Below are 116331 nucleotides of genomic sequence, written 5' to 3'. Positions count from 1 at the left end.
AGTTTGCTCAGTGACCAAGAACGCAAAGAATATTCCAGGGAAAATGAAAGCAGAGAAAAAGCTGGGGACTGCGTAACATGCAGTGTTCACAGGTGACTGACAAGCAGTTCCACGATGAAACGGAGGGTGTGGAGAGCAGGCAGGCTGCACAAAGCACCTTCCACTGCTACCACCCACTTTCCTGCTTTCTTCACCTCTAGTTCACTGGAAATAATAATAGCTAATATTTGTTGAGCACTGATTCTGTGCCAGGCAGCAGGACTTCAGATATCTTTTGGGCAATTATTAAAAATTCACAGTGCCTTTAGGAAACAGGTCCTATTTCTGTGCCTGTTTTGCAGCTAAAGGAAACTGAAGGTAAGAGTAGAAGAACAAATTTACTATGTAGAACCTACTAGGTGCCAACATTTCATATAAATCAACTCACTCAGCAGTCCCCAAAACCCTAGAGGCCAGGTGCTGTTATCATCCCAGGGTTCTAAGGACTTTGCCAGGACTTTTGATTCTAGCATCTATGGCCTTATAATTATGAAATTTGGCCTGCTCAGACCCTGTTACAAAGAAGCAGGTCCCCTGGGGGTGGATATTTGCTTTTATGAGGCCTCAGCTGGTCAGGGTGTGTAGGTGGCCAGGAACCCATGCATCTGTTGGGATGGGGGAGCTGGCAAACAGCAGACATTGCAACTGCAAAATCAGAGCTGGGCGCAGGGACACAGGGAGACCAGAGGAGGCTTCTCCCCACCTTTACTGGGGCCTCATCAGGGGATGGGTCACCACACTAAATCCTCACTGGGACCTGTGCCAGGGCTGTTTTAGTTTCTCCTTCTACAGGGGAGGAAGTGGACACCCAGAGAGGTTAGGCAACTTGCCTAAAGGCACACAGCTGGACAGGGACAGGGTCAGAGCTGTGCTTATGAGCTGTGCTTAAGCCTCCTCTTATAGGGTGAGTAGGAGCTGGGTGTCTCCAGTTGATGGGGACAGGTCAGTGCGTGGTTAGAAGGCCTGGGCTGCTGAGGCACCATATGATCTGGATCAGGCCGGCACTGCCCCTCGCTCTCCCGGACCCCAGTCTCCCTATGTGTAAAGTGGCGCTTGGGGCCCCGGTCTCTGAGGGTCTCTCTGGGTGGGCGCCACAAGGGGCCCCTCCACCAGCTCTCATGGCCCGTGTCTTGGCAGCCAAAGCCGCCGCGATGCCGCACTTTCTGGACTGGTTCGTGCCTGTCTACCTGGTCATCTCCGTGCTCATCCTGGTGGGTTTCGGCGCTTGCATCTACTACTTCGAGCCGGGGCTGCAGGAGGCGCACAAGTGGCGCATGCAGCGCCCCCTGGTGGACCGGGACCTCCGCAAGACACTGATGGTGCGGGATAACCTGGCCTTTGGTGGCCCGGAGGTCTAAGAGCCGACGTGCGCAGGTCGCAGGTGAGGGTACCCGGTGTCCTCGCTCTACCCGCCGAGCCTGGAGACTCTCGAAGCAAAGGGAGGATGACCCCTTGGTCCTCCAGCTATCTCTCTGTAGCCCGGGCTTCCAGCAGAGCCACCTGGTCCTCCGGGAGGCCCCTGGCCGTACAGGTGGGGCACCTGGGGGTCTTGAGGAAGCCTTAAGGTATTGATCGCCTCTGCGGGCTCCCTGGGTCAAGCCAGCTCTCTCCGCGGCGGCCTTCCCCAGCTCTGGGGATATCCCCCACCGGCCCCTGGGCTTTCGTGCTGCCCAACATTCTCCCCCTCCACCTGGAGTCCACATGGCTGCTCCTGCTTGTCCTGTGCCTGCGGATCCCCCTTTCCACCTGAATCCCCAGTTTCCCTCGCTCCCCTCCCCCCACAAAGGCACCGGCCCTGCAGCTACTTGGGGAAGGCTTCAAAGCTGACTCAGGGAAAGGGCCTCCTTTAAAGGCTGCCTGCCGGGTCCAGCCCAGCCCCACCCTTCCGGCTTAGGCTTGGAATGGTTGAGGGTGAGTGGTAGGGGTATATGCAGAGGGTAGGACTATGGGAAGGGGGGAGAGAGAGAGAGAGAGAGAGAGAGAGAGAGAGAGAGAGAGAGAGAGAGAGAGAGAGAGTGTGTGTGTGTGTGTGTGTATTCCGTGTGTGGGAGTCCCAGGGCTCTGTGGGTGTGAGGACTGTCCTCAGTTGGTTCCAACTCCCTCCTTCTGCCTGCTAAGGCAGCTGACAGGAGTCCCTGGCCACCCACCCTCCCTATCCCATGCTGCACTTCCAGGATTGAGCCCAGCCCCTCTTGAGCCAGGATGCCCAGAACACAAGCCCACCCTGGAGCCCTCCTCCTGTGCAGAGTCTTCATTGCCTCCCTTTGGATGTAGATTGACAGCCTGTCTCACTATCCTTTGCTGGGGCTTCCATCTTCATTTATTCCCAATAATAAAGACTTCATGATTACCTTTGCAGGACTATCCTTTTTTGAAAGGATATCAACTCACCTACTGGGTCCTTGTGAAAAAATAGGCTAGCTCAGTACTTTCCATTTTAGGGATGGGAACACCAAACCCCAGTAAAGGATGAGCAGGGTTTCTCAATGGCAGCATTATTGATATTTTGGAGAAGGTCATTCTTCGATATAAGGGGCTGTTGTGTGCATTGCAGGATGTTGAACATCCAGGGTTTCTACCCATTAGAAACCGATAGCACTTGCCCCTTCTCCTGTCAGAGCAATAAAAAAAAGTCACCTGGAATCCCTGGGGATAGTGTACAGTTAGAATATAAATTCTAGCACCAAGAGGCCAAACAACAGGCCTTAAAGCCAAAGAGAGTTTTTAAAAAATTTTTTTAGTTGTTGATGGACCTTTATTCATTTATTAATTTGTATGTGGTGAGAATCGAACCCAGTGCCTCACCCATGCTAGGAAAGCACTCTACCAATGAGCCACAACCTCAGCCCAGCCAAAGAGAATTTTATTCCTATGGATGGTGCAATTCACAAGAGTTTGTTCAGAACCAGTTTGGTGGCTAGTTCTCATCCAGGGTTCAGGGACCCCAGCGCCTCCCCCTGTTTTTGCCGGGCAAAAAACATTGACTGGTTTACACGACCTGAGCTGATTCGTCTGCATCCTGAGCAGCAGGAGGGAGGGATGGTGGGAAGGATGCCCCTGCCCTTGAGGGACACTGATGGCTGTAATCATGACCCCCCATTGGTTAATACTTAGTTGCATGGCTACCCTAGCTGCAAAGAAGCCTTTAGCTTGGTGACTGTGGATTCAATTAAAAAGTCCACCTCTAAAGTGGGACAATAATGCAGACTGCTGCCAGTTTATTTTAGTGTGGATTTGCCTGAGGGCATAGAGAAATGGGCTGGAGTCAGGGCTTGGGCATGTCACTTGTGTGTTCCATCTCTCTGTCCTTGTCTCTCATTCTCTTAGTCCTGCCTTCCTCTGTGTAGGTTTTAGGTGCCTCCCAATAGTCCCTGGTATCCACAGCCCTCCAGTGCCTTGATTTCAGCACAGCTAATCTCTCAGCGGTGGGAAAGCTCAGTGGATTTGCATTGGCCCCCAGGACGCATGTGCTTGGGAATAGGGTTCTCTGATTGGCCAGAGAGTGCTTGTTCCCACCCCTGGAGCTAGGGGTGGAGTAGCATGCACATGTGCCTCCCACGGGCTGAGAGGGATAGGGGATAGGGGAAGGGGAAGGGATGCTGAATGAGGAACTGAGGTCATTGTTTTACAGGGGAGGGGACAAGCTTGGAGAGGAGGAGAAACCCGTCTAGGATCACCCAGGGTTTGAGACTGGATGTTGGGGGTCTGAGTGTCTGGACAGGAATCCCTAGAGTTTGGGAAGCCTAGGAATCTGGGTTGAGTTGGAGCATGAGAATCTGAGTTTGGGCTGCAGGACAGGCAGGATGTGGCAGAAGCAGGTGGGCAAAGTGGGTTCTCTAAGGACCCACTGGAGGGTAGGGCCCTTCCAATGCCTTTCAGATCACTCCATGCGAGATTGGGGTGGGGGCAGCACCACTCACTGGGTAGCTGTTCTGCTCTGCCTCAGTTTCTCTTACTGTGTCAGGTCCCGATGTATTCTGGGCTCCCTTCCCCCAGCGAGCAAACGTCTGACATTTGAAGTTCTGGTTTCACAAGTCTTTTTTCTTACTAATAAGTAATATACAGATGTGAGTGGTGGGAACATGAAGTTAAGAGGAGAATTCTATGAACTGGGCCTACTGTACTGACACCCCACCCCTAAGCTTTCTTTTATTGGGGGGATGGGGTTACCGAGGTTGAACTCAGGGGCGCTCAACCACTGAGCCACATCTCCAGTCCTATTTTGTATTTTTGTTTAGAGACAGGGTCTCACTGAGTTGCTTAGTGCCTCAGCATTGCTGAGGCTGGCTTTGAACTCATGATCCTCCTGCCTCAGCCTACCAAGCCACTGGGATTACAGGTGTGTGCCATGGCACCTGGTCCATGCTTCTTTTTTTATTTTTTATTTTTATTTTTTTAAAGAGAGAGAGAATTTTAATATTTAATTTTTAGTTATTGGTGGACACAACATCTTTGTTTGTATGTGGTGCTGAGGATTGAACCTGGGGCGCACACATGCCAGGCGAGCGCGCTACGGCTTGAGCCACATCCTCAGCCCCCATGCTTCTTTTTTAAAAAAAAAGAAATTTTTTTAGTTGTAGTTGGACACAATATTTTTATTTCACTTATTTCTTTTTATGTGGTGCTGAGGATCGAACCCAGGGTATTGCACGTGTGAGGCGAGCTCTCTACCCCTGAGCTACAACCTCAGCCCCCCATGCTTTCTTTTATACAGAAATTTACCTGTAGTCCTGCCTGGCTTGGGTCAATAGGATACACTGTGTTGCTCAGCAGATAACCTGTTATCTGTAGGAGAAATGCAGGTCTGAAAGACTCTTCCCTGCTGATAAGAATGCAAGTTACCCAAGGTGCTTTGTGACCTTTACACAGGTTATATTTCAGAACTCAGAGAGATATGATAATTAGGAGCAAGCCCCTTAACCATAGAGTCTGTAAGAACAAGTTCCAGTTAGAACCAACCAACTTGGGCCAAAGTGACCCAGAGTTGCCTTGGACTTTTAACATTGTCTCCCCTCTATGGGGAAGGCTAGTGATGGGGACTTGGAAGTCTGATACAATTCTGCTGTCAGTCAAAAGCTAAGAGGTGAACCTGGGTTGGACTCCCTGGATACTTCCCTGGGGCCTCCAATAAAATTGGAGAGCAGGAGGAACGTGCATCCCTCCTCTCTCTCAGAGGACCCGCCCTCTCCCTTGTCAGTGTCCCCTTTTTCCTTTCTCCTACCTTTTCTATTAAGCCTTAGCGACTTAGTGAGAATTTCAGCAACTTAACAAGACCCAGTCTCAAAATAAAAAGGACTGGGGATATAGCTCAGTGGTGAAATGCCCCGTGTTCAACACCTAGTGCCAGCACAAATTAACAAAAACCATAACTGACTGTGTCTTTAGTGTTGTCTAAGGGGGCGCTGGAGAGAGGTTTGACCCAGAGGGTAGAGGCTACAGAAACGGACCAGTGCTCACCGAGGCAGGACCTTTCCATTTTCTAGGGCACGCCAGAGACCGGATGGGGAGCAACTTGAAGCCAGAGCCCAACGATAGTAAATTCTACAAGTCAGTTAAATTATGCATCCTTGGTCAAGTTTCTTGAACTTGCCTCACATTTCTGTATGCCAGGCCCTGAAATCACAGCTGATTCCAGTCCAGGTACAAGGTCCCGACTGGTGCCAACATTGTGCTCAACTCAGGTCTGGGGCTCCACAGAAATCTGTTTACTTTCCTATCCCTCCTGCCCTGCCTCGCTGGGTGATGGCAAATGTCAAAGGAGATTTGGGGATGAAAGTCACCCAATAAATGCTGACCATCACATAACTCTCCTGATAAGCTCTCCAGGAGCATGTCAAATGCCAGCTCCATCCCACCCACATGACTCCAAGAGTGCAAAGGTAAAGATGCAGTCCCTGAATCCAAAGAGCTCACTAACCGGAGGGGCAAATGGATGCATAAAGTGTCATTGAAATATGTGCGAGAAACCAAAACGGAGCCGAAGAAGTGCCTGACTCCCGGCGAAAGAGTTGTCGGGAAAGCTTCTTGGAGAAGGGGGTTACCCAGCTGAGGGTGCATGAGTCTCCCTTGTTAGAGGAAGAGGAGCCCGCACTGCAGCATCATGGGGACTAGGCAGAGCCCAGCCTTTTTGGGGAGATGTGAGTTAAAGCTCAGAATGCCAGTAAGCAAGTAGTGGGGCGAGGGAGATGGAAAGTGACTTGACAAGGAAGGCTTAGAATCAAGGGGACGGCCTGAGGAACTTTCTGTCACCTCTTCCAGACAGTCTTCCTTGACCCCACTACAGGCTTTCTCCACTTCAGCCTCCATCTTGTGTGGGACTTTGTTCACGTGACAGTGAGAAGCAGCCACCGCAGCTTGTCGTCCTGTCTGTGGCCTGCCTGGCACTTGGCAGGGTCCCCTTGAAGGCTTGCTTGTTGGATGAATGGGGCCAGTCTCTTTGAAATTCTACTCAGAGGCCAAGATTTTTGAGTGGTTTAGAACTATCAGGGGGTCAGGCTGTGTGCCGGTTTTTAATTTATGCTTTGGGAGGTTTTGCAGAATCTTGGGAGCTGTCAGGTAAGGAAGGGCGGTGTGTCTGGGCTTCACCCAGATCAGAAGGACAGGAGGCGGGAATGTTCAGGCTCCCTGCGTGGGAATGGTTGCAATGTTCGGACTCTAGCTGGGAGGGAGGCACAGGCTTCTCATTGTTTCACCTCCGCAGTTCTCCACTCTGGCCGAGTGGCAAGGGCTTGGGAAGGCCGAGAGAGCAGCTTTAGGAGAAGGGCAGAGGCTGTAGGCTTCCCTGCAAGACGGTGACAAGCTCAACAGTCCTTCCAGATGACTCTGGGTAGACAGAGCTGCGCTTTCTCTACCCATAAGTGGTGGTGAGGGTCTCGGAATTTGGAGCCTGGAAACCTAGATGTCCAGCTGCCAATGCACTCTGTATACAGTGGCAAGTCCATGTCCCACTCTGTTTCTGTGGCTCTGAACAGCTGGAACTGGTGTGGATGTCAGAGGACATCATGGGAGGAAAATAAACAAGGAAATTGGAATTCCACAGCAACCATTTTGGGGAGGGATTGAACCCAGGGCCTCACACACTAAGCACATGCAACACCACTGAGCTTCACCCCAAGTCCCAAAGGCGACAGTTTTCATGGCTCACATGAATTGAGTTCACAGCACACTACCAGTGCATGATGAGAGGTTTGGTGGCTTCCTGGGGATTGGGCCAGCACCTCTCACCTCTTTTTTTTACAGCAATCTGTGAGCAGGTGCTCAGTACCATTCACCAAGTATTTCTGGCTGCCCAGCTCTTAGCACATGGTAGAATTATTCTACCCTGCCTCCTTGTGATGGGGGGGGGGGCGTCTAGTTAATGAGCTGTAATTAGCTGGCATTTGCTAGCTACTCACCAATTCACCAGTCTCTCCTTCCCTCTGCCAAGATGACCAGCAATGCTCTGGAGGGCCATTGCTCCATCATCCCGAGTCTTCAAGGGAAGATGACATGGAGCAGAGCCATAGCTGACCCAAAGTATGGTAGACAGGAGGCATGAATGAGGAATCAGCCTTTAGGGTTAAAATCACTGGGATTTTGGAATGATTTGTTACTGCAGCATAGCTTACCCCATCCTGCCTGATCCAACCCCCATTTTACAGAGAAGAAACTGGTGCTCAGAGAGACGAAGTGACTTGTTCAAAATCACATAGCTGTAACAAGCCCACATATGAGACTCCAGGGCCTTTCCCCCTTGTCTGGAAGGCCACCACAGTGATTTTGTGCTTGAGTGGAGATCTCTGCCTTCTGAGGACACTTCCTGGCCTTGAGTCAGTCTTTTCTTCACTGGGAAAGAAGGATGTGCACAAATGCAAGGAGGTCATTGTCACTAAGGGCCACTAGAGGGCAGCTGGACCCAGGCCTGTAATTAACAGGCAGGCAGTGTCCGCAAAGGTGCTCAAAGGAGGAGAGCTCAGGGGCAGATGGGCAAGAGGAAGGAAGAGTTGGAGGAGACTCAGACCTCGCTTTCAAGGGACAAGGAGGAGGAATTCTGGATCTTCAAGCTAGAACAGACCACATGAGGGCACCTGGTGTTTATTGGAAAAGGCACTGCTGTCCAGGAGGGTGGGGGATCTGATAGAGGTCACACAGAGAGTCATTGGCCAAAGTGAAAAGGAACCCAGGGCTGCTGACTTCAGTGCAGGGTGCTTTATCTCTCAGAAGTAATGTAATCCAGCGGGGGTGGGCCGTAGAGCCCCTACCCCCAATCCGTCCAGGCAGAGCTGAACTCTTTCCTCCCATCAGCCACCTTCTTCCTCCCCCCAGCCTTAAAGAAAGGAGGGAGGGGGAAGAACTCCAGACAGCTCCCCTCCCCCTCCCCTGGGACTTCTAGCCAGTTGCCCTGGTAACCAGAATATAGACAAGTCTGAAAACCTAAAGCCTGAAGGGGAGACAATGGTTAAGAAGAGGGGAGGGCACCGGGTCTACACATTTTACCATCCAACTGTTTCGTTTATTATATTAATTGTACAGAAACTTACTGAGGGCAATTCTTACCAGGCCTGGGACCCAGAGAAAAATAAAATCCAGAACTGTGCTGTCTAATACAGGAGTTACAGATTAAAATGAAATAAAAGATCCAGTTCCTTGCTTACCGTAGCCACATTTAAGTGCTCAGGAGCCACCTGTAACTAATGGCCATTGCATTGGACAGTACAGATATAGAACATTTCCATTATCACAGAAAGTTCTATTGGCCAGCGTGGCCCAGAAGCTCACTGGCCAAAGAGAGTGGCACGTAGGGATATAGACCAGTGTGGTGTGGGCTGCAGGGTCCTCATTGGCAAAAAGCAGGTGGCAAGGTGAAGAGTTTTTAAGATGCCTGGAGGGTGCTTAGCCTAGTTCCTGGTGCAGGGTGAGTGCTCAGAGGATGTTGATGTCCCCATCACAGGCCAGCTATAAGGATGTTTCCACACCCCTAGAGTATGTGCCCATAAGTGGCGACTCTTATTGCCACCATTATGAGAGCATTCCTCAGACAGAGGTAACCTGGGAATGGAGAAGAAGACACCCAGCCCAAAGCCAGGGTCTGCTGAAAATCTGCATTGCCAGGATGGGTGGCTTCGTGGGTCTCCTCCAGGCCAGGCCTTGGCCCAGGTCTTTTCCTTCCCTCAGGATCTGAGTGGAGAGAGTCCAGCTGGAAAGAGCTGGGGCTTAGGGATTAGTCATTGAGGGGACAGACCTAAGTTCCAGGAATTTCAGCTTGCTTGAGAAAAGACCCCAGGTGTGCAGGCAAGGTACCTGAGGGTCACAGAACGCAGAGTAAGGTGGCCTGGGGATAACCAGGGGAACACTATCTTTGGAGTATCCCTATTCTTATTGGAGATATCTCACCAGGGGCCAATCTGTGGGAGACAGAGCACATTTGAGGAGGGCAGCCAGCAGGCCCCCCCCTCCTCCCAGGTGGCCTTGAGTTCACAGCAGCTGAGCCTGGCTGTTGTGAGCCTCCCATGACCCTTTAGGATTCCAGAAGCTCAGAGCAGCCATTCACTGACACCCACTCCTGAGGAACTAGCCCCTCCCTGCCCCAGAGCCCAGCCCAGCTGCCAGATGTAGTTGGAGACACAGGTCAGGAGAGAGCTGGGCCCTAGGCCTGGGGTTGTGGCCTGGAGGCTGAGTGGGAGCCCAGAAGGGGACCAGAGGAAGGAGGCCACCATGGCCAGCTTCTGGGTACAGAGGAGGTGAGGGCCTGCACTCACCCCAGCTCCTCAGGCCAAGAATCTGCAGCCTGTGTTACCTTCTGATCAAGGTAGGAGGGTGTTTGTGCCATGGGGACAAAGGGGGAGGAAAAGGATCAAGGGCCATGGAGAACCTGGCTCAGTGAGGGGATGGGGATCTGAACACAGAGGAACAGATCTCCCAAGTCCTGACCAGCTCCCTGCATGTGGCTGTGCACACTGAGGGTAGATGTCTGCGGTTACGTGCAAAGTGAACACAGTGCGCCCAGAAGCCTGTGGTTGTAAATAAGTGGGCAGAAGGGTAGAGCTTCAGGGATATGCCCATGGGGAGGGGACTGAGGCAGGACAGTCTTGGATACAAATCTGTGTCTGGGGACATGACTAGGACCCCTCTGCTGCCCTGTCTCCCCTGTCCCTGCTCCAGACCTGAGAGAGCTGGCTCTAGAACTGCTCTCCCCCCCCACCAGCCCTCACATTTGAAACCAACTTTCCTACCACCCGGGCCTGGCCCCCCCATGCAGCAGGTCAAGTTCACAGTGTTGAAAGCAACAGAAACAACTTGTGATGGATGAGTCATCCCAAAGGATGAGTTATATGGATCCCGGAGTGGGCACCAGTCAGCCATCTGGGGACCCTAGAGAACACCTCAGGGGGGGTTCCACCTCCCTGACCACCAGGCAGCGGCCTGAGCCTCATCTTCAACTTCCCTCTCTCCCTATTCCCTCCCTCCAGGGAGCCTTCTCCAGCCCCCTCCCAGACACCTCCACAGCCCAGTGGCTTTCCTTTGTGTCCCCATGGGCCCCTTGAGTGAATTCTGCCCCCCTCTTCTCCCTCTGTCACCCTGCCTCTGAGTGACCAGTCCCACAGCAGTTCTGATCTTCCAGGCCTGAGCATCTTTGTAGCCTGGAGCCTGGTTTTATCCACAGCCTTGTCTCCTCTTCACCCAGAGGTACAGCCTAGGAGCCCCATGTTGGATTTTCAGAAGGAGCCTTCACTTTCCCACCTTTGGGTGTCTGTAGCAACTGCCTGGTGCCAGGCCCCACCTCCCTCTGTTGACACAGACTTTGGGCGCATGCCCAATGTTTACTTCCCTAGAGCCCTGCCCACTTCCCTGCTGGGCAGTTGGGGATGGCAGTCTCCCCACGCAGTGGGGCAATGGCTTGCTCACCAGACATGTCTCCTGTGAATACTCATCACCTCTCTGCTTCCCAAGCCCTGCCTTCTCTAGGGCCCCTCTAGTTCCACACCAGGACAACCCAGGGCTCTTTCCTGGTTGGGGGCAGAAGCCCCAGATCGAGACCCTGTTCTCAAGCCAACTGGTCCTCCTTGGACCTCTGGCCTGGATGCCTGAACTCTTATTTTGGCGGCTGGGGGTAGGAACCCAGAGCCCTTTGGCTCCTTCTGGAAGAAAGAGGCAGATAGGACCTCAGAAGCCACTGCCCTCCTCCAAGGGTCCCTGAACATGCATGTGACCTCCATGGAGTTGTCCACAGAAAGGGGGCCACACCCAGGCTCAAGCAGAGGGAGAGGAATCCCCGACCCTGCGTTCTCTCATGCAGGGGCAGTGTGCATGGGCTGTCCCGTGTGGTGACTGGCTGGGTGTTGTGTGGGTATGTGAAGGACTATGGTGGGTGGGAGCTGTAGGAAGGTAGGAAGAAATGTGTGCACTCCACTAAGGAGTCTCCCAGATGAGGGCCCTTCCGAGGGCAGTGCCAGCTGCTGGTCAGGATGAGGAGGGATGAAACCTCCAAGCCTGAGCACTTCACCCCGCCGGACCTTCACTCCAGGACTGTCCCAGGGGAAGCCGATGGACAACTTTGCACCTGCTCCTCCAGAGATGCAACCACATGGAGCCTCAGGCTCTGGAACCTCCTTTTCCCGCAGCAACATGCTGGGGCGCCATCCTCACCCCTCAAGGCTTCCTGGAGGGGTATCCCCCCTCATCCCTGTCGTCAGAAAGACTGTCCATCTGGATGCCTTTCCCAAAAGCCATGTCTCACAGACCTCCAGCAGACTGGGCCTTAGAGCCAGGACTTTAAGTGTGCCTCAGCAGGACACTGGCATTGCCCCAGGGGCTGTCCTGAGCCCTCTGCCTGCCAACAGCCTCGTGCCCAGAAAGCTGAGCTCCATCTCCCTAACAATCCATCACAAGAGCCAGTCAAGGTCTCTTTCCCACTGGGAAGAGTTGCATACCCTGGGCAGGGAGGCTGCCACTCATGGAGGAGGGAGGCTGTCTGCTCAAAGCTCAGCACCCAGGACTATAGTGCCAGAAGGCAGAGTCCACTCTGAGGGTCCAGGGAACCCAGGTCTGCTCAAACCCAGCAGGATGCCCACAGTGGAGAAGCCCCTTATGAGTTCGTACCTGGCCTTACCTTTCCAATCTCGGCTAACCCAGAGTTCATCAAGTTTTTCGGGGCCAGGGCTGGTGGGGCAAGGGCACATCAGAGCCTCTGCAGGAAGAGGTAAGTCCCGGTCCAGGGGTATTCCCAGACCCCGGCTACTCCAAAGGGCCACCCCTGCTATGAATTTGGCTGTTGTGGGCACAACAAGGCCAGATACAGCCAGACATTTAGCCACTATGGCCACCAACAGATCTAGCTTGGCTACTACTTTGGCTACAACAAACACATCCAGATGGGACACAGGCACAGAGTTTCCTGCTATGGATACCAAGTTGGACATAGCCACAGACTTATCTACCACAGGTACAACCAAGCCAGGCAAGGACACGGATTTGATAACTACAGATCCAGAGAAGCTGGGCAGAGTCATGGTTATAGCAGACAAAGCCAAACCAGATAAGACTTCAGGGGACCCAGCCATGGTTTTGACAATACCAGATCCAGTCAAGCTGGGCACAGCCTGGCCAGACACAACCATGGCTTTGGTTAGAGCAAATAAAACCAAGCTGGGTACAACTATGGATTCTCCTACTTTGGACACAAGCAGTCTGGGAACAGCCACAGACCCAGCCACTGGTGAGCTGGACATTGCTACCTACCCACTAATGCCTAGCATCGAAGCAGCCCAGGACCACCCCACAATGGAGACTGCCACAGACCAAGCCACCAAGCCTGTCACACTGGATCTGGCCAGAGAATTCCAAGGTAAGTGCAGGTATTCTGTTGGGTGGTGCTGGAGGGGGTGAGAGGTATATGAGTCTGGGATGGGTTGAATATCATGCTTGGATAGGTTAGGAAAGGGAGGGAGGATTCTAGAGTTGGAATTGAATAAATCAGCCAGAAAGGAACAGGGATCAAGGAGCTGACGACAGGAGGTGTACCTTGACTTGAATTTAGCCTGCCAGAGGTCAGGTTGAGGCAAGCCATCAGAAGGAAGGCTTGCAGGTAACTTGTGGAGGAGCCATGAGGCTGAGTCCTTCAGTGAGCATCTCCATGGTTATTTCTTTGTTCTCCAAAGAGCTAGAACATTCAGGCCATCAATAGCCAAGTCTAGTTTTTTTTTAATATCTCTATTTTGTTTAAATTATTATTTTGTTTATTATTTTTATGTGGTGCTGAGGATTGAACCCAGGGTCTCACACGTGAGAGGTTAGTGCTCTACCGCTAAGCCACAACCCCAGCCCCCCAAGTCTAGTTTTAAAAGCAAACCACTGCATGGAAATACAGGCTAGCACTTCAGTAACCCACGATTTCCATAGTAGTTTCCTGCTCTGGATACCAAGTTGGACATAGCCGAAGACTTATCTACCACAGGAACAACCAAGCCAGGCTTTCCTGCATGTGAGATAATGACCTTTCCCAAGATCTTCTAAATCTATTCACACTCTGCCTTTTAGGAAGATATCTGTTGTTAAAAAATTGCTTTGCCTGAGATTCTCTTTCTTGGCACCCCTACCCTCAGCCCTTTAGTCTTGAAAGATAAGTTGGAGATCATGCTAGGTTCTCATGCATACTAGCTATATCCCCAGCCTCACTGGAGACGTGTGGAAGTCAACACAAGGACTGGAAGTTCCCTCAGAGAGTTTGTGGCATGTTAAAGTCTCACCAAAGTGGATTAGTTGTGGCAGTAGGCTGGTTGGTAGGGTTTTCCTTTCTTTTTTGGTGCTGGGGTTTGAACCTGAGGCCTCCTGCGTGCTAGGCAAGTGCTCATTGCTGAGTCTACCTCCCAGTTTATTAGTAAGCTGAATGAAACCTAGACCATTAGGATTCTACTTCCGACAGTCGAATTCCCTACATTTCAAAGGCTCAAGAGATTCTGGGTCAGGAAAAAGGCTTGAAAACATCCAGTCCAGTTCCTGAATTGGTTCTGTGGCTTGTCAGCCCCCTTCTCATTTCACCTTGCACAATCTTTCTGGGGACCTCCCCAAGTTCTGGTATTTATTCTTCTCTGTGTGACTTCAACTGTCCCTTCATAGTCAGCCAGAGGCCTGTTCAACTTCTCTACCAGGACATCTCCTGGGCATGTCCAGAGGCAGCACTTTTCTTGAACGGACTCCTGCCCTCCCTGAGCTCTCTCTCAGCCAAAGACACACCAGCCTTTTATCCCCTCATGAGAAACCTGGGTGTCCTCCTTTTCCTCATCTTTCTTTCTCCTACATCCAATCCAGTCTATTTCCCATCTTATTGCTTTACCTTTTCAGTGCTAATTAGTTAGCTTTGCATCACTGTGACCAAAATACCTGAAAAGAACAACTTAAGAGGAGAAAAAGTTTCTTGGGGCTCATGGTTTCGGAGCTTTAGTCCATGGTCAGCCAAGTTCATTGCTCTGGGCCCAAGGAGAAGCAGAACATCATGGTGGAGGGCATAGCCCAGGGAAGCTGCTCCACTCAGAGTGGGAGGGAGAGGGAGGGAGGGAGGGAGGGGGCAGGAGGCCACAGAGAAGATGGACCTTTGCAGGGCATCCTCCAGTGACCCTCCTTTTCCAGCCACGCCCCACCTGCCTACAGTTACCACCTGGTCAGTCGTTTGTACTAGGATGGGCTGATCAGGTTGCAGCTCTCCTAATCATTTCACATCCTAACATTCCTGCATTAAAGCAGGAGCTTTTGGGGCATAACTCATATTCAAACCATAATAGCACCTGACCATTCCCCTGTCTGTCTCCTCCATCCCTCTGCTACTGTGGGGCCTCTTCTCTGTCCCCCTCCTTGCCACACAGCTGCCACAGGGATTCATGTTTAATGTTCCCCAGTGTCTCACCATTGCCTTCCCTTCAGTTCCTTAGCCTGGTTCCAAGGCTGCAGACTCCTCCAGCCTTAGGTGGACATCCTATCTGCACTCTCGTCTGCTTCAGCCTAGCCCAGAGCTCTGGGGTCCCGCAGCTCTCACCTCTGTGCTTTCTCACCACTACTGCCCTCTCTGTACAAAATGCCCTTCCATGTTTCTCTACCCCTTCCATTTCCTTTTCCATCTCGGCTTCACCTCCTCCAAGAAGTCTTCCACAACACCCCTCTCCCCTGGGTGCCCACCTGGGTCCACCCTGTGCAAACTCCTTCCGGTTTTGTTTCCTTCACTAGATCTAGAACCTTTCAGGGCAAGGACGGTCATCCTCAGCCCCCTTTCCCTAGGAGTCTGGTAATATATTGTGCGTTAATTTTGACCGAATGCATGAAAGATTTTTCTGGTGGGTAAACTGAGGCTCAGGGAAGTTTCCGACTAGCCCAAGTTATAGGGCTGATCATCCGGGAGCTGGGCCTGGAATCTGGGTCCCTGACTCAGGGTTCTCAGGGCGCCCGCGCCTGGGCAGAACCGCGGTGAGCCAGCGCAATATCCCAACCACCGCGTGACTCACGCGCGCGCACGGTTGCCCGCAGCTGCCACCGGTCCCCTTCGTCCCCCCGCCCCGCCCCAGACTAGAGGGTAAGGGGCCCGGGAGCAGTATCCAGCGGGAGGAACCCGGACTGAGCTGCGAGCACCTTCCGCGGCCGGGCACCGGGAGTCCGGGGACACGGCGTCCCGCGCACCTCCCTGGCAGCCCGCAGCCGGCCCGGTGGCCGCTCGCGCGTGCGGGCTCCGGCGCCGCGGGAAGGGGAGGGGCCCTCGGCGGGGCCGGCGGGCGCGCGGGTCACGTGGTGCGGGTGGCAGCGGCGGCGGCGGCGGCGGCGGCATCGGTGCGCGCGGGCAGGGCAGCGCGGCGCGCCGAGCGAGCCGAGGCGAGGTCCCGGGCGGGCGCGGGGCGCAGGGAGGCGCGGCGGGGCGGCGGGCCGGGCGGGTGGGCCGAGAGCGCGGAGGGGCGAGGCCCGGCTGCAGGGGCCGCTCGGCCCAGGGGAGCCTGCGCCCCGCTCAGCCTTGCATCCCCGCGCCCTGAGCATCTCCCGGAGGAACGGAGACAAAGGAGGATTCATGTCCAAAGGTAGGGCGGCCAGCTGGGCCACCGGCGCCCGCCGGGAGGAGGCTGCGGCCCCCCGAGCGCGGCCAGAGGTGCTACTAGGGGGAGGGTTGCAGCGCCGAGGGGCCCACGCGCGGTGACATATGCATGGACAGACGCACACACCTCGAGACAGTCTCGGAAAAAAAGCACAAAGAACGCGGAGACCCACGCACGCAAGCAGGGACCCGTATTCTCAACCCCACGCTGGAGCACGCCAAGACACGCACACACATGTACACCATGCACAGGTACCAGGGCCACCTCCAGCCTATAAGAGACCTGTGCGCTGACACTTCAGTCCCCTTCCCCCAATACAGATAGGCACAGCTGAGACAGGCACCAGCTGGTGGTCTCCAGGGAAACTCGTTGGCCTTCTGAGTTCTGGGAGGCGACAGGGGGTGTCCCAGAGGCCCTTTGCTTCTGCGAATGGGAAGGATTAAGGCATCTGTTGTGATTCCCAACTCCCAAGGCTGGAGCCAATGGACTGGACTTGCCCCTGCGGTGGAGGTGGGGTCTTGAAGACTGCTGGGGACTAGGGAAGACCCCCAGCTTGGGAGGGAAAAGGGGGCATCTGTGAGTCAGGGAGGCAGGTGCTATTCTGGAAAGGTCCCCTCCTCCTACTGTCACCTTCCCAACAGAGGGGTGGGGTCCCTGGGCCAGACAAAGACAAAGCCAATCATTTTCCTGTACAAGAAAGCACCAGCATGTGTGCGTGCCATGGAGATGGAGGCACTGCTCCATGGGGCAGAGCTGAGTCAGGTGGACAGTGCCTCTCCCTGGAGCACTGATGGGGCAGGTGGCTCCTAGCAGGAGGTGCTTCAGACAGATCCCCTCCTCTCCAGGGCCCCTGGAAGAGCTGGGATCTTAGGAGGGGTCCAAAGAACCATCTAGCCAGGATGACATACTTGAGCTTCATCCTCTTATGACCTCCATCCTGAGCTCTTCCCCACCCTGGAGGGTCTTCCTTCAATTTCTGTTACAGGGGAGGGTGGAGATATCCTCCCCTCTCAGTATCAGGGATTGAGCCCAGAGGTGCTTAACCACTGAGCAACACCCCCAGCCCTTTTTATATTTTATTAGAGACAGGGTCCCACTGAATTGCTTAGGGCCTCTCTATTGCTGAGTCTGGGTTTGAACTTGAGGTCTTCCAATCTCAACCTCCGAAGCTGCTGGGATTATGTGCCTGAGCCAGCGCGCTGGGCAAGGAGATCTCTCTTAACAGGTCTGCCCTCCTTGACTGTGGCTGAGTGTCAGCTGCTCTGCTCAGGGGCAGCATCTGAGGGGGGAGAAAGGTGATGGTCCTGAAGTGACACCTGCTTTGCCCTGGGGTTTCCATTCATTCATGGGTGCTCACTGTGGAATGCTAAGTACATTAGGCACCAAGATCAATAAGACACGGCTCTTGCCCTGTCCTGAAGAAGTGTGGAAGCCAGCATATATTTGGTGCCAGAGAACTTATGTTCAGGATTTTGTTTTTGCTTTTATTTATTTGTCCATGATTTTGTATAGCCTTCACAGTAACCTGGAAAGGCATGTACTGTCCCTGCTTTTCGGAGGAGAAAACTGAGGCTTACAGAAGTCACCTTGCTAGAATTTAAGCCTGGGTTAGCTGCCCATGTGAAGCTGGCCTGGTATGACCAGGAAAGCTATGGGGCAGAGGATGGAACTACAGAATCCAACTCCAGGGCAACATTTATTTGGTGCCCCAGAGGTCTTGGTGGCTTTGTTAGACACCCTCACCAGACAGTGGGCCCCTGGGGGCAATGACCTTGCTTGGTGTACTTAAGTGTCCTTGGCATTGAGTGTAGGGCTTGGCTGAAGTAGGCCTGCAGTTGACAGCATATGAAATAGCCTGGTTGGGGTTGGAATGATGGAATGAATGAGTGTCATGTGTGAACAGATGAGGCACAGCACAGAAGAGGGACACTCACATCAGACAGGAAAATAGAAAGTAGGAGTTAGCCAGGAGTTGGAGAAGGCACAGGGTCTTCCATCAAAGTTTGTGGCACAGTGACCTGCAGCACATTTTTAGGACTTGTAGCTGATTAGTGGGTGCTTATAGTCTAGGACTGGCATGTGGTCAGGAGGAGGCTGTCTTGCCAGTAGGTGCTCTGGATGGGGCACAGTGGGTGCTAATATGTCCTCACTAGAGGAGTAAAATGTGAGGTCTGCCCACAGCCTGGACCTGCAGCAGGCCTGCTCTACCCATGGAAGTAATTTGGGAATCTGGTAGCCCAGTCTCTCATAAGGGTCTGTCTTTTGGGAATGCTTTCTTAGGATGCTGCAGTTGACAAGCCAGGGCTGAACAGGCCATGAGGACAAATGCTTTACAGGGATCCTTACCCCTCCCATGAATAAGTCTAAGGCTCACCTACCAGGTCTGTAATTGGAGTAAAACCTCTGGTCCCTGCCCCACCTTACCACCAAGTGGGTCTCACAATACAGACTGTAGAGGCCAAATGGGCTCAGCTGATGAGCAGAAGGGAAATGGGAAGGGCCAGTCTGTATGAGCAGCTGGGCAGGAGAAATGGGGCATTGGCGCCCCCATGCAGGTGTGCTGTGTTCAGGGCATGCGCCACGTGGGTGAGCAGAGGAGCAGGGCCAGGCTGCTTGGAGTCAGCTGCTGCAGGGCTGAGCCAATCTTGTTGCCGTCTGGAGCAGCTTGGCTGGCCTACCTTCCTGGGAAGCAAGAAGGAGCTTCGCCAAGCCCTGGGGAGGTCCTAAGGCTTTGTCAGATCTTGCTGTGTTTGGGAGTGACAGGAGAAAGTGGGGAGCGACAGTTTCCTGTGGGGAGAGAGGGTCTTGCCAGTACCAGTGAAAGGACCAGGTAGGGGGTGGGTACAAGAGCAGACTCCTGACTGGGCTTGGGGGGTAGGGAGGGAGGCACTCCTGTCCCCTCTCCCTCCTGCCCATCTGCTGCTCCAGCAGGCCTTCCTGTAAGGCTGAGACTGCAGGGTGATGATTTCGAACCACAGAATTCTAGAATGGTAAAGCTGGGAAGGCATCCGCCAGAGAGCAGGGAGTCTAGTAACTGTGAAATTAGCATCTGGGGCACCTTCTTTCACAAGTGATTTCACAGGCACTGCTTCATTTCTCCTCCAAGTAAGCTGGTGACCTTGAAAGGGGCAGGGGAAAGTGGGTCTGGGACTTTGAGGCACCTGCTCAGTGCTTCTGAGCATCACATCTCATGCAATGCTCATCACAGCCCTAGTCATGATCTTGCTGTTCTACAGAGGAAGAAGCAGACTCAGGGGTCTGCTCAGGTCCACAAAGCTGACCAGTAGCAAAGCCAGTCTCTTTCTGCTTCACTCACACATCCATTTTATGGATGGGGAAATGGAGTTGCTCTATTCTAGAACCCACCCTGGTGGACAGTGGCCTGATGGGGCACTCACAGATTTCTGCTGTGTGTGAACATACTCAGGGTCTGCCAGACCCATGGGGAAGGGCTGTTTCCTCAGCCTCACGTTTCTCCCATGCTGTGTTATCTTAGGCAAATGACGGATTTCATCAGAGTATCGTCCCCTGCTCACCGGACCCACTGACTCTAAACTATAGCTAGGAGGGTGTCTGGGGCTCCTACAGACACCTCTACTTTGCAGCTTATGGGACAGAGGGGACATTGAGGCTGGGAGGTGAAAGAGATGCTCTCTGCAGAGAAAGGTGGCCCTATTTGCTTCTGAAGCATGAAATAGTTGAGGTCAGTGACAGTCAATAGATGTGAGCTGCAGGATTCTCGAGTCTTTGTCCTTTATTTGTCAAGACAGGACTTGGGTCTGAAAAACCTCAGGCACTTCTTAGGTCAGTGGTTCTCTACTGGGGCAATGCCCCCCACGGGACATTTGGTACTGTTTAGAGACATTTTTGATTGTCACAAATGGTGGGCTACTGGCATTGAGCAGAGACCAGGGATACCACTAGGCATCCTACAGGGCGCAGGCCAGCCCCCACAATAAAGCATTATCCAAATGTCAGGAGTACCAAGGTGGAGAAGCCCTGGGTTTAGATGCATAATGTGCTTTGGTGCTGTGGAGTGTGTTTGAAAGTGATCAGCAGCTAGAGAACCCAGTGCTGGAGCAGGTTTTCCACGTGGTTCTTAAGCAAGTCCTTCCCTCTCTGGGCCTGACTCTTCATGTATGCATTGAGGGGTTCAGGCTAGGTAATATTAAGGTCCCTTCTAGTCCCAACTCCATACTATTCCATATGAAGAGAAAAATACTGTGGCTTCCATGTGACCTCTGCTTTCCTCCCACCCACCCACCCCACCTGCCCCTCCCTCCTTGGTTTTGCAGGGCTCCCAGAGACCAGGACGGACACAGCCATGTCAGAGCTGGTGCCTGAGCCCAGGCCTAAGCCAGCAGTGCCCATGAAGCCCGTCAGCATCAACTCCAACCTGCTGGGCTACATTGGCATAGACACCATCATTGAGCAGATGCGCAAGAAGACCATGAAGACTGGTTTTGACTTCAACATCATGGTTGTTGGTATGAAGCCATGGGGTCATTGGAGGGCCTGGCAGCAGGTAGCACTAAGGATCCTATTTCTCTTCCCAGAATGGCCTCAGCCCTGGCTTCTCTAGGAAGAACTCTCTCTAGGAGTGAGAATATTGCCATGCTGACCACAAAGGCCTGGGCACCTTCTTCCCTTAGGGATGGCAGCTTGGGTGGGTGGCCAGCCTGTTCTGCCTTCAAGTGGGTTCAGACAAGTAGCCTCTCTACCACTCCAAGCTGCTTTCAGGTTTGTGGCAGGGGAGGATCATTAGTGCCCTTCCCCGCCTCCAAGAGCTGGTGGGAGGATTGGTGAAAGGTGGTCTTATTTAGAGTCTTTCATAGAGCTTTAAAATTGAAAGGGAATTTGAAGAGATTTGGTCACTAAATAGCATCATTGGGTCACTCAGTGCTGAAACAGGGAGCTGGGCCTCTTCTTTCTTCCCTTTTCCTTCCTTATCCCCAGTATAATCAATCATAGAGTCCTGTCCCTTTTCCAGGGTCAGTATTTCCAAGTCTGGGCTTGGGTTGTGGCTCAGTGGTAGAGTGCTTGTCTAGTAGCATGTGTGAGGCACTGGGTTTGATCCTCAGCACCACATAAAAAGAAATAAATAAAATAAAGGCACTGTGTCCATCTATAACTAAAATATGTGTGAGTATATATATATATATCTATATATTTATATATGTCTGTATTAAGTATATATCCCAAGTCTGCCCTCTTCTCTTCATCCCCCACTAGTCAAGCTAGGTCTGCCACCTGGATTGCCATGGCCACTTGTACTGCTCAAAGTGCTGACCTTCAGGTTTGTGCTTAAGAACTTGGCCCAGGGTGAAACATCAAACAGGGACAGAGTTGATTTACCTTGTAGCACAAAACTGTTATCTCAAGAACCAGTAACAAATGATTTGTGGACCCAGGAAGCCAGACCATAGGCCACACTTGGAGTGACACCAGTCCATCTGGTTGTGTCTCTCCTTCCAATTCATCATCAAGTTACCCATGCTACTTACATCCCATTACTATCCCTCTTTTAACCTCAAGACTCCTATTCTGGCCTGCTCTAACTCAAGACCGCTATTCTACTCCTGCTCTAACTCATCTCTTACCATATCCCACCCAGGATTCTTACTCTTCGCTCTTGCGGAACAATTCTCCTCCACTTGCCACACTCATTTCTACCTCTGAGCCTTTGCATGTGCCATTCGCTCAGTCTAGAACTCCCTTCCTGCTTCTCACAGCTCATTCAAAGTCGTCTTTCAGGTTTCAGCTTCATTGTTGCTTACTCCTAGAAATCTGTCTTCCTTAATCCCAGAACGACTGGATTGTAATTCCCTTTATAATGCTGTTATAACACCTGGTGGTTCTCTCTTTCATAGGGTTTATCATATTGTAACTGTGTGCTTATGTTTTGGTCCCTTGCAACAAAGGGCTCTTTGAGAATTGGGATGATGTCTGAGGCAGGTCTAAGTGGGATTGTGAAAGCATTCTGCCTTCCCCTGCTGGGCCTCCAATTCTAGGACAACACTTAAGAATACTTAATGAGTACTAGGTGCTGTGGTGGTCCATGCCTGCAATCTCAGCAACTCTGGAGGCTGAGGCAGAAGGATTGCAAGTTTGAGGCCAGTTTGGACAACTTAGTGAGAACCTGTCTCAATATGATAAAATAGGTTAGAGGTGCAGCTTGGTGGTAGAGCACCCCTGAGTTCAGTCGCCAGCACAGGAAACAAACAGATAAGCAAACAAACCCCCAAACAACAAAAAGAGAAAAAATAACAACAACAAAAAAATTCATCTGTGTAGTACTACCTAAAAAGAAAAGGAAGAAAAAGAAAAGACTCCAATATTGAATGAACAAATGATCCTAGAAAATATCCCAGACCAAGAATAGCAAATGCAGGTTGTGTATCCCTTATCTGCAATATTTAGAACCAGTTATGTTCTAATTTGGGACTTTAAAGAAATTCTTAGATTAATTTCATTCATTTTACCAGTTTAATGTCTCTAATTTGAAAATCTAAAATCTGAAATGCTCCAAAAATCTAAAACTTTTTGAGCATCATGTCAGCACTCAAAAGTTGTAAATCTTGCAGCATTTGGACTTCCGATTTTCAGTTTGAGATGTCCACCCTGTATAAGACATGTGGGACACTCCTCCCCCATGGCAGACCTTGCTGGTCACTCAGGGTCATGTCCAGTACTGAGCCCAGCTGTAGCCATTTTAACATAATGGTCTAAGGGGCTTCTGCCCCCTGACCAGCTAGAATGAGAGAAGGCCCCTTACTTGCCATTATTGGTCTCATGCAGTTCCCTCCCTCCTCATCTGATCAGTAAAGAAAGTAAGACCCCGCAGTGTTGTGGGGGCAAACTTGACTCCAAGGTACTCAGGGAAGACAGCACAGGTGGGTCTAAACCTAGGGGCTCTTGCCTCCCATTCTGGTCTTTTTACTCCAGACCAGAACTTCCTGGACTTTAGTGTCCATATGATTCTTCTGGAAGCCCAGCTAAGCTGCAGGTTCTGAGTCCTGGACCTGTGGCGGGGCGTGCAGGGAACGCTGATGCTGCTCTTCAGTTGCAAGCCTCCCTGGTGTGATTCTCGTGCATGTTAGAGTTGGGAAGCACTGCTCAGACCCACGGTTCCCAAAAGTGTTTTAGTGGTAGAACTTCTTGGAGGACACACTGCGTGCGGCAAGACTGCATGGGGAATACAGGTGCAGAGAGAGCCAAAGTGAAGGAGCTGCAGGTGGACGCTGAGACCCTGCCTGCCTGCTTCCCCTTCTCTTGCGGTGCCCACTCTGGCATGGATCTCCAACAGGACTTTTTTGTTGTTGTACTGGGATTGAACCCAGGGCCTTAGCACAATTTAAAAACCGCTACGCTAAAATAAAGAGTGGATATGGAGCCACGAGGTTCTTGGGTTCAAGTCCCTGGTCTTGCATTTACTAGTTAAGTTGCCCTACACACATTGTGTGTCAGAAGAGGATTAATCTCTCTAGGGCCTTCTCTACTGGGGATAAAGATAGCTCTGCTGTGCGACTTACAGGCCTGATAAAAAGACAGATTTTGCTAACAGATGTGAAAGTGCTTAGGCACTATGAGGCGGCATCAGAAATGCAAAGTAATTCTGCTTTTACTTTTAGTATATTAAAGACAGAAAGCTTGAGTCAAGCAAAAGAGCAAACCAAAACAAAAACCCACCACATTAGACAGATGCAGATGCTGTCCCCTCTCCCAGTGGTTCTGGGGCCCCAGGAAAGAGAGACTATACGATCCAGTGGCGAATCCCAAGGCCCTCTCCAGTAAGCAGGGTAGCATTCCCATCTGCCTGCTGTCCCCACTCAGCCCCTCCATCCTTTGGTGAGTGGCCTGGATCATAGCCTTGGAATTCTGGAAGCTGGGAGAACTGAGAGCTCAGGAGGTGGACGTGGCCTCTCCCTACCTTGTCTTCCTCCTCCTGCCTTGCTGCAGGCCAGAGTGGACTGGGCAAGTCAACGCTGGTCAACACGCTGTTCAAATCCCAGGTGAGCCGCAAGGCTTCCAGCTGGAATCGGGAGGAGAAGATCCCCAAGACAGTGGAGATCAAAGCTATTGGGCATGGTGAGGACCAGGCGGGGACCCCTCTGGGCATTGGTCAGAGGTGGATGATTGGGGAAGGAATGAGGCATATTGGGGAATAAAACCTCATGATGGAGCAGAATTAAGCACTAAATTCCACAAAGCCAACCCCTTAGACTGCTAGTCCAGGGAAGGGAGAGAGGGCCCTGGATGGAAAGAAGTAGGCCTTGAGCTGGGTGGTGAAGCACAGGTGGGATTTAGACATAGAAGTAGGAAGAAACGGAGAGGGGGAGACCCTAAACTTACCTTTTCCAATAATTCGTCCTGAAGAAAAGAGGCCTGGCTCATAGGCTGCGGGTCACTGGGGGTCAGCTATAGGACTGACTTCTCTATGCCTTTTCTATTCATCCCTCAGTAATTGAGGAAGGTGGTGTCAAAATGAAGCTGACCGTCATCGACACCCCGGGCTTTGGAGACCAAATCAACAACGAAAACTGGTATATGTCTGCCTCTGAGATTTCTGCCCTAAGTCCTCTGCTGGGAAGACATGAACATGGTGCAGATTCATTCATGCTGAGAACCATCTGCATCCTTCATGTTCTGCAGGTTCCTAGAGTCCAGGCAGAGGCTAGGTTCCCTGGGGAGTTCTACCCTTGCCAACCATCCTTGGAAAGCCATTTGGGGGGGTGGGCAGATGGAGAATAGGCAGATAGCCTAGACCCACCAGGGGAGGTAGGACACAGGGTAAGTGTGAGGGGTTGTGATCTGACTGTGTCAAGATGAGTTCCTGGATCCTGTCCTTCTGCTACATTCCATTTATTTATTATTTTTTTGGGGGGTGCTGGGGATTGAACTCAGGGGCACTTGACCACTGAGCCACATCCCCAGCCCTATTTTGTATTTTATTTAGATACAGGGTCTCACTGAGTTGCTTAGGGCCTTGCTCTTGCTGAGGCTGGCTTTGAACTTTTGATCCTCCTGCCTTAGCCTCCCAAGCCAGTAGGATTACAGGTGTGTGCCACCACGCCCGGCTACATTCCATCAACTTTTTTCTCTCCTCTCAGCTGGGAGCCCATTGAGAAGTACATCAATGAACAGTATGAGAAGTTCCTGAAGGAGGAGGTGAACATCGCCAGGAAGAAGCGCATCCCTGACACCCGCGTCCACTGCTGCCTCTACTTCATCTCCCCCACAGGACACTCGTATGTACCACCCCCACCTCTACTGCTAGGCCTGACTCTGGTTTGTATCAGCCTGTCCTGAATTGGGTAATCAATACCTGGATACCAGCTAAGGGCCATCTCAGGGGCCCAGAGGGACTTGAATACAGTCATAACCTTGGTATTTCCCAGAATTTCCACAAGAAAGTCTCACTTTCTTACCAGGAAGGTAAAACTAACCATCATCTGCCTCCATACTGCCCACTGGTATCCCAGCACAGCATGACTGTACCGGAGAAGTTGCTATATGTGAGCAGAAGGCATCCCATTAGTCCAACAAATTCTTGCTTTGGATAAAGCTTGGGGTCTAGGGGAAACAAAAGGGGTGAAATAGGGAGAGGCAGGGCTATTAGATTGGGGCTGATATTTTGGTAGGATGTGGGACCTAGCCATAGGCATCTGAAAGGTGGCCAGCTGGGAGCTAGGAGTCTAGAGAAGGTTGAACACGCAGAACGTGCTGTGAACTCAGATTGTGAATTGCAGGTGGGCCCCAGATGGTCAGGTGTGGGAATAGGCTGAGGTCAGAGATCCTATTGGTATCTCAAGCAGCCTTCCTATGTGACCAGCGTGTGTCTCATAACTCATTACGAGTCTTGGGGCAGAGTTCAGTTCTTAAGAACAGCACCAGCAAGACAGGCCCCAGTGTTTGAAGAAAACATACTCAGTAGAGTTCAGCAATGGGGAAGGAGGGATATGAAACAAGAACCTTGGGCCGGGCAGGACCTCAGTAAAGTTTGGCTTTATCCCTCCCTAGACCTTGATCCACGGTCAGAGGGAACCATCTGAAAACCTGACTTAATGAGTACCCCAGTTGCAAACTGAAGCCAGGTTGGGGCCCCAGAGCCTCAGGTTGGGGAGGAGCAGGCCTTCAGACTAGGGGAGGGACAAAGCCCCCAACTGGGCCCTGCAGAACTAACTTTGGGACCTGGGAGGAGGCCCATACATAAGAGCAGTCCCACAGGCAGAATAAGACACACAAGTAACCGTGACACAAGGACACATGGATGGGGATAACCATCTACAGATGTTTCCAGGAGAAAGAAATCCTTAGGTCAGAAAAGGTGTCAGGAAGGAGTGGTGTGGGGAGAACCTAAGGAGAGGCAGAATTTGCCTGGATATAAGGAAGAAAGGTGGGGGAGGGACTGCGTGCAGGTGGAAGAATTGGGGCCAGTCTGCAGATGGTCATTGATGGTGTGTCAGAGGAGAGGCCGCAGTCTCATGGCCTCAGCCAGATTCCTAGCCCAGTCCTCTCCCAAGGAGGTGCCCCGAGAGGTAGCAGTGGCTAGGGCAGGTGGTTCTGACACTGTCGCCTTCTCTGGGCCACAGCTTGCGACCCCTCGACCTCGAGTTCATGAAACACCTCAGCAAGGTGGTGAACATCATCCCTGTCATTGCTAAGGCTGACACTATGACCCTGGAGGAGAAGTCTGAATTCAAGCAGAGGGTAAGAAGGACCCCTTTCTCCTTTTCCTGCCTCCAACACTTCCTTGCTCTCCTCCAGATCTAAGCCATCTCCTCGCTCTCATCATCCCCCCCCCCAGTCCTCCCCAGCTCCTCCCCCAGCACCTAGTGAACCATTGAGAAGGCTGGGGCTGGCGGTTCTGGGGACCAAAGGCAAGAAGCCAGCGCTGCTCCTGCTGCCTTCCACTCCACAGCCGGCTGAGGAGACCACAGGATACACAAGTATCCTACTTCTGAGAAGTCAGGTTACTTGAAGGACTAGACTAATCAGTCAGTCAACTGCCGGCTAGTCCTCAGTGACATCATCTATACACCCCGCCTACAACTGGCTGGATGCCCTGGAGGGCAGAGGAGGGTGTGTACAAGCCAGGTGCAAAGATAGTTGCTGCTTTTAAGAAAATTATAATCAAACGGAATGCTGAAGAGGTCCCGGATGACCTCCTGGAGGAGGGGACTTAAACAGGCCTTGAAAGAAAGCAAACAGGAGCTTGGGGCGGGAGCCTCACCACTCTTCCTTATGGGCAGGAATACAGCCTGCAGGCCATGAGCACCACCCAGTGGCATTTGGACTTAGGTGTGCTACTTGTTCAAATCCTAGACCCTGGGGTGAGCACACTGGTGTGCCTGAGACTTCCTCCTCTTGGGCTGGGCGGTGGTAATTACCGTTATGTAGGATCTTCCTGCTGTCCACAGCCTCAGAGTGCAGAGAGGACTGGCATCAAAGGCTGGGTGCATCTCCGACTCCACCACACACACTGTGTATGTGCTTATGGACACACACACACACACACACACACACACACACACACACACACCCCTACCTCACACTCACATGCCCTTTTTTCTATGACAACACTTGACCACCTTACTTCTCCCCACCAGGTTCGAAAGGAGCTTGAAGTAAATGGGATTGAATTCTACCCACAGAAGGAATTCGATGAGGATCTGGAGGATAAGACGGAGAACGACAAAATCAGGGTGGGTGTCCGGGCTCTGTTCATCCCACGGATGCTCCTCATGCCCCTGGGACGTATGTCATGTGCTTCCTCTGTCTTTCCACTTTTCCTCCTCTGTCTTTTCTCTATATCCCTGTGCCACCTTGTCTGACCAGAAGTGACATGGGACAAGGAGGACAATGGTCCTGGCCAGGACTATGAACCCACAGAGGGGTTCCCTTCCAATCCCAGACCACACAAAAGCACCCTCTTCCCCACAAGTCTGGCAAAGTCCGTGTGTGGTGAGGCGGGGAACCAAACAACAGAAACACGGGGAATCTGGGTTCTACTCAGATGCTGCCTGGGTTTCCTCCTCTGTAAAATGCAGAGGCTAGACTAGGTGAGTGGCTTATTGGCTTGTTCACTCCTTAGAAGAATTCCTTTTTTTAAAAAAATATTTTTAGTTGTAGCTGAACACGATACCCTTATTTTATGTATGTATTTATGTATTTTTATGTGGTACTGAGAATCGAACCTAGTGCCTCACACTTGCTAGATGAGTGCTCTACCAATGAGCTAAAGAACTCTTAGAAAATTAAATCTCAGAACTCCCATATACAAAACCTAAGAGCAAAGCTGCGTTGACACTGAGCCCTGCCTTCCCAGCTGCTTCTAGGATACCTGCTGAAGACCTGAAGGAGACCCCTGGGCACGACATGTTTCAGGAACTGGCTTAGAAACTGTCAGCCTGTGTGATTCCCAGGGTCCTTCTCAATTCCAAATTTCTACAATTCCATAATTCTATATCAGAATCCTGGAATCTAGTCTGGGTTTTTTCAGATTCGCAACTGAAATCTGAGATACAACCCTCGCTGCTTTGGTTTTGAGTTCCCTCCTCCTTCAAGGGTGGGTAATCTAGCAGAAGCCCCTTACCTGATATAGTTGGAACAGGTAGTTAATTGAAAAAAAAGAATCAACTTGAATGAGGGAAATCACTTTTTAGAAAAGAGGTATATAAATCTTGACTGTTTAAAAATAAATATTTTATGAAATTAAATTAACAAAACAGACATCATATTTATCAAACACTTTTCATGTAGATCCAAGGCCTCTTCTCTGAGAATAAGTCCACTCTTTTGAATTTTTTCTTGAGGTGCTGAGGACTGAACCTCAGCTGAGGTACCTCCAGCCCCCAAAGTCTACTCTTAATGTCAAAGCAGTTTACATTTGTAAAGTCTTTCTGAAACATTTAACTTAATTTTTATAGAAACAGCTCTCTACGTGCATATGACCTCAGCCTACACCTATAGTCATGTGCTGCATAACTATGATGCAAGTGACAATCATCCCATACATTGATATCACCTAGTGATAGAGTCTCTTAGTTTGTGTAAGTACATGCTATGACGACTATACAACACAATCAGCCAGGGACACATTTCTCAGAATTTACCCTGTCATTAAGCAATGCTTGACTAGTTAATTCATCCGATGACAATAATAAGTACCTCAGGCAAATACATTTGGAACAAACAACTGGCACTTGGCAGATGTACAACTCACCCGGTGGAGCAGAAGGGGCCTGGTGCCTGAGAGTTCAGCAGACGCGGGTATCTGCCAGTAGGTTTCATAGGAGACAGCATGAGGCATCAGTGAGTCTGGCTGACTCTTGAGTGGGTGTTGCTAGATTGCAAGGCTTTTCCAAATCAAGCAAAATGTGTTTTAAAGCACTATGAAATGTACAAAGTGCACTCCGGGAAGTGACTTCCTGAGGTTAGCCAGCCATGCAGTGTATTCAGGGTTTCACCCAGGACTTCTGCCTCCTAGCTCAGTGCTCTTTTCAAGGGAGAGAGCCTTTCTCTTGCCATCAATAGTATCACCAAATGAGCATCATAAATGTGTGGCTCAAGGGTAGGCAGCCAAGGCCATTTGCTGCCCTGACTTGGACATTCTGGTCATAGGGGGATGACTGTGAACATGTGTCTGGTTTGTGTTTTTGCCCCTGTCCAGCAGGAGAGCATGCCCTTCGCTGTGGTGGGAAGTGACAAGGAGTACCAAGTGAATGGCAAGAGGGTCCTGGGCAGAAAAACTCCCTGGGGGATCATTGAAGGTAATTAAATGCATTTTCTGGAAGAACCGGCTGCTGATCAATTATCCAGTCATTTGTTCCAACCATCTGGGGTCAGGGCTGTGTCCTGAGATAATGTGATATACAACAAATGCCCATCAGATCCTGTCCATAAGGTGTGTACAGTCTAATTGAGAAGATGATGCTCACAGGTAGGAAGCAATGAGATCCATTTAGTACCTGACCAGGGGGCACCAACTTGGTGTGTCAGAGGGGTTCAGAACACAGATTAGCAAGGACTAGAAAAAACAGAGGAAGGTTTCATGTGAAGGAGGATGTGATCTGGCAGAGTACTGAAGGGCGGCCCGGATGTTGCCTTTTCCATTTAGTTGTGAATTAATGTGACCTCAGGCAGGTCATGATGATTCAGAAAGTTTGCCAAGAACTGCTTCAGGGGTCTCAGTTGATGTGATAACCCTACAAGGGGAGCAGGGCAGGGGTTCCTGCCTCAGAACGAAAGCTTCTGAGGCACTGCAGCCTCAGACAAGTTAAGAGCCTTGCCTGGCGTCACATAACTTTTTGTGTGTGTGGTTCTGGGGAGTGAACCCATAGCCTTGCACGTGCCATCACAGAACTTAGTGGTGATTCTTGGATTTCAGATAATGTGATCCCAAACCAAAGCTCACCCCTTTGTTTTGAATTATCTCTTGTTTTCCTGTAACCCACTTTTGGGATTTTTATTTTTTAAATATTTTATTTTTAAAAATTTTGTGGGGGGGAGTGCATGGTAGGCAATTACCCTACCACTGACAGACTACATTATCCAGTCCTTTTAGTTTTATTTTAAGACAGGATCTTGCTCATTTTCTCTGGCTGGCCTCAAACTCATGATCCTCCTGCCTCAGCCTCAGGAGTAGCTGGGATTATAGGTGCTAGCTACCATGCCTGACCGAGCATCAGCTTTTAAAGATGGCTTGATTGTTCTATGTGTATTACTTTCTTTCAGTCATATTATAAGTTCCAAGGATAGGAATTGTATCTTCGGCCTTGACAAGTTTCTTAGACTCCCTGTGTGTTAGTTTTCTCTTCTGTAAAATGAGAAGAATAACAGTCCCTGTTACTCTACAGAGTCTGGAACAGTATCCTGTCTGTTGTATCCTGATGCTTAATAAATACCTGTTCAATGAAAAAAATCCAGGGAACTGGGTTGGGGATGTGGCTCAGTGGTAGAGTGGCCCTGGTTTGATCTCCAGCACCACACATACACAAAAAAATCCAGGACACTGAAGTAAGCAAAATATAAAACAACCTGTCCCATGCTCTTTTTTTTTTTTTAATATTTTTTGGTTGTCAATGGACCTTTATTTTATTTGTTTAGATGTGGTGCTGAGAAGCAAACCCAGTGCCTCACACATGCCAGGCAAGCACTCTGCCACTGAGCCACAACCCCAGCCCCCACGCTCTCTTTAAATGCTTCCGTGACCCAAACAGAGGTTTACCTCCTGGATGTTGATTCATGAAATGACACCTGTTTTCTTTTGTTTTGTTCATAGTGGAAAACCTCAACCACTGTGAGTTTGCCCTGCTTCGAGACTTTGTCATCAGGTAAGACTTTGTCATCAGGTTTTGACCCAGATGTCAGCTTAACTACTTGGTGTCCAGGGCCATCTGTTCAGATTTACTGCTTCCTGGGACTCCAGGTGTCTGGTAGAGCTTTCTGTTCCAGTTCCGGCTCCTGCCTCAAAGCAGAAGGGGCTTCAGAAGGGGCTTTCTGGAGTGGGTCCCAATCACTGTTGACGTGAAGTGTTAACCCTAGAGGTGGGTCATCTCCTCCTCTTGCTGCCCCTAATTTCATCCCCCTTTTTTCTCACCCTGTGTCCTTCAGGACCCACCTCCAGGACCTCAAGGAAGTGACACACAACATCCACTATGAGACTTACAGGGCCAAGCGGCTCAATGACAATGGAGGCCTCCCTCCGGTGAGCGTGGACACAGACGAAAGCCACGAGAGTAACCCCTGATGACCCCTTTTCTGTGTTGTCACACATATCCACTTCTCCATACACACACATCCCAAGTACCACCTCCAACCACTTCTTCCTTCAGCTCTGTCCCACAGGCCTGTCTGGTATTTGTGGAACATCTTGTCTACATTGTGTATGTGTATGCGTGTGCGTGTGCATGTGTGTGTATGAAAGAAAATGAGTGTGTGTGTGTGTGTGTGTGTGTGCGCGCGCACGCGCGCCCGTGTGTGTGCACAGGGACGAGGTATTTTTATTGCCTTCCCTGAAAGTCCCTTGTAAGTGTGGTTCCTCATGAATGTCTTCTTTCCTCATGTCCCAGAACAAAGCTGTGCACCTCACTCCAGAGGTCTGGGAGGGTTAGACACAGATGCTGGGAGCAGGTGACCCACAGGACAGTAAACTCCTTTTTACTTCTGTCCTTGTCCACAAACTGGGGCTGCAGAAATTCTCCAAGGACAGGTGGCTGAGCTAGACTGGGTGGTGGGGGGAGGGAGTTCAGGGCATCTTCCCTGTGAGTTGGGGTGGCCTGGGTAAGGTGGGGACGTCCTGGGAAAAGGAAAAGGACGTCCACAGGGAAGCACAGAACTGTGTCTGAGCTGGGTTCCTGCAGAAAGAACTGGTGCCTGAAAGTGGAGTACACCCTTTGGTCTGTGTCAAGGTCACTGTTCAAAAGCTACCACGTCACCATCAAAGACTGCTGCTTTTTCTTGCTCACCTGGCTTTTGTTCCCAGGCTGGTCTCCTGCCTCTGCTGGTCTCCTGCCTCTGCTTTCTCTCTTTCCCCCTTTCCCTCCCTTCTTCATGTATCCCTTCTCCCTCCCTCTCCGGCCTGTCCCTGACATCTTTCACTTCCTTTTAGAGGAGTCCACTTAGCTTCATTTCTGTATTTAGAATTTTTGCCCAGTCTACTACCAAAAAACAACTTTAGGTCACCCTAAAGTAAGATCACAAGTAAAAGCACTTTGAAGTACAATCTGAGATTACAGGAGGAATCAGAGCCATAGAGAGAAATGGGAAAGAGTTTCCCCAGTCGAGACACGAAATTGGCTGTGAACTTGTGGGGCAGCAAAGGCAAAGAAAGAAGTCGGGGGGGGGGGTTTCTGCAGTTGACAATTAGAGGAACACATGTGCTGGTAAAATGAAGCAGCTTTTTTTTGGGGGGAAGGGGTGAGGGCATTAAATTCTAGAACAATCAATTCCAATGAAGTATCAGAAAAATGTACAATGTACACCACTTCTCAGTGGTCTGGCTTCCAGGATGGATTTTAGACCACACTTCCCTTTTTCCCATCAGACTTCTGTCCCTGGTGAGCTGGCTTCTCTGTGGCTCCCTTTGTCTCAGACTTACTTGACTCCCTCTTCTCTGTTCTTTACTCTTGGTCTAAGGTGAATTGCAATTGTGTTTGTCTTTCTCTTCCTCACTCCACACCCCTCCTCCTGACTCCTGTAGACATTCCCGGTGACACCCCTAACCAGACATTCAGCCTTTTCTTACCTTCCCATAACCCTGTATTTATTAACAAGATACTTCCCCTGTTTATTATACAAATAAGTTATTCTTTTTTCTTTAATCTGTAAGATTGCTGAAATTTGGGGCTGAGGGAGCCATTTAGCCTTAGGAAAGGAAAAAAAACACCAAGTAATACTGTTTACAACTTTATCCAACCTCCTGTCCCACTGCCTGGTCTAACGTAGGTTTTCAACTGGTTCTCTCTGAATGCCAGCATTTACAATCCCAGTCCTTATCACTCAGGTGCTAGGCAAATAAAATAGAGACTTAAGATCCAAGCTTGGTGGCCAGGAAAAGGGGAGGGGTGACTGGGTCACTGGTACCCCAACCCTGCAGCCTCAGTCTTTCCTGGAGGCTGATTTATCAATCTGCCCTTTGTCTTCCTTTGCCCATAAAGTTACTCCAGGGTAGGCGCCTGTCAGGACAGAACAGCAGCAGTGTTATACCCAGAGCTTACTTCACGTCAACCAAAGAGGCCTCCCAGGCTCCAACAGCGAGTGGTTCTGTATGGAGATATGGGACTGGATACCTGGTACCAGTAGGGGAAGATTGTGGGGTGAGGGCGGGGGCATTGGTGAGGCTGCAGAGGAGAGAGGTGCTTGGCACCGCCAAACCATGGTCTTAGCCTCCCTGGAGAAGCTGTTTTATGTGTCTGCTGCCAGCTGCTGGTCTCCGCACCCTCAACCGTTCTCAACCCTCCTGCAGGGAGAAGGTCTCCTGGGCACTGTCCTTCCACCTGTGCCAGCCACCCCCTGCCCCACTGCTGAATGAAGGCCATTTCAAGCGCTGCTTCTCCCTCCATTCCTTCAGCTGTTATTGCTGCAGGGCTACCCTTTTCAATGCTGTGCTTGTCTAGCCCACCGCCACAGCCCCTCTTGGTCCTCAGCAGGTGGGAGGGGCCAGGTGCCCCTTTAGGACAGTTGCTTCCTCCATTTAGCCAGACCACTCCTCTCCTCCCAGTGGAATGGAGCCCTTGCCAGCCCTGCTCCATCGTCTATTCAGCTGGTCCCAGCCCATCTCTAGGGAGAAAAAAACTCACAAGAGCCGCTTCTGCCCTCGCAACCCATACCAGCTGTTTGTAACCATCTCCAAGGGAAACGGCATGGCTCCTTCTCCATTCATCTGCATGAGCTCCTCTTGGCTTCCCTAAGGGGCCAAGAAAGCAATTTTTCTGCTTGTCAGATTCACTGAGACCAGCTGTGTGAGCCCCTGTGGGACAAGGGTGTCTCCTTCATTGCTTAAAGGTATTTAGAAGGGTGGGTCACTGCAGGTGACCAGGGGAACAAGGGCTGGCATCATTTTTTAAAAAAATCACCACTAGTGGCTGGCCCAGAGTGTGGGTACACACCTTCCCCACCCCATAATGCAGCCACTTAGGAAGAGTGGTCTTCCTGAAGAGAATTTGCTGGAGTTGACTTCCTTATCTCCAAACTAAAAAACAAAAACAGCTAAATATACACAAAATTTCAGAAACCTACAAGCTATACACTCTAGGAAAAGAAAAAAAAGCACCCTTCTGTACACTTAGCAATAAGAGGGATCTTTTCCCACTTACCCCTACTCCCACCCCTGCCCCATCCCCACCTCATTAATGTGAGTAATGAATTAGCTGCCATAGGTGGTCACTGTAGGCTCTGGAAAATACCCAATGGAGGGAAAAGACCCCATCAGATGCATGAATGTTTGCGAATGTCGGCTGCCACTGCCCCTCTCAGTGTCTTTATAGAATCCTCCCTGACCCTACTTCCCCCTCCAACTCCCAGTTTCCACCATGACACAAATTGCTCAAAGGCTGGTGACTTGTGGGCCATTCATCTCTAACCAAGTCCTGATGGAACAAGAGGCCCAAGCCTAGGGGATGCAAGAACGACCCATTTCTTAAATGATACCAGTCCCAGTCAACCTTTTGGTGACATTCTGGTTAAATTTCCCAATTGAAAACGAGCCAACACTCAAACTGGATGTGTAAATGTTGCTAGACTTTATGTGTTGTACAACTAAACATTGATGTTTGAACAATAATCGCTTGGCCTGTACCTTATTTGTGCTCCTTGATCAAATCATCTATTAGATCAACTCATGTGGAGAGTGAGCAGGAATAGTCTTGGTAAGAAGTAATCACAATTTAAAAAAAAACACTTATTGTTAAGTTTTAGGTGGATACAATATCTTTATTTTACATTTATGTGGTGCTGAGGATCAAACCCAGTGCCTTGTGCATGCTAGGCGGGCACTCTACAACTGAGCCACAACCCCAGCCCCAGTAGTCACAAATATTAGAGATGGAAATATCTTGTGAAGTCAGTTTATCTGCAGACCTCAAGTCATTATTTCCTGGGATTTTTTTATCCCAAATGATAAAGCTCTCACACTTGACCTTGAGGGATGCTATGGTTTGCCTTCCTCAGTGAAAACATTTATTTTCATTCAGTTTACTTCCTAGTTTCCCTGCTTCTATTCCCTAAAGACACAGGCACCAAGTCTATGAAGGGAGTGGACTCACGTTGTCTAAAAGCCTCCCTATTATCCAGGGAATGTTTTGAGTTAAGAATTTAAAATTAAGCACTAGTTTATATCTTTCTTGTACTTAAATCAAATCCTTCCTGTCTTTGAGGTGCCCACTCTTATAGCAAGCAAACACAACTCTCACCTGTGTCTTATTCTTTGAGTTTAAAAGTAACAGTTGTATGCAATTATGTCTGGGACCTCAACTAAAAAGTTTCGAGGTATAGATAAATGGTGGGAAGTGGTTTGGAGGGGTCAGAGTCTGAGGAAGACAAGTCAGACTCTTGGAATCATTCAAGTAAAATGATGAAGGTGGGAAGCAGAGTGGCAACACAACACTGAGATTTGAGTAACAGAGAAGTTTAGTGGAAATCAAATACCACAGCTAAAGGAAATATAAAAGCTCAATGCCATCATACAGATATGGAAACAAGTACAGAGAACATAATCCTGGACTAAAGCCCAAGGTTGCAGTTAGTTACCATGGTAGGGTAAAGACTATCTCAATGCTTATTCTACCGCTCCTCACCATCCTTATTGTATTTTATTTGTTCTACTAAGTCATACTTTAAAAAATATTTTTTTCCCTGAAATCAGGATATGCCCTACAACTGATGGCATGTCAGTTTATCTGGCAACGTTTTTCCTCCCTGGCATGTTAATAATTGATGTGTTTTATACTTGATAGCATTTTATTTATTTATTTATATTTATTTATTTATTTTTAAAGAGAGAATGAGAGAGGAGAGAGAGTGAGAGAGAGAATTTTTAATATTTATTTTTTAGTTCTCGGTGGACACAACATCTTTGTTGGTATGTGGTGCATGAGGATCGAACCCGGGCCGCACGCATGCCAGGCGAGCGCGCTACCGCTTGAGCCACATCCCCAGCCAGCATTTTAAATTTAATAAAATACAGTGGTCAAGAAGATGTTTATTTGGGGCTGGGGCCGTAGTTCAGTGGTAGAGCACTTGCCTAGCATGCAGGAAGCACTGAATTTGATCCTTAGCACCACATAAATATAAATGAATAAAATAAGGGTATAAAAATATAATAACCTCATTTTTAAAAAAAATGTTTATTTGAAGAGCTCTGGTGCCATTTGTGAAGTTTAAAGGAAAAAAGAATATGTGCAACATTCTAGTCCTCATAGCTATTATGGTACAGTGTTACCCTCGGATCCTCAAAAACACCTTTGAAGGAGGCATGGCCATATGAAGGATGACCCATAAAGGCTCTCTTAACTCAAGGCTCAAAATTCCCCCTCCACGTCCTGACTCATCTCACCTGCCCTTTCCTGGATGCCATCTCACAAGGCATTCAGCTCTGATTCCAAGACTTTTCAGATGGAAGACAGTTCTGCGGTTCTCAGGAAAGGAGAGGAATAGTTCCAGACCCTTTTCTGGGAAAGGCTACAGCCAGGGAAGGCTGGGGGTCATTCTGGCTGATGTTCTGGGGATGGCTGCTTTTAATTTCCATTCCTGGAAGTCTATCTTAAGCGTGGTCAGGGGAACAGCCATTCTGCAACCTCTCACGAGAGATCACTCACCTATCCCTCTTGCCCCCCGCGCTCCCTGGGAGGAGCAAATCCCCTGGCCCCTCCCCTTCTCCCGGGCCAAGGCAACGCCGACCACGCCCACCACGTGACCACGCCCCACCACGTGACCTGCCATCTCGCCCTGCCCTTTTGGGTCTTTACGCCATAATCTCCGCCCTCCCTCTCAGGCTCCGCCCCACAGCTTGTCGCAGGCCCCGCCCCTTTCCATCTGAGGGGCGGCGGGAGGGGGCCTGGAGCAAGATGGCGGTGAATCAGAGCCACACCGAGAACCGCCGTGGGGCCATCATTCCTGTTGGTGAAAGGTGCCGGAGGGGACACGGGGGGGGGGGGCTGCCGTCAGAGAAGGGAGGGGACGAATGAGGTTTAGACCTGCTGGATCGCCAGCTTTCAGCGAATCACGGGCCTTCCCGCCTTTTTTGGGATTGTCACTCACGGCTCTGCCCGGGGTGTGAGGAGCACGCCCTCTGGTGTTCCCTGAGGGAGGGTCGCGGCCGGAGCTCGTGGTCTCCCGCGTGTGAAGGGAGCGCCTGTGTCTGTCCTCGCAGGCGCTTGGTGTCCCCGGGCTCGCCCATAGGGCGCTGTGGGGCTGCCCCGCGGCCTCTAAGCAGGGAGGATCCGGCCCTGCCAGACTCGCAAGACCGAGGCGCCCACTCCCCTTTCCACCCACCTGCTTTGCTGTGTCATGTCTGTCTCCCAGCCCAGCAGTTCTGAATTATGGGCTCCTTTCTCTGCGCTGATTTGCCTTCATTTCCCATTTGTCTGCTCCAGCGATGATCTTTTTCTGTTTTCTGGGGTACTAGGGACCGAATCCCGGGCTTCACGCATGCTAGGCAAGAGCACCACCGCTGAGGTCCTGAGCTCCATCTCCAACCTCAGAACCTTTGCATCTGCTTGTTGGCCATTTGTGTTTCCCACGAAGCCTCATCTGTAGAAGAGACTGTCTTTGGGGGCTGGGGGTGTCGCTCAGTGGTAGAGAACTTGCCTAGCAAGTGTAAGGCACTAGGTTTATTCCTCAGCACTGCATATAAATAAATAAAATAAAGGTCCATCGACAACTAAAAAATATATTAAAAAAAAAAGGAGAGACTGTCTTTTTCCTATAGAGTGGTCTTGGCACCTTTGTGGATAATCTCTTGACAGTGTATGTGAAGGTTTGTTTGTGGACTCTATTCTGTTCCATTGATCTGTTTATCTTTGTATCAGTGCCACACTGTTTTTATTACTGTAATACTGTAACAAGTTTTGGAATCAGGGAGTGTAGATCTTCCAACTCTTTTCTTTTTCAATATTATTTGGTTATTTGGGGTCCCTTGGGATTCCATATGAATTTTAGGATGAATTTTTCTGTTTGTGCAAAAAGTGCTGTTGATTTTGATGGGGATTACATTAAATCTGTAGATCCCTTTAGGTAGTATAGATATTTGTTGAAATCAGAAATTGTGATGCCTCCAGCATTGCTTTTTGCTCAGGATTACCGTGGCTATTTGGGGTCTTTTGTGTTTCCATGTGAATTTTGGATTTTTTTTCCCCCCTAGCTCTGTGAGGAATGTCAGTAGAGTTTTTTCACATTCTTAGGTTTATTCCTAGGTGGTGGGGGTTCCTCCTTGTTTTAGTCAGTTTTTTTCTCTGCTGTGACCAAAAGACCTGGCAAGAATAATATGAGGAGGAAAAGTTTATTTGCAGCTCATGGTTTCAGAGGTCTCAGTCCACAGATGGTGATGCTGTTGCTCTGGGCCCAAGGTGAGGCAGAACATCAAGACTGAATAGTGGTGGAGGGAAGCAAATCAGAACATAGTACCAGGAAGCAGAGACAGAGAGCTTTGCTCATAGGGACAAAATATAAAACCCAGAGACACCCCAGTGACCTACGTCTTCCAACCACACCCTTCCAACTTGTAGTTACTCAGTTAATCCATGTTAATGGATTCATCCACCAGGTAGGTTACAACTCTCATAATCATTTCACCTCTGAATGCCATTCTTGCATTGTCTCACACATGAGATTTAGGGGATACCACATATCCAAACCATAACCTTCTGTCCCTGTCCCCTAAGAGCTCATGCCCATCTCACAATGCAAAATACATTTAATCCATTTCCAAGAGTCGTCATAATCTTAACAGTTCCAGCATTATCCAGAGTCCAAGTCCAAAATCTCATCTGAGACTCAAGGCAAACTCTTGACTGTGAGCCAAGATCAAAAGCAGGTTACGTATATCTAATATATAATGGCACAGAGTAAGCATTTCCATTTTATAAGGGAGAAATAGGGTCATAGAAAGCAGGGATGGGACCAAAGCAAGAACAAAATCTAGCCAGGCAAACAAGTCCTGTAGCTCCATGTTCAACGTCTGGAGCACACGACATTGTAATGTTCTCAAAGGGCTTGTGTAGCCCTGCCCCTCGGGCTTTGCCAGTTGCAGTCCATGTGGCCTCTCTGTTGGCTTGTTTATGCTTGATTCCTGCAGTTTTCCTCAGCAGGTGTTCCACGGTGCTGGAACTTTAGCTTCCTTCTCACATCTTCACTCATCATCTGCTCACGGGTAGCCTGAAGAGACTCTAACCCTGCTCCACTTTGCCTGGCCTCCCAGGCTTTCGTTTGAAAGCTTGGTGGAAGCCTCCATGAGTCCCTAACTCCAGCATCCTGCATTTCTGCAGAACCATCACCTTGTGGTTGATGCCAAGGTCTGCCACCATCTCAAGCGTAGCCAAGCTTTCTAAGACTATAGCTGCAGTAGCCTTTGAGTGCTTGGATGGCTGAGCAGTGAAAAGCAGGGTGCCTCCATGGTCCCTTCTCAAGTAAAAGTAAAAATTTTTACTTTTACATCCTTGAGTCTAAGATGAGTACGTTCTTGTCAATTCCTGAGATGCCCTCAGTGAGCTTTTCTGTTGTCTCTGGGTAAAGTATTTAGCATCTTTTTAGTGGCTGTAATGTCTTTAATAACCACAACTTCCTTATCCCAGTTTTACTTGTGTTTCCTGGCCAAACTCCAAGTTTTTCAAAGTTCTGCTTTCTTCTTCTGATTGTCACAGTAAACCTGGCTAAAAGCTGCCAGCAATATCCATGCCAATATTTCAATGCTGTGCTGCCTTGAAATTTCCTCTGACAGATTAATTAGTCCATCATCTTTAAATTTAGACTCAGAGAGTCTCAGGATATGAGTAAAATGTAGACGACTTCTTTAACAGAACATATATGAATGGTTTCTAGTTCAATTTCTAGGAGAGTCATCCTCTTCTAAAGCCTCATGAGCCTCGTCTTTACTGTCCACAATGTTATGGCCATTCTGGTCTTCTAAGCTCTCACCAGAATCTCCCATTAAGCTCCACTTAAAGCATTCTAAAGCTTTTCCAGCTTGCATCTCTAAACTTGTCAAAACGCCTCCCTCAAATTCCAAAAGGTCCCAAATCTTCTGAACTACATGGTGAAGTTAGACAGCAAGATCCTATGCTTGGTATCAATGTCTGTTTTAATCAGTCTTTTCATGGCTGTGACCAAAAGACCTGATGAGAAAAACAGAGGAGGGCAAATTTATTTGGGGTTCATGGTTTTGGAGGTCTTGGTCTATTAGTAGCTGACTTCATTGCTTTGACCCAGAGGTGAGGCAGAACATTATGGTGGAAGGGTATGGAGGAGGAAAGTAGCTCACAACATGGCAATGAGGAAGGAGGGGGGTGTTTTGCTCACAGGGACAAAATGTAAAACTCCCAAAGGCATGTTCCGAGTCCGCTACCTCCTCCAGCCACACCCTACCTGCCTGTGGTTACCACCTAGTTAATTCATATCAGTTAATTAATCCACTGATTAGGTTCCAACTCTTATAATCTAATCATCATACATCTGAACGTTCTTTCATTGTCTCATGTGAGATTTTTGGGGAACACTACCTATCCAAACCACAACACTCCTCCTCTTCTTCCACCTCCTGTTTCTGTGAATGAGATATGTTTCCTGATTTCTTTCTTAGTTCATTACTAGTGTATTTAAAAAACTACTGATTTTTATGTTGATTTTATATTCTGTACTTTATTGAATTAGTCTATTATTTCTAAAAGTTTTTAGGATTTCTTTTACTTTCTCCTTAATTATATGTCTTTTATTTCTTTTTCTTTCCTGACTGCTCTGGCTAGAATTTCTAGTTTATTGAATGAAAGTGGAGAGAGTGGACACCTTTGTCTTGTTGCTAATCTTAGAAGAAATGCTTCATTTTTCCCCATTCAGTATGACGTTGGCTAGGGGCTTGTACTATATAGCCTTTATTATATAGAGATATGACCCTTCTATATATAATTTAATCAGATAATTTTTTTCATGAAGGGGTGTTGAATTTTATCAAAGACTTCTTCTGCATCTGAGATGATCGTGTGCCTTTTATCCTTCATTCTGTCTTTGTACTGTTTTACATTTATTGATCTGCATGTGTTGAACCATTCTTGCATCCCTGGAATGAAATCAATTTGATCATGGTCTATGCTCTTTTTATTGTGCTTTTGAAATTCAATTTGCAAGAGTTTTGTGTCTGTTCATCAGGGATGTTGGTCTGTCATTTTCTTTGTTGTTGTGTCCTTGTCAGCTTTTGGTAGCAGGATAGTACTTGCTTTATGAATGAGTTTGAAAGGATTCCTTCACTTTCTATTTTATGGAATAGTTTTAGAAACATTGGTTTTAGACTTTAAGTCTGATAAAATTCAGCTGTGAATCCATCTGGTCCTAGGTTTTTTTGTTGGGAAACCTCTTATTACTCTTTCAGTATACTTGCTTACTGTTGATCTATTTAGGATTTTATATCCTCTTTATTCAATTTTGTTATGTAATATGAGTCCAGAAATTTGTCATTTCTTCTAGATCTTCCAATTTATTGGCATATGGCCTTAAAAATATTCCCCAATGGTCATTTGTATTTCAGTGTATTTGTTATAAAGTCTTTTTATTTTCACCTCTAATTTTATTTATTTGGGTCTCTCTCTCTCTCTCGATTAGTTTAGTTAAAAATTTGTTAATTTGTTTGTCTTTTCAAAGAACCAACTCTTAGTTTCATTGATCCTTTGTACTGTTCTTTTAGCCTATATATGATTTATTATTACTCTGATGTTTATTGCTTCTTTACTTGTACTGATTTTTTCTTTTCTTTCTTCTTTTACTGTTTTTTTTTTCCTGTTATTGTTGTTTTGATATTAGAGATCAAACCCAGGGCCTAACACATGCTAGGCAAGTGTTCTACCTCTGAGCTACATCCTTGACCCTTAAAATTTTTTTTTTTTTTTTTTGGAGACAGGGTCTTACTAATTTGCCCATGAACTTGTGAGCTTCCTGCCTGAGCCTCCTTAGTAGCTGGTGTCACAGGCATGTACCACCACACCTGTCTTGTTCATTTTCCCCCTAGACCTTGAGATACATCATTATGCTATTTATTTTTAAAAATGTATGTATATTCTGCAGCTGTTGGATGGACTGTAGATTTCTGTTCATTTGATCTGTAGTGTAATTTAACTCTGACATTTCTTTTTTTGGAGGAATCTGGATGATATATCTATTGGTGAGAGTGGGGTATTGAAGTCACCCACTGTTATAGTGGGATCTATCTCACCTCTTATTTCTAGTAGTGTTTTACAAAACTGGTTGCTCCAATATTTGGTACATATATACTTATAACTCTTATGTCTTCTTGATGTATTGTTCCCTTGATCAATATATAGTGACTTTTCTTGTCCTTTTTTTAACTGATTCTTTTGTCTTAAACTCTATTTTGGCAAACAAGTATAGGTATTTCTGCTTGTTTTTAGATTCCATTTGCTTTGAATATCTTTCTTCAAAGATATTCATTTAATTCTATATACGTCTTTGCAGGTGAGGTGAGTTCCTTGTTTTTTTTAATATTTATTTTTTAGTTATGTGTGGACACAATATATTTTATTTTCGTGTGGTGCTGAGGATTGAACCCAGTATTTCACGCATGCTAGGCGAGCACTCTACCTCTGAGCCACAACCTGAGTCCGAGTTCCTTGTTTGTAGCATATTTTTGGGTTTTATTTTTTAATTCACTCAGCCAGTCTGTGTCTTTTAATTGGAGAATTAAGACCATTTTCATACATAGTTATAATTAAAAGATATGTGCTTGTTCTTGTTATATGTGCTTTTCTTCTTGTTGTTTTGAATATTCAGTGTTCATTTCTTACTGTCTTACTCATTTTAGAAATCTGATGGTGTACTGTATTGATAATGTTTGATTCTTGCCCATTTTTCATCTGTATTTTTACCCTTTTAGAGGGATTTATTCTTTAACATGCTCTCTCGATTATGTTTGTCTTACTACTTCCTCTGGGTGTAGAACTCCTTTAAGAATTTTCTCTAAAGCTGATATAGTGGTCATGAATTCCCTTAATTTATGCTTATCTGGAAGGTCTCTATTTCTTCTTCAATTCTGAAGAATTATCTTGCTAGTTATAGTAATCTTGGTTGGCATTTTTTTTGGGGGGGTACTTAAAATATGTTATTCCATGCCTTCTGGGTCATTAGAGTTTTTGTTGAGAAATATGCTATTAGTTTATGAGTTTGCCTTTAAATGACTTGGTGATTCTTTCTTTAGACTTTAATATTTTCCTTTGTTCTGTACTTTGGGAATTTTAACTATATAATATGTTATGGAGAGGTTCTTTTCTTTCTATTTGGTTCTGAATACCTCCTGTGCTGGTTGTCTGGCCTTTTCTAGGATTTGGGAACTTTTCTGCTATTGTTTCACTGAATAAGTTTTGTATATTCTCAGCATGTTATTCTTCTTCCTCTGTATGATGATTGTTTAGGTGTTTGGTCTTTTAATGATGTCCCAGATATCTTGCATATGCTCTCTTCATTCTTCATTTTCTTTCTTCATTGTTGTCTGAAAGTACTGTATTGGCAGAGTCATCATCAAGCTCTGATACTCTTTCTTCTGCTTGAACTAGTCAGCTGTTGAGGCTTTCAACTGATTTTTTAATTTGACCTTGAGCTTTATATTTCCGAGGTTTCTGTTTGTTTGTTTTCAAAATCCCTATCTCTATTGAATTGCTCATTCATATACTATATTGGTTCCTTCATTCATCAAACTGTATTTTTTCAATTTCTTGGACTTCACTGAACTTTAAAAAATCAATCTTTTGAATTCTTTGGGTGACATTTTATACACTTTGTTATCTTTGAAATTTGTTACTATGGAGTTGTGAACTTTAAGAGCTGAAATATTACCTTGTTTTTTCATATTTCTTGTGTTTCTATGTTGGGATTTATATATCTTTTGGAAGAATCTCTCTTCTTTTAGTGGTGGCCTTATGTGGCTTTATAATGCTGATGTGACTTGGGGTGTTGGTTTGTTGTGTAATGTTGAGTTCATTTTCAACTGGACTCCATGGTGTAATAACCTTTTTTGGTTGTGATTTATGAGTTTGGGCTTGGAGTGTACTGTATTAGAGTCAGAGTAACCTACTGCCTCTGCAAGTCTTGCAAGATAGGGGAAACTCTTGTACTTCAGGTAGATGTGCTGTAGGCAGCAGAGTATGTGGGATGTGCCTTCTGTGGTTACTCCTATTATGGAAGTGGTAGTCCTTATCAGGACTTGGGGATTTCCATAGGCACTATTTTTTTTTTTTTTTGGTACCTGGGATTGAACTCTGAGTACTCAACCACTGAGCCACATCTCCAGCCCTATTTTATATTTTATTTAGAGACAGGGTCTCACTGAGTTCTGTTGCTAAGGATGTCTTTGAACTTTCAATCCTCCTGTCTCAGCCTCCCCAGGCTGGGATTACAGAAGTGTGCCATAATGCCTGGCCCTCCACAGGGCCCATCACACCTGGCCCTCCCTGTTACTTGAAAGTGATTCAGAGGAAGTTCAAGATGGTGGTATAACTCAGGATGGTGACACAAATCTGTAATCCCAGCTTGGAAGGCTGAGACAGGATTGTGAGTTCACAGCAACTCAGTGAGACCTTGTCTCTAAATAAAATACAAAAAGGGATGGGGATGTGGCTCAGTGGTTAAGCGTCCCTGGGTTCAATCCTTGGTACTAAAAAAAAAAAAAAGATGGCAGTATAGAGAAGGTCGCTTTCCTGGCTGCTCTGTGGCGTGAAACCAAGAAAGCAGTTAGGCAGTTTCTCAGCAAGGAGGGTGAACAAAAAGAAAAAGGACCAAGGGGGACTTTACTGGAATTTAATATTTGACATTCAAGAAAATCTTGAACACATTTGGCAAATTTGACAAATATTGACAAATTTCTAGAGACATATGACCTACCCAGATTGAATCAGGAGGACATAGAAAATTTAAACAGATCAATTTCAAGCAATAAAATTGAAAACACCATCAAAAGCCCACCATTAAAAAAAACCCAGGATCAGATGGGATGCCTCTGAGGGTGAGGGGAGCAATTGAACCACTGAGCTCTGTGCTGGGGTGGGGATCTGTGGCGTGGGGGCAGGTGAGCAAGAGCTGAACAATTTGCTATCCTCAGTCCCAGGGCCTAGCCGCCCCCCACCAGAAACCACACGTGAGAAGTGTTGCTTCCCAACACAGAGGGCAGGATTATTGAATCACGATGGCCTCCCTGTCCTTCCCCATCCTAGCTTATGCTCTCCACTGCATAAACTTCTGAGCAAGTTTGTGTCAGAATACTGAAAGCCACCACTGAGTTGTGTGGCCACTGCCAACACAATCAGGGCAATGAGGTGTGTGTAGAAGTCTGAGATGTGATTGTGCTGGGTTTTCTGATGCCCAGAGCAGTTTAACCCCTAACGTAAGAGCTCTTTTCGAGATGACCACTGGATGGGAGTACTCTGGGAGTTTGCTGAGGTGCAGTAAATTTCTTTTCTGTATCTAGCTTGTTGTTTAGGCTCCAGGTCACCTACTGATTTAAACTGCTTGTCTGCCAGGTACAGACTTCTGCTATGACCCTCTTTTACCTTTATTTCCCTGGACGATCCTTTTCCCTTGATGAAGATCCCAGGTGTCAGTAATTGGGATTTTCCACTTGCTTTGTTATTATCACTAGTTTCTGGAGTCGGCAGGTTTCATTTTCTGTGCCATCAATTTCCAGCGCTCACCCATAGCTGCTCACCTCCACAAGCAGTTAGACACCTGTTGCTTATTTTCTAACTAAGAACACTAGTGCTGAGCATCTAGCCCACATCTTGAGCTTTTCTACATCCTATTTTTTACTTTGAAAGTTAAATGCTAATCAAAATTTAGATAGTTGGATTGTATTCAAACATTAAACAAGTTTTGGATTTTTTGTCATCACTTCCACCTCTTGAATCTTTTTATTTTGTGTGTATATATGTGCATGTGTGGTATCAGGGATTGAACCCAGGGATACTGTTACCACTGAGCTACAGCCTCAGCCCTTTTTATTTATTTTTGAGACAGGGTCTCATTAAATTGCCAAGGTTGGCCTTGAACTTGTGATCCTCTTGCCCTAGTCTCCTGAGTAGCTTGGAGTACAAGCCTATGCCACCACACCCAGAACCACTTCCTGAATCTTTGTCAGCTTTTCAGTGTGTCTACTGCTTCCTGCTTTTTTGCTTCCTCATTTGCCTTCATCTTCGCATGGTACTCATCAGCTAGGGATTTCCATTCCATTCTGTTATTCTGAAGATCATTTGGTATACATGTGATTTTTCTGTGAAACTGTTGACATTTGCTAACCTTTGGTGTGACCACCTCTCAGGTACATCATATCATGGTAGATGATAGTGGCAGGAGCATGTAAGCTTTTTTTTTTTGGTGATCCTGCCTCAGCCTCCCAAGTTGCTGGGATCACAGGCATGGGCCATTATGTCTGGTCGTAAGCTTTTGATTAGTTTCAAGTTGTTCTGAAAAAGTTGTTCCTGACAGTTTTTTCTTTCCAGTTTGTTCATTGCTTTGACTAGACTGATATTTGGAATTCCCTATTTTATTGTTTTTTGATATCCTATACTTTAGTAAACCTAAAAAATTCATCTATTTTTTAGCTGCACAATACCACTCTAGTTCTAGTTCTTATTACATCATGTCTATTTTAGGAACTCTTAAACTGACCTCTCTAGTATATCAGGGCTTCTTCAATTCTGTGACTTCCCTACTGAGAAAGTTCACAGTTCCTCCTTGTGTGTCAAATGATGTCTCCAGGCTCCAGTCCTAGCCTGGCTTTCCAGATTTCTCACTGTTCCTTGTGACCTCACATACTTTGATGAAGCCACGCCACTAGCTTCTCCCAGTATGCAATTTGTTTTCCACTGTCCACTCATTTATCTCCATTAATGCTGTTTGCTCCACATCTGGATTGACCCCTACCCTCACCTCTGCTTACTGAAACACTACCCATCTCTTAAGAATCAACTTAAATTAAGTGTTTCTATGAGGTCATTCCTGTGCTAGTTCTACCATTTCTCCATTGAGTGATCTGGGGTTGATTGACAGCTGAGCCCGACAAAATTTCTTTTTCTACTGTGTATGCATCAGTTCCCCTCCAGCAAGAAAACGCACAGAATTGGCGCAAACCACAATGCTAATGATGTATCAATTAGCAACAGGTTTACTTAGTCTGTCCTTTGGGCTACTGCGCATGCCCAAGATCCGCGACTTTCACTATCCGTCCTGTGGTTGTCTGGCTTCCTCCTTTCGGGCCTAGGCTGATCCGTTTCCCCTCTGAGGAGTTTCAGGTAGTGCTGCGGCCCTAGGGGTAAATGTCCTCTCGTTTGCCTCTTATGTCCGTTCCTGGTGCCCTGTCTATCTCCTACCTAACACTTCCACTAAACTGCTATGACGTTTTTATCACCTATTCCTTTCTTTCAGTAAATATTTGGTAATACTTAGTCTTTGCCAGGGCCAATAGGAAAAATTGAACAATACATCTATTTGATAATTAATAATTATTATGTAATAGTTATATGATTATTATATACTTATAATTATGTAATAGTTACATAATTATTATATAATAATTATATAATTATTGAGAAAGCAAAAAACCTCAACAGGATTTTTTTTTTTTTTGTACTGGGGATTGAACCCAGGACACTTAACCACTGAGCCATATTCCCAACCCTCTTTATATTTTATTTAGAGACAGGGTCTTGCTGAGCTGCTTAGAGCCTAGCTAAGTTGCTGAGCCTGGCTTTGAACTTCCGATCCTCCTGCCTTAGCCTCCTGAGCTGCTGGGATTATAGGCATGTGCTACCATGCCCAGCTCCCAACAGGATTTTATGAGAGAGAAAAGCTGAATCTAAATTTTCCAGGTTCTCTGTGAAGGGAGAATATGAGAGGCTAAGAGAACAACGTTTACTAGGGTGCTGAGGCAGTCTGTATTCCTACTTTCTGTTTTAGTTAATTTTTTTGTTGCTGTGACCAGAAGACTTGACAAGAACAATATAGAGGAGGGAAAGTTTATTTTGGCTCATGGTTTCAAAGGCTCAGTCCATGGCTGGCCAACTCCATTGCTCAAAGCCAAAGGTGAGTCAGAACATCATGGTGGAAGGGCATGTTGGAGGAAGGCAGCTCAGTATATGGCAACAGGAAGTAGAGACGAGGTCTGCTCCCCAGAGACAAAATATAAACCCAGTGACCTACTTCTTCCAGCCACATCCTACCTGTGTACAGTTACCACCCAGTTAATTCACCAATTAGGTGAAAGCTCATAACCTAATCATTGTACCGGCAAACATTCTTGCATTGTTTCATATGAGCTTTTGAAGGACACTTCATGTCTAAACCATAATACCTTCTTTCCCAGAGTCAACAAAATATTTCTATTATCCCAGTGCTTTGTATTTATTGCACAAGAGTAAAAATTAATGAACAAACATTGAGAATAGATGTATGTTCAACAAGAAAAAGAAAATTAATTTGGCGATAAAGAGAGAGAAGAAAAACAGAAGCACTTTTCAATAAGAAGCAACATGAGTCTGGCATCTAAATCCAAAAATTATATAACCAGGACTGGAAAAAGTCCATGTTACCAGTAATATGTCTGTTTTGGGAAGAACAAGTAAAATGAGCCTGTTTAAAAATAAAAGGCAGAAGATAAGAGTGAATTGACAATTTTTTATTTCATTAAAATAGCAGCAGTAGCTAACTATTATTGAGTGCTTGCTCTGAACCAGAAGATGTGCTAAGAACATTCTGTGGTCATTTTATGTGAACCCTAAACTGTGTGCTGTCTGCTTTTTTCCAGTGTCTTGAAGCAGAGTCCAGATGTGGAACTCTCCTTCCCACAGCATCCACAGAACTCCAACCTCTTTAGTGGTGTAAAGAGGGGAACGTTGTTTCTTAGTTCATACCGGGTAATTTCTACTTCTCCTTTGACCTGCCAATTAATTCTATGTTTGTTTTTTTGAAAACTGGATGGAACTTAAACTGTGACTTTCATAGAGTTTTCAAACATTTGCACTTTGAGATTTTGCATGTTAAAGAGAGATGGAAGAAAACAGGTGATGTTCTTTGGATGCCAGAATGACCTTGCTCTTAGGAGTCTGAATCTATGGAGGAATTCTGCGTCCTTTCCCAGAGTTTCTTTTCTCACTTAGGTGATTTTCGTGACTTCACGCTCAGTCAGTGATCCCATGCTGTCCTTTATGATGCCGTTTGATCTGATGAAGAACTGCACTGTTGAACAACCACTCTTTAATGCCAACTACATTCAAGGGACTGTTCATGCAGCTCCAGATGGTAAATCTTTCACCTCAGGTGTTTTTCTTTTTTCCCTCAAAAGATTCTAAATGTTCTAGAAGGCTAAGATTCAGACATGGTTCATGTTGGAATTCATGAAGCTGCCCTGCTTCTTTGAATATTGCTTCCTCAGTGACTGTGGCCATCCTTCTGTTGCCAGCTGTGTCAGTTCTCTTAGTAACTGTGTGTGCCCTTTCTTCCCACAGGTGGCTGGGAAGGACAGGCTACTTTTAAATTAGTCTTCAAAAAAGGAGGTGCCATCGAATTTGCTGAGTTGCTGATACAAGCTGCCGCTGCTGGTGAGCTTTGCTGATAAAGCTATTAAAGAGTGTGGAGTTTGAAGGAATTGAAGTAGGACTGTTAGCCAAAATTTGCTGGCCTCTATGATCAGGCAGTTGGTATTTGCACATGTATTCAGCAGGCATTTCCTGGACTTACCTAATGTGTGCCAAGTCCCATAATTTGTGTTGGGAACACAAAGATTATTCTGTCCCTTCCTGTCCTGAAGGAGCTTTCAGTTAGACACCCGCAAGCCTAATTATACCTGATAGTATTTGTTCTTTAGATACTGGTTTCACGGACCTTTTGAGTGGTCTCTTCTCTTGGTCAACCCCAGGTGGCTTAGCTTTTCTGCCTCTGGCATGACTTTTGATCTTCCCTGCTCTCTGTGGCCTTGTCTTTGCTTCTTTCAGCTTTAGTCTTTGTCTTCCATGAGAGGGGAGTATAGGTACTCACTACCCTGCAGCACTGATTTAATAGATGTACCAGAAAACTCTTTCAAACTTTGACTACAAATATTCCTTTTATGATGTATTTTTATTTAATTTAGCCTCTCTCCAGGTCACTTACTCTCTCAACTTTTTTTTTGTACCAGGGGTCTAACCCAGTAGGTTTAATTACTGAGCCACATCTCCAGTCCTCTTTATTTATTTATTTTTAAATTTTGAGACAGTGTCTCACTAAGTTGCTGAGACTGGCTTTGAACTTGCTATCCTCCTGCCTCAGCTTCCCAACTCATGGGATTACAGGTGTGTACCACCATGCCTGGATTCTCTCAACTCTTATACTAGAATTATACTTTCAATAAGACTAGACTTCTTTGTGTCTTATTCTCTTATCTCTGAACCTTAATACTTTTTGTTTTATCTAGAATGCTCTTTCCCTTCCTCCCTTGCCTTCTACCCCCAACTTCAATCTAGTTGAGGCAAACACAATCTATTAGAGACAGATATATGCAGATACATATTATATTTTATGGCATGAACATATAGTATTAGAGACTTAAAGAAGGATGATATGAAGTTTCTTTCAGAAGACTAAATAGATCATGATGCTATAAACGACGGTCAACAATACGAGTCAGGGCTGGGGTTGTGGCTCAGAGGTAGAGCACTTGCCTAGCATGTGTGAGGAACTGGGTTGGATTCTCAGCACCACATATAAATAAATGAATAAAATAAAGGTTCATCAATAACTAAAAGATATTTAAAAAGAAGGATGATATGAAGTTTCTTTCAGAAGACTAAATAGATCATGATGCTATAGACCATGGTCAAGAATATGAGTCAGGGCTGGGGTTGTGGCTCAGTGGTAGAGTCCCCTCCTAGCATGCATGAGGCACTGGGTTTGATCCTCAGCACCACATGAATGTAAAATAAAGCTATTAGAAAAAAGAATATGAATCAATCTAACTGGAGACAAAATGAGTTCAATTTTAGAACCTAATTACATTGATTAACACTTATTGAATATCTACCATATATTGTGTAGTCTTCCAAGCCCCTTTATACGTGTCAACTTATTTAACCCTTATAAAAATCTTATGATGTAGGTATTATCATTATCTATACTTATAGATGGGGAAACTGAGTGAATGATGCTTATATAATTTCCCAAGACTATACTGTTAGCAAAAACTCAACCTGTCCACCCCCCTCTCCTTTAAACTTCTTATTATAAAAATAGATCTAGGGGCTGGGGTTGTGGCTTAGTGGTAGAGCACTTGCCTAGCATTTGTGAGGCACTGGGTTCGATTCTCAGCACTCACATAAATAAATAAAGAACCATTGGCAATTTTTTTAAAGTATTTTTTTAATTGTAGATGGACACAGTATTTTTTTTAAAAGAGAGAGAGAATTTTTAATATTTATTTTTTTAGTTTTTGGCGGACACAACATCTTTGTTTGTATGTGGTGCTAAGGATCGAACCCGGGCCGCACACATGCCAGGCGAGCGCACTACCGCTTGAGCTACATCCCCAGCCCCCACAATATTTTTATTATTCTTTTTTTATTTGTTTATTTTTACATGGTGCTGGGGACCGAACCCAGGCCTCACACATTTAAGGCAAGTGCTCTACCACTGAGCTACATCCCCAGTCCCAAGGTCCATTGGCAATTTAAAAAATAAAAAATAAAATAGATCTAGGGGCTGGAGATATAGTTCATAGGAAAGCACTTGCCTCATAAGAATGAGGTCCTGGGTTCAACCAACAGCACCAAAATAAAAATAAAATAAATAAAATAAATCTAAAGAAAAATTTCAAGATGTTACAATGACTCCCTTTATCTAGATTTACCCCCATTATTAACATACTCTCATATTTGCTTTATAATATTCTTTTTTCTTTTTGTTTTGCTGAATGATTGCTTTTGCTGAACTATTTATAAATATTCAAGTATGATCTCCTTAGAGTAGGGTCATTCTCTTATCCTAGCTCAATGTGTTTATCAAATTCAGAAATTTTAGTATTGATATAATATTATTTAATAGTTTATATTCAAATTCAAATGATTATCTCATTACTATTCCTCATTCTAATAGAACTCCCCCTACTGGCTCTAGAATCAAATCCTGGGTCACATATTGAATTTAATTGCTCTACATCTTTTGTCTAGTTTAATCTGGAACTTAGCTCTATTTGTCTTTTATGACATTGATATTTTAAAAAGAACATAGTTGGGTTGGGGATATAGCTTGCCTAGCATATGTGAGGCCCTGAGTTTAATCCCATCACTGTTTTTTAAAAAGGAGCTTATTGTTTTTTACAGTGACTCTCAGTTTGGGTTTGTTTCTTTCCTAATGATTATATTTAGCTCATGCATTTTGGCAAGTGTACTACATAAGTGATGTCATGTCCTTTTGACCTTATACTATTAAGCTCTGTGCCATATTAATTGTGAGGTACATGGGGATGCTAGAGGCCACTGGACATGGAGCTTGGGGGTCCCAAAATGAGCTGTATCTACAGACTCGTTTGGAAATCTTCTCACACAGATCTTCTTTGGAGCCATGTGTGCAGTGGGCTGTCTCAGAATTGAAGATAGATTCCAAGAGTCCTCAAAATTAAAGAATGGAAAGGGAAGAGAAGAGAATGGAAGATAAGGGAATGAGTGATATGCAAAAAAAAAAAAAAAAAGATTGAAAAAGGACCAAGTGAAAGGGAGGAGGAGAATCAAGTTAGTTTATTATCTGAAAGCCAAGGAGGGAGAAATTTTAAAAAAATATGGGCTGATCAGCAACTTCAGAGGTGTTTGGTAAAATGAAGACTGAGAAGTGTGCACTGCATGTGGAAATAGATTTCAGTGAAATGCTGAGGAAGGGAGATGGTAGAAGAGCCACATTACAGAAGAGGAGTGAGAACAGGTTTTACAATTACTGTAATGATGCAGGATAAAGAGAGAGGGGCTGAGGAGTTCACAAACCATACCTAGCTGCATGCTCCCTGGTGGTACAGAGGGCAGACAAGATCTGGAGCCTGAAATCAGATAACAAGGTGCCTGGCAGATGGAGGAAGTACACTGTGGGAGATTCAGGGTCAGGGGACACTTGAAAGTCTAGTCCTTGTATGTTGGAGGTGTTTGGGGAACTCAGGAAAATAGTTTACTGAGTGTTGAAATCACTCTTAGTTTGGGCCTCAGAGAACTGAGAAGAGCCTATTTTTAGAATTATGTGCTAACAGTCAGGCAACTCAACTCCTATTTGTGTTCTCATTAAGATCTGCTTCTTGGCCTGCAAAGCCAGGTGCAGAGTCTCAGCAGTTGTATAGCCACTTAGAAAGAATTTAAGCAACTTCTACAAACTTGGCCCAGTGTCTGGAACTGCTCTGGGTCTGATTAAGTTATGGCTTAAGTATTGGAAACTACCATCCCCTTCCTCCCATCCTGAGTTGGAGCTTGTGAGATAGACTCCTTTGAGACCCTTGGAGTTAACTACTAATTATGTTTTGTGATCTAATTCTGTGACCAGGAAGGATGCCCTTCCCCTCTGCAGAGTTGATGTGTCAGGGCTCACTCTCTCTTTTTTTTTTCCTTTTCTTTCTCTCTCTCTCCCTTCCTTCCTTCCTTTCTTTCTTTCTTTCTTTTTTTTTTTTTGGTACTGGGGTTTGAACCCGGGGGCTTTACCACTAAGCCACATCCTCAGCCATTTCTACTTAAAAAAAATTTTTTTTGGTAGTTGTAGATGGACAGCATGCCTTTATTTTATTTGTTTCATTTTTATGGGGTGCTAAGGAATATTCTACACTGAGCTATAGTCCCTGGTTGTACTTTTTAAAATTTTGAGGCAGGGTCTTGCTAAGTTGCTTAGGGCCTAGCTAAGTTACTGAGGCTAGGTTTGAATTTGTTATCCACCTGCCTCAGCCTCTTGAGCCACTGGGATTATAGGTGCGTGCCACCACACCCAGTATGTAAGGGCTGTTTGATTCATGTATTTCACATATATTTATATATATATTTTTTAGTTGTAGATGGACACAATATCTTTATTTTATTTTTTTACATGGTGCTGAAGATTGAACCCAGTGCCTCATGCATGCAAGGCAAGAGCTCAACCACTGAGCTACAACCCCAGCCCTCAAATATTTTTTTAAAAAACCTAGATGAGACAATTGGGAACATAACAGTTAACAAGGCACACATAGTTCCAGCCTTTATTAAACTTATAGTCTGATGAGAGTCATATTAAAATAGGCAAACATATAAGTGAATAAAATAATTACTTATTGGAGGAAATACTATAAAAGACATATTAAGATATTGAAAAGGAAGGTTATTTAGATAAAGAGGTTAACTCTATAATGAATTGGTTAGGATAAATGCTGCTGGCTGCTGAAAAAGATAAACCCCAAGTTAACAATGCTCAGACTGTAGATATTATGGCTTATAGAAAGGCTAATCAGCAGGGGCAAGAGAGGCACTGTTCCATATAGTCATTTGGATACCTAGGTTAATAGGATTTCTGCCATCTTCACCACTTGCTTTCCATAGCTTCTTGGGGGCAGTCAGCAGAGAGGGAAAGAGAGTTAAGATTTTACCTGGGAAGTTTTCATGGGCCAGGTCTGGAACTTGTGTACATTACTTCTGGTCACATGCCTTAGCCCAGAACTCAATGTGGGAAACTGATAATGGATCCCAAAGATATATCCATATCGTAATCCTTCAGAACCTGTGAACTTAATTGTAAAAACAATGTTTGTAGATGTAATTAGTTTAAGGATCATGAAATGACAAGATCATCCTGGATTATTTTAGCAGCTCACAAATGCAGTCACAAGTGTTCTTCTAAGACATAAAGAGGGGACAGACAGAAGTGCTTTTTTCTCTACCACATTGCTGGTACATTCGTCTTTAATGGATATGTCTGGTCATCTTAATAAATCTTCATGAGGAAGTTTTTTTCTCAATCTCTACTATGATAGATAGAGACCTTGAATAATCATAGAAAAATGAGACACAATCTATCTCAAAGCATATAATTCAGGATAGTGTCATATATATTTTTTTTATCTCATATCCCAGGAGTCTTGTGGGACATACATGTGAAATGGTGTTTAATGCTGTTGATTATTCAGTTGATTGCTGCTATGTATCTGACTTACAAAAATTAAAAGAGTTCCTATTTTACCATATTTGTCTTCACAGCTGCCCGGGGAACTCCACTTCGAATTATGAATTACTGGATCTCCACTCCAGGAATTTATGTTGTTACTGGAGAGGGAAACATGTGCACTCAACAGACACCTTGTCAAGGTGAGATATGGTGGTAAGGTTATTCCTAGGAGGTGGAAAGGTATGTTAAAGGCTCACAGACCTATTCAGTGCAGCCTTATCCCAGCTCTAATGCAGGAGAACCAGCAGAGGTTCAGGGGCTGGGAAAATGGTTGAATCCGTGACTGTTTCCAGACTGAAACCCAGTGGCAAGTCAGCTGATGACTGAGCTTGCATTTCAGGCTTAATTTTTTATTTTAGAGCATTATAGTTATACATAGTATTGGGGTTCATTTTGAAAAAAATCATACGTGCAAGGAATTTGATTTTAATCTCCATACCCCCTATCTTTTCTCCCCCTTTTTTCCCCTTATTCTCCTCCCTCCATTTTAGTGATCTTCCTTTCATTCCTTTATTTATTTATTTTTAAAAATGTTTCTTTTTAGTTGTAGTTGGACACAATACCTTTATTTTATTCATTTTTTTAAATGTGGTGCTGAGGATCAAACCCAGTGCCTCGCACATGCTAGGCGAGTGCTCTACCGCTGAGCCACAACCCTAGCCACTATTTATTTATTTTTAATATTTTTTTTAGTTGTAGATGGACATTGTAGATGGACACAGTACTTTTATTTATTTTTATGTGGTGCTGAGGATTGAACCCAGTGCCTCACACATGCTAGGAAAGCACTCTTCCATTGAGCTATAATCTCAGCCCTATTTATTTATTTTTGATTGGTACTTTCAACATATTCCATATATAAAGATGGAATTTTCAGGCTTGATGACATACACCTATAATCCCAGTGGCTCAGGAGGTTAAGGCAGGAGGATTGAGAGTTCAAAGCTAGTCTCAGCAATTTAGTGAGACCCTAAGCAACTTAAAAAGACCCTGTCTCTAAATAAAGTATATATATATTTTAAAAAAGGGCTAGGGATATAACTCAATGGTTAAGCACCCCTGGGTTCAATCCCCAGTATATAAAAAAGAAGATGGAATCACCTTTGGTACATTTGTATATGTATATAAAGGATTTTGTTAAATTCATTCCATATTTCTTCCTGTTTCCCTTCCTTTCTTCCTCCTCCTCCTTCTTCTTCTCCTCCTTTTATTCCACTGATCCTCCCTCTATCTTCTTTCTACCACTATAACCTTTCCCCCCTTATTTTGCTTTAGCTTCTACATATGAGAGAGAACATTTGACCCTTGATTTCTGAGTCTGGCTTATTTCACTTAGCATGATTTTCTTCATTTCCATCCATTTACCAACAAATGCCATGATCTCATTCTTCTTTATGGTTGAATAAAACTTCATTGTGTATATATACCACATTTTATTGATACATTCATCTATTGACAGGCATCTGAGTTGATTCCATAATTTGGCTATTGTGAATTGTGCTGCTACAAACATTGCTGTATCACTATAATATCACTATAATATTGCTGTATCACTATAATATGCTGATTTTAGTTCTTTTAGATAAACACTGAAGAGAAGGCTAGTTGGGTCATAAAGTGGTTCCATCCATAGTTTTTTAAAATTTATTCATTTTTAAAATTTTTTTAGTTGTTGATGGATATTTATTTATTTATATGTGGTGCTGAAAATCAAGTCCAGTGCCTCACACATGCTAGGTGAGAGCTCTACCACTGAGTCACAACTGCAGCCCCCGGGATCCATAGTTTTTTGAGGAATCTCCACACTGCTTTCCATAGTGGTATAATTTGCAGCCTTCCAGTATTGTATGAGTGCATCTTCATTCCCACATCCTTGCCAGCATTTAGTATTGTTTGTTTTCTTGATAAGATGAAATCTTATGGTAGTTTTGATCTTATATCCTGTTACTTAGCCAAATTCATTTATCAGCTGTAAAAGTCTTCTGGTGGAAGTTTTTCAATCTTCTACATATAGGACTATGTCATTAGCAAACAGTGATAGTTTGACTTCTTTTCGATAGTTGAGTCATGGGGTGGTTCTATCCCTAGTGTTTTGAGGAATCTTCATACTGCTTTCCAAAGTGGTTGTATTAGTCTGCTGTCCCACCAGCAATGAACAAGTGTACCTTTTCCCCACAACCTTGCCAGCATTTGTTATTGTTCATATTCATGATCATTGCCATTCTTGACTGCCGCAGTCTGGCTGGGCACAATTCAGGAGCCACTTGTCAAAAGAAACTAACTTTATTTTTAGAACTACAAACGCCAAACAAAACAGCCCCTCAGGAAAAAAACCCTCAGAGCCCAACTGCCACCACCGACCGGCTTCCACAAGCCTCTCACCCACACAAACCTCTCCACCTCCCACAATCCTCCTGTTCTTGAGGCCGATTGGCTGGGTCGCGTGGGCAGAGCCAAAAAAGTCCCCCAATGAGCAGCTCCGTGGTCTGAAAGGGCAGGGAAACAGCCCAATGAGCAGCTCCGCAGAGGAGCCAATCAGCTAGATGTTGCTGGGGCCACTGTGAGCCAATCATCAGCTGGCAGCTGGAAGTTTGCTGGCAGCTGGAAGTTTGCTGGGGCCCCTTTGGCTGTGGCTCTCAACACTTGACTAGAGTAAGAAGTTTTGCTATGATTTTGATTTGCATTTTCCTGATTTCTAGAGATTTTTTTTTCATATATTTTCATGTTTTTTCATATATTGCTAGAGATATTTTTCATATGATTTTTAATGTATTTGTGGCCATTTGTGTTTCTTCTTTTGAGAAGTTTCTGTTTAATTCTTTTGCTCAGATATTGATTGGGTTATTTATTTATTTATTTTTTTGGTGTAAGTTTTTTGAGTTCTTTATGTATTTTAGATAATAAACCCCTATCAGGGGTAGTTGGCCAAGATTTTTTCCCATCCTGTTGGCTCTGTCTTCATGTTCTTAATTGGTTCCTTTGCTGTGTAGAAGCTTTTTAGTTCTGTTGCATCTCACTTATTAATTCTTTGTTTTATTTCTTGAGTTTTAGGGGTTTTGTTAAGGAAGTTAATGTCAGCATCTATATGATGAGGTGTTGACCCTGTGTTTTCTTCTAGCATTTGCAAGGTATCTGGTCTAATTCTTAAGTCTTTGATTCATTTTTATTTGAGTTTTGTGCAGGGCAAGAGATAGGGGTCTAGTTTTATTTTTCTAAGTATAGCTATCTAGTTTCCCAGAACCATTTATTAAAAAGGCTATCTCTTCTCTAAAATACATTTTTGGCACCATTGCCAAGTATAAAATGGCTGTGGGTATGTATATTTGTCTCTATGTCTTCTATTCTGTTCCCTTGGTCTTCTTAATGGCTATTTTGATGCCAATACCATGCTGTTTTTGTTACTACAGCTCTGTAGTATAATTTCAGATCAGGTATTGTGGTGTCTCCTGCTTTGCTTTTCTTGTGTAGTATTGCTTTGGCTATTTTGGGTCTATAATTCTTCCAAATGAATTTAGGAATTGTTTTTTCTTTATTCCAGAGGAGCAAGGATGATTTAATATATGCAAATCAATAAATCTAATTAATCACATTAATAGAATTAAGGACAGAAATCACTTAGTCATCTCAGTAGATGAAAGAGAAGGCCTTTGATAAAATTCAGCAACTATTCATGATAAAAAACATAGAAGAAACTAGGGATAAGAGTAACCTATCTCAACATTAAAAGCTATATATGTTAAACCCAAAGCCAACCTCATAGTAAAAGGAGAGAAATCGAAAGCATTTTCTTTAAAATCTGGGACAAGCAAGGACGTCCATTCGCACAACTCCTGTTTAATATAGTGCTAGAAATTTTAGCCAGAACAATTAGGCAAGAGAAGGGATAAAAATAGGAAGGAAGAAATCAAATGTTCACTGTTTGCAGATGATATGATCCTATACCTAGAATATCCAAACAACTCCACCAAAAAGACTGCTAGAGCTAATAAACAAATTTGGCAAAGTAGCAGGTTACAGATTCAACATACAAAATCAATAGCATTCCTATATATCAAGAATAAATCTGCTAAGAAAAGAATCAGGAAAACAATTCCATTCATAATAGCTTTGAAATACCAAGGAATAAATCTAAACAAGGAGGTGAAAGACCTCAAAAAGTATAGAACATTGAAGAAAGCAATTGAAGAGGACCCCAGGAGATAGAAAGAGCTCCCACATTCTTGGATGGGCAGAATTATATTGTCAAAATGACCATGCTACCAAAAGCAATATATGGATTCAAGGCAATCCCCATCAAATAACCAAGGGCATTCTTCATAGAATTAGAAAAACCATTCCTAAAATTCATTTAGGAAAATAAAAGACCCAGAATAGATGTATTAGGGTTCTCTAGAGGAACAGAATCAATAGGAAGTATAATTATAAAAAGGGAATTTATTAGATTGGCTTATATGACTAGAAGCTTGATAGTCCACAGTGGCCGTCTACAGGCTGGATATCTGGAGGAACTACTAGCTGCACAATCCAAGATGCTAAAGCCTCAGAACAAGAGGGATAAATAGTGCTATCCCAGTTCCAGACCTAATGCTCTGGAAACTCCCTGGAGAATCACTGGCATTATTCCCTTTGGAAGAGTGAAGGAGTGAGAGTCTGATATCCTCAGGTGATTGCAGCAGCAATCAAGAACCCGGTAAAGAAGAATCAAGTTTGCATCTACTGCTGCTTTCTTGTTCTTCCAACTTTATTCCACCCAAGCTGTGGGAACAGTGCTGCCCACACTTAGGGAGGGTCTCCACTTCTGTTTGCTATCTCACATGTCAATCATTACTAGACACACCCAGAAACCTCTTAGTCTTTGGCATCTCTTAATCCAATCAAATCGGCAATTCAAAACAACCATTGCAATAGCCAAAGTCATTTTAAGCCAAAAAACAATGCTCAAGGCATCACAGTACCTGACTTCAAATTATACTATAGATCTATAGTAACAAAAACTGCATTGTACTGACATAAAAATAGACACATAGACCAGAAAAGAAGACACAGACAAACCACACAGATACAGTCATCTGATTCTTGACAAAGGTGCCAAAAACATATATTGAAGAAAAGACAGCCTTTTAGACAAATGGTTCTGGGACAACTGGTTATCCATATGTAGAAGGATGAAACTACACCTTTATCTATTACCCTGCACAACAATCAACTCAAAATGGATCAAAGACCTCAGAATTAGACCAGAAGCTGTGCAGCTCCTAGAAGAAATCGTAGGATCAATACTTTAGATTTTAGGTACAGGTAATGACTTTGTCTATAGAAACCCTAAAGCTCAGGAGGGAATGAGAATTAAAACTACACTGAGGGCTGGGGATGTGGCTCAAGCGTTAGTGTGCTCGCCTGGCATGCATGCGGCCCAGGTTCGATCCTCAGCACCACATACAAACAAAGATGTTGTGTCCACTGAAAACTAAAAAATAAATATTAAAATCTCAGTGTAGTTTTTTTTTTAATCTCCCACCAGTCAGAATACAGTCATCAATAATACAAAGAATAATAAATGCTGCAGGGGATGTGGAGAAAAAGGAACACTTTCACACTGATGGTGGGACTGTAAATTAGTACAACTGCTATGAAAATTAGTAGAAACTCCTCAAAATACTAGGCTTGGAACCACTCCATGGTATGTACCTACAAATCCCATCAGTATGTACCAACAATTTCTATTACTATGTACAACTATAATGCACCAAAAAATGGGGGGGGCGGGGAGAATTTCTTATAATTCTGTAAGAATGTCATTGGTATTTTGATGGAGATTTCATTGAATGTGTATATTGTTTTTGGTAGTGTGGTCTTTTTTTTTTTTTTTTTTAATTGGCAAAAGGGGATTTATTGGGGATCCATTCCAGCGCGCTGGGACTCTGTGCTCACTCAAGAAGGGAGAGCAGCCCAGAGCCCAGAACGGAGGTCAGGTGGAGCTTAAGTACACTTTTTGGAGAGGGCGGTGGGCTTTGCATACATCAGAACAAATCATCATGAGGCGCGGGGAAATTGAACAACAACTCTGAGACGTGATTGGCGGGAACAGGTCAGGCGGGGGTGATTGGTCATTCGTAAGCGGGTTACACATTCAAACTGATTGGTTCGGGCCCTGTGACAACTGCACAGGGCCCTAGGCTAAATGGCCAGTAGGGCATTGTTTTAACTATCTCAGGAATCTGGGTGTAACAGAGGAACTTAATAATACCTAATCTTTTACATTCAAGCTTTCCAGCTTAGAAACTTTACCCTTTCATTCCCCACTCCTTTTTCTGACTACTTTTAATCTTAAAAGTAATGAATCATAATTATTGGGGAGTCTCGTTTTTCATCTCTGTCAGTGGAGCATAGTGCCTTCCGATTACCACGAGTTGTCCTGTGTTTCCTGGAATCATTTTTAGCATGGCCTCCGTTTTAGATTTCACTCGGTATTAGACCCGATTTATCTAACTACACTGACTACCTAACTTTAAATCTGGCTTCATTCCCCCCCTCTAATTTGGGAACTCCTTACTGCTGTGAGGAAGGGGGACGAAGAGGATCTCTCTGGCTTCTTCAGGCTGAAAAGGGACGGTGTGGGGCAAGCAGTTTGGAGTCCCCCTTAAAAATGTCGGGTCTACCGAGTGGTCCATGCTAACAGTCCAATTGAGAAGTAATAGGCTGGAGGGCCATTCGAGTGTGGTCATTTTGACAATATTAATTCCACCTATCCAAGAACATGGAAGATTTTTCTACCTTTTGAGGACCTCTTCAATTTATTTTTCTTTTTTTGTTTTTTAAAGAGAGAGAGAGAGAGAGAGAGAGAGAGAGAGAATTTTTTTAATATATATATTTTTTTTTTTTAGTTTTCGGCAGATACAACATCTATGTTTGTATGTGGTGCTGAGGATCAAACCCGGGCGCACGCATGCCAGGCGAGCACGCTACTGCTTGAGCCACATTCCCAGCCCTATCCTCTTCAATTTCTTTCTTCACTGTTCTGTGATTTTCACTGTATATCTGTTTTACCCCTTGACTAGATTAATTTCCAAGGTTTTTTTTTTTTTTTGAGGTTATTATGAATGGAATTATTTTCTTGATTTCTTCCTCCACTGAATTACTGTTGGAGTATAAGAAAGCTATATATTTATGAGGTTTGGTCTTGTATTCTCCTATTTTGCTGAAGTCACTTATTAGCTCTAGAAGTCTTCTGGTGGAGTTTCTTGGGTCTTCTAGATATAGGGTCATGTCATTGGCAGAGAGAGTTTGACATCTTTTCTAATTTGTATCTGTTTGATTTCCTTTTGTTGTCTGATCATGCTGGCTAATGTTTCAAGAACTACATTGAATAAAATTGGTGAGAGTAGACATTCTTGTCTTGTTCCTGATTTTAGAGGAAATGTTTTTAGTTTTTCTCTGTCAGTATGCTGTTGGCTTTGGGTTTGTCATAAGTAGTCTTTACGATGTTGAAGTAAGTTCCATAGATCCCTAGTTTCTCCAGTGTTCTTAACATGAATGGATGATGGATTTCATCAAAGGCCTTTTCTGTATCTGTTGAGATGATTATATGATTCTTAATTCTATTTATGTGGTGAGTTACATTTATTGATCTGTGTTTGTTGAACCAACCTTGCAACTTGGGATAAAGCCTACTTGATCATGGTGTATTATCATCTTAATATTTAAAAAATTTTTTTAGTTGTCAGTGGGCCTTTAATTAATTAATTTATTTATATGTGATGCTGACAGTTGAACCCAGTGCTTCACACATACTAGAAGAGTGCTCTACGACTGAGCTATGACACCAGCCTCTTAATATGTTTTTGACTGCAGTTTGTTAATGTTTTATTAAGGATTTTTGCATCTGTGTTCATCAGGGATATTAATCTGTAGTTTTCTTTATTTTTTTAGTTGTCAGTTGAGTCTCAGCAAGACTCAAACCCAGTGCCCCACACAAGCTAGGCAAGTGCTCTACCACTGAGCTACAACCCCAGCCCTTGGTCTGTAGTTTTCTTTCCTTGATGTGTCTTTGTCTGGTTTTTGTATCTGGGTTATACTAGCTTCATAGAATGTTTTTGGACGTGTTCCCTCCCTTTCAATATCATGGAATAATTTGAGAAAGACTGGTGTTACTTCTTCTATAAAGGTCTGTTAGAATTCAGCTGAGATTCCATGTGGTCCTGGGTTTTTCCCTTTTGGAAAGCTTTTAATTGATGTTTTAATGTCATTACTTGATATTGATCTGTTTAGGTTTTCTAGATCTTCCTGATTTAATTGGACAGGTTATAGTGTCTAGAAATTTGTCAATGTCTTCTAGGTTTTTCAATTTATGGTAGTATAAATTTTCAAAATAAATTCTGGTAATTCTGTGGATTTCAGAAGGTTCTGTGGTGATATCTCCTTTTTTTTTTTTATCTCTGATCATATTTATTTGGTCACATTCTTTCTTTGGTTAGTTTGGCTAAGGGTTCATCAGTCATCTTTTCAAAGAACCAATTCTTTGCATTGATACTGTGTATTGTTTTCTTATTTTTTCAATTTCATTGATTTCAGCTCTGATCTTAATTTTTTACTGGTTTTGGAGTTAGTTTGTTATTCTTTTCTAAGACCTTGAGGTAGGGCATAGCTTATTTATTTGGCATTTGTTTTTAAATGGAAGCACTCAGTGCTATTTTTTTTTAAAGAGAGTGAGAGAGGAGGGAGAGAGAGAATTTTTTAATATTTATTTTTTAGTTCTTGGCGGACACAACATCTTTGTTGGTATGTGGTGCTGAGGATCGAACCTGGGCCGCACGCATGCCAGGCGAGCACGCTACCGCTTGAGCCACATCCCCAGCCCAGTGCTATTAATTTTTCTCTTAGAATTGCTTTCATACTGTCCTAGAAATTTTGATACATTGTATTTCTGTTCTCATTTGTTTTTAAGAATTTCTTGATTTATATTCTCATTTAATTTTTATTTTATTTTATTTTAAAAATATTTTTTAGTTGTAGATGGACACAATACCTTTATTTATTTATCGTTATGTGGTGCTGAGCCAGGGCCTTACCCATGCTAGGCAAGCACTCTACCACTCAGCCACAACCCCAGCACCTATATTCTCTTTATTTTTTGATCCATTCTTCATTTAAGAGAGTCTTGTTCAATTTCCATATGTTTATATGGTTTCTCAGGCTGGTCAGAGTTGCTGGGATTACAGTCATGCATCACTGGGCCCAGCTCTGCTATATATATATATATATATACATATATATATATATATATGTATATATATGTATATATATGTATATATATGTATATATATATATATGTATATATATATGTGTATATATATGTATATATATATATATATATCTCCAAAGTTTTCCATATGTATATGTGTGTGTGTGTTCACAGTGCTATAAATTCAGTGCTATCAGTTCTTCTCTCAGCACTAATTTCACTGCATCCCACAAATTTTGATAGGCTGTATTTTCATTTTCGTTTAGTTTGATCCAATGGGGAAAAAAAGGCATTCTTAATTTCTCTTTTACTGTTTCTTATTTCTGGCATTTTCATTTGATTCTAAGAATTTCCATCTCCCTATATGTTAGTTTTTTATCATGTTATAATTTGGATCTGGAATGTCACCCAAAAACGCTCATGTATTAAAGGCTTGGTCCCCAGCTGTTGGCAGTATTGAGAGGTGGTGGAACTTCAGGAGGTGAGACCTAGCTGGAAGAAGTAGGTCACTGGGGGTATATCCTTGAAGGGTATACCTTGTCCTTGCTCACCCCCTCTTCTTCCAGGCTGCCATGAGGTGAGCAGCTGTGTTTCATGTTGTGTTCTCTGCTATGATGTTTTGCCTTGCTAAAGGCCCAAGAGCAATGGGGTCAAATGACTATGGATTGAAACCTCTGAAACTGTGAGCCAAAATAAATCTTTGCTTCTTTAAGCTAAAATTTTCAGGTATTTGGTTACAGCAACAGAAAGTTAATATGTTACTGTAATATAATACCTGAGATAATTAATTTTAAAAAATAAAAGAATTTTTTTTTGACTCACGGTTTAGGAGGTCCAGTCCATGATAATTACCTTACTGTTTTGGGCCTGTGGCAAGGCAGCACATCATCATGGCAGTGTGTAGCAGAGCAAAACCTCAGAGGCAGAAAGAAAGAGGAAAAGATGAGAGTCCCGTAGCCTCCTTCTGACTACCCGTCAATGACCAAGGTCTTCCCACAAGGCTCCTTCTCCTAAAGATTCACAATACCTCCTAATAGTGCTACCCTGGGAACCAAACCTTTAACACATGGACCTTTGAAGCATATTCAGGATCCAAATGATAGCACCCTGCATACACTATAATCTGTTCTTATGTGATATCTGTTTTTTCCTTTGGAGTTCTTTCTAGATTATTCAAAATTATTTTAATTTCCCAATATGATAGTTCCAAACTCTGCATCACATCTGAGACTAGTTTTTATTCTTTCTTTGGCTCATTAGGCTGTTTTTTTTCTTGCCTTTTATTAAGACTTGTGTGTTTTTTTTGTTGAAAAGTTGGACATGATCTGTTAAGTTATAGTAACTAAGGTATATAGGCTTTTAATGTGAGTTTTTAAAAATCAGTCTGGCTAGGAGTTAAACAGTGTTTATTGTTTGCTCTGGTTGTAGTATCAAAGGCTTAAGTTCCTCTTAGTTTCCTCTCCAACCCTGTTCCATGCCTTCTGTTGTCTTTAGTTTTCCGTAAGAACTCCATCTTAAAGTGTGTTGCATTTCTCTGTCCATTGTTATCAAATAGGAAAAAAGTCCAGTTACTGGCTTCTCTGGGTAAGGTGACCTCTACTGTGATTCTCTGTATTCACTTTTCTCTCCATGTTTAGGGGTGCTAAGTTGCCTCGTGACCTCAGTTCTTTGATGGATGTAGGAAAAGTCATTGATTTTCAGTGAGAATGAAAATGCTAGCTTCTAAGCTTGTAACATCTCTCAGGCTGGACATTTTAAATGGGTGATGACCTTACACATGTTCACATGAGAGGCAAGTTCAAAAGGGCTTTTCACCAGACACACTTCATTTAGGCATCAATCTATTTGGAGCTACCTGCTTTAACACTAAGTTTGTCACTGAAATTGTTGGTTGAGTCATTATTACAATACTTGAAAGATTTATTTTAAAAAGATTTTATAAGACCAAATACATTAGTTGAGAAGAGCTGAATTCATAATGAAGAATGAATGAAATGCTATTTATTTGTTATCTACTATATATTTGTCATCTACTATAGAATCATTTAGCTTAAATATATGTATGAATTTATATATTTATAACATAACTTTATAGTTGTTCATTCACCTTAGCTCATTTAAGTCACTTTGGAGAATGTGGCCCAAGGAAATGAAGCTTCTGTTTATTATAATAGTAATTGGAAATTTGGATACAACATGCTTTCTTTTTTTTTTATTTTTTATTTTTAGTTGTAGATGAACACAATACCTTTATTTTACTTATTTATTTATTTATTTTTTTATGTGATGCTGAGGATTGAACCCAGTGCCTCACACATGCTAGGCAAGTGCTATACCACTGAGCCTCAGCCCCAGCCCTGGAAACAGCTGGCTTTATAACAACAGGGAAATTAAGTAGCAACAATCCATATAACAAATTATCATCCTGCTTTCAATGTATGAAGTAAATTAATAATATAAAGAATTTTAAATAATATTAACAAAAAAGTAAAATTTACATATCAATATGATCATGATTGTATAAAAATTTTCACCAAGATTCTATGAAGAAATACATCAAATTAGTATTTTATTTTTTTTAAGTTGTAGTTGGACACAATAAAAAAATTTATTTTTATGTGGTGCTGAGGATCGAACCCAGGGCCTGGCAAATGCTAGGCAAGCGCTCTACCACCACCTCAGCCCTAGTATTTGTTTTTTGATAATGAAATTATAGATGACTTTCTTCTTTATTCACCTTTTACCCTCTATAGTCCAAATAAATTTTCCTCATTGAGCATGTAGTACCTTATTCATAATCAAAACAAACTTTATTAAATAAAATATATATCTGTGCGCAACTATAAATAATGTACCAATTTAACTATAGGATTGTTTTTATGTTCTTTTGCGTCTCTCCACAATACGAAATGATAAAGCTTTTAGCTGGTATGGCTGAAAAATGTTTTAGCATTATTCTACCTGAATTCTCTTCTTCTGTTAGTTTGCCTCAGTGTTTTCTGTTTTTGTTTTGATGTTCTTTCCTCTCATTTACTCTTTGTCCCCAGAATAACTGAATTGTTTTTTCTCTTTGTCATTCCCAGTTTTGGTCTATGGAGGCCCCCAGTCAGGGTATGGAGCCCCTCCTGCAGGATATGGAGCCTCCCCTGCAGGATATGGAGCCCCTCCTATGGCATATGGAGCCATTCCTGTAGGATATGGAGCTTCTTCTATGGGTTATGGAGCTCCCCCTCCAGGATATGGAGCTCCCCCTCCAGGATATGGAGCCCCCCCTCCAGGATATGGAGTCCCACCTCCTGGATATGGAGTCCCACCTCCTGGATATGAAGACCCGTCTGCGAGAAGCTCAAGACCTGTAGCCCCCCCTTCTAGATCCCCAGCTCCACCTGCTGGATCTGGAGTCCAGAATCCTAAAACTGTAACAGCACAGACTCCTGGACATGAAGCTTCTTCTCCCTCTACCTCAGCTTTTCCGGCCTATTCTCCCACTTCTAAAATGTAAACCTTGACCACTTATCAAGCAAAGCAGCACCCTAACATTGAAGTCAAAATAAGGGAGAGGATGCAGGTATACTGATAATAGGCCTATACTCCTTGAAAGGGCAATCGTAAGGTAAGACTAGGCTTTATTTCTATGCCTATATTTTATATTTTTAAACTAATTACTTAATTATTATTATTATTGCAGTTCTGGGCATTGAACCTAGGACCTCGTACATCTTGCACATGCTAGGTAAACGCTCTATCACTGAGCTATATATCTGCTCCCCCAACCCTCCTAGATTTTAGAAGCAGATTCATCTTTTGATTATCTAGGCTAAAGGAGCATTACAGGGCTATTTTGCCAATATTGCCAATAATTTGGTTGATTTTGGGCTGCATTTTTGACATTTTGTATAAGAGTTTGGAAAAGCTTCCTGCTTTTCTCCTCATCCCTATTCAAGAAACATTTATTATGCTTTCTTTATAGGCACTGAGACATGTGCTAAGAATATCATGATGAACACAGTTATTTTTCACATTTTTTTTGTACATTAATGAAAGGATGGAATAACCTAAATTTCAAGTAATAAGAGAGAATTTTATACATTATGATATATTTATAAATGAAATATTATCCAGCTGTTGAAAATGATGTCTGGAGGTAGAGAAAGGAGCTTTTGAGAAGACCAAAAAGAAAAGGAAAGAGTGTCAAACTTGACTATGTCAAAATTTAAAACTTAAGTGTAATAAAAGTTAAAAGATAGACAGCAGGGGCTGGTGCTGGGGCTTAGCAGTAGTGCACTTGCCTGGCATGAGTGAGGCACTGGGTTCGCTTCTCAGCATCACACATAAATAAATAAAACAAAGGTCTATCAACAACAACAAAAATATTTAAGAAAAAGACAGCATGTGGGGAGCCACTCTGAATGACTCACGCCTTCCATCCTGAAGTGAAAGGCTTTGACCACTACATTTTGTAGTGATCTGGGCATTGTCCTGGTTCAGGAAGTTGAGGGCGTGTCTTCAGACGTAGGTGACTCCCCTTGGGTTGAATTATAATTATAATCCCTTGTAACCCTGCCCCTTCTGGCCTTTTTTGGATGGAACTTTCTAAGAACAAGAGTCCCCCCCAATAAAAGCCCACTATCGACCATGCTCTCTCTCTCTCTTGCCAGCCTCTTGTGACTTTCTCTTGCTCTCCCATTTGGGGAGCCTGAGGCCGAGAGAGGAGAAACCATCCTGAAGCTTGTTTAAAGGTAAAGTATCTGTCTGTGTTTTATTTGGTGTCCCTGGAAATTCGTACGAGCTTAAGTTCAGCTACCCGCGAGAGTTGGGGGCAGCAACAGCAGACTTGGAGAAAATCATTTCCAACATATAGATTAATGAACAAATGATTTATAGTCAGAATATATGAAGAACCACAAATCAACCCCAAAGGGAAAAAATGGACAAAAGATGAATTTCCAATTAAGGCAATAACGTGACTGAAAAATATTTCCAAAGATACTCAACTTGACTAGTGTTAGCAAAATGCAACCTGAAATAAGAAATCATTTTAATCTCCAAAGATTTGTAGATATCGAGTGACCCCGAACAGGAAGAGGACAAAAAAAAATAACCGTCAGCAACACCGAGTCAAACTGGACCCGCTGCTACCATGAACAGCAAAGGTCAGTATCCAATGCAGCCAGCCTACCCAGTGCAGCCTCCTGGGAATTGGTACACCCTCAGACCTTGCATCTTCCTCAGGCTCCTCCCTTGCTGATGCTCCACCTGCTCACTCAGAGCTCTATCTTCCGAGCTTTGTGCACCCAGGGGCCACCACATTCCCTACCATGTCAGCTGCATCCCTGGCACCTCTCTGTATCTTCCCATGGCCCAGTCTGTGGCTGTTGGGCCTTTAGGTTCCACAGACCCTATGGCTTATTATCCAGTTGGTCCCATCTCTCCGCCTGGTTCAACAGTGCTGGTGGAAGGAGGGCTTATTTCCCCATTGCCCCTGGGGGCAGTATCATCCCTGTGGAGAACCACCATTCTATACTATTCCAAAGTTTTCACCCCTTCAGAGCTACCATTCTTCCACTCTGACCAAGTTTCTAATTTCATTAATCTTTCTTAATTATCTTATAGGCTCATCAACTATGAGGCTTTAAAAATATTATACCAAGTATTTAGAAGCAGAAGTATTTCAGGAGCTCTAAGTCTGTAATATTACTGGACTCACAAGACTTTTTTTTTAAAGGTTTTTAAAAAATATTTATTTTTTAGTTTTCAGCGGACACAACATCTTTGTACATTTAAATCAATATTTTTTTTCTGTATGTTTTGTATATAGTTGAAGCTATGCTATATGTACAGCTTTTCACCTATAATTATTTTACATTTGCATAGGTTAAGAATGTCTCAGAAATATTGCTAGTTGGTACATAATATTCATTGGCACAGTTGTACCATAATATATTTTTTCAACCTTATTTTAAGTTATTTGAGTTTTTATCAGGCTTTTGCTATTATGAACAACTTTGTAATTAACTTCTTTGTATATAGAGCCTTTTAAAATATTTGAATGATTTCCTTAAAACAGGTTAGAGGCATTGATTCTCCATGTAAGAATTAGGAAACCAGATTCTTCTATGTTGTGCAGGACAACTTTCCCCAAGGAAGTCAGGTAAATATTAGTGGGTGTTATGTGAAGAGGGGGTTATTGGGTCAAAATCTATCTGGTTTCTTCACAGTTTCTCAGAGTCTCGAATATGCTAATGAATGCCATAAATCTCTAAGAAGGAGAGATTTTCAAAATTTATTTTTCCAAAGTTATTTGACATTAGATTATGTTATTCACTAAATAGTGTAGAAAAACTATTAGTGAACAAACTTTAGGAAACACTTTCTGGAATGATGAGACATTAGAGTTAGAATGGCCCAGTCTGTGGCTGTTGGGCCCTTAGGTTTCACAGTCCCTATGGCTTATTATCCATTGCAGCTGTCTGGAGTTGCTGAACCTTAAAGCTCTTTCTAACAGTGAAGAGAAGTTAAAGACCTTCTTCCCATTCCAGAGAAAAAGAACTTCAATTCCAATTTACAGAGAATGGGAGACCTTCTTTAAAAAGATATATGATGGACTGGGATTGTGGCTCAGTGGTACATTTAAGTCATGTGGGAGGCACTGGGTTCAATCCTCAGCACCATAAAACAATAAATAAATAAAAGTATTGTGTCCATCTACAAGTAAAAAAAATTTAAAAAAAAGAATACATATGGTAATATGGAAAGTAGCTGCTGCTATCACTTTGAAAGTATTGTCACAGAGTCATGGGTCTAGGCGGCTGGAATGTCAATAGCATGGAGACTGCCACTTTGCCTAGGTAACTGACAGAGGAGAAGGGAAAATATAGCTATAACCCTTTCTCAAAGCTCCAAACAGGGAATCCAGACCATGCTACATATTGAACACAGGCCACAGATCTGACTCTTTCTCCAAAGTTTTTACAGGAAATTGACGATATATTTTTCTTATAAGAATGTTTCTTCTTACTTCCAAACCACTGTACATGGGCAAAAATGACAAAAGAGGAAGAAAGGAGAGATTCTTTGAGCAGGAATAAGGTTCCCCATGTTCAACTTTTCAGTGTCTGCTGGAATATGACGGTGAGTTGGGAACAGGGTGTGGCCTCTTTTATACCTTAATAGTTCTCTAAATAACTGATATTTTGCAAACATATAGGGACTTGAAATATAAAAAGTAAAAATTCAACTTTTCTCCTCTTCCTTCCAGTAGATTTGAGGTAAGGTCCAATTATCTAGAAAGTGTAGCAGGCCTGAGTCTCCTGAGAGTGGGAGACTTTCATGTTCTCTTCTGCTAAAGGTACCTGTTCACCTGGTCCACCAAGCTGCTATTTTTCCACCAAGCTGGCTATTTGGGACCAAGCAGAACCAAGTGTGGTTCCACATGGTACTGTGTGGCATACCTACTGTTAGCTATCACTGCCTGGTACAATTATTTCCAAAAGATTGAGTCAGATTCTTTCTATAAGAGGTATTTTTTATGAGAAGTGCTTTGTGTCCTGTATATTCAAAGGGACTGTTCGTTCTGTTTAGGACAAACTCAGTAAGCATTTAGCTGGGCCTGCTACAATCTCAAAGTACTCATTGGGTCCTTATGACACCCACTGATATTTTGAGTACTTTCTTTCTTTTTTTTTTTTTTATACATTTACTTTATTTATTTATTTTTATGTGTTGCTGAGGATTGAGCCCATTGCCTTACATATGCTAGGCAAGTGCTCTACCACTGAGCCACAACTCCAGCCCCTGGGTACTTTATTTTTGTGCTTGTGGATTCCACTCTTCTTCCTAACTCTTCCCTGGCTGTGATACAGAAACTGCTCTATTGTCTATTCTGTCTCCTCATTTTGTATTAGAAATACAGAGATGGAAAGAAGGCAAATACTGCCTGCTAACCAGAACTTTTCCTTTCTCAACAATGAGGAATCAGGGAAAATGTATAGCTGGTGTGATTTTTTTTTCAATCCGTAGAACACTAGGTGAAGAAAGAAATATTTCATGTCTGTTTTCCTTAAATTTAATTCTGTTACCAGGACCCCTTTCATCATCTACCTAGTTGGTAGGCTCCTCACAAATTCCAAGATTATGCAAAAGTATCCAGATTTTATGTGGTGTCAAGTTGCTGAAAAGGCGCGGCCAGTCATCACAATACTTCTGAAACAGCACTGTCCAGTCTGGCAGTCCCATCAAGTCTGAGAGTGTGGCATTTTCCTTGTTACCCCAGAATCTTGGGTGGGATTGTAACATAAGATTATGAATAGTTGTGACTCTATGTGCCATGTTGCCCCTGAGGACTGTGGAGCTGGAGCCCAACACCTATTCCTTGAGAGACTCATAATTCCTTCCCCCACCTCCCAGATTTTCATTTCCCTGCTATCCTCTTTGCATCCCCTCTACTTTTTGAGCATTGGTCTTTTTTTTTTTTTTTAATAGAATACAAAGAGAAGTTTATTGTACAAAATTAATTAAGGCCTTCTCATTTCATAGTTCACTCAGGCTAAAGAAAGGATGGTTGAATTTTTAAGTCTTTCATCAAAATTTCACTTTCACTTCTCCCCAACCTCCAACCATTAAAATGACCTAGCCAAATGTTATCAAAACAAACACCATAATACCAAGTCCATTAAAGATGACTATCCCAAATGTTATTTCTTGGCATAAGTGATCTTCATAGCATGGGATGGTGTGATCTTAAACCCTTGTAAAGCATCCCTGGTAGCTCCAGCCTGTCCGTTATTTTCAAATTCAACAAAAGCAATGTCATGCCTTCCAGGTACCAGACACACTTCCTTAAAACCAGGGAACTGTTGGTCATTCAAAACATTACATAGTTCCTCATACATCATATTTCACAGTTTGATTCAAATGAGTTATGAACTCCCAATTTTATCCAACAATAAAAAAAAAAAAAAAATAAATAAATAAATATTAAAAAGTCCATCAACATTTAAAAAATAAAAATAAATAAATAAATGTTGCAAGAATTAAAAAAAAAAAAAAAAAAAAAAAAAAAAAAACCAGGGAACTGATTAAACAGCATGGACAACATCATCTCATTAGTCTCTTCTGGTAAATCATTAAGGAACAAAATATAGTTTGGAGGGTAATCAGGGACCTGAGGATTTGGTGTTGAATTTCCTTGGGAATTAGCTGAATTTGGTATTCCCTGACCAGGCTTTTTGTTTGCAATTGCTGCAGTCTGTTCCACAGTTTTGGCTTTTTTCTTTTCTTTATCGGCAAAAGTGCCTCACATTTTAGATACTATATCAGAATCTGTTTTTGCATACTCGATTTGCATTGGTTTACCATAAAATGGAAATCCTTGTAACTGTCTCAAAGCATTTGTGGATGAGCATAGTTCCTTAAAAATAACAAAGGCTTGCCCTCTCATCTTCATCGTCTTTAAAGCCACTATATCTACCACATGCCCAAACTGAGAAAAAAGGGCATACAGGGATCTCTTCAATTCTTCTTTTTTAATTTTGTCATTCATATTGTTGATATAAATTGTATGATTTGGTCTGATATCCATGTTTGGGTCAGATTCTTCAAGTAGCCTTCATGTCTTGTCTGCTCCGGTTCAAACGGCGGAGAATCGGGCCAGCTTCCGCAGCAACCACAACCGAAAGGTACAAGCCGCTTCTACCCACCTGAGGCCTAAGAAGCCAAAGCCGGAAACAGAGGCAGGTACTGGCTTGAGCATTGGTCTTAATCCTAATTTCAGGATTTGAGTTTCCGCAAAAGCTAATATCCCTTTTCTTCACATTTGGCTTAATCTTCCTTGTCTGGTGCCTGGCTGCTTGCTTGAAAATCTTGTATGGGAGGATTCAAGATGGCAGATTAGAGGAAAGATGCTTTCCTAGTTTCTTCATGGCTCAGGATTCAAGCAGCAAGAGTACTGCTTCTCAGTGAGGTGGGTAAAAGAGGGATTTCACTAAAATTCAATATTGGACCATCAAAGTGTCTTAGAGACTCATAAATTTAGGTGCATTGAAGAGCTAAAATGGTTAATGGTAGCAGCAGCTGTAGCAGCACTGATTCAGCATGAGGGAGGGAGAACACAGAAACTATTTGGTATAGAAAAAACTTGAGATCAGAAAAACAACCTGAACTTAGATGATTCAGTTATACTGTGCACTGGTATTTGAAAGTGCTCGGTGTTTCTCAACTGGCCATGGCGGGGGAGTTGAGGTGGGAGGCATCATGGCCATGCTGCAGCTGCTGTGGAAGCTGGAAGATCATAATAAACACTGCCATACTGTCTCTCAGGCACCTACCATGTGGCCTAGGATATACCTAGCAGAACAGAAATAGAGAAGATTGTACCAGGGGATTCAAGTCAGAAAAGCCAAGAGGAGCTGGGCGTGGTGGTACACGCTTGTAATCCCAGTGGCTCCGGAGGCTGAGGCAGTAGGATCATGAGTTTGAAGCCAGCCTCAGCAAAAGCAAGGCACTAAGCAACTCATTGAGACCCTGTCTGTAAATAAAATACAAAATAGGGCTGGGGATGTGGCTCAGTGGTTAAGTGTCCTTGAGTTCGATCCCCAGTACCAAGGGGGGGGGGAAGCAAAGGGGAGCCTACCTTCCTTCTCCTTTAAGTCTAGTGGCTCCCGTGACCAGCTGAAGCAGGTCAGGAATCTGAACAGGCAGGTGTGAATACACTTGGGCTAAGTCTGGGAAGGCTGTATTTTTGGGCAGCAAAGGGGTGGAGGATTCGCTTCCCTGTTCCAAGAGTAGAATTCTCGGGAGGCTCCAGACTCCTATCAGAGATTTGCAACTCCAGGCTCTATGGGGGTGTTGATCTAATCTTTCCGGATCTGACACAACAAAGCCCCTTGGGCTGGGGATGTGGCTCAAGAGGTAGCATGCTCGCCTGGCATGCGTGCGGCCCAGGTTTGATCCTCAGCACCACATACAAACAAAGATGTTGTGTCCGCCGATAACTAAAAATAAATAAATAAATAAATATTTTAAAAATTCTCTCTCTCTCTCTTTCTCAAAAAAAAAAAAAAAAAAAAAGCCCCTGAGGTCTGATCAGACCTAAGCCCCACATGCCAGAACTGCCCTCATAGAACTCTGCAGCAGCTCCACCCTGGGAGTGCACCAGTCTGGTCTGTGTGGACAAAATTGCAACTGATAGTATTTCCCATCCCATCCTACCTCATACTGGTAAGAGTTATTTTCAACCTGCTTCCAACTGGCAGCTCAGAAAACAACACAAAAAGAGGAAGGGAGCTAATAACCCCAAGCCCTTGTTCGATTTCTCTACAGTGCTCAAGAAGAAGCAGAGACAGATGAGCATAGAAATGACCAGCCATTCTGGTTGACTAGTCTGACTATCCCAGTAGAGATAGTTCCTTCATTTTTCATTAAGAATCTTTTTCTTTTTGCTTTCTTTTTTGTGTGTATGTGTGGGTGTGGGTGTGTTCTTGCTCTGCTGATTGGTTCAGGAACATACATATGTATTTGTTTCTTTTTTCATATTTATTTTTTAGTTGTACACAGTACCTTTATTTTATTTATGTATTTTTATGCCGTGCTGAGGATCGAACCCAGTGCCTCACTCGTGCAAGGCAAGTACTCCACTATAATCACAACCCAGCCCCAATTTTTTTCTTTTTTAGAACTAATGTTCGTGCGTGCGCGCGCGTGTGTGTGTGTATTTCTTTATTCATTCAACAAAGGACATTCAGATTGCTTCCGTATGTTGGTTTTTGTGCAAGATGCTGCAATGAACATAAAAGTGGAAGTATCTTTTTTTTTATCCTATTTTCAGTCCCCTTGGGATATGTAACCCAGAAGTGAGATTGCTAAATCATATTATAGTTCTAGTTTTAGTTTTTATTTTGTTGTTTGTTTGTTTGTTTTTTGTGATCCTAGGGATGGAATCCAGGGGTGCTTCCCAGATGAGCTACATTCCTGGCCCTTTTTATTTTTTACTTTGAGACAGCTTTATAAGTTGCTGAGGCTGGTCTCAAACTTGTGATCCTGCTGCCTCAGCCTCCTGGAGTTGTTAGGATTACAGGCATGCACCACTGTGCCCAGCCTATTTTTAATTTTTTGAAATCCTCTTATTATTTTCCATAATTGTTCTACTAATTCATATTTCCACCAACATTGTACAAGGTACCATTTCTCTACATCCTTGCTAATGTTTATTATTGTCAATGATAATAATATAATTGAAATCCCATCTCATTGTGGTTTTGATTTGCATTTACCTGATGATTAGAGATATTGAGCATCTTTTCACATGCTTGTTGACATTCTGAATTTCTTCTTTTGAATGTATCTATTTAGATCCTTTGCTAAATTTTGAATTGGGTTATTGTACTTTTTGTATTGAGTTATATTGTTACAAGCCTGGGGCATTCTGAAAAACTGAAGCAGTAGGGAGACCCCCATGCCTACAAACCCTCATTCTTGTGATCAGGCCAGAAAGATTTCAGCCATGTTGCTCAGAGTATCAGGAATGAGTTTATTAGAGGGGGTAGGAAAGGGGAAAGGGACCACTCTTAAGGGAGAGAGTGGTCCTCTCAGAGAGGAGAAGGATGGAGCTCCTCTCCTGCTCTCTGGTTTTATTGGGATCCCTTGAGGTTTCCAGAGTCCCTCCCAGGTCCATTTCTTGACTTTTGATTGACAGTGGAATGACATGAGACTTTCAAGTCCCCACTGCCATGACAACTCTAGGTAACTTTGGCCCATGCTGACCCTTTCTAATTGGGACCTTTTTTTACAAATTTTATGGTTAAAGAGAATTATCCTTATCTCCCTGAGTTCTGGGATCTGGTCTGTGTAGTGTCACAAAAGTCCCATGCTTCAGGGTAACTTGTATTCTTCTTATTACATTTTGGGACATTATATTATTAACATTTTGCAGATGATAGGTAGTTTGCTGAGAAATATAACAAATCCTGTAGATTTAAACCAGGCAAGACTTTAGGTAAATTGCTTTTTAAAAGTGAAAGCATGGGGCTGGGGTTGTGCTCGGTGGTAGAATGCTCGCCAGGCACGTGCGAGGCCTTGAGTTCAATCCTCAGCACCACATAAAAATAAATAAATAAAATAAAGGTATTGTGATCAACTACAAAAAACAACAACAACAACAACAACAAAAAAAAAACAACAGTGAAAGCATGGGCTGGGGTTGTGGCTCAGTGGTAGAGCACTTGTCTAGCATGTGTGAGGCACTGAGTTTGATTCTCAGCACTGCATTATAAATAAATAAAAAAATAAAGGTCCATTGACAACTAAAAACATTTTTTAAAAAAGTGAAAGCCTGTGAGGGTCAGCGCAGTGAGCCCCAATATATAGAACTATTGACTTATCCTTGGATTCCCACCACTCATGTCTGTCTGTTCCCTATAAGTATGAACTCCTTGTGTATTTTGAACATTAACTTCTTTTCAGATATTTGTTTTGTAAACACTTTTTCCATTATTATGAGATATTTTCACTTTTTATTATTTCCTTTGTTATGAAGAAACTTTTTAGTTAGACATAATCTCACTTGTAGGATTTTAGTGAGTGAGACATCTGTCTCATGGTTTTAATTTGAACCTTCTTGGTTACTAATGGGCCCATACTTTGTTGTGGCTACTCTTTGGTCATTATAGTCCTCCTTTGTGGACTTTCTTGCCTGTGCCTTCTGCTCATTCTCTATCCTGATTTTCATTCCAACATTCAGTAGGTGATTAATCTGACCACTCAGCTTCTTACTGACTCCCAGAGTTCTTTCCTCTCCCTATAACCATCTGTCCTCCTTTCCTCACTTATAACTTTGTTCATTGTCACTGGGGCCCCAGTTCCAGTCTGGCTTCCCTCTGTTCTTCAGGCTCCAACCAAAAGGGAGACACCTTATGAAATGATAATCTGAAACAGTCTAAATATCTCTGATTGGCATACTGGAGGACCATTAAAAAGAATTCAGCAAGTGACAATGTACTAATAAGAAACTACCTCCAAAATAAATTTTAAAAGTAAGGCTGGGTACAAGGGTACACACCTATAATTAGAGCAACTAGGGAGGCTGAGGCAATAGGATTGCAAGTTCAAGGCCAGCCTGGGTAATTTAGTGAGACCCTGTCTCAAATAAATAAGAGGGCTGGGGATGTGGCTCAGTGGTAAAGTACCCCTGGGTTCAGTTAAAAAGAAAAAGTGAGGCACAGCTCTCACACCATTTACTATGCTGTCATTTTCCCATATCTGGAGTGATCTAGCAGATCTCTGGAGGGATCCACAGGAAATAGAAGCAGTGGTGGCTTCCGGGTTGGAGAGCTATATGAATGGGGGAAAGGATCAAAGGGAGACTTTGTGTTTTATTGTAAACCCTTTTGAATCTTTTTATAACCAAAAACCACCATTCTTGCGATTTTATTTAAATATTCTGATACCACATTTTATTTATCCATTCATCTGTTGAAGGGCTCCTAGGTTGTATCATAGCTAAGCCATTGTGACTTATGCTGGTATAAACATTAATGTTGCTGCATCACTTTAGTATCCTGATTTTAAATCCATGGGATATATACTAAGAATTGGGATAACAGGGTCAAGTGGTGGTTCCATTCAAAGTTTTTTGAGGAATCTCTATACTGCTTTCCAGAGCTGGTTGCACCAATTTGCAGTCCTCCTACCCATAATGTATAAGTGTACCTTTTTCCCCATATTATCACCAACATTTATTATTACTTTGATTTTTGATAATTGCCATTCTGATTGGAGTGAGATGAAATCTTAGAGTGGTTTTGATTTGCATTTTTCTGATTGCTAAAGATGTTGAACATTTTTTCATATATTTGTTGACCATTCATATTTCTTCTTCTGTGAAGGGTCTGTTCAGTTCCTTTGCCCATATATTGATTGGGTTATTTTTCTTTCTTTTTTTTTTTAAGTTCTTTATATACCCTGGAAATTAATGCTGTATCTGAGGTGCAGGTGGCAAAAATTTTCTCCCATTCCTTAGGCTCTCTCTTCGCACTCTTGATGTTTCCTTTGCTGTGAAAGAACTTTTTAGTTTGAATCTATCCCATTTATTGATTTTTGATTTTACTTCTTGTGCTTTAGGAGTCTTGTTAAGGAAATAAGTTCCTGAGCCAAATGTTGCAGTGCTGGGCCTACATTTTCTTCTAGTATGTGCAGGGTTTCTGTCCTACTACCTAGGTCCTTGATCCACTTTGAGTTGAATTTTGTGCAGGGTGAGAAATAGGAGTTAAATTTCATTCTACTACATGAGGATTTCCAGTTCTCCCAGCACCATTTGTTAAAGAGGCTATCTTTTCTCCAAAGTATATTTTTGGTAACTTTATCTAGAATAAGGTAACTGTATTTTTGTGTGTTTGTCTCTGTGTCTTCTAATGTGTTCCATTGGTCTTCTTGCCTATTTGGGAGCCAATATCATACTGTTTTTATTATTATAGCTCTATAGTATAATTTTAGGTCTGGTATTGTGACACCTCCTGTTTCACTTTTCTCTCTAAGGGTTGCTTTGACTATTCTGGGTTTCTTATTTTTCCAAATGAATTTCATGACTTATTTTTCTATTTCTGTGAAGAAAGTAATTTGAATTTTGATGAAAAGTTCATTGAATCTGAACTTTTGATAGCATGGCCATTTTTACAGTTTTAATTCTGCCTATTGGAGAACATGGGAGGTCTTTTCATCTTCTCCAATTTTCCTCAATTTCTTTCTTTATAGAGGTCTTTCACCTCTTTTATTAGATTGATTCCCAGGTTGTTGTTATTTCTTTTTTTTTTTATGGATCGGATCGTTATACTTTATTGTATAAGAAGCAATTACAGTAACAGAAGATTTTGTTGGGTTTTAATTAAAGTGCATGATTCTAAGACTTCAGAATGAGGTTACAAAAATATAATTTTATTTCCTCTCTCTTGAAATAATCTGCATTTTGAAGCTCCATTCCTCTAGTACAGAAGTATAATTTAATTGGTGTCTTTAAGGTGTTCCTTTCCTAGAATTTTTGCAAGTGTTCTGGAATAAATTTCTGAAATTATAGGTAGCCAGGCAGGGATGTTATTGATTGATCTGTGGACACAAGTCCCTCTGGTGCAGAGGTCACATGCTTTTTCTTAAATATATTTTTTATTAGTTGTTCAAAACATTACAAAGCTCATGAAATATCTTTCATACATTTGACTCAATTGGGTTATGAACTCCCATTTTTACCCCAAATACAAATTGCAGAATCACATCGGTTACGCACTCACATTTTTACATAATGCCATATTAGTGACTGTTGTATTCTGCTGCCTTTCCTATCCCCTACTATCCCCCCTCCCCTTCCCTCCCATCTTCCCTCTCTACCTCATCTGCTGCTGTTAAATTCTCTCCCTTGTTCCCCCCCTTTCCCCTCACAACCTCTTCTATGTAATTTTGTGTGACATTGAGGGTCTCCCACCATTTTCATATGCTTTCCCTTCTCTCTCCCTTTCTCTCCCCCCACTCGTCTTTGTTTAATGTTAATCTTTTCCTCATGCTCTTCCTCCCTGTTCTGTTCTTAGTTGCTCTCTTTATATCAAAGAAGACATTTGGCATTTGTTTTTTTAAGGATTGGCTAGCTTTGCTTAGCATAATCTTCTCTAATGCCATCCATTTCCCTGCAAATTCTATGATTTTGTCATTTTTTAGTGCTGCGTAGTACTCCATTGTGTATAGATGCCACATTTTTTAATCCATTCATCTATTGAAGGGCATCTAGGTTGGTTCCACAGTCTAGCTATTGTGAATTGTGCCGCTATGGTCATTGATGTGGCAGTATCCCTATAGTACGCTCTTTTAAGATCCTCAGGGAATAGTCCGAGGAGGGCGATAGCTGGGTCAAATGGTGGATCCATTCCCAGCTTTCACAGGTATCTCCATACTGCTTTCCAAATTGGCCTTACCAATTTGCAGTCCCACCAGCAGTGTACAAGTGTACCCTTTTCCCCACATCCTTGCCAACACTTATTGTTGTTTGACTTCATAATGGCTGCCAATCTTACTGAAGTGAGATGGTATCTTAGGGTGGTTTTGATTTGCATTTCTCTGACTGCTAGAGATGGTGAGCATTTTTTCATGTACTTGTTGATTGATTGTATGTCCTCCTCTGAGAAGTGTCTGTTCAGGTCCTTGGCCCATTTGTTGATTGGGTTATTTGTTATCTTATTGTTTAATTTTTTGAGTTCTTTGTATATTCTGGATATTAGGGCTCTATCTGAAGTGTGAGGGGTAAAAATTTGTTCCCAGGATGTAGGCTCTCTATTTACCTCTCTTATTGTTTCTCTTGATGAGAAAAAACTTTTTAGTTTAAGTAAGTCCCATTTATTTATTCTTGTTATTAACTCTTGGGCTATGGGCGTCCTATTAAGGAATTTGGAGCCCGACCCCACAGTATGTAGATTGTAGCCAACTTTTTCTTCTATCAGATGCAGTGTCTCTGATTTGATATCTAGCTCCTTGATCCATTTTGAGTTAACTTTTGTGCATGGCAAGAGAAAGGGATTCAGTTTCATTTTGTTGCATATGGATTTCCAATTTTCCCAGCACCATTTGTTGAAGATGCTATCCTTCCTCCATTGCATGCTTTTAACCCCTTTATCAAATATAAGAAAGTTGTAATTTTGTGGATTGGTTTCTGTGTCCTCTATTCTGTACCATTGGTCCACCTGCCTGTTTTGGTACCAGTACCATGCTGTTTTTGTTACTATTGCTTTGTAGTACAGTTTGAACTCTGGTATCGCTATACCTCCAGATTCACACTTCCTGCTTAGAATTGCTTTTGCTATTCTGGGTCTTTTATTTTTCCATATGAATTTCATGATTGCTTTATCTATTTCTACAAGAAATGCCATTGGGATTTTAATTGGCATCGCATTAAACCTGTAGAGAACTTTGGGTAATATCGCCATTTTGATGTTGTTAGTTCTGCCTATCCATGAACAGGGTACATTTTTCCATCTTCTAAGATCTTCTTCTATCTCTCTCTTTAGGGTTCTGTAGTTTTCATTGTATAAATCTTTCACCTCTTTTGTTAGGTTGATTCCCAAGTATTTTATTTTCTTTGAGGATATTGTGAATGGAGTGGTTTTCCTCATTTCCATTTCAGAAGTTTTGTTGCTGATATACAGGAATGCCTTTGATTTATGCGTGTTGATTTTATATCCTGCCACTTTGCTGAATTCATTTATTAACTCTAGCAGTTTCTTTGTAGACCCTTTTGGGTCTGTTAAATATATTATCATGTCATCTGCAAATAGCGATAATTTAAGTTCTTCTTTTCCTATTTTTATGCCTTTAATTTCTTTTGTCTGTCTAATTGCTCTGGCTAATATTTCAAGAACTAAATTGAATAGAAGTGGTGATAGAGGGCATCCCTGTCTTGTTCCAGATTTTAGAGGGAATGTCTTCAGTTTTTCTCCATTTAGGATGATGCTAGCCTGAGTTTTAGCATATATAGCTTTTACAATGTTGAGGTAAGTTCCTGTTATCCCTAGTTTTTCTAGTGTTTTGAACATAAAGGGATGCTGTACTTTGTCAAATGCTTTTTCTGCATCTATCGAGATGACCATATGGTTCTTGTCTTTAAGTCTATTGATGTGGTGAATAGTATTTATTGATTTCCGTATATTGCATCCCAGGGATGAATCCTACTTGATCATGGTGCACAATTTTTTTTGATATGCTTTTGTATTCGATTCTCCAGGATTTTATTGAGAATTTTTGCATCCAAGTTCATTAGAGATATTGGTCTGTAGTTTTCTTTCTTTGAAGTGTCTTTGTCTGGTTTCGGGATCAGGGTGATGTTGGCCTCATAGAATGAATTTGGAAGAGCTCCTTCTTTTTCTATTTCTTGAAATAGCTTGAAAAATATTGTTATTAATTCTTCTTTGAAGGTTTTGTAAAACTCCGCTGTATACCCATCCGGTCCAGGGCTTTTTTTGGTTGGTAGTCTTTTGATGGCTTCTTCAATTTCTTCCTTTGTTATTGGTCTGTTTAAATTGTGTGTGTCTTCCTGACTCAATCTGGGCAGATTGTATGACTTAAGAAATTTATCAATATCTTTACTATCTTCTATTTTATTGGAATATAGGGTTTCAAAATACTTTCTAATTATCTTCTGTATTTCTGTAGTGTCTGTTGTGATATTGCCTTTTTCATCCCGTATGTTAGTAATTTGAGTTCTCTCTCTTCTTCTCTTCATTAGCATGGCTAAGGGCCTGTCAATCTTATTTATTTTTTCAAAGAACCAACTTTTGGTTTTTTCAATGGTTTTTTTTTGTTTCAATTTTGTTGATTTCTGCTCTAATTTTAATTATTTCTTGTCTTCTACTACATTTGCTGTTGTTTTGCTCTTCCTTTTCTAGGTTTTTGAGGTGTAGTTTGAGTTCATTTATTTGTTGGTTTTTTCTTTTTTTGAGGAAATAACTCCAAGAAATGAATTTCCCTCTTAAAACTACTTTCATTGTGTCCCATAGATTCCGGTATGTTGTGTCTGTATTGTCATTTGTCTCTAAGAATTTTTTTATCTCCTCCTTTATGTCTCTGTAACTCATTGATCGTTCAGTAACATATTGTTCATTTTCCATGTGATGTAGGATTTTTCCTTCCTTCTTTTATCATTGATTTCCAGTTTCATTCCATTATGATCAGATATGGTGCATGGTATTATCTCCACGCCTTTATATTTACTAAGAGTTGCCCTATGGCATAATATATGGTCTATCTTTGAGTAGGATCCATGTGCTGCTGAGAAGAACGTGTATCCACTTGATGATGGTTGATATATTCTATATATGTCGGTTAAGTCTAGGTTATTGATTGTGCTATTGAGTTCTATAGTTTCTTTATTCAGCTTTTGTCTAGAGGATCTGTCTAATGGTGAGAGCGGTGTGTTGATGTCACCCATAATTATTGTGTTGTAGTCTATTTGACTCTTGAACTTGAGGAGAGTTTGTTTTATGAACGTTGTAGCTCCATTGTTTGGTGCATACAAATTGATAATTGTTATGTCTTGTTGGTGGATGGTTCCTTTTAACAGTATATAGTGTCTTTCTTTATCCCTTTTGATTAACTTAGGTTTGAAGTTGATTTTATTCGATATGAGTATGGCCACTCCTGCTTGCTTCCAAGGGCCATGTGAGTGGTATGATTTTTCCCAACCTTTTACCTTCAGCCTGTGTATGTCTTTTCCTATCATATGAGTCTCCTGAAGGCAGCATATTGTTGGATTTGTTTTTTTCGTCCAGGTTACTAGCCTATGTCTCTTGATTGGTGAGTTTAGGCCATTAACATTTAAGGTTACAATTGAAATATGATTTGTACTTCCAGTCATGTTTATTTATTTATTTATTTTAGATTGGCTAGTTTTTACTTTTTAGTTATTTTCCTCCCCCTTTACTGAGATACCTCCTGCTGTTAGTTTTGGGCACTATTTTTCAATTCCTCTTCTTGTAGTATTTTGCTCAAAATACTTTGCAGTGCTCGTTTTCTGGCTGCGAATTCTTTTAGCTTTTGTTTATCGTGAAAGATTTTAATTTCATTGTCAAATCTGAAGCTTAATTTTGCTGGATACAGTATTCTTGGTTGGAATCCATTATTTTTCAGCATTTGAAATACATTGTTCCAGGATCTTCTTGCTTTCAAAGTCTGTGATGAAAAATCAGTCGTTAACCTCATTGGTTTACCCCTGAATGTAATCTGCCTCCTTTCTCTCATAGCTTTTAATATTCTCTCCTTGTTCTGTATGTTGGCTATCTTCATAATTATATGTCTTGGAGTTGGTCTATTATGGTTTTGAATGTTTGGGGTCCTGTAGGCTTCCAGGATTTGGCAATCCATTCCATCTTTCATCTCTGGGAAGTTTTCTAGAATTATTTCATTTAATAGGCTGTCTATTCCTTTGGTTTGATTCTCTATGCCTTCTTCTATCCCGATGACTCTCAAATTTTTTTTTATGACATCCCATATCTCTTGAATAGATTGCTCGTGGGATTTAAGCATCTTTTCTCTGTTGACTATATTCTTTTCAAGTTGATAAACTTTGTCTTCATTATCTGATGTTCTGACTTCTACTTGATCTAGTCTATTTGTAATATTCTCGTTTGAGTTTTTAATTTGGTTTATAGTTTCCTGCATTTCTAGGATTACTATTTGATTTTTTTTTAAGATCTCTATCTCCTGGTAAAGCTCATTCTTTGCCATTTGAATTTGTTTTTTTAATTCATTTTCAAAATATACTTTTATTGCTTGGACTTGCTGTCTCATGTCTTCTCTAATATTCCTTTCCATCTGAGTTAGGTATGCCTTGAGTTCTTTCCCTATCCATGTTTCTGATGTTTCTAGGTCCTCCTGTAGATTTAAGTTGTCCTGCATTGTTTGTACTCCTTTTTTCCCTTGTTTTTTCATGATGTTCACGCTACTTTCCAGCTCTATTTGATTGCTGTGTTTCTGCTCTCTTATATAAATTTGTTTTGGTTTTTTATATCTCTGTTGTCTCTCCTTTGTGTTGGTAGACTATGCCTGCTAAAGTGGATTTCGCTGAGAAGGAATTCCGATGGCTGAGCTCCAGTGATGTCACCTCTCTGCTATGGCGGGCCCCAGGCTCCTTGCCGGGGTGTCCGAATATGGGGGTGGGACTGGACTGTCTCTGGTTGGTTTCAGCTCCCGGACACCGGTGGCCGGGCGATCTGCAGCCTCCCAGTCGCGCTGGCAGCCGGCGGGCTATCGGTTGCCGGCGGGCGGGCGGTCTCCAGCTGCCCAGTCGCGCGGACATCGGGTGGGCTGTCGCCGGCGGGCGGGTGATCTCTAGCCGCCCAGTCGCAGGGTCGGTCACCAGCGGGCGGGCGGTCTCCAGCCGCCTAGTCGCATGGGCAGCGGGCTGGCTATCGCCGGTGGGCAGGCGATCTCTAGCCGCCCAGTTGCGTGGTCGGTCACGGCAGGTGGGCGGTCTCCAGCAGCCCAGTTGTGCGGGCAGCCGGTGGGCGATTGGTCGCCGGCGGGCGTGCGGTCTCCAGCCGCCCAGTCGCAGCGGCAACGGGCCGGCTGTCGCCGGTGGGCGGGTGATCTCTAGCCGCCCAGTTGTGTGGTAGGTGACGGGGGGGGGGGGGGGAGCAGACTCCAGCCGCCCAGTCATGCGGGCAACGGGTAGAGTTTAGCTGGTGGGCGTGTGTTCTCCAGCCGCCCAGTCTCGAGGGCCTGGCCTCTAATCCTCTGGTTTCTCCTGCTAGTCCTGGTTTCTCCTGCTAGACCAGATTTCCCCTGAGTGATGCCTCTCGGCAGTTCAAACTGTACTCTGGGCCTGCCGTTTGTTGGGCTTGGAGGGTGGCTATTGAGAACCCCAGCACTCTATTGTTTTGATTTTTTCCACTTGCCCCTCCTCCCACGCTGGCAATACAGGTTTCGTTTTCCCCATTGATGGGAGGGGGAGTTGAAGGGTCGGGTGTCTCTAGTTTTCCCCGCGTCTTTATGCAGGCTTTCTCTGATAATCCCTCCCCCGGAGAGCCTAGGAGAGAGTTTATGTGAATTCCCCGCTGTATGGGAGATGAGCTGAGTAGCACGCACCTATTTTATCGTTGCAATCTGTCGGAGAGTGGCGGTGGTTACTTCAGCTCTCCAAGATGGTGGTCGCTGGTTTCCTTGGTGGAGTTTCCGTTGTGGGGGATAGAACTGTACCGCTTCCTTCCCCATCTGAAATCCCGAACTCAGCCCGGGTCTCCGTGAGTGCTCAGGTGGCAGGATTCCACAGAATCTGCAGCAACGTTTCTCCCTGCTTGCTGGTCGCTTCTCGGCGGCTCCCTGCCGTCTGTAGCCGTGGGGCTGGCCGCGCAGATCAGTCAGCCCGGATCTCTGGTCGCACAGTTGGCTCGTGTATGAGACTCAATTACCGGACCTCGGTGCTGGAAATCCTTCCTCTAGGTTTCGGTGCACCCCCATTTTGCTGTAAGTTCCTAACAAGATAGTTTTTTGTCGTTCTAACTCGTTATTCACCTGCGCAGTGGCGCAGTACACGGGGTGTGATGCATTCTATTCGCGGCCATCTTGGGAATCTCCTTTTTGAATCTTTTGAATTTTGTTTTATGTTCATGCAAAATCTGTTTTTGGAAATGAATGATTTAAAAAATAATAATTTGCCAGGTTCTACCTTACTTAAAAATTACACACTGGCTCCGCTCAGCTTTCATGGTAAAGGTAGAATCATAGTTCTCAAATAAGGATCTCATTATACTCCTTAATATTTGGGTCACATCTGCCCCTGCAGTGACTTCCTCAGCTGTGTGATACGACTCTGCTCAAGTATGAGCAGAAGCTGCAGTGGGCATGGCCTTTGCTTCTGGGCCTTCCTCCCTACTTACTACCCTCTGCCCAACTTTCAAAACATTACACAGTTTTTTCTTCAGAGAAGCTTTTTCTAAGCTCTTCCTTGGGGTAAAAGCCCTGCTGAGCTTGTTTATATCTGTTGTATGCTTGTGACAAATTACTGTGCTGATCCTGTAGGGATAATTTATGTGTTCTCTCCCCTATAATCTGTCAGTTGGGGGACAGAGGCTGTATGCCAGTGCAGGGATCTCAGGGTTGGCACAGAGTTGGTGTCTTATTAAGTATTTGTTGAGTGAAAAAAAATTACAAATTATATTTCATGCCAGGTGCAGTGGTGCACATCTGTAGTCCCATTGATTCCAGAGACTGAAGCAAGAAGATGGTGAGTTCAAGAAGCCTCCACAATTTAGGGAAACCCTATCTTGAAAGAAAGAAAGAAAGGACTGGGGATGCAGCTCAGTGGTAGTGTGCCCCTAGGGTTCAATTCCCAATACCAAAAAACATTGTGTGTGATTTATTGCACATACACACAACACATATACACTACTGACTTCTCCTCACCCTCTGAAGGTCATAATTTGCAGAAGCAGTTTTATCTAGCAGGCTGTCAAAGATTACAAATAAAATTTTCATATTTTGAAGCTGTCTGCTCTGGCTGGTTGAGTGAGCAGTACTGAAGGCTTTGTTATATCTCCCCTTTCCCCGTGGTTTATGTGGTTCGCCTGGCCAAACCCACTGTTAGCAAGGAGTTCCCATGGAATTCTTCTGGTGTTTAAAGGCCATTGAAAGTGACATTGCTATATGTGGGTGCCAGGAAATATGCTAACCTATCCTCTCTCTCAGTCCAGTGAGATGGGCACTGTGAATATCTTTATTGTACAGCTAAGAGTACTGAAGCTTGGGAACTGTGAGAAACCAGAGAAGCCATAGTGGCTATGTGGTGGAGGCAGGACATGAGCCCAGGTTGGCTCCAGAGTTTATTGGGCCAAAGAGCCTTTGGGTCTGCCTAGGGCAGGCTGCTCTTCTGATCCTGGGGTTAGGGTTAGAGTGGCAATTATAAAGAATAAAAATGACAATAAATGTACTCTCATACATTGTTAGTGGGACTGAAAATTTGTACAACCACTATGGAAAGCAGTGGGACTGAAAATTTGTACAACCACTATGGAAAGCAGTGTGGAGATTCCTTAGAAAACTCGGAATGGAACTACCATTTGACCCAATTATCCCATTCCCTGATCTTTACCCAAAGGACTTAAAAACACTATATTGGCAGTGACTTAGCCACATCAATGTTTATAGCAACTCAACTCATAATAGTCAAGCTATGGAAACAACCTAGGTGTCCTTCAACAGATGAGTGGATAAAGACAATGTGATATACACACACACACACACACACATATATATTTATATAATGCAGGCATATATATACTTGTATATATATGCCTATATATTTATATATGTGTATATATATATCTGTATGTATGTGTCTGTGTGTATGTGTATATTTTATATATATATATAATCTCACACACATGCTAGGCGAGCACTCTACTGCTAAGCCACAACTGCAGATCCCAAGAACAAATTTTTTTAAAAAAAGAAAAGTAAGGACAATAATAATATAATAATATTTTATTAGGAAACATACAAGAATATAGTGAAATGAGGGCTGGGGATGAGGCTCAGTGGTAGAGAGCTTTCTAAGCATGTGTGAGACCCTGGATTTGATCCCTAGCACTGCAAAATAATAAAAATAACAATAATAATAAAAATAACAATAGAGTGGCGTGTGTGCACATGTGCATGTTTGGTAATTTCTATTTCTGATCATTGAAGTTCAGACAAAGAGCAGAAGGCCATTGTTGTATCTCCCCCTCCTTTTGCAAGCCCCTCCTCCTACGGCTGTAGTGACTTCCAGGGGATTAAAGGGTCTTCATTCTTCCCTCTTCATTTTTCTCATTTTTGCCTTTTTGATATAAGACTGGGCATTTGAAACAACTGAGCATACAAGGAAAATTATGCATATTTAGGAGAGGTATAGGCTCAGAAAAAATCTGAGAAGTCCTATGTTTATACTTTACCCAGATCTTTAGCAAAGAGAGAGTCTATAACAATCAAAACAAACAAAAAATTATTAAAAACAATAACAAGGGCTGGAGATGTGGCTCAGCGGTAGCGCACTCGCCTGGCATGCGTGCGGCCCGGGTTCGATCCTCAGCACCACATACCAACAAAGATGTTGTGTCTGCCGAGAACTAAAAAATAAATATTAAAAATTCTCTCTCTCTCTCTCTCTCTCTCTCTCTCTCTCTCTCTCTCTCTCTCTCTCTCCCCTCTCTCACTCTCTCTTTAAAAAAAAAAAAACAATAACAAAAGCCAGGGAACTCTGGGGAAGAAGGAGAATCTGAGTTTCAGAGTTACCATAGTATTTGCTTCAAATGTTCAGTTTTCAATAAAAATCACAAAGCATACAAAAGAAACAGGAAAGTATGGCCCATTCAGAGGGGGGAAAATCAAGAGAGACTGTCTCTGAAATAGATTATCCCTGATGGCAGATCTACTAGACAAAGACTTTAAAGAGCTGTCTAATGATGCCCCCATAATTAATGGAATATGTGGTACAGTCATGAAAGCAACATGAACAAAATGGAAATATCAATAAAGAGAAAACAAACCAAAAATAAAGTTAGAGCTGAAAAGTACAATAACTGAAATGAAAAATTTCGGGGTTCAAAAGCAGATTTGAGCAGATAAAGGAAAGAATCAGTGAACTTGAAGATAGAACAGTGGAAAGTATTGGATCTGGGGAATAGAAATTAAAAAAAAAAGATTGAGAAATAGAAATAAAGATCAAGGGGCTTGTAGGACACCATCAAGTGGGCCAACATGCATTGTAGGAGTCACAGAGAAGGGAAAGAAAGTCTCTTCAATAAAATTATCAGCAGAATTACTGATCAGAAGCTTGAAGGCCAGAGGCAATAGACCTTCATATTCAATGTGCTAAAAATATTGTCAAACCAAGAATCTTATATCCAGCAAAAATTTCCTTGAAGAGTGAGGAGAAAAGTAAGATATTTTCAGATAAACCAAAGTGGAGAGAGTCTGTTACTACTAGATCTACCTTTCAAGAAATGGCCAAAGGATAAAGAAGAGGGAGAAGAGGGGAAGGGGAGGAGAAAGAAACGCTAAGGGAGTTCTGCAGGATGAAATGGGGGACATTAGACAGAAGCAACTTGATGTCACATGAAGAAATAAAGATTTCAACAAATGCAAATACAGAGGCAATTATAAAAGTTAGCATTGTTGTAAGGATGGTTTAGAACTCCACTTTTTGTTTTCTACATAATTTAAAGGAAGTATTAGTTTTTATTTGGGGGGCAATGTATAAAAATGTAATTTGTGACATCAACAACCAAAGATATAGAAATGGAGCTAAAGGGGCCTCAGAGTTTTTGTATGTCATTGGAGCTGAGTGGTATAAATTCAAATGTTATAATTTTAGGATGTTAATGTAAATTCCATAGTAATCACAAAGAAAATATATGTAAAATATACACAAAAAAATGAGAAAGGAATTGAAACATTTCACTATAAAAAAAACAGCTGAGCACAAAGAGTAATGCAGGAAATAAGGAATAAAAAGAGCTATAATGCAAATAGAAAACAAATAGCAACATGACAGATTTAAGTCTTTTGGCAGCTTCTTATAAAACTATACATATTCTTACCATATGTTCCAGCAATAATGCTCCTTGGCATTTTTCCAAATGAGTTGGAAATCTGTGTCCACATAAAAATATGCACTCAAATATTTAAAGCAGCTTTACTCATAATTGCCCAAACTTGGAATCAACAAAGAGGTCCTTTAATAGTTGAGTGGATAAACAGTGGTACATCCATACAAGGAGGTATTATTCAGCACTGTAAAGAAATGAGCCATCAAGCCATGAAAACACATGGCAGAACCTTAATGCACATTACTAAGTTAAAGAAGCCAATCTGAAAAAAGCTACTTACTCTGTGATTCTACTTCTCTGACACTGTGGAAGAGGCAAAAACTATGGTTGGGCAGGGAGGAGGGAGCAATAATAGGTGAAACAAGCACAGGGGATATTTTTTTTTAGGACAGTGAAACTATTTCATAATACTTTAACAGTGGATACAAACCAAACATTCGTTAAAACCCATGGATGCTCAACACAAAGAGTGAACACTAATGTAAATTATGAACTTTAGCTAATAGTAATGTATCAGTACTGTGATCAATTATAACAAATATACAACATTAATGTAAGATGCTAATAAAGTAGAAAGAGTGGCAAGAGCCTCTGGGGAGAGAGGTAGGTGGGAACTGTGTATGATATTCAATATTCAATTGATATGTATCAATTTTCCAAAGACCTAAAACTTCTCTTTAAATGGCATTGGTAAGGGTGGTGAGGGATTGGAAGTCCTTTTAGAAGGAGAGCTTGTTACTTCTCACAGCTTTTAGATGCCAGAAGGCCCCTATGCTTAGCGGTAAAAACTGCCATATACATGTATGAAGCCCAGGGTTTGACCCCCAGCTCCAAAAAAGAAAAGACAAAAAAGCAAAACAAACAAAAACAGAAAAAAAAAACAACCTGCCATATAGAAGAGCCAGGCTTGGATAGTTGATTTATTCAAGTGTCATTTTAAGTGATTTACATAAACTAGCTCATTTAATTACTGAGGACCAGTCCTATAAGGTAAGAACTATTTTTTGTTAGTTTTTTATTTTTTATTGTTCATGTTTTTATTGGTGCATTATAATTATATGTTTTAAATGTTTTGTACATACAAACAATATTTAGCCAATATCATTCCCCAGTAATTCTTCTTTCCCCCTACCTTCCTCCCATGGTGTCTTTCCTCTACCAATCTCTCTTTGATTTTCATGAGACATGCTCCCCACCTTTCTTTTTCTTCTCAAGCCCCCACATATGGGAGACAACATAAGGCCCTTGTCCTGAGTTTGGCTTATTTTTCTTGACAATGTTCTTAAGTTCCATTCACTTTCCTGCAAATGACATGATTTCATTTTTCTTTATGGCTGAATAAAACTCCATTGTGTATGTGTATTGCATTTTCTTTGTCCATTCATCCATTTAAACACAACTAGGCCAGTTCCATAGTTTGGCTGTTGTGAATTGTGCTGCTGTGAACATAGGTATGCATGTGTTGCTATCATATGCTGACTTTAATTCTTTAGGACAAATGCCAGAGAGTGGTATAGCTGGGTCATATAGTGGTTTCATTCCTAGTCTTTTGAGGAACCTCCATACTGATTTCCATAGTGGTGGTAATAATTTACAGTCCCATCCACAGTGGAAAAGTGTTCCTTTGTCTCCACATTCTGCCCAGCATTTATTGATGATTGCCATTCTGACTGTACAAAGATGAAGTCTCATGTTGTGGTGTGAACTGATAATACAATCAATAAAAGTGTAAGTTATAGGTTATAGATTAGCAAAAAGTACAGATTATAGGTATAAGATTTTGATAAGTGAGATAAGGCAATTATAAAGCAAGAACTGTCATAGACGGGCCTAAGACTCCATTTTGCTTCCGTCTGTTACAAGAGCTGTTTCTGAGAAACTGAAATGAAAGCTGTTTTCTTATAAAAAATTGTCTTTCTGTACTTTGTATCCCACAAATTGTACCCTTCTTAGGATGCAGCAGTGGTCATGGTGAACTACATCCTGGGTTTGAGTGCCCTTGTGGGTCTACATGACTTTGAAGTAGATTCTTGCCCTGCTGACCCCTGCCCAAATTCATATACAACTGTCTAGCACCTGCTTGAATCCAGGACTGAGGTCAACTGAACTGCAAAGCTAATGCTTTTTTTTTTTTTTGCTTCTGTTCATTGCTTGCTTGCTGACTGGAAAATTCCAGTCCTGCCTAGAGCCCACAGGTCCCTCTATCAATATTTTAATTTCTATGATTGGCTAGCTTACATGATGATAAGCAAGTCACCAAGTTGTGGCTGGACCAGGAAGCTGCTGTCACTCTTTGGCTGGACCAGGAAGCTGTGTCCTCCCACAGAGCTTGAGTCTCTGTGGTGGGTGACAGTCCCTGGCCAGGTAAATAAAGCTCTCTTTTGATTTGAATTCAGACTTAGGGTGCTTTCTGAGGCATCTCCCCTATAACATTCAGTGTAGTTTTGGTTTACATTTCCCTAGTTGCTATACATTTTTTTTCAAGTGTATGTTGGCCATTTGTATTTCTTCTTTTAAGAAGTGTCTGTTCATTTTCCCCTTTAATTTGGTTATTTGTTTTTTGGTGTTAAGTTTTTTGAGTTCTTTATATATTCTGGATATTAATCCTCTGTAAAGGAGGAAGAATAGCTAGCAAAGATCTCCCATCCTGTGGGTTCTCTCTTCACATTCCTAATTGTTTCATTTGCTCTGCAGCAGCTTTTTAATTTGATGCCATCCCACTTATTAATAACTCTTGGCATTATTTTCCAAGCTTTAGGGGTTCTATTGAGAAAGTCATTGCTGTGCCTATACTTTCTTCTAGAATTTTCATAGTTTCTGGTCTAATTCTTAGGTCCTTGTTCCAGTTTTTGGGGGGGAGAGGTACCAGGGATTGAACTCAGGGGCACTCAACCACTGAACCACATACCCAACCCTATTTTTTTAGTTGTTGATAGATATTTATTTTATTTATTTTTATGTGGTGCTGAGGATCGAACCCAGTGCCTCACACATGCTAGGCCAGCACTCTACCACTGAGCCACAACCCAAGCGCCCCTGCCCTCCAACCTATTTTTTTTTTAATTTTATTTAAAGACAGGGTCTCACTGAGTTGATTATTGCCTCACTTTTGCTGAGTCTGGCTTTGAACTCATGATGCCTGCCTCAGCCTCCCCAGCTGCTGGGATTACAGGTATACACTACTGCTCTTTGACCCATTTTGAATTGACTTTTGTGCAAAGTAAGAGATAAGTATCTACTCTCATTATTCTACATATGGATAACCAGTTTTCCTAGCATTTTTTTAAAGGCTGTCTTTTCTCCAGAGTTTGGTATCTTTGTCAATTGTTGGACCAGATGACTTTAGATGTGTGGTGTGTCTCTCTGTCTTCTATTCTGTATGGTTAGTCTGTGTGTCTGTTTTTATGTCAGTGTCATGCAGTTTTTGTTACTGTAGCTCTGTAGTATAATTTGAAGTCAGGTATTATGGTGCCCCCAGCATTGCTCTTATGGCTTAGAATTGCTAGCTGTTTGTTTCAGTTTTTTTTTTTTTTTTGCTGCTGTGACAAAAAGACATGATGAGAACAATTTTATAGGAAGAAGTTTATTTGGTGCTCATGGTTTCAGAGGTTTCAATCCATAGACAGCCTTCTTTGCTCTGGGCCTGAGGTGAAGCAGAACATCATGGTAAGAGTGTGGTGGAGGAAAGCAGCTCAGGACATGGTGCCAGGAAGGATACACACACACACACACACACACACACACACACACACACACACCTGGATCACCAAGAATAAAATATATACCCCAAAGGCACATCCCCCAATGACCCTCCCTCCTCCAGCCACACCCTTCCTGCTTACAGTTACCATCCAGTTAATTCCTATTAGGGGATTAATGCACTGATTAGGTTAAAACTCTCATAACCAGTCATTTTACCTCTAGACTTTCTTGCATTGTCTCACACATGAGCTTTGGTGGCACCTCATATCTAAATCATAACAGTATTCTTGGTCTTTTATTCTTCCAGATGAATTTTAGGACTTTTTTCAAGTTCTGTGAGGAATGTCATTTTGATGGGGATTGCAGTGACTGTATGTTGATTTTGGTAGTATGACAATTTTTAACATTATTCTGCCTCTTCATGAACATGGGAGGTCTTTCCACATTGCATCTTCTTCAATTTCTTTCATTGGTATTCTATAATATTTATTATTTAAAATTGTAGAGGTCTTTCTCCTCTTTGGTTAGATTTATTCCAAGTTTTTTTTGTTTTGTTTTGTTTTGAGGCAATTGTGAATGGGATTCTTTTTCTATCCTTTTTCAGCAGGATCATTATTGGTGTGTAGGAATGCTATTGATTTTTGCACATTGCCTTTATCCCAGAGATGCACTGGTGGTTTAATACACACATAAATAAATGTAATTCATCACATAAATAGAGTTGCTTAGGCATTTCAATAGATGCTTTTACAAAATTCAGCACCCATTCATGATAAAAAAAACACTGAAGAGAGGCTGAGTAGCTCAGTGGTAGAGCGTCTGCCTTGCATGAGTGAGGCACTGGGCTTGATCCTCAGCACCACATAAAAATAAAGAAAGAAAGATATTGTGGGGCTGGGGATGTGGCTCAAGTGGTAGCACGCTCGCCTGGCATGCGTGCGGCCCGGGTTCGATCCTCAGCACCACATACAAACAAAGATGTTGTGTCCGCCGAAAACTAAAAAATGAATATTAAAAATTCTCTCTTTAAAAAAAAAAAAAAAGAAAGATATTATGTCCATCTTCAACTAAAAATATGTTAAAAACAAAACAAAACACTGAAGAAACTAGGAATAGAAGGAAACTTCCTCGTGGTCATGATGTACAGTCTGTCTACTGAATATGTTATTGAATATGATTTACTAATATTTTATTAAGGATTTTTAAAAATCTAAGTTCATCAGGGATATTGATGTAGTTTTATTTTTTGGTGTGTCCTTGCCTGGTTTTGTACAGATGTGATACTGACTTCATAGAATAAATTTGGAAGTGTTCTATCCCTTTCTATTTCATGTGATAATTTGAGGAGCATAGACATTAGTTCTTATTTAAAGATCTGCTAGAATTCAGCCGAGAATCCATGTGGACCTGGGATTTTCCTTGCTGGAAGGCATTTTATTACTGCTTTTATATCCTTGCTATTTATTGGCCTGTTTAGGTTTTCTATGTCCTCTTGATTCAATTTTGGCAGATCATATGTATCCAGAAATATATCCATTTTTCTATGTTTTCCAATTTATTTGAGTATATATATGTTTTCAAAATAGTCCTTAATGATCTTCTGTATTTCTGTGATGTCTGTGGTGATTTCTCCCTTTTCATCCCTAATTTTATTAATTTTGATTGTGTCTCTTTTTTATTTTGGTTAGTTTGGTTAAGGTTTTATTAATCTTGTTTATCCTTTCAAAGAACTCAGTTTTTTTTTTAAGAGAGAGAGAGAGAGAGAGAGAGAGAGAGAGAGAGAGAGAGAATTTTTTTAAAGAGAGTGGGAGTGAGAGAGAATTTTTAATATTCATTTTTTAGTTATCGGCGGACACAACATCCCTGTTTGTATGCGGTGCTGAGGATCGGACCCGGGCTGCATGCATGCCAGCCAAACGCATGCCAGGAGAGCATGCCACCGCCTGAGCCACATCCCCAGCAGCGCGAGAGAGAATTTTTTTAATATTTATTTTTCAGTTTTCGGTGGACACAACATCTTTATTTTATTTTTATGTGGTGCTGAGGATCAAACCCAGTGCCCTGCGCATGCCGGGTGAGCATGTTACCGCTTGAGCCACATCCCCAGCCCCAAAGAACTCAGTTTTATTGATCCTTTGTGTTGTTTTTTTAATTCTCTATTTCATTGATTTCATTTCTTTTTTTTTTTTTTTTAGAATTTTTAATATTTATTTTTTAGTTCTTGGCGGACACAACATCTTTGTTTGTATGTGGTGCTGAGGATCGAACCCGGGCTGCATGCATGCCAGGCGAGTGCGCTACTGCTTGAGCCACATCCCCAGCCCCTTGATTTCATTTCTGATCTTACTTATTTCTTTTCTTCTATGGTTTGGGAATTGGTTTGTTCTATTTTCAAGGATCATGATGTGCATCATTAGATTGTTTATTTTGGATTTTTTCAGGTTTTTATTATGTAGGCACCCATGTCTACAAAATTTCTTTATGGAACCATTTTCATGGTGTCCCAGATGTTCTGATATATTGTATCACTGTATTTATTTGATTCTGAGAATTTTAAATTTTCTCCCAAGTTTTTTTGGAATCCATCCATCATTTAAAAGTACAGTGTGGCTCAGCAGCAGAGCATTCACCTAGCACATGCAAGGCCCTGGGTTCAATCCTCAGCACCACATAAAAATAAGTAAATAAAGATATTTTAAAAAATTAAAAATAATAAAAAAATGAAAGTACATTGTTCAATCTTCATGCATCTATATAATTTTTGGAAGGGTTTTTTGGTGTTCTTATAATTTTATTCCTTTATGATCTAATAAGATGCAAGGAATTACATAATTCTTTTATTTGCTAAGAGTTGCTTTGTGACCTAAAATATGGTCTGTTTTGGATATAGTTTCATGAACAGATGAGAAGAAAGTGTATTCAACTGTTGTTGATGAAATATTCTATAGATGTCTGTTAAGTCCATTTTATTGATGATATTTTTTTATTTCTGTAGAGTCTTAATTATTGAGCTTATGTCTGGATGATCTATATTTTGCTGAGAGAGATGTGTTGAAATCAACCAATATTATTGTAAAAAGGTCTGTCTGAGCCTTTAAGTCAAGTAGTGACCAAGATTGTTATAACCAGTAAAGCTATCATGCAGAATTGAAAGACAAGGAATTAGGTGCAGTTATGTAATTAGATGCACCAACATTTATGTAATTAGGTGCACCAATGTTTGGGGCATAAATATTTACTATCCTTATGTCTTTTGTGAGATTGTTCTCTTTTCTAGCATGAAGTGACCTTCTTTGTCTCTCCTGATTAATTTTGGCTCAAAATTTGCTTTGTCAATGAGAGTAACTACTCCTGCTTATTTTTAGGCTGTATTTGCAAGGTATAAAAAATGTCCATATTTTGAATTTCAGCCTTTGGCTGTCTTTGCCTGTAAAGTGGAACTCTTGCAAACAGCATATCATGGGGGTCTTGTTTTTAAATTAATTCTGCCAGCCTATGTTTTTTAATTGGAGAGTTGAGAACTTTTACATTCAAGGTTGTTATACAGATATTTTTTATTAATTCCTGACATTTTTACTTATTTCTAATGATTAATTTGGTCCTGTTTCTCATTTGCTTAACTACTCTTTTTTTTTTGTGTGTGTGTGTGTGTGTGTGTGGTTCTGAGGATTGAACCTAGGTTCTTGTGCATGCGAGATAAGTACTCTTCATGGCAAAGGAAACAATCATGAACGTGAAGAGAGTGCCTATCAACTGATTGCGGCAAGCACTCTACCAACTAAGCTATATCCCTATCCCACTACTCTTCAAGTGATACTTGTTTGTGAGCCTCTGGAGTTTATTTTGAATTTCTTCTGTGTGAAGTATTCTTTAATTTTCTGTAGTACTGGCTTAGTAGTCACAAATTCTTTTAGTTTTTGCTTACCTGGGAAGGTTTTAATTTTTTCAATTCTGCAGGATTGCTTTGCTGGATGTAGTAATCTTGGTTAATAATTATTTTCTTTCAGGTCTTGGAACACATCATTCCAAGCCCTCCTTGATTTGAGAGTTTGTACTATGAAATCAGCAATAATTCTGATTAGCTTGCCTCTAAATGTGACCTGACATTTTTCTCTTGAGGCTTTTAAAATTCTATCCTTTTTTCTGTATGTTAGGCATTTCAATTTTACTTTGTCATAGAAAAGTTATGTTTTGATCTTATTTATTTGGGGTTCTGAATGATTCCTGTATCCAGATAGCCATCTCATTTTCAACGTTTGAAAATTTTTCTGTTATTATTTCCTGGATATGGTTATCTATTCCATTATCCTGAATCTTATAACTCTCTTCAATTCCAATGATTCTTAAATTTGGCCTCTTAATGTTGTCCCAGAGTTCGTATATAGTCTGTTTATAGTTATGTATTTCCCTTTCTGTAATACTGTCTGAATGAATGTTTAAGTTTTTTGAGTTCTTTATATATCCTGGAGATTAATGCTCTATCTCAGGTGAAGGTGGCAAAGATTTTATCCCATTCTGTAGACTCTCTCTTCACATTCATGATTGTTTCCTTTGCCACAAAGAAGCTTTTTAGTTTGATACTGTCCCATTTATTCTTTTTTTTTAATATTTTATTTTTTAGTTATCATTGGACACAGCATCTTTGTTTGTATGTGGTGCTGAGGATCGAACCTGGGCTGCACGCATGCCAGGCGAGCGCGCTACCACTGAGCCACATCTCCAGCCCTTATTAATTCTTGATTTTACTTCTTGCACTTTAGGAGTTTTGTTCAGGAATTCGGTTCCTAAACCAACACAATGGAGATTTGGGCCTACTTTTTTTTCTGGTAGTACAGGGTTTCTTGTCTAATTCCTAGATTTTTGATCCATTTTGAGTTGAGTTTTATGCAGAGTGAGAAATAGGGGTTTAATTTCATTTTTCTACATCTGGATTTCCAGTTTTCTAAGCATGGTTTGTTGAAGAGGATATCTTTCTCCAGTGTATGTTTATGGCACCATTGTCTAGTATGAGATAATTGTATTTATGTGGGTTTTACTCTGTGACTTCTTTTCTGTACCATTGGTCTTCATGTCTGTTTTGGTGCCAATACCATGCCATTTTTGTAAATATAGCTCTGTAGTATTTTTTTTAAAGTTTTAGTTGTAGATAGACATAATACCTTTATGTTATTTATTTATTTTATATGGAGCTGAGGATCAAACCAAGTGCCTCACACATGCTAGGAAAGCACTATACCACTGAACTACAACTGCAGCCCATCTCCATAGTATAATTTAAGTTTTGGTATTATGATGCCTCCTGCTTCAATTTTCTTGGTAAGTATTTGGATGTTCTGGGCCTCTTATTTTTCCAAATGAATTTGACAACTGCTTTTTCTATTTCTTTGAAGAATGTCATTGGAATTTTAATAGGAATTGCTTTAAATCTGTATAGCACTTTTGGTAGTATGGCCATTTTGACAATATTAATTCTGCCTATCTAAGAACATGGGAGGGCTGGGGATGTGGCTCAAGTGGTAGCGCACTCACCTGGCATGCGTGCGGCCCAGGTTCGATCCTCAGCACCACATACAAACAAAGATGTTGTGTCCACCGAAAACTAAAAAATAAGTAAATAAATATTAAAAATTAAAAAAAAAAGAACATGGGAGATCTTTCCATCTTCTGAGATCTTCTCCAATTTCTTTCTTTAGTGTTCTGTAGATTTCATTGCAGAGATCTTTCACCTCTTCTGTTAGATTATTCCCAAATATTTTCTTTGAGGTTATTGTGAATGTGGTAGTTTTCCTAATTTCTCTTTCAGTTGATTCATCACTGATATATAGGAATGCAATTGATTTATGAATATTAATTTTATATCCTGCTACTTTGCTGAATTCATTTATGAGTTCTAGAAGTTTTCTGGTTGAGTTTTTTGTGTCTTCTAAATATAGAATCATGTAATCAGCAAGTAGGGATAGTTTGATTTCTTCTTTTCCTATTTATATCCATTTAATTTATTTCTTCTATCTAATTGCTCTGGCTAGAGTTTCAAGGACTATGTTGAATATAAATGGGGTAAAAGGGCATTCTTGTCTTTTTCCAGTTTTTAGAGGCAATGCTTTCAATTATTCTTCATTTAGAATGATGTTGGCCTTAGGTTTAATATATATAGCTTTTACAATATTGAGGTCTGTTCCTACTATCCTTAGTTTTTCTAGTGTTTTGAACATGAATGGATGCTGTATTTTGTCAAATGCCTTTTTCTGCATCTATTGAGATAATCATGTGATTCTTGTCTTTAACCCTTTTAATGTGATGAATTATGTTTTTTTAAATTTCCAATATTAAACCAACCTTGTATCCCTGAGATGAACCCAACTTGATCATGGTGTACTATCTTTTTAATATGTTTCTGAATGTGACTTGAAGTATTTTATTTTATTAAGAATTTTTGCATTTATGTTCATCAGGGATATTGGTCTTAAGTTTTCTTTCTTTGATGTATCTTTGGTTTGGTATCAGGGTGATACTAGGTTCATAAATTATTATGGAATAATTTGAGGAGGATTGGAATTAGTTCTTCTTTGAAGGTCTAGTAGAACTCAGCTGAGAATCCATCTGGCCGTAGACTTTTTTTTGTTGTTGGTTGGCTTTTTTTTTTTTTAAAGAGAGAGAGAGAATTTTTAATATTTATGTTTTAGTTTTCAGCAGACACAACATCTTTGTTTGTATGTTGTGCTGAGGATCGAACCCGGGTGGCATGCATGCCAGGCGAGCGTGCTACCACTTGAGCCACATCCCCAGCCCCTGTTGGTTGGCTTTTAATGGCTTGAAATTGATCTGTATAAATTTCTGTGTCCTCCTGATTCAATTTGAGTAGGTTATATGTCTCTAGAAATTTGTTGATGTCTTCAAGATTTTCTATTTTATTAGATTATAAATTTCCAAAATAGTTTCTGATCATCTGTATTTCAATATTGTCTATTGTGGTATTTCCTTTGTTGTCATGAATTTTAGTAATTTGAGTTTTCTCTCTCTTCCACTTCATCATCTTGGCTAAGGTTTTATCAATTTTATTTATTTATTCAAAGAACCAACTTTTAGGGTTGGGGATGTGGCTCCAGCGGTAACGTGCTCACCTGGCATGCGCAGGGCGCTGGGTTCCATCCTCAGCACCACATAAAAATAAAATAAAGATGTTGTGTCCACCAAAAACTGAAAAATAAATATTAAAAAAAGAACCAAATTTTAGTTTGACAATTTTTTGGATTCTTTTTAATTGATTAATTTCAGCTCTGATTTTCACTATTGGCTGTATTCTATTGCTTTTGGTGTTGATTTGTTTTTCTTTTCCTCAGACTTTGAGATGTAATATTAGGTTACTTATTTGTTGACTTTCTGTTCTTTTAATGAATGAGCTCATGGTAATGAACTTTCCTCTTAGCACTCCCTTAATAGTGTCCCAGAGATTTTTATATGTTTTTATCATTATTCTCATTTACCTTGAAGTATTTTTTAAAATTTCATCTCTGATTTCTTCTTCTATACATTAGTCATTCAATAGTGTATTATTTAGTCTCCAGGTGTTAGAGTAGCTTTTATTTTTTTTGTTATCGTTGGTTTCTAATTTCATTCTATTATGATCCAATAGAATGCAAGGTATTATTTCTGTTTTTTTATATTTGCTAAGATTTGCTTTGTGGCCTAAATATGGTCTATTTTAGAGAATGATTTACATGCTACTGAGAAGAAAATGTATTCATTCATTGATGGATGAATATTCTATATGTTTCTATTAAGTCTAAGTTATTGTTTGTATTATTGAATTCTATAGTTTCTTTATTTAGTTTTTGTTTGGAGGATTTATCCAGTAGTGAAAGAGTTGTGTTAAAGTCACCCAATATTAATGTGTTGTAGTTTATTTGGTTCTTGAAATTGAGAAGGGTTTGTTTGATGTACATAGAAGCTTCATTGTTTGGGGCATAAATATTTATGATTGTTATGTCTTGTTTATGTATAATTCCCTTAAGCAGTATGAAATGTCCTTTTTGTCCATTCTGATTACCTTTGACCTGAAATACACTTTATTGCCGGGTTTCTGTTTTCGCAACTAAAAGGCTCAGGGGTCATTCCAGGTAAACTGGGCTAACTGGGCTGAGCAAAATAACCACACTAGAGACGCAAACACCTTTTTCTTTGGGGTCTCTGTGACGGCTCCTCTGACCTTAAGGGTCTGCAGGGAGAGAGAGAGAGAGAGAGAGAGAGAGAGAGAGAGAGAGAGAGAATGTGCTGACCCCTTTTATTGAGGAGAAACTATTCAAATGAGGCAAGGGGTCAGGTTTCAGGGGGCTGAGTCTATCTTCATGATGTCCACTGTCAGCAGGTTGACTGACATCTATGTAGGCCACACCCAAGGGCACAGTAAGATAAGGGGACACACACAAAGCACTTCCATGGAACATTCTATCCTAAACAGGGCAAGGGGTTATATTACAAAGGAACAGGTGAGCATAGCTCCACCCATGGGGCTGTAGGAAGCCACGCCCAGGCATGAAGACATAGTCACTGGAACCCTAGAAGAGCAGGGCAGTCTAGCAGCATGGGTGCCTGAAACCACATCACCCAGCAGGGGAGTTAACTCAGTCACATTCGAGGTTGGTCTCCCACAATTTGGGGCATAAATATTTATGATTGTTACGTCTTGTTGATTTGTAATTCCCTTAAGCAGTTTGAAATGTCCTTTTTGTCCATTCTGATTACCTTTGGCCTGAAGTACACTTTATCTGATGTAAGGATAGAAACTCCTGCTTATTTATGAGATCCATATGAACAATATTTTTTTTCCATCCTTTTATCTTCAGTCTATGGATGTCTTTGCCTTTGAGTGAGTCTCTTAGAGACAGCATATTGTTGGGTCTTTTTTTAAAATTCAGTATGCAAGTTTATGTCTTTCTGTTGATGAGTTTAGGCCCTTTACAGGTAATGTTATTGCTGACAAATAATTTTTATCCCTGTTATTTTGATTTATTTTTGGCTTTTAATTTTTTTTTAAGTTTTTTAGTTGTAAATGGACAAATTACTTTTATTTTGTTTATATTTATGTGAGGCTGAGGATCACACCCAGTGCCTCACATAAGCGCTCTACCACTGAGCCACAACTCCAGCCCCTTGGCTTTTAATATTAAAAAAAATATTTTTTGTTGTAGATGAACACAATACTTTTTTAAAAAAATTTTTATGTAGTGCTGAGGATTGAATCTAGTGTCCCACATATACTAGACAAGTACTCTACTACTAGCCATAAACCCAGCCCATCTAACTTTTAATTTGAATTTGTTTCTCCTTTGATAGACTATTCTTCTAGTATAATTCCTCCATTTGCTGATTTTCACTTTTAAAATTTTTTATTTGTATTTTTTAATTTGTTATAATTAGTTATACATCATAGAAGAGGGCATTTCAATTCATTGTACACAAATGGAGTACAACTTTTCATTTCTCTTGTTGTATACAATGTAGAGTTGCACCACATGTGTACCTAGGGGAATGTACCTAGGGGAATGATGTTCATCTCATTCCACCATTGTTCCTGCCCCTATCTCACCCTTCCCCTCCCTCTTCTTTGCTCAATCAAAGTTCCTCCCATTATGGATCAGCATCCACTTATCAGAGAGAACATTTAGTCTTTAGTTTTTTTCTGATTGGCTTACTTTGCTTAGCATGATATACTCCATAACTCCATCCATTTACCTGCAAATGCCATAATTTTATTCTCTTTTAATGCTGAGTAATATTCCATTGTGTATGTATACTATAGTTTCATCATCTGTTCATCTGTTGAAGGGCATCTAGATTGGCTCAACAATTTAGCTATTGTGAAATGAGCTGCTATAAACATTGATGTAGCTTTGTCACTATAGTATGCTGATTTTAAGTCCTTTGGGTATAGACTGAGGAGTGGGATAGCTAGCTCAAATGGTGGTTCCATTCCACGTTTTCTAAGGGGTCTCCATAGTGTTTTCCAAATTGGCTGCACCAATTTGCAGTGCCACCAGCAATGTATGAGTGTACCTTTTTCTCCACATCCTCACCAACACTTATTATTGCTTGTATTCTTGATAATTGACATTCTGACTGGAGTTAAATGAAATCTTAGAGTAGTTTTGGTTTGTATTTCTCTAATTTCTAGAGAAGTTGAACATTTTTTCATATATTTGTTGATTGATTGTATATCTTATTCTGAGAAATGTCTGTTCAGTTCCTTAGCTCATTTATTGATTGGATTATTTTTGGTGTAAGTTTTTTTATTCTTTATATATATCCTGGAGATTAGTGTTCTATCTGATGTGCGTGTAGTTAAGATGCTTTTCTCCCACTCTGTGGACACTCTCTTCACATTATTGATTGTTTTATTGGCTGAGAAGAAGCTTTTTGGTTTGAATCCATCCCATTTATTAATTATTGATTTAATTCCTTGTGCTTTGGGAGTCTGATTTAAAAAGTCAGGACCTAATCCAACATGATAAAGATTTAGGCCTACTTTTTCTTCTGTTAGGTGCAGGGTCTCTGTATAATTCCTAGGTTCTTGATCCACTTTTAGTTGAGCTTGGTGCATGGTGAGAGATAGTGGTTTAATTTCATTTTGCTACATATGGGTTTCCAGTGTTCCCAGCATTATTTGTTGAAAAGGCTATCTTTTTGCCAAAATATGTTTTTGGTGCCTTTGTCTAGTATAAATAACTGTATTTATATGGATTTGTCTCTTTGTCTTCTACTCTGTACCATTGGTATACATGTCTATTTTGGTCCCAATACCTGCTGTTTTTGTTACTATAGCTCTATAGTATAGTTTAAGGTCTTGTATTTTAATGCCTCCTGCTTCACTCTTCTTGCTAAGGATTGCTTTGGCTATTCTGGATCTCTTATTTTTTTCAAATGAATTTCATGATTGCTTTTTCTATTTCTATGAGGAATGTTTTTGGTATTTTAATTGGAATTGCATTAAATCTGTGTAATGCTTTTGGTAGTTTGACAATATTAATTTTGACAATATTAATTTTGACAATATTAATTCTTCCTATCCAAGTACATGGAAGATCTTTCTATCTTCTAAGGTCTTCTTCAATGTCTTTCTTTAGTTTTCTGTAGTTTTCATTGTATAGGTCTTTCAGCTCTTTTGTTAAATTGATTCCCAAATTTTTTATTTTTTTGAGGCTATTGTGAATGGGGTGTTTTCCTAATTTCTTTCTAAGGGTTCATCACTGATGTATAGAAATGCATTTGATTTATGGGTGTTGATTTTATATCTTGTTACTTTGCTGAATTCATTTATTAATTGTAGAAGTTTTCTGGTGAGTTTTTTTGAAATGTTTTTCACTTCTATTTTTCATTTTTTCATGAAATTTTTATTGAGAATGTTTTGTAGTGCAAGCTTTCTAGTTGTGATTTTTTTACTTTTGTTTCTCATGGAAGGTTTTTATATCATTTTCAATTCTGAAGCTTAATTTTGCCTGGATATAGTATTCTTGGCTGGCATCCATTTTCTTTTAGAGCTTGGTATATATTAGACCTTGGCTTTGAGGGTCTGGGTAGGGAAATCAGCTGAGATCCAGATTGGTTTCCCTCTAAATTTGACCTATCATTTTTCTCCGGTAGCCTTTAAAATTCTATTTTTAATTCTGTATGTTAGTCATTTTCATAATAATATGCCTTGGTGTGGGTCTGTTGTAATTTTGTATACTTGGGGTCCTATTAGCCTCCTGTATTTTATTTTCCACCTCATTCTCTAGGATTGGGAAATTTTCTGATATTATATCATTGAAAAGATTATGCATTCCTTTGGTTTGTATCTTCAAGCCTTCATCTATCCTGATAAATCTTAAATTTGGTCTTTTCTGTTTATCCCATATTTCTTGGAATTTCTATTCATGGTCTCTTACCATCTTTTCTCTGTGGTCCACTTTATTTTCAAGATTATATATTTTGTCTCCATTGCCTAAAACTCTGTCTTCCAATTGGTCTAGTCTGTTGGGGATGCTTTCTATTGAATTTTTTGATTTATTGGTTCCTTCAATTTGAGGATTTCTGCTTGATTTTTTTTTAAGAATTTCTGTGTCTTTATTGAAGTGATCTTTAACCTGTATTTTATCTCTGATTTCGCCTCACAGATCAGTTGAACTATATGCATTCTAAACTCCTTCTTTGACATTTCTTGCAGTGTGGTGTCAATGTTATTGAAGTGTCTTGTTTTGTTTGGAATAGTTTGATTTCTAGCTTTTTCATGTTGTTTGTGTGTCTACCCATCTAACAGCATGGATTTGAGGCAGTAGAGGATCTACTGTCTGGGCTTACAGTGTCCCTGAATGTTTCCAGTACCTCACCATTTAGGGGGAAAGAAATGATAACAACAACCAACACAAACAATATACTGCATTAAACCAAATAGTTCCTGCTATGATGTCTACAGTGTTAATTGTCCCAATAAACAGAAACGATATGATCAGTTATTGCCTATAATAAAAACAGTAAATTTGCAAAAGTTTTTATAATTTCAAATGGTGGACAGGGAGAGAACAGAAGTGTAGTATGTGATAATTATGAGGGAGGAGGAGGGAAGATAGAAGTAAAAAATTAAAGAGTGAAAGAGAGAACAATAGAAACTGGCTGTTAGCAGAAGAAAAGAGAGAGAATCAATGGAAACAGATAAGTGAGAGAGAAAAAAAAATATATATATATATAATATATATATAATATATATATAAAGTAAGAATTTTAAAAATTAAAAATAAAAGAATACAAACAAAACTGAAATATACTAATCAAACCTCCTAGTCCTCAAAATACTGATCCATGAAAAATAACTGGCTTTAAAAATGTTAGAAATGAGAAAAAAATATAAATATGTATAAAAGTCCATGAACCATTAATGTTACAATTAAACAGAGAAAAAAAATCTTGATGAAAATTGAAAGAATTGTTTCTGTTGGAGTTAGGAAAAGATTCTCAACTTCCCTCCTTATCAGTTAGGTGAGGTTGTCTGGAGTGTGAAGCATGCACCCTCCGGAGCATGAGTGAAGAGAGGTAGTGCCTTAGGTGGAACGCCTGGAGGCAGGGTTTAGATTTAGGTGGGCTCCAAGCTCTCTGATGAATGCCAGTTAGTCTGGAGATTTTAAATCAGAGCAACTCTAGGGCAGGCAGTTGCTGGTCCACACTGGAAGACTGCATCCCCAAGAATCTCCCCTGGGTTCCACTCATGTGGTGGAGGAGACAGTGCTTTAACTACTTTATTTCCTGTGGGCCCCATTTCCTAGTCTGAGGTTCAGTCTCCAAACTCAGTCTCTCCTGCTTGCATCTTTTCAAATTCTTGGCCAGGCATGTCTTTTTCAGCTGGTTCTGCTCCCAGCCAGATTGGAGGGGGAGGGGGGAGAGCTAGGTGGGTTTCCACAACCAGTTATACCCTGTGTAAACCTCTCTCCACATTTGCTTTTCTCCTGGTCATTGGGCATACACTATGTTGTGCAATGTGGTTTTGCAGGCCTATATTTCAGGCCAAACTGAGGTTTGCAGAAATCAGCTCCCCCAGCTGTTGGTCGGTCCCTGTACCATGACTACAAAATGGTTCCTTCCTCTGTCCTCTGCACACAGCCAGGAGAAATGGGGCTTCTTTTCTGTGCTAGGATATTGTGCCATCTGCCTTTCGGTTTAGTTGGACAGATCTTTGATATCTAAACTCTCTATACCCAGACATGCCTCAGGCCTCCAAAAAATGTTAGTTCCTTTAATTCCCTTATCCCTGGCCTCCAGCCATGGCAATGGCTGTGTTGCTGGAGATTTCTTCCTTATTTTATTATATCCAACCTTCTGTGTCCCAATCTGCTTTGAATATGCAGTATTAAATTCCAATAAAGCCCCCTTCCTTTTTGTTGTTGTTGTTCACCCCCATTTCTGAGAAGCTGCCTATCTGCTTTCTTGGTTTCATGCCATGGAGTCGTTAGGCCTGTGTTAGGTTTTATGCATCTCTTGAGTTGGATTTCTTTTTCACTCTCATATGTGGGCTTTTTAGGGCCAGCCTTCTCTAACCAAAGTATCCTAGTGAGATCTAGATTGAGACCCCTTGTAGGTATAATCCCCACAGCCTTTGTGTTAATTCAGTCTGCTTTTGCTGTATTAGCAGGTGTCTGTTAGTGGGACCTGAGGCACATCCCCCCAGCCAATGTTATTTGGGGTCTGGCCATTAGTTTGGGTTTTTCCCCTCTTCTATTCTTTGTATTAAAGTATAGCTGAAGTTTGAAGGTGTGCTTTTGTCTGGGTTTAGTTCCGAAGCAGTCTCTACCTTGTGAACTTGTGGTGTCCCTATAGATTCCCATAACTTACAGAAAATGGGGAAACAAACAGTAGAATAACAACCAAAGTAAACAATATACAGCATTAAAATAACTACCTGGTGCCTACTATGACATCTATAACACTAATTACCACAAAACAGGAATGGTGGGGTCAGCAATTGCCCACAGCAAAAACAATAGCTAACCATGAACTCAACCTGGCATTAAATAACAGCTGTCAACTGTGTCATGTCCAGTAGTAATAACTGCAGTAACATGAATGGTGGGGGCAGGAGTTACATAAACCAATTGGTTCTAAAAGATGGTAAAATATAGTTCTTTAGGAGAAGAGAAAATGAGATAGGAAGATAGATGAACATTTAGAATGTTCAAAATGTGAACAAAGAATGCAGAAGAGATGTCTCAAGTGATGGTTATAAAGAAGAAGGAGAAAAACAGGAAAAACAAAGTAAAGGGGGAAAGAGAAAACGAGCATTTTGTGATTGTAGATAGATAGAATGCCTTTATTTTATTTGTTTATTTTTATGTTGTGCTGAGGATGGAACCCAATGCCTCACACATGCAAGGAAAAGAAAGGAGAGAAAAGAAACAAAATAGAAAACAACAAAATCAAACAAACCAAAAACCCTAACCCTTAGAAGATAAGGAAAAATAACTATCATAAAAATGCTAAAAATGAGAGAAAGAGACAGAAATATGTATATGTATCCAGTAACTAATCAGCACAGCAAGAATGAAAAAAAAAGAAAAGGAAAAAAATTCATAATAAAAAAAATGAAAGAATTGTCTTCACTGAGGTGGTCAGAAAATCAGTAAGTCTGGATGGTCACTGCTTATCCCTGACTGTATTTCTCTGTTTTTTTCCTGGGCTCTGGAGAGAGAGAGAGAGAGAGAGAGAGAGAGAGAGAGAGAGAGAGAGAGAGAGAGAGAAAGAAAGAAAGAAAAAAAGAAAAGAACAAGAGAGAGAAAGTATAGCTCTTAGTGGCCTAGACATGGAACTGATGGGAATAGCTCTCAGCTGCCCTAAACACCATTTTTCATTATCCAAAAAAACCCCTCAATGTCCATTGGCAGTTGTTTCCCATTCCCTTCTGCCCACTATTCCCTGACAACCATTTATCTACTTTCTGTCTGTAGATTTGACTGTTCTGGACATTGTATATAAATGAAATAATATGAAATGTGCCTTTTTATGTCTGGCTTCTTTCAGTTAGCATAATATTTTCAAGGTTCATAGATGTTGTAGCGTGTGATACACTGCATGGATTGTATGGATATGCAACATGTTGTTCATCCATTTATCAGTTGCTTGACATTTTAGGTTATTATACATTTTTCATATTACGAATAATGCTGTGAACATTCCTATAAAAGTCTGTGTGAACATGTTTTAAGTTCTTGTGGGCATTTACCTAAAATGGAATTGCAGGCTCATACAATAATTCTGTTTTAACATTTCTAGGTCTCCCAGACAGGTCTTCATAGTGATGGGTGACTAATGGTAATCAGCATCTTTTCATGAGCTTATTGGCCATTTATATATCTCCTTAGGAATATAACCGTTCAAGTCCTTTGCCCATTAAAAATTTTTTTTGGTAGTTTTAGATAGATAGAATGCCTTTATTTTATTTGTTTATTTTTATGTTGTGCTGAGGATGGAACCCAGTGCCTCACACATGCAAGGCAAGTGCTCTACCATTGAGTTGCAGCCCCAGCTTTGCCCATTTTTAATTAGGCCTTTTATCTTTTTATTGTTGATTTGTAAGAATCTTTGTATATTATGGATATGAGACCCTTATCGGATATTATGATTTGCAAATATTGTCTCCCATTTGGTGGGTTGTCTTTTTAACTTTCTTGATAGAGAACCTTCTTGATTAAAAACAAAGGTTTTTAATTTTGATAAAGTGTGACCTATTTTTTTTTGTTGCTTATGTTATTAGCATCACATTTAAGAAAATATTGCCTAATCCAGTTACTAAGATTTATATTGATGTTTTCTTCTAAGAATTTAATGATTTTTAGTCTTACATTTAGGTCTTTGATCCATTTTGAATTAAAATTTTGTATCTGGTGTGAAGTAAGTTTCAAAATTCATTCTTTTTTAAATTATTTAAGCTTATATTTTACTCTGTTCATTGCACATTAGTCTGACACAGATGATTTATTTAGGATTGACTTTGAAAAAGTTACAGTCATAAGAAGGCTTAGGTATTTTTCCCTAAGCTTAATATATTAATGTCCACCAAGTTCAAGCATTTTAGTAGTACACCTTTCATTTAATATGCCTTCATATACGATTTTAGGAGATAAATACATGGTTAGGACAGTGATAGACATGCAATTTATATGTTGAAGTATCATAAGTATAACAGAGAAATTAAGGTGCAAAAGTAGGTAGAGTATTTAGAGAGAAAATGACTGACTTATTTTAACTGAACAAATAGAAAAAAATTGAGCTTTTTAATCATACAAATAGGGAGGACTGTGGGAGCTAAAAATTTTGGAATCAGGGAAGATCAGAAATGCAAATTTGACTCTATTAGTACCAAATTCATTCTTTTACTTATGGATATCCCTAGTCCCAGCACCATTTAGTCAAAAGACTGTTTCTTCATTGACTGGTCTTAGTATCTATGTAAAAAACCAGTTGACTATAGACAATAGGGGCTTATCTCTAGACTCTCAATTATATTCTGTTCATCTTTATCTCTCTTATGCTCATACCACACTGTTTTTATTACTATAGCTTTTGGGGAGGGTTTGGAAGAGGAAGAATGTGTTCTCCAGCTTTGTTCATCTTTTTCTAGATTGTTTTAGCTATGTTGGGTCCCTTGCCTAGTCCACATAAATTTTGGCATCAGCTGTTAGATTGAATCTGTAGATTAATTGCGGGAGCCCTCTTGACAGTATTAAGCTTTCAATGCATGAATGAAATGGGATGTTTTCCGACATATTCAGACATTTAGTTTATTCCAGGAATGTTTTATAGTTTTAAATATCTAAGTCTTAGCTGGACTTAATGGCATGTTCTTCTGGTTCAAGTTACTCAGGAGGCTTAGATGGGAAGATCACTTGAGCCAAAGAGTTGGAGTGCAGCCTGGGCAATACAGTGAGACCCTGTCTCCAAATAAAAACAAAAAGAAAATTTGTGTCTTTGGTTATAATTTTATTCCTGTTTTATCCTTTTTGTTTGTTTATGTATTGGCACTGGGAATTGAACCCCAGGGAACTTACTACTGAGCAACACCCCTAGTCCTTTTATTTTTTATTTTGAGACAGGGTCTCACTTAGTTTTTTAGGGTTTCACTAAATTGCTGAAGCTGGCCTCAAATTAGTGATCATCTTGCCCCCAGCCTCCCAAGTTGCCGGGAGGAGAAATGTGCACCACTATGCCTGACTGCTCTATTTATGGCTAGTGAAGTTGATTTCATTTCTTTTGGGGGTTATTCATTGCTACATAGTAATGCAACTGATTTTCCATGCTGATCTTGTGTCCTGAAGTCTTGCTGAACTCATTTATTAGTTCTAATAGCTTCGTGAGTGTGTGTGTGTGTGTGTGTGTGTGTGTGTGTGTGTGTGTGTGTTCTTTTAGGGCTTTCTATTTATAAGCTAATAAAGGTAATTTCACTTCTTCCTAAGAAGAATGCCTTTTATTTCTCTTCTTGACTCAATTGCCCTGGCTAGAACCTCCAGTATGATACAGAATAGGAATGTCAGGAGCAGTCATTCTTGTTTTATTCTTGATTTTGAGGAGAAAGTTTTAATGCTTGACTGTTAAGTATGATGTTAGCTGTGGGCTTTTCATAGACGCCCTTTATTAGGTTGAGGAAATTCCTTTCTACTCCTAGTTGAGTTTTCTTTCTTTCTTTTTTTAATCATGAAAGCACATTGAATTTTGTCAAATGATTTTTCTGTATATTGAAATGATCACATGCAGTTTCTCCTTTATTTTATTAATTAATCAATTAATTTATTTTGGTGGTATTGGGGATTGAAGTCAGGAGCACTCTATCATTGAACTATATCCTTTTTATTTTTTGAGACAGACCTCCCTCAGTTGCTGAGGCTAGCCTTGAACTTGCAATCCTCCTGCCTCAACCTCCTGAGTCACTGGGATGGCATCATGGGCCACTTCACCCAGCTATTTATTTTCTTAATATGATGTATTACATTTTCATATGTTGAACGAATTTTAAAATCCTATGATAAATCCCACTTGAGCATGATGTATAATCCTTTTTTATATGTTGGTACTTTTAAGTTTGGTGTCCGTATTCATAAGGCATACTGGTATGCAGCTTTCTTTTTTTTAATATTTATTTTTTAGTTATTGGCGGACACAACGTCTTTGTTTGTATGTGGTGCTGAGAATTGAACCCGGGCCGCACGCATGCCAGGCGAGCGCGCTACTGCTTGAGCCACATCCCCAGCCCCTGCAGCTTTCTTATAATGTCTTTTTCTGATTTTGGTATTGGGGCAATACTGGCCTCATATGATAATTTAGGAAATGTTCCCTTTGCTTCTATTGTTTGGGAAGCATTTGTGAAGGATTGGGTTAATTATTCTGTAAATGTTGGATAGAAACCAGGCACATTAGTGTACTTGTAATCCCAACTACTTAAGAGGCTGAGGCAGGAGGATTGGAAGTTCAATGCCAGATTCAGCAATTCAGGGAGACCCTAACTTAAAAATTTAAAAGGGCTGAGAATGTATCTCAGTGGTAGAGCACTTGCCTACCATGTGTAAGGCCCTGGGTTTCGTCCCCAGTACCACAAGCCAACAAAACACATGGGAAAACACATTCACAAGTGAATTCACAAGTGAAGCCATTTGTTCTTGGGCTTTTCTTTGCAGTGATTTTTTTTTTTTTTTTTTGTAGTGGTGATTGAACCCAGGGGTGCTTAACCATGGACTTACATCCACAGTCCCTCTCACTAAGTTACTGAGGCTGGCCCTGGAACTTGTGATCCTTCTGCCTCAGCCTTCAAAGTTGCTGGGATTGCAGGCCTGTGCCACCGTGCCCAGTTTGTAGTAACTTTTTGGTTACTTAATCTCTTTATTGATTTAGGATTTTCTATTTCTTCTTGAATCAGATTTGGTAGCTGGTTGTTTCTAGGAGTTTTTTCCATCTAGGTTATCTTATTTGTTGTAATACAATTGTTCATAGTGCTCTTTCATAATTCTTTCTATTTCTGTAAAGTCAGAAATAACACCACCTCTTTCACTTTTCATTTTGGAAATATGAAACTTCATTTTCTCTCTCTGTTTTTGTTTTTGGTACTGGGAACAGAATTCAGGGGCACTTTATTACTGAGCTACGTCCCCAGCCCTTTTTATTTTGAAACAGGGTTTCCCTAAATTGGCCTCGAACTTGTGATCCTCCTGTCCTAATGTTGCTGTCCTATTGTGATTGAGACTGAGCATAATGTCTTTGAGACTATATACTACTTCCTGGCATGTTGACTTTTTGTTGGACATATTAAATTCTATTGACCTATTTATCTGATGGCCTTTCCACAGCCACCATCACTAAAATGTTGGGCATCTTCTGATTCAGTTTTGGGTTAGGGATGGGAAACATATATAAATATATTTTTATATGTGTGTATGTATAGTATCAAACCCTATATATACTATGTTTTCCCTATATATACATACATACACACACACACATACATATATATACCCACACATACATATATATACACACACACATACATACACACACACACACACACACACACACACATATATATATATATATAATTTGTAGTAAAAATCATATAAAATGTGCCCTCTTAAGTGTTTTAAGTTTACAGTTCAATAGTGTTTACTGTATCCACATTGTTGTGTAACAAATTTCTAGAACCTTTTCATTTTACAAACTGAAACTTGGTACTTATTCAGTGACTCCCCATTCACCTCTCCCTCCAGGCCCTGGAAACCATCATTCTACTTATCTTTTTGTATGAGTTTGAGTA

The 116331-nt window shown here is 42.0% G+C and overlaps 3 protein-coding genes and 1 pseudogene across 6 annotated transcripts; 3 read left to right on the top strand and 1 right to left on the bottom strand.

Moving 5' to 3' along the window:
* Positions 1-1190: 1190 nt before the first annotated feature.
* Positions 1191-1397, top strand: Smim45 (small integral membrane protein 45). The gene has a single exon (XM_077798667.1). It carries the CDS (start codon positions 1191-1193, stop codon positions 1395-1397), a length of 207 nt encoding a protein of 68 aa, XP_077654793.1.
* Positions 1398-15927: 14530 nt separating this feature from the next.
* On the top strand, positions 15928-35321 carry Septin3 (septin 3). 4 transcript variants are annotated; one of them, XM_077798241.1, is made up of 11 exons: positions 15928-16070; positions 20381-20572; positions 24045-24173; positions 24547-24628; positions 25196-25333; positions 26678-26795; positions 27695-27790; positions 29761-29857; positions 31369-31420; positions 31701-31794; positions 34054-35321. In XM_077798241.1, exons 1-11 carry the CDS (start codon positions 16061-16063, stop codon positions 34117-34119), a joined length of 1074 nt encoding a protein of 357 aa, XP_077654367.1. In that variant the 5' UTR covers positions 15928-16060; the 3' UTR covers positions 34120-35321. The 4 variants fall into 4 exon arrangements, with proteins under 4 accessions (XP_077654367.1, XP_077654366.1, XP_026261746.2 ...); XM_077798240.1 differs by having other exon boundaries at positions 29758-29857; XM_026405961.2 differs by lacking the exon at positions 34054-35321 and having other exon boundaries at positions 31701-34051.
* A 2330-nt stretch (positions 35322-37651) lies between these two features.
* Positions 37652-68716, top strand: Wbp2nl (WBP2 N-terminal like). The gene is made up of 6 exons (XM_026405949.2): positions 37652-37713; positions 49591-49699; positions 49943-50084; positions 50291-50383; positions 56006-56113; positions 68298-68716. The coding sequence occupies exons 1-6, from the start codon at positions 37652-37654 to the stop codon at positions 68714-68716; spliced, it is 933 nt and encodes a 310-aa protein (XP_026261734.2).
* A 5191-nt stretch (positions 68717-73907) lies between these two features.
* LOC113194750 (U2 small nuclear ribonucleoprotein B''-like) lies at positions 73908-74902 on the bottom strand (annotated as a pseudogene).
* Between the last annotated feature and the right edge of the window lie 41429 nt (positions 74903-116331).

This window comes from Urocitellus parryii, chromosome 5 (genome assembly GCF_045843805.1).
Source record: "Urocitellus parryii isolate mUroPar1 chromosome 5, mUroPar1.hap1, whole genome shotgun sequence".
Classification (NCBI taxonomy): Eukaryota; Metazoa; Chordata; class Mammalia; order Rodentia; family Sciuridae; genus Urocitellus; species Urocitellus parryii.
Note: the sequence above shows the minus strand (reverse complement) of the source record. Positions and strands in the feature narration are given on the sequence as shown.

Excerpts from the sequence above, each read along its gene's own strand:
- Smim45 (XM_077798667.1), top strand. The coding sequence starts at position 1,191 with ATGCCGCACTTTCTGGACTGGTTCGTGCCTGTCTACCTGGTCATCTCC.
- Septin3 (XM_077798240.1), top strand. Across the intron at positions 26,796-27,694 it reads AGTCTGAATTCAAGCAGAGG|GTTCGAAAGGAGCTTGAAGT; the intron begins GTAAGAAGGACC and ends TCTCCCCACCAG. Across the intron at positions 31,795-34,053 it reads ACAATGGAGGCCTCCCTCCG|GGAGAAGGTCTCCTGGGCAC; the intron begins GTGAGCGTGGAC and ends ACCCTCCTGCAG.
- Wbp2nl (XM_026405949.2), top strand. The coding sequence starts at position 37,652 with ATGGCGGTGAATCAGAGCCACACCGAGAACCGCCGTGGGGCCATCATT. Across the intron at positions 49,700-49,942 it reads TGTTTCTTAGTTCATACCGG|GTGATTTTCGTGACTTCACG; the intron begins GTAATTTCTACT and ends TTTCTCACTTAG. Across the intron at positions 50,384-56,005 it reads GATACAAGCTGCCGCTGCTG|CTGCCCGGGGAACTCCACTT; the intron begins GTGAGCTTTGCT and ends TTGTCTTCACAG.